Source organism: Pristiophorus japonicus, unplaced genomic scaffold (assembly GCF_044704955.1).
Source record: "Pristiophorus japonicus isolate sPriJap1 unplaced genomic scaffold, sPriJap1.hap1 HAP1_SCAFFOLD_112, whole genome shotgun sequence".
Classification (NCBI taxonomy): domain Eukaryota; kingdom Metazoa; phylum Chordata; class Chondrichthyes; family Pristiophoridae; genus Pristiophorus; species Pristiophorus japonicus.
The window spans coordinates 723,568-849,930 of NW_027250777.1; the positions used below are offsets into that span (position 1 = coordinate 723,568).

At 47.3% G+C, this 126,363-nt stretch overlaps 3 long non-coding RNA genes across 3 annotated transcripts; 2 read left to right on the forward strand and 1 right to left on the reverse strand.

Moving 5' to 3' along the window:
• Window positions 1-57,814: 57,814 nt before the first annotated feature.
• On the forward strand, window positions 57,815-74,786 carry LOC139241620 (uncharacterized). The gene is made up of 3 exons (XR_011588947.1): window positions 57,815-58,236; window positions 60,854-60,942; window positions 74,131-74,786. It is a non-coding gene; the product is annotated as an uncharacterized lncRNA (long non-coding RNA).
• Window positions 74,787-84,966: 10,180 nt separating this feature from the next.
• LOC139241612 (uncharacterized) lies at window positions 84,967-98,763 on the forward strand. The gene is made up of 3 exons (XR_011588945.1): window positions 84,967-84,996; window positions 89,504-89,628; window positions 98,734-98,763. It is a non-coding gene; the product is annotated as an uncharacterized lncRNA (long non-coding RNA).
• Window positions 98,764-104,248: 5,485 nt separating this feature from the next.
• On the reverse strand, window positions 104,249-118,981 carry LOC139241621 (uncharacterized). Its single transcript, XR_011588948.1, has 3 exons — window positions 118,939-118,981; window positions 116,047-116,131; window positions 104,249-104,355 (listed from the first exon to the last, which is right to left on the reverse strand). It is a non-coding gene; the product is annotated as an uncharacterized lncRNA (long non-coding RNA).
• Between the last annotated feature and the right edge of the window lie 7,382 nt (window positions 118,982-126,363).

The following is a 126,363-nucleotide window of genomic DNA, read 5'->3' on the forward strand; positions in this document are numbered from 1 at the left end:
GTGGCACACTGGATCAGCAGTCCATTGCCTGAACCTCTCAGTCACCTCGTCTCCTACTTACATCAACATCAGACATCCATCCACTACTTTTTGCATTCAAACAGAAATAATGTGCACGAAAGTCTACTTCACCGCTTGTTATGCCTGTGCAACCAGATCGACAGTGATGAAAATGTGCCATTAGCTTCTTTACTTCAGGTGAGTGACTGTACGAGATGATTGGTTTTGAGGCAGAATCAAAAAAATAAAAAAATTTCACGCGGCGAGTTGGTTGACCGCAGCAGGACTCAAACCTGCAATCTTCTGATAATATCACAGTTACCATTATCCATTATGCCACGCGGCCGCTCTCATCGGAGCAAAATTTGTTGTTTTTTACATTGAGAGCAAATTTGGGACAAGGGTGATGTCTGGAGAGGATTTCTGAAAACATGAGCATATTCCGACTAATGAATAGATGCGCTTCGATATGGATGCCCACGGACACAAGCAACGTCAATGTAGCTTGAAACACAACAGTTTAAGAATTCGGTTGTCGCAGCTGAAATCACACTCCTTTTAAAATATACAGGATAATCCGGATTATGAGAAAATACGTCTTAAAGGAACTGACGACCATCCGGTTTAAACAGACACCGTCCTGGACAGGGAAGTAATACCAACCCAGACAAGAAGACAATTTAAAACATGTATATATTTATCATAATAAGAAAATAACTAAATTTACAATTTTATTGCAAAAAGTTGAAATTGATATGATTTAAATTAATAAATAATTGTTTCTTAATCTATATATTTTTGATTGAACGAAGGCTAACAGCACCAGGTTGAATGGTTGAGTTGTCTTAGACAGTAGACGGGACGTTAAGGCGATTGGCGCCTAAACCTTTGTGCTCATTTATTGTAAACTTCTGATACTGATGAATCATCCCAGAATTTGACTGAAACATACATACAATAGGCATTGAATCCACATCTCCTTAAAACCACTGGTCTCTGCCCCAGCATTGTTCACGTCTTGTTAAAATGAACACTGACTATTGGAATTCTTCACTTCTTGAATGAAGGTGGAACAGAGATCCAGATCGGAGATGAAACTTTTCCTCACTTCTTCCTTCAGATCATTCATCTGGAGTGAACTGACAAAGATTTTTTAAGAAATGAACATTCAAAGAGAAAACGTGCACGACAGTTCTCTTTACCACAAGACCTGCCCGTGCACCCCGATAACAATGTGAAAAACTGACAGTCAGCTTCTGTGAGCAAAATTATTTTCGCTAAGTCCGTTATGTAAGGTCAGAGACTGTTAGAAATGGTCGGGTAAAAACAGTTCCTTTCCACATTGGAAGCCACTGGGCAAACCGACCTCAACAGACTCGAAACAGCAAAGTTATGTTCCATGAGGAGAGGTTGAGTAGACTAGGCCTATATTCTACAGAGTTTAGAAGAATAGGAGGTGATTTCATTGCGGAGCAGGCTCGAAGGGCAGAATGGCCGACCCTTTCTACCAATGCTTATTTTCTTATGTTCGTCGCATGCCTTGCGGGTGCCCCCAGATCGACAATGTGGAAAACGCAGAACCAGTCTCAGTAAGCAGGCGTTTCCATAATTCCAGTTGAGTAACTGTCAGAATTGGTCGCTTTTTGGGGAGATTCGGAACACAGAAGAATAAGTTTTGCCAGGTGAGTTAAACAACCGGAGCACAACCCGAACCTGCAATCTTCTGACAACATCACGATTAAAACTGAACGCGGATGCCTTATCCATTCGGCAATGTGTCCACAGCTGGTCACTTTGTTGTGGAGAGAATTGGGCGGTTTTTCAGAGCTTCAGCTATGATTAGAGAAAGGGTTTTACTCAAATATAAAAACATTTTGAATTATTCAACAGATGCGCTGTCAACTGGGTTCACTCCTACGCAAGGAAAACCATTTCGCTTTCAAATATATTACCTTAGAAATTCGGTCTTCACAGCTGTAATCAGACTAATATTAAGCAGACACATGCACAGAATGATCCTGGACAGACAGCTCATCCCTTTTATACTGACAAAGAATGAACTGAACTGACAGCATATCCATTTAAAGAGACACAGAATGATATAGGACTGACAGCACAGACATATTTAACCATATATTAGTCTACTTTGCTAAATCCTAAAATTCCCCCATCATCATAGGCAGTCCCTCGAAATTGAGGAGGAGTTGCTTCCACTCCCAAAGTGAGTTCTCTCATGGCTGAACAGTCCGATGCGAGATCCACAGACTCTGTCACAGGTGGGACAGACATTCGACCGGGAAGGGGTCGGTTGGGCTGGATTGCTGCGCGCTCCTTCCGCTGCGTGCGGCTGGGCTCCTCATGCACCTTGCGTCATGCCTTAAAGAGCTCAACGCCCTCCCGGATGGACTTTCTCCAACCTCGGGCGATCTGCGGCCAGGATCTCCCAGTTGTCAGATGTCACAGTTTAACAGGGAGGCTTTGAGGATTTCCTTATAACGTTTATGTTGTCCTCCTTTGGCTCGGTAACCATGAAGGAGCTCCGGCTAAAGCATTTGCTTTGGGAGCTCGTATCTGGCATGCATACTATTTGGTCTGCACAGCGAAGCTGATCGAGTGTGGGCAGTGCTTCAATACTGTGGATTTCAGCCTGGTCGAGGGCACTGATGTTGGTGTGCCTGTTGTCCCCGGAGATTTTCACGATCTAGCGGAGACATCGTTGGTGATATATCTCCAGCGACTTGAGGTGCCTTCTGTACATCGTGCGTGCTTCAGACCCATACAGGAGGGCGGGTATTTCTACAGCCCTATGAACCATGAGTTTGGTAGTAGATTTGTTATGATCTGATCTTAAACACTTCTTTCCGCAGGCGGCCGAAGGCTGTTCTGGCGCACTGGAGTCGATGCTGAATCTCTGCATTCACATATGCCTTTATTTATAAGAGGCTGCCGAGATATGTGAAATGGTCCACGTTATCCAGGGCCATGCCTTGGGCCTTGATGATTGGAGGGCAGTGCTGTGCGGCGATGGCAGGCTGGTGAAGGAATTTTGTCTTACAGATGTTCAGCGTAAGGCCCATGCTTTCATATGCCTCAGGGAATGCAGTGATTATACCCTGGAGTTCAGCCACTGAATGTGGACAGACGCAGGCGGCGTCCGCACAGTGCAGCTCAATGACAGAGGTAGCGGTGATCTTGTACCTGCCCTGGGGGCGGCGTTGTTTAAACAACTTCCGACTGGTCCTGAGTTTAAATGGGGAGCTTGTTAATTGCGAGGTGGAGCATGGCGGCGAGGAAAATTGAGATACGCATATGAGGGAGAAGGGAATAGAACATTAGGTTGATAGAGTTGACGAAGAAGGACAGGATAACGTCATTTTAATTCCAGATGTATTTAATGAATTCAATTCAAATTCCACACCTGCCATGGTTGAATGTGTACACATGCCTCTGAATTACTAAACCAGTAACATAACCACTGTGCAACCGTACTCTTAACTTCATCCTTTACTTGTGCAACTGGGTCAAGGGGGTGAATAGCCTCCTTCAGCTCCGATGTAACAGACTTGAGTGGCTGAATGGCCTGCTCCGTTTCCTAAATACAAGGGTCGAGGGCTTGAATCGCCTCCTCCTGGATCGACTTGCTTATATTAACTGGAATTTAGTAGAATGAGAGGGGATTGCATAGAAACAGATACAATTCTGACGGGATTGGACAGGTTAAATGCAGGAAGAATGTTCCTGATGTTAGGAAAATCCAGAACTAGGGATCAGAGTGGAAGGATAAGGGATAAGCCATTTAGGACTGAGATGAGGAGAAACTTATTCACTCAGAGAATTGTGAACCTGTGGAATTCTCTATCACAGAAAGTTGTTGTTGCCAGTTCGTTAGATATATTCAAAAGGGAGTAAGATGTGCCACTTACTGCTAAAGGGATCAAGTGGTATGGAGAGAAAGCAGGAATTGTGTACTGATTTTGCATGATCAGCCATCATCTAATGAATGGTGGTGCAGGCTCGAAGGGCCGAATGTCCTACTCCTGCATCCATTTTCTATTTTTGTATGTTTCTTGGTATCCTGTTGATGTCTAAAAGGCTGAACAGCATTTAATCATCCCCTCTATTCCAATGCAAGTGTTTTGAGGTGCCGAATAGTGTGCTTCTGTGCAACAATTTATGGGGGCTGAATTACGTCCTCTGGTTCCACTGCCACAGGCTCGAAGGACTGAATCGCCTCTACCCGTTCCAGTGTCATAGGCTCAAGTGGATGAATGGCCTCCTCCTATTCTTGTGTAACAAGCTCGAGTGGCTGAATGCCCTCCTGCTGTCTTGTCTACCAAGCTTGAGGGAGTGAATGAACTCCTCCTGTTCCTGATTAACAAACCTCTGTGGGTTGAATATTCTTCTCCTGTTCCTATGTAACCGGCTCGGGAGATTGAATGTCCTCCTGTTTTTCTAGTGTATCAGCATCTATGGGCTTAATGACAACCTCCTGTTCCTATGCAACGGATTCGAGGGGCAGAATTGCCTTTTCCTACAACTATAAAACTGTCTGGAAAGTGCTGAATGACCCACATCCTGTTCTTATTTAAAACGCTTGAAAAGTTGAATGGTGGCCACCTGTTACTATTTAACATGTATGAGGGGATGAATAGCCTGCTCCTGCGTACAAGGTTCAAGGTACTGAAAGGCTTCTTCCTGTGCAATAGGCTCACATCTTCATAGGCAGTCCCTCGGAATCGAGGAAGACTTGCTTCCACTCTTAGCATGAGTTGGTAGGTGGCTGTACAGTCTAATACGAGAACCACAGTCTCTGTCACAAGTGGGACAGACAGTGTTTGAGGTAAAGGGTGGGCGGGGAGTCTGGTTTGCTGCACGCTCTTTCCGCTGCCTGCGCTTGATGTCTGCATGCTCTCGGGGATGAGACTCGAGCAGCTCAGTGCCCACCCGGATGCACTTGCTCCACTTAGGGCGGTCATGGGCCAGTGACTCCCAAGTGTCAGTGGGAATGTCACACTTTATCAGGGAGGCTTTGAGTGTGTCCTTGTAACGTTTCCACTGCCCACCTTTGGCTCGTTGGCAGTGGACGAGTTGCGAGCAGAGCGCTTGCTTTGGGTGTCTCGTGTCTGGCATGCGAACTTTGTGGCCTGCCCAACGGAGCTGATCATGTGATATCAGTGCTACAATGCTGGGTATGTTGGCCTGGACGAGGCTATTAAATTTGGAGCGTTTGTCCTCCCAGGAGATTTGTAGGATCTTTCGGACAAATCGTTGGTGGTATTTCTCCAGCGACGTGCGGTGTCTACTATACATGTTCCACATCTCTGTGCAGTACAGGAGGGCGGGTATTACTACGGCCTGTCGACCATGAGCTTGGTGAAAGTATTGAAGTTCTGGTCTTCAAACACACTTTTCCACAGGCGGCCGAAGGCTGCACTGGCGCACTGGAGACGTTGTTGGAACTTGTCATCAATGCCAGCTATTGTTGATAGGAGGCGCCCGAAATAATGAATTGGTCCACGTTGTCCAGGGCCGGACCATGGAAGTTGATGACTGGGGGGCAGTGCTGTGCAGCGAGGACTGGTTGGTGGAGGATCTTTGTCTTACTGATGTTTAGCGCAAGCGCCATGCTTTCGTGTGCCTCAGTAAATACCTCGACTGTGTCCTGGAGTTCAGCCTCTGTGTTAGCACAGACGCAGGCGTCATCTGCGTACTGTAGCTCACGACAGTGGTTGGGATGGTCTTGGACTTTCCCTAGGGATGGCGAAGGATGAACAGGTTTCCCCTGGTTCTGTAGTTTAGTTTCACTCCAGCGGGGAGCTTGTGGACTGTGAGGTGGAGCATGGCAGCGAGGAAGAATGAGAAGAGGGTTGGAGCGTTGACGCAGACTGCTTGACCCCCGATCCGGAAGTGGATTGCGTCTGTGATGGATCCGTTGGTCAGTATCACGGCCTGCATGTCATCGTGGAGCAGGCGGAGGATGGTGACGTACTTTTGGTGGCGTCTGAAACGGAGGAGGACGCTGCTTCAGCTCTCGTGGTTGAGTGGGGAAAGCATTTGTAAGGTCGAAGAAGGCCATGTTACCTTCATTTCTCATGCAGCTTTCGTGCTGCAACAAATCATGTCCGTTGTTCCCCGGAGGGGACGAAATCCGCTCTGCAACTCCGTGAGGAGCTCCTCGGCCACAGGGAGAAGTAAGTTGAGGAGGAGGTTAGCGACGACTTTCCAAGTGGCTGATAGCAGGGAGATTCCCCTTTCATTGCTGCAGTCGGACTTATTGCTTTATTAAAAATGTTCACGATCACTGAATCACTAAGATCTCCCGGCATGCTTTCCTCCATCCAGATGAGAGAAAGAAGGTCAGGTATTCGCGCCAGCAGTGCCTCACTGCCATACTTTAGTGCCTCAGCAATGATTCCGTCAGCCCCCGTAGCCTTGTTATTTTTTAGCTGTCTTATGGCGTTTTCTACCTCGCGCAGTATTGGGGTCTCATTGAGGTGGTGGCTGGAATGGAGGCAAGTACACTCATGTCAAGCATTGGATTACATCGGATATACAGCACTGAAACAGGCCATTTACCTCAGTCTTTTATGCTCCACTGGAGCCTCCACTCAACATTCCTCAACAGCCTAATGCTCTATTCCCTTCTCTCTCCTATGCCTGTCTAGCCCCTCCATAAATACTTCCATACTATTCTCTTCAACCACTCCCTGTGTTACCAAGTTCCACAATATCACCATTCTTTGGCTAAATAAGTTTGTTCTGAATTCCCTATTTTGATTTCATGGTGACTATCTTATATTGAGAGCGTCTATGTTATTCTGATCCCCACAAGTTGAAACATTCTAAATGTATCCACTCCCTCAAAATCTTTCATGATTTTAAATGTCTGTATCATGTCACGCCTCTGCCTTCCTTTTTCAAGAGAAAAGAGACACTGCCTGTTCATCCTTTCCTGATTTGTATACGCTGGCTGTTCTTGTATCATCCTTGAAAATCTTCTCTGCATCCTCTGAAATGCCTCTATGTCCTTTTTATAATATGGCGACCAGAACTGTACGTAGTACTCTAAGCGTGATCTAATGAAGGTTAAATACAGGTTTAGCATAATGTCGCTACTTTTCAATTCTGTATGTCTAGAAATAAATCAGCGTGTTTGGTTTGCTTTTTATGGCCTTGCTAACTTATGCCGTTTTTTTTTAGAGTTTTTGTATTTTGTACTCCGAGATCTCTTTGTTCCTGTACACCACCCAGACTGGCAACTTCCATTAATAAGTGACCTCGTTAAGTCTCGTACTTAAATGTAACACCTCACATTTATATGATTTGAAATTCATTTGCCAATTATATGCCCATTCTGCAAGTTTATTAATGTCCTCTTGTAAGTTGTTGCAGTGTTCCTCCGTATTGACCATCCCTCCTAATTTGGTGTCACCCGCACATTTAGAAATGTTTTTTTTGATTCCAAAATCTAAATCTTTAATATTAATTTTGAACAACAGTGGTCCCAGCACCGATCCTTGTGGAATGCCACTACACCTTCTGCGGCTAAGAAACGCTAACTTTTACACATATTCTTTGATTTCTGTCTTGAGGCCAGATAGCTATCCATTCTGCTAGTTGTCAGCTGACTCCGCATTCTCTGACCTGGCTTGAGGCTCTTCTTGTTCCGATGTAACAATCTATTTTTTTAATTTTATTCATTCAAGCTTGTCGACATCGCTAGCAAGGGACGGATTTGTTGCCCATCTCCATCTGCCCTTGTGAAATTGTTAGTGAGTCACTTTACGCAACCGACTGGCTCGCCAGGCCATTTCAGTGGTCAGTTAAGAGCCAACGACATTGCTGTAGGTTTGGAGTCCCATGTAGGCCCAGACCGGTAAGGACGGCATAATTCCTTCCCGAAAGGAGACGCGTGAACCAGATGAGGAGTTTGTTACAATGGTCATCATTATTGATACTTTTAAAATTCCAGATTTACTTAATTGAATTTAAATTTCCCCACTCTCGTGGTGGGCTATGATTTCTTCTCTCTGGATTATTAGTCCAGTGACATAACCATTATGCTACTATGATTGACCTCCATCTGTGTAATGCGCTCAAGGGGTTGAATGACACCTCCTATTCTTTTGCAACAGTTTGAGGGAAGGAATGGTGTGCCCTGTTCCTATGCAACAGGATCGGGAGATTGATTAGCCTCCTCCTGTTCCTGTATAACAGGTTCGTGAGTCGCAAATGCTTCATCCTCAGCCTTTCGAATGGCTAAATGGACTTCTAGTCTTCTTAGAGATAAGTCTCAAGGAGCTGAATGGCTTCCGCCAGTCCTATGCCTCAGGCTCGAGGGGTTAATGGCCTTCCCCTGTCCTTGTGCAACAGGCTGGAGAGGCTCAATGACATCCTCCTATTTCTGCTCAACAGCTTCATTGGTTTGGCATTGCCTTATAGTCAACTATGCGAAAGGTTCGAGCGACCGAATGGAGTTCGACATTTCTTGTAAAACAGGCGCACACAGCTGAATGGCTTCCTCCTGCCCTTTGCAATTGGTTTGAGGGTTTAAGTGACTCATTGGCCTCCACCTGTCCCTGTGTAACAGGCTCGATTGCTTGCGTGCAAAATATTCAGATGATGCTTGGGAAGGACTGGAGCCACTTGTGCAACAGAAAGTGCAGGGACCACAGTTAGCCTTCTCTGAAGTATTGCTTTGATGCAAAGTTCACTGTGCGGCCCAGGCTCAAATCCTGACTCTGGTGGGAGTCGAGCACAAAAACTTTGAATGTTTAATATGCCAAGACTTAAAAATCTAACGTGCTATCCATTGCGCCTCAGAGTCGCCAAATTTTGCATCAATACAAAAGTAAAATAGTGTTGCTGCGCAATCTGAGCTAAAAGAAAATCTGGAAACACTCAGCAGATGAGGCAGAATCTGCGGAGAGAGAAACAGAGTGAACGTTTCAGGTCGATAAACTTTCATCGCCATTGGATCAACCTCCGCCATCTAAAACGGATGCCCTGTCAGACCCGAATCATTATGTTTGAAAGGGATGTTTTGTCATGGACTCGTAGAACCTTTCAGCACGGAAGGAGGCTACTTCGGCCCAGCGTGTCCGCACCGTCCGAAAATTGCTATCCCGCCTAATCTCACTTTTCAACTCTTCTTGTAACCATGTAACAATCTATTGTTTTATTTTATTCATTCAAGCATGTTGCCATCGCTAGAAAGCGGTTAATGGCCCTCTCCTTTTCTTGTGTAACAGACTGGAGAGGCTCAATTGCCTCCTACTATTTCTGAGCAACAGGTTCGTTGGTTTGGCATTGCCTTCTCGTCATCTATGCAACAGGTTCGCGCGACCGAATTTGTTGCAGTCATCCTCAGTATTGAATATCCAACTAATTTGACGTCATCCGCAAATTGAGAAATTTTGTTTTTGATTCCCAGGTAGAAGTCATTAATATAAATTGTGAACAACAGTGGTCCCAGCACCGATTCTTGTGGAACAGCACTAACCACCTTTTCCCACTCTAAAAAGCTAACTTTTACCCCCTACTCTCTGCTTTCTCTCTTAAAGCCAGCTAGCTATTCATTTATCTAGTTGTCTCCAGACTCCACATTCTCTTACCTCTCTTGCAGTTCTTCTTTTTCCTGTGTTACAATCAAAATATCCTATTGTTTCTTTTTTTCATTCTAGCATGTGGACAATTCTAGCAAGGTTAGCCTTTGTTGTACTTCCCTAATTGCCCTTGTGAAGGTGATGGTTAGCCACCTTATGCAAATGAGTTTCTCGCTAGGCCTCTTCAGAGGACCATAAAGAGCCAACCACATTGCTCTGGATCTGGCGCCACATTTGGGCCCAGACAGTAAGGACTGCAGATTTCCTTCACTAAAGGAGATTATTGAACGAGATGGGTGTGTTGCATCAATGGTCAACATTTTAATACTTTTAAAATTCTAGATGTATTTAATTGAATTTAAATTGTCCTACTCTCTTGGTGGACTGTGATTTTCTCTCACTGGATTACTAGTCTAGTTTCACAGGCCTCCGTCTGTGTGGTAGAGGGGCTGAATGACTCAGGCTGTTCCTGTGCAATAGTTTGAGGGACGGAATGTCATCCTCCGAGTCCTATCTAACAGGTTCGAGGGGTTGATTAGTCTCAATCTGTTCCTGTATAACAGGTCGGTTGTTCTGAAATGCCTCGTCCTAATTCTATGCAACGTGTTCTATTAAGGGGAGAGCGGAGTGGGGTGCGGGATGTGGGGCCGGCGGGTGGGGTGGGGCGCGGAGGTCGTGGTGCAGAGAAATCTAGAATGCTAAACTGAAATGAAAATGAAGCAATGCCGGAAAGTGATTGTTGTAATGTAACCACATTATGTCAAGAAGGGACAGAGCTTAGAAACAAAAGGGGGCACTAACAAAAAGGATTCTGATAAGAAAAAAAAGCGATAAGATAAATCGAGCTACAGTGCAAAAAAATGATATGATCTCAAATAATGTTAAAAAGACAAAACCAAAAGCATTGTATCTGAATGGACGAAGCATCTGTGATAAGATAGAAGAATTAACAGCGGAAACAGATGTAAAAAGATACAATATCGGTGCAATTACAGATATATGGTTGCATGGTGACCAGGGTTGGGAACTGAATATCAAATGATATTCGGTAGTTAGAAAGGACAGGCATAAAGGAAGAGCGGATTGTGTTGCGTTGTTGGTAAAGGATGATATCAGCGCAATAATGAGAAAGGTATTCGGCTCAGAATGACACGATGTAGATTCAGTTGGATGGCGCTAAGGAGAACGAAGGACCAGAAAAGATTGGTGTGAGTTGTCCATAGGCCTCCAAACAGTTGTGGTAGTGTAGAGGATAACATTAACAGGAAATCAGAGCTGCATGTAACAAGGGTACTACCATCATCGAAGGTGACTTTAAACTACATAAAAATTAAAGTAACAATAATGTGGACCATGAATTCCTAGCGTTTGTGCCAGTTGTTTGTTTAGCCCAGTATTTTGCGGAGCCTACTAGGGAACAGAATATCCGAGATTGGGTCTTGTGTAATGAGAAGGGGTTAATTAAAAGTCAAGTTGTCTGGGGTCCTTTAGCGAAGAGTGGCAATAACTCGATTAAACTCGTTATTAAAATGGAAAGTGAAGTAGCCCAATCCGAATCTATGGTCCTAAATCTAAACAAAGGAAACTACGAATGCATGGGGAATGAATTGCATGGGGTATGATAGATTGGGAAGAGTCAATAAACGTCATTTTGGTGGATGGGCAAGGACTAACATTTCAGGAACGAATGTATCAATTGCGGTAGTTAAACTTTCCTTTCTGGTGTAAAAAAAAGGATGCTGGCCCAACCATGGTTAACAAAATAAATTAAGGATAGTATTAGATTCAAAGAAGAGTTATACAAAGTTGCCAGAAAAAGTACAAGCCTGAGGATGGGGAACAATTTAGAATTCAGCAAAAATGTGCCAAGAGATTGATTGAGAGGCGAGAAATAGAGTATAAGAGTGAACTTGCAAGGAACATAAAAACCGGCTGCAGTAGATTCTACAAGTTCGTAAAAAAGAAAAGATTAGTGAAGACAAATGTAGGCCCTTTACAGACAGAAACGGGGGAATTTATAATGTGGAACAAGGAAATGGCAGGACAATTAAATAAATACTTCGGTTCTGTCTTCAGGGAGGACATAAATAACATCCCAAAAATGCTTGTTAACCAAAGGTCTAGTGAGCAAGAGGAATTAACGGACATGATTATTTGTAAGAAAATAATGCTGAGGAAACTAATGGGAATGAAGGCCGATAAATCCCCAGGGCATGATGATCTGCATCCCAGAGTACTAAAAGAGGTTGCAATGGAAATAGTGCATGCATTGGTTGACAACCTCCAAACATCTATAGATTATGGAACAGTTCCTGCAGTTTGCACGGTGGCAAATGTAACCCCACTGTTTAAAAATGGAGGGAGAGAGAAAACAAGGAACTACAGACCGGTTAGCCGAACACCAGTTGTAGGGAAAATGCGAGAATCTATAGTAAAGAATATTATAACGGAACACTGAGATAATACCAAAGAGATTAGACAAAGTCAACATGAATTCATGAAAAGAAAATCATGTTTGACAAACCTACTCGAGTTTTTAAGGATGTAACTGGTAGAAAACTTAAGGGAGAACCAGTGGATATAGTGTATTTGGAATTTCATAAGCCCTGTGATAAAGTCCCACGTAAGATGTAGTGTGCAAAATTAAAACATATATGATTTGGGTAATATACTAGCATGGATTGAAAATTGGACAGGAAACAGGATCGATGGGCAGAGGGACCTGGTGTCCTTGTAAAACTGTCTATTGAAAGCATACATGCAGGTGCAGCAAGCAGTTAGGAAGGCAGATGGTATGTTGGCCTTCATTCCAAGAGGATGTGAGTAAATGAGTAAAGATGTGTTACTACAGTTCTACAGGGCCTTGGTGAGACCGCATCTGGAGTATTGTGTGCAGTTTTGGTTTCGTTACACAAGAAAGGATATACTTGCCATAGAGGGAGTGCAGCGAAGGTTCACCAGATGGATTATTGGGATGGCAGGACTGTCGTATGAGCAGAGATTGGGTCGACTCGGCCTGTGTTCTGTAGAGTTTAGAAGAATGAGAGAGGATCTCATTGAAACTTATACCATTCTGAAAGGTTTGAATAGACTGGATGCGAGGAAGATGATGCACCTGATTGGGGAGGTTATAACAAGGGGTCACAGTCTCAGGATACGGGGTAGGAAATTTAGGAAGGAGAAGGTGAGATTTTTTTTTCATTCGGAGAGTGGTGCAGCTGTGGAATTCCCTTCCACAGAAGGCTGTGAATGGCGAGTCACTGAATATATTTAAGAGGGAGATAGATTTCTAGACACAAAAGACATCAAGTGATATGGGGTAAAAGCGTGAATATTATGTTGAGATAGAGGATTAGGAATGATCATATTAAATGGCGGTGCAGACTCGAAGGGCCGAATGGACAACTACTGCTCCCGTTTTCTATGTATCTATGTTCTCGGATCTAAATGGACTTATACTCTTCTTGTAGAGCAAGCTCAAGGAACTGATCGGCTTCTGCCTCTCCTAAGGCTCAGATTTGAGGCGTTAATGGCCTCCTCCTTTCCCTGTGCAACAGTGCAGTGCGGCTGAATGGCCTCCAGCTAATTCTATGTAACAGGAAAGTGTGCCTCCTCGTCATCTATGCAGCAGGTACGAGCGGCCGAAGGCGTTCTACTATTTATGTATATAAAGCCCAAGGATCTGAATTACTTCCTCTTGTCCCTTGCAACTGGCTCGAGGGGCTAATGGAATGCTGCTGTCCTTCTGTAACAGGTTCGATGGCTTGCTCTTGTTCCTGTGTAATAGACTCAGGTTCTAAGAGAACTCAATGGAAAAGTGGGTGGGATTGGAGCCAGTTGTGTAGCAGGAATTACAGGGAACGCACTTTCCCTTCTCTGAAGTATTGATTTGCTGCAAAATGCACTGAGCTGCCGAAGAAACACCAGATCATGACCTAAATTCCGACTAAAATCCGACCTATCCAGACTAATGCCACTTTCCAGCTCTTGGTCCATAGCCTTTTAGGCTACTGGAATTGAAGTGCACATTCAAGGACTTTTAAAAGTCGTGAGGACTTCTGCCTCTAAATCACTTTCAGGAGTGGGTTCCAGACTTTCACCACACCTGGGTGAAAACAGTGTACCTCAAATTCCGGAAAACCTCCTACCAATTACTTTAAATCTATGACACCTGGTTGTTGGCCACTCTACTAAGGGAAATACATCGTTTCTATGCACTCCATCTCAGCCACTCATAATTTTATTCACTTCAATAGAGACCCCCTTGGCCTCCTCTGTTCCAAAGAAAACAAACCCAGCCGATGCAATATTTACTCAGAGCTAAATTCACCATCCGCCTAAATCTAACCTGTATGCTCACGTGTGCTGTCTGATTATTCCTGTAATGCGGTGACCAGAGAAGCATGCAATAATCTAGCGGTGGCCCAACTAGAGTTTTATACATTTGAAGCATATCTTCCCCGATCTTATATTCTATGGCTCATCTAATGAAGGCAAGTATTCCGTGTTGCTTCTCAACATAGAAACATCGAAAATAGATTCAGCAGTACGCCATTCGACACTACGATCCTGCACCACCACTCAATAAGATCATGGCTGATCATTCCCTCAGTACCGCTTTCCTGTTTCCTCCCTACCTCTTGATCCTTTTAGCCATAAGGGCCACAATAACTCCCTGTTGAATATATCCAAACTACTGGCATCAACAACTCTTTGCGGCAGGGAATTCCACAGCATAACAACTCTCTGAGTGAAGAAGTTTCTCCTCATCTTCGTTCTAAATGGCCTACCCCTTATCCTAAGACTGTGTCCCCTGGTTCTGGACTTTCCCAACATTTTGAACATTCTTCCCGCATCTAACCTGTCCAGTCCCGTCGGAATCTTACATATTTCTACGAGATCCCCTCTTATCCTTCTAAACTCCAGTGTATAAAGGCCCAGTTGATCCAGTCTCTTTTCATATGTCAGTCTAGCCATCCATGGAATCAGTCTGGTGAAACTTCGCTGCACTCCATCAATAGCAAGAACTTCCTTCCTCAGATTAGGAGACCAAAACTGAACACAATATTCCAGCTGATGTCTCACCAATGCCCTTTACAACTGCAGTAAGACGACCCTGCTTCTATACTCAAATTCCCTAGCTATGAAGGCCAACATACCATTTGCCTTCTTCACAGCCTGCTGTACCTGCATGCCAACTTTCAATGACTGATGAATCATGACGCCCAGGTCGCGTTACACCTCACCTTTTCCTAATCTGCCGCCATGCAGATAATATTCTGCCTTCGGTGTTTTGCCATCAAAGTGGATAACCGCACATTTATCAACATTATACTGCATCTGCCATGTATTTGCCCACTCACCTAAACTGCCCAAGTCAACCTGCAGCCTCTTAGCGTGCTCCTCAGGGCTCACACCGCCAGCTAATTTAGTTTCATCTGCAAACCTGGAGATATTACACTCAATTCCTTCATCTGAATCATTAATGTATTCTGTGAAGAGCTGGGGTCCCAGCACTGAGCCCTGAGGCACTCCACTAGTCACTGCCGGCCATTCTGAAAAGGACCAGTTTATCCCGACTCTCTGCTTCCTGTCTGCCAACCAGTTCTCGACACTTTGGTTCTGTCTTCACAAAAGAAGATACAGATCACCTTCCGAATGTAATAGGGGACAGTGGGTCTAGTGAGAATGAGGAACTGAAAGATATCCTTATTAAGTGGGAAATTGTGTTCGGGAAGTTGATGGGATTAAAGGCCGATAAATCGCCGAGTTCTGATAGTCTGCATGTTAGAGTACTTAAGGAAGTGGCCCGAGAAATAGTGGATGCATTGGTGATCATTTTCCAGCAAGCTATCGACTCTGGATCAGTTCCTATGGACTGGAGGGTAGCTAATGTAACGCCACTTTTTTTAAATGGAGGGAGAGAGAAAGCAGGTAATTAAAGACGGGTTAGCCTGACATCTGTAATGGGAAAAATATTGGAATCAATCATTAAGGAGCCCATTTGGAAAGCAGTGACAAGATCGGACCGAGTCAGCATAGATTTATGAAAGGGAAATCATGCTTGACGAATCTTCTGGAATTTTTTGAGGATGTAACCAGTAGAGTGCACAAGGAGAACCAATGGATGTGGTGAATTTTGCCTTTCAAAAGGCTTTTGACGAGGTCCCGCACAAGAGATTGTTGTACAAAATCAAAGCGCATGGTATTGGTGGTAATGTACTGACGTGGATAGAGATCTGGTTGGCAGACAGAAAGCAGAGAGTCGGGATAAACGGATCCTTTTCAGAATGGCAGGCAGTGACTAGTGGAGTGCCGCAGGGCTTAATGCTGGGACCCCAGCTCTTTACAATATACATTAACGATTTGGATAAAGGGATAGAGTGTAATATCTCAAAGTTTGTGAATGACACTAAACTAGCTAGCGGTGTGAGCTGTGAGGAGGACGCTAAGAGGCTGCACGGTGATGTGGACACATTAGGTGAGTGGGCAAATACATGGCAGATACAGTATAATCTGGATAAATGTGAGGTTATCCATTTTGGGGGCAAAAACACGAAGGCAGAATATTATCTGAATGGTGGCAGACTAGAAAAAGGGGAGGTGCAGCAAGACCTGGGTGTCATGGTTCATCAGTCACTGAAAGTGGGCACGCAGTTACAGCAGGTGGTAAAGAAGGCAAATGGTATGTTGGCCTTCGTAGCTCGGGGATTTGAATATAGGAGCAGGGAGGTCTTACTGCAGTTGTACAGGGCCTTAATGAGGACTCACCTGGAATATTGTGTTCCGTTTCGGTCTCCTAGTCTGAGGAAGGAAGGTCTTGCTATTGAGGGAGTGCAGCGAAGGTTCCCCCGACTGATTACTGGGATGACTGGGCTGTCATATGAGGAGAGACTGGATCAACTAGGCCTTTATTCACTGGAGTTTAGAAGGATGAGAGGCGGTCTCAAAGAAACATCTAAGATTCTGACGGGACTGGACAGGTTAGATGCGGGAAGAATGTTCTCGATATTGGGGAAGTCCAGAACCAGGGGAGATAGTCTTAGGATAAGGGGCAGGCCATTTACGACTGAGATTAGGAGAAACTTCTTCACTCACAGAGTTGTGGACCTGTGGAATTCCCTGCCGTAGAGAGTTGTTGATGCCAGTTCATCAGATATATTCAAGAGCGAGTTAGATATAATCCTTACGGTTAAGGGGATCAAGGGTTATGGGGAGACAGCAGGACAGCGGTACTGAAGGAATGGTCAGCGATTATCTGATTGAATGCCGGTGCAGGCTCGAATGGCCGAATGGCCTACACCTGCATCTATTTTCTTTGTTTCTCTGTTTCTATCCACGTAAGTACCTTACCCCCAATACCAAGTGCTTTGATTTTGCACACAAATCTCTTGTGTGGGACCTTATCTAAAGCATTTTGAAAGTCCAAATACCCCCACCACATCCATTGGTTCTCCCTTGTCCACTCTGCAAGTTACATATTCAGAAAATTCTGGAGCTTGATTTTCCCTTCATAAATCCATGCTGACTTGGACCGACCCTGTCACTGCTTTCCAAATGCGCTGCGATTTCATCTTTAATAATTGATTCCAACATTTTCCCCACGACTGATGTCAGGCTAACCGATCTATAATTACCCATTTTCTCTCTCCCTCCTTTTTTAAAAAGTGGTGTTACATTACCAACCCTCCAGTCCATGGGAACTGATGCAGAGTCGATAGACTGTTGGAAAATGATCACGAATGCATCCACTATTTCTAGGGACACTTCCTTAAGTACTCTGGGATGCAGACTATCAGACCCCGCGGATTTATCGGCCTTCAGTCACATCAATTTCCCCAACACAATTTCCCATCTAATCAGCATATCCTTCAGTTCCTCCTTCGCACTAGACCCTCGGTCCCCTAGTACATCCAGAAGGTTATTTGTGTCTTCCATCGTGAATACAGAACCAATTTGTTCAATTACTCTGCCTTTTCTTTGTTCCCCATTATAAATTCACCTGAATCCGACTGCAAGGGACCTATGTTTGTCTTCACTAATCTTTTTCTCTTCACATATATATAAAAGCTTTGGCAGTCATTTTTTATGTTTCTGGTACGCTTCGTCTCGTACTCTTTTTTCCCCCTCTTAACGAAACCCTTAGTCCTCCTTGGCTGAATTCTAAATTTCTCCCAGTCCTCAGGTTTGCTGATTTTTCTGGCCAATTTATATAACTCTTCCTTGGATTTAACACTATCCTTAATGTCCCTTGTTAGCCACGGTTGAGCCATCTTCCCCGTTGTATTTTTACTCCAGACAGGGATGTACAATTGTTGAAGTTCATCCATGTGGTCTCTAAATGTTTGCAATTGCCTATCCACCGTCAACCTTTTAAGTATCATTTGCAAGTCTATTCTAGCCAATTCACGCCTCATACCATCGAAATTACCTTTCCTAAAGTTCAGGTCCCTAGTTTCTGAATTAACTGTGTCAGTCTCCATCTTATAAAGAATTCTACCATGTTATGGTCACTCTTCCCCAAGGGGCCTCGCACAACAAGATTGCCAATTAGTCCCTTCTCATTTCACATCACCTAGTCTACGATGGCCAGCTCTCTTGGTGGTTCCTCGACATATTGGTCTGGAAAACCATCCCTAATATACTCCAGGAAATCGTCCTCCACCGCATTGCTACCAGTTTGGTCAGCCCAATCAATATGTAGATTAAAGTCGCCCATGGTAACTGCTGTACCTTTATTGCACACATCCCTTATTTCTTGTTTGATGCTGTCCCCAACCTCACTACTACTGTTTGGAGGTCTGTACACAATTCCCACTAGCGTTTTCTGCCATTTGGTATTCTGCAGCTCCCCCCATAACGCTTCCAAATCATCCAAGCTAATGTCCCTCCTTATCATAGCATTAATTTCCTCTCTAACCAGCAACGCCATCCCGCCTCCTTTTCCTTTCTGTCTATCCTTCACAAGCATCTTATCTACCTGCCCTGCTACCGTCATGGATTCTGTGGACATGCATTCCAAGTCCATTTGCACCTCTACACTTATCAGTGGCCGAACATTTAATGTTTATTCACTTTCCCTATAAGCACTCCCCAAATGCATTATCTAACACTTCTCCGGGTTGAATTCCATTAAACCCCTGACCAGTTCTTTGATATCTACCTTCAATGTACAGCTTTCTTCCTCATTATCAAGCATACCTGGTTGACCAATATTTTAGTCACCTGCGCTAATTTGTATTTAGTGGCTCGGTGTCAAATTTGTATCGCATAATACTCTTGTGAAGCGCCTTGGACGTTTCGCTAATTTCAAGGTGCTAATTATATAATTTGTTGTTGTTGTTTAAAATGTGTGTTACATAACGTTATATAGAGATTGCATCACAGAAAGAGACAATTGTACCTAACTGGTGTTGCTAGAGTTAATGCTGCACGCTACCCTACTTCACTTGATCCTATCAGCATATTATTCTCTTGCTTTCTCAGTCATGTGCTTAGGTAATTCCCTTTAAAATGAATCTGTGCTATTCGCTTCAACTACTGCTCATGTAGCATCTTCCACATTCTAAACACTCTTTGGTAAATAAGTTGCTCTTGAATTGTCTACTGAATTTATCGGTGACCTCCCGTTCTGAACTCCTGCACAATAGCAAACATTTTCTCCACATCAACTCGATCAAATACCTTCATAATGTTAAAAATCTATCTGACTTGTTTTTCGAGAAAGAAGCTCCCCAGACTGTTCAGTTTTTGCCGAAATGTAAATTCTTTCAGTTGTGACCGAAATTTTTCCTTCTTTGCTGTGAGATTCTGTGATTCGACGATTTAATTTTCACATCGTCTGGGAGATCCAATCGGCAAGCATGCAGGCGGTCTCTGTGATAAATTGCACCGACGATTGGACTATTAAAGCAGCTCTACTGTGTAGCTGCGAAGGCCGAGTGGTTAAGGCGTTGGACTCGAAATCCAGGTTCGAACCCTACTCGCAGCGATTCTACAAGTGCTCTTTTTTTATCGACTCACGGGGATCTCATTGGAATCTGATCTTAATTCCCTCCACTGCCCTTTATTACACTGATTGACGCGAAGCTCTTGTTCGAACTGGAAACATTAATAGTTTATTAATTGTTGGTTTGTTGAACACTATCTGCAAAAATCAGTGAGCAATATACAGAGCATGAATAAATGCCTTTGAATAAAGATCAGTGCATTGTTTGGGAGGAACTCACCTTTAGTTAATGAGTGCGAACGAGGTTTGGTTTTATAAAGATGAACAAGTTTTGCCAAAATGACCACGGCAGCGTTTGACGTTGCAATTTTCTGATAACATCAGTGTTTGCATCAAAGTAGATGCCTTATCCATTAAGCGACGTGGCCCCTGCAGTTTGCAGCAAACTAATGTACAGCAAAATTCTAAAGGGTCAAAGTGCAATAAAAAGGCAAGCATGAAATCTCGGTGCCGCAATGCAAGGAGTATTCGGAACCCAGAAGATGGCTCTGAGCTAGTTAGAGTGGGTGAGAGCTCAGATCACAGGACCCCAAGAAAAAATGCAAAAGGCAGGAGGCAACAGAGCAGAGTAGCACTGGGGTAAGTGTAAACGACAAGGTGATAAGAAGGGACAATATGTATGAATATAAATGGGCTGCAGGAGGGGTCAAAACTAAAAATCATGGTTTAAAAACTAGTATTAAAACACTCTACCTAACCGCACGCAGCATTCGAAATAAAGTAAATGAGTTGACGGCACAAATCATCATAAATGGGTATGATTTGCTGGCTATTACAAAAACGTTGCTGGTTGGTCAGGACAGGGAATTAAACATACAGCGGTATCTGACAATTCGGAAAGATAGACAAGAAGGGAAAAGAGGTGTTGACGCTCTGTTAAGAAAGAATGATATCAGGGCAGTTGTGAGAGACGATATTGGCTCTAATGAACAAAATGTTGAATCATTGTGGGTGGAGATTAGAGATAGTAAGGGGGAAAAGGCACTGGTGGGCGTAGTTTATAGGCCCCCAAATAATAGCTTCACGGTGGGGCGGGCAATAACCAAGGGAATAATGGAGGCATGTGAAAAAGGAACGGCAGTAATCATGGGGGATTTTAACCTACATATCGATTGGTCAAATCAAATCGCACTGGGTCGCCTTGAGGAGGAATTCATAGAATGCATACGGGATTGTTTCGAAGAACAGTATGTTACAGAACATACAAGGGAGCAAGCTATCTTTGATCTGGTCCTGTGTAATGAGACAGGAATAATAAACGATCTCCCAGTAAAAGATCCTCTCAGAATGAGTGATCACAGTATGGTTGAATTTGTAATACAGTTTGAGGGTGAGGAAGTTGTGTCTCAAACGAGCGTACTATGCTTAACCAAAGGTGACTATAGTGGGATGAGGGCAGAGTTGGCTAAAGTAGACTGAAAACACAGACTAAACGATGGCACAATTGAGGAACAGTGGAGGACTTTTATGGAGCCCTTTCATAGTGCTCAACAAAAATGTATGCCAGTGAAAAAGAAGGGCGGTAAGAGAAGGGATAACCAGCCGTGGATAACCAAGGAAATAAAGGCGAGTATCAAAATAAAAACCAATGCGTATAAGGTGGCCAAGGTTAGTGGGAAACTAGCAGATTGGAAAATTTTAAACGACAGCAAAGAATGACGAAGAAAGCAATAAAGAAAGAAAAGATAGATTACGAAGGTAAACTTGCACAAAACATAAAAATACTTAGTAAAAGCTTTTACCGATATATAAAACGGAAAAGAGTGACTAAAGTAAATGTTGGTCCCTTAGAAGATGAGAAGGGGGATTTAATAATGGGAAATGTGGAAATGGCTGAGACCTCAAACAATTATTTTGCTTCGGTCTTCAAAGTGGATCACAAAAAAACCATGCCAAAAATTGCTGGTCACGGGAATGTGGGAAGGGAGGACTTTGAGGCAATCACTATCACTAGGGGGGTAGTGCTGGACAGGCTAATGGGACTCAAGGTAGACAAGTCCCCTGGTCCTGAAGAAATGCATCCCAGGGTATAAAAAGAGATGGCGGACATTCTAGCAGATGAATTCGTTATAATCTACCAACATTCTCTGGACTCTGGGGAGGTACCAGCGAATTAAAAAGCAGCAAATGTAACACCTCTGTTTAAAAAAGTGTGCAGGCAAAAGGCATGTAACTATAGGCAGGTTAGTTTAATATCTATAGTGGGGGAAATGCTTGAAGCTATCATTAAGGAAGAAATAGCGGGACATCTAGATAGGAATAGTACAATCAAGCAGACGCAACATGGATTCAGGAAGGGGAAAGCATGTTTAAATAATTTATTGGAATTCTTTGAGGATATAACGAGCATGGTGGATAGAGGTGTACCGATGGATGTGGTGTATTTAGATTTCCTAAAGGCTTTCGATAAGGTGCCGCACAAAAGGTTACTACAGAAGATAAAGGTACGCGGAGTCATAGGAAATCTATTAGCATGGATAGAGAATTGGCTTGCTAACAGAAAGCAGAGAGTCGGGATAAATTAGTCCTTTTCGGGTTAGAAATCGGTGGTTAGTGGTGTGCCACAGGGATCAGTGCTGGGACCACAACTGTTTACAATATACATAGATGACCTGGAACAGGGGACAGAGTGTCGTGTAACAAAATTTGCAGATGACACAAAGATTAGTGGGAAAGCGGATTGTGTAGAGGACACAGTGAGGCTGCATTGAGAATTAGATAGGTTAAGCGAATGGGCTAAGGTTTTGCAGATGGAATACAATGTCGGAAAATGTGAGGTCATCCACCTTGGGGGAAAAAACAGTAAAAAGGAATATTATTTGAATAGGGAGAAATTACAATGCGCTGCGGTGCAGAGGGACCTGGGGGTCCTTGTGCATGAATCCAAAAATGTTGGTTTGCAGGTGCAGCAAGTAATCAGGAAGGCGAATGGAATGTTGGCCTTCATTGTGAGAGGGATGGAGTACAAAAGCAGGGAGATCCTGCTGCAACTGTACAGGGTATTCGTGAGGACGCACCTGGAGTACTGCGTGCAGTTTTGATCACCTTTCTTTAGGAAGGATATACTAGCTTTGAAGGGGGTACAGAGACGATTCACTAGGCTGATTCCGGAGATGAGGGGGTTACCTTATGATGATAGATTGAGTAGACTGGGTCTTTACTCGTTGGAGTTCAGAAGGATGAGGGGTGATCTGAAAGAAACATTTAAAATAATGAAAGGGATAGACAAGATAGAGGCAGGGAGGTTATTTCCACTAAGGGAGACTAGAACTAGGGGGCACAGCCTCAAAATACGGGGGAGCCAATTTTAAACCGAGTCGAGAAGGAATTTCTTCTCCCAGAGAGTTGTGAATCTGTGGAATTCTCTGTCCAAGGAAGCAGTTGAGGCTAGCTCATTGAATGTATTCAAATCACAGATAGATACATTTTTAACCAATAAGGGAATTAAGGGTTAAGGGGAGCGGGCGGGTCAGTGGAGCTGAGTCCACGGCCAGATCAGCCATGATCTTGTTGAATGGCGGATCAGGCTCGAGGGGCTCGTTGACCTACTCTTGTTCCTAATTCTTATGTACTTATAATGCGGGATTACGCAGTGGAATTGTATTTAGATCAGTTCCATACTTTGCACTACAAACCAATCAGCGGCAGTGAGCCTTTCACTGATTGAAATACGAGAAGTCACAAATCCCCGGAGGATATGGAATTGTTCATTTAATGCTGGAAATACTCCGCAGGGTCACCAGCTCTCGGCAGAACTAATGTTTTGCAGCATTGCTTCAATGTATTACAGGTTTGGTGTGAGTTTCGTCCCTGAATGTTAAAGCTGCTCTAAAATACTTGCAGCCCAACCGCAACACCAAAAATAAAATAAATGGCCCGTAATGGCTTCGAACTCGCCAATTTGGCGTTAGTAACACCAAGCGCTTACCAAGTGAGGCAACTGGCCTTCATGCTAGGTACTTTCTTATGGCACTCTTACATTAAAATGATAGCATTCCTATAGCGACTTTCACTTCAGCACTTCCCAAAGCGGTTCAGAGCAAATTAATTACTTTCAAAATGTGATCACTTTGCAGTGTAGGAAATGCAAAAATGTACAGCATGGCAGGAGGCCATTTCAGCCAATAGTGCCCGAGGAGGCCGATCAAGGGCTTTCCAGCCTAATTCCCACTTCCCAGCTCTAAGTCCATCCTATGGGTTACAGCAATTTAAGTGGCATTCAAGTATTTTTAAAATGTGTGAGGATTTCTGCCGCATTGAGGCATTGAGTTCCCGACCACCATGACGCCCTGGGTAAAGACATTTATCCTCACAGCTCGCCTAACTCTCCCCCTAATTCATCATCATAGGCAGTCCCTCGGAATCGAGGAAGACTTGCTTCCACTCTTAGCATGTGTTCTTAGATTTCTGTACAGTTCAATACGGGAACCACAGTCTTTGTCACAGGTCAGACAGACCGTCGTTGAGGGAAAGGATGGGCAGGGAGCCTGGTTTGCCACAGCTCCTTCCGCCGCCTGCACCTGATTTCTGCATGCTCTCGGCGACGATACTCGAGGATCTCAGCACACTCCCGCATGCACTTCCTCCACTTAGGGCGATATATGGCCAAGGACTCCCAGGTCACAGTGGGGATGTCACACTTTATCAGGGATGCTTTGAGCTTGTCTTTGTAACGTTTCCTCTGTCCGCCTTTGGCTCATTTGCCGTGACCTCAAAGAGCTCAACGCCCTCCCGGATGGATTTTCTCCACCTCGGGCGATCTGCGGCCAGGGTCTCACAGATGTCAGTGGTGATGTCGCACTTTACCAGCGAGGCTTTGAGGGTGTCCTTATAACGTTTACGCTGTCCTCCTTTGGCTCGTTTACCATGAAGAAGCTCCGCATGAAGCATTGCTTAGAGAGTCTCACATCTGGCATGCGTGCTATGTGGCCTGCCCAGCGAAGCTGATCGAGTGTGGACAGTGCTTCAATACTGGGGATGTTACCCTGGTCGAGGACACTGATGTTGATGCGCCTGTCCTCCCAGGAGATTTGCAGGATCTTGCGGAGACATCGTTGGTGATATATCTCCAGCGGCTTGAGGAGCCTTCTGCACACCATCCATGCCTCAGACCCATACAGGAGGGCGGGTATTATTACAGCCCTGTAGACCATGAGTTTGGTGGTAGATTTAAGGGCCTGGTCTTCAAACAGTCTTTTCCGCAGGCAGCGGAAGGCTGCACTGGAGCACTGGAGGCGATGCTGAATCTCCATATCAGTGTCTGCCTTTGTTGATAAGAGGCACCCTCTCATTTCCAATGGAATTCTTCCAGTCACACAGCCTTCGTTCAAACAAAAAATATCTAGATTATGAATCAATTATTTATTTATTTAAAACAAATCAAATTCAATTTTTTAAAAATAAAATTTAAATGTATATATTTTGTTAAAATGTTAAATATATATATATTTGTAAATTGGCTGTCAGTCTGGGCTGGTTTTACGTCCCTCCCTCCCTCCTTCCTGCCTGTCTACCACCTGTGGCTTCAATAACGGTCTCTGCCCCGCGTGGTCCTGAGCCCCACTGCACAATTGCCTTCAGTGATGATAGAAATCTCACTTTATTCATTTAGAAGGGAACTGCGGTCAGTCAAGGGTGATTCTGCATCTGGGTAAAAGCGATGTCCTTGCAGTCCCCGATCATTCTGTATCTCTTTAAAAGGGCTGGTTGTCAGTTCCGGTTCATAATCTTTCCCTTTAAAACGGATTGTCTCATAAACCCGGGTCATCCTGTATAGTTTGAGAAGGAGTATGATTTCAGCTGCAATGACCGAATTGTTAAACTGTTGTGTTCCAATTTACATTGGGGTTTCCTCTGCCGGGTGCGCACCCAGATCGCAGTGCATCTGTTCATTTACTCGAAATATGCTCATCTTTTCCTCAATCCACTCCTTGATTTTGCTCGCAATATGCACAACAACACATTGGGTGATGGGGGCAGCGGCCGCGTGGTCTAATGGATACAGCGTCTGACTTCGATTATAACCGCGAACTTATCAAAACATTGCAGAGTCGTATCTTGCCGCGGTCAATTAACCCGCTGCCTGAAATTTTATATTCGTTGTTGTGATTCTGCCGAGAAACCAACCATCACTTCCAGTCACTCAGCTGAAGTAAAGGCAGGCTGTTTGCTTTAGGAATCTAATAGCACGTTTTCATCATTGTCGATCTGCATGCACAGGCGCAGCAAGCTGTGAAGTGGACTTTCTTGCACATTATTTCTGTTGGGTTACAAAAAGCAGGAGATTGAAAGGCTGACGCTTGGCTGAATAAAAGGCGAGGTGGCCGAGAAGTTAAGGCGATGAACTACTAATCAATGTTGTTCTACACGCATGGGTTCGAATCCCATCCTCGTCGTATTTGTGTTCAGCTTTGACTCCCCTGGTCACTTTGTCAATCACATTAACCTCATCGCCGAGTTTCCCTTTCACTGACAAGGATGCTGCACTTTGCTCATGTTATGTCTCAAATTAATAATATATTCGTCAAAAGGATAACATTTGCAGGACTGCGGAGAGGGGGACTAATTAGATAGCTCTCTGAGGGACAGCACAAGCACGATGGGCCTAATATCTTTTCTCACTACCGTCAGAATCTGAGAGCTGCGCTTTTCACTGTCGGCGGCTCTTGTTCTCGGGTTATGAATCTCGCTTAGGAATGATCACATTTGAAATGCGTGAGGTCTCGGGCCAAATCCTGAACGAGCCCCGTCATTTTTTATTCAAAGTTCCGCTTCTCACAGCCGCTTGACATGTGAGAAAACAGACATATTTCACATTAAAACGTGTAATTTTGCGCCGATTGTTCCCACAGTGTCCAAATCCCAGAGCAAAGTGAAACTCACACAACTGAGTAAAGTTAAAGTATCTCAGAGGTACTCGGCTCTGTGATTCGTTGGATAACCTAAACCCGTGTTTAGTTCCGGCCAATAATTGATCAGTATATCCTCCTGTCTGTCCGCATCAGCTCTGCTCAGTGGGGATACGCATACATTCAGCGTCAATCTCCACCTCTGCCCTGAATATTAAGGCGTCTTGTTTCTCTAGATGTGAGAAGCTAGCTTTTGAATTAGCCTCTTGGTTGACGGATTCAGAGCGGACAGGAAATCAATCCGGGGTGGCCAAGCTACCTGGTCTGATGAAAAGGCGTTGACACCTAATATTGCAGGCATGTTATAGTCTTCTGGCCTCAACATTAGGTTCAACGTATCGGGTGATAAGCACCGCTCCCATTGTCTAGTAATGGTTCTGCTATTCCCACGAACACCTCCTTTGGACCATCCTTTGTAACCTTATTACCCGATTACCACCCACTTTGCCTTCTCCATTGTGCCATTTATTATTAATCACTCCTGCGTTCCACTGTATCACAGACATTCCCATTTGACCTTTCTCGCTGCGTATTATTTCCAGGCGCTATTTTTGTTGAACAAAATCTGTAATCTTGAAATGTTTCCTAAAATATCGGAATAATTATCCGACAGAACGTGAAACCGGGTTCTGCATCCACAGAATCTGCACGACCTGCTGAGTTTCACATATTTATCTGTTTTTATTCATTCTATTTCCGTGTCCCTTTTAAGGGGATGTGCTGTCTGTCCGAGATCATTCTCTATCTGTTTAAAATGGTGTGCTATCAGACCCGCATCATTCTGTGTCTGTGTAAAAGCGATGTGCTGTCTGTCCTGGAGTTCACATTTCAAATTTCAAAAACTGCCTTAGAGGGTGGAGGATTTTAGTTTGTGTGTGTGTTTGTGTAAGCCAGTGTGTGTGCAAACGTGCTGTGCGATCTTACTATCATGCGAGAAAAATGCATTACATGCAGCTTGAAACCGTACTGATTTGATTGAACACTCCTTCGTGGACTCTCTGACGCTAGAAGAATCTGCTGTGGGATTTTGCTATTCCACATCTAAAAGAAGGGAAAATACACAAGTTAGAAATATAGCGATTTTATCGAGGGCTTGCGTGTGGGCTGTGTGACATGATGACATCCTCCACCCTTATTTTCAAATTCAAATCAAATCAAATAAAATCAAGAAAAGACGAGACAAGACAAGACAAGACATGACTGACTGACTGACTTTGTATATTTAAATATATGTATATTTATATCCAATCCCAACTTTTTAACTTCCAAAATAAATGTACTTTTTCTGTTCTGCCTGCACGGGGCTCGATTACATTTGACCTCTTTCACAGCACAAGCAGCTGCTGTCAGATCCAGCAGAAAGACACACGCGACACATACTGGATCAGTATTAAGATCAATTGCAGTGGCTAAATTTTACTCATATTTAGCACAGTGGTACTGAGGACAACTATAACCCGTGAATTGCTGCCTTGGCTGAGATCAACTAACAGCCCAGATCAAGGACCGAACTTGGCACCTTCCCAGTCAGTATTGCCGAGTATTCTAAAATTTGGGAGCTGAGGGAGGGTTAGAAAGAATATTTTGAAACTAATTTTACTCTACCTTTAAACAAAACCTTTGTCAAACTGCACAATTCTGAAATTTTGACAAATAAAACATGCAAGTCAAATGGATTATAAAAACAATGTGACATTTTAGAAAGGCTCAAGTCACTGAAATAGACAGCTTTACAATCACAGCACAGTACAGAAGGGAGCGAATGGTAATGGTAGCTCGGTTCGTGAAGTCCGCCAACACTCTGAGATGAACTGGACTGTTCCTTTAAGTTCAAATAGGCAGAGAAAAGAGAGTCCCTGTCCGTTTAAATAGCTACCCGATTCCCCCGGGCAGTGGGAGGAGCAACTGCGCGCTATCTCTTGAAATACTGAAATAGCAAACACCGCCTGATGGCTTCCCGCGGTTCCTAAAGTCCGAAGAAATAAAATTGCATCAGGTTAAGTCGAACAACTGAAAAGAATGCACACAGAGTCATTACTGTGTGTGTGTGTAAATAAAACACATCATTCTTAATGTTTGATAGAGATAAGCTATTATCTGCAACAGTTATTTTCCAGCATTTTATTTCCTATTATTTACAATGTAATTGAAGAGTGTTTAATTCATTTGCCATTTATTGATGACGCATTGTCTTGTGTGCTATTGGATAGAAAGTGATGTCACAATGACCATTCCGTTACCAAGGTGACCGTCTGTCCAGAGTATTCAGTGGGAAAGGGGATTAACTATCACCGAGGGTAATGAGCAGCCATCCATCAGTCTCTGCACTTTATTGTCCGGTGATCACCTCACCATCACACAGAAGATCCTAGATTTACCTCCAGTGTAGATGACTTGTGTCAGTGATGTTGAAAATGAAACTGTAGGGATGAAAGAGGAGTTGGAGGAGGTGGGTTTGGAGAGTAGGGTGAAAGAGGAGTTGGGGTGAAGGTTTGAAAGAAATGGGGTGATAGAGGAGTTGGGGTGAGGGGTTTGGTAAGTAGGAGTGAAAGAATAGTTGGCGAGGGGGAGTTGGAGAGTAGGGGTGAAGGAGGTGTATGAATCAGTGGGATTTACTGCCCATTAATTGCCTTTGTTGAACTATGATGGGTTTATTTTTCTTTTAAAATGTTTTGCACTGTGTTCCACTGAAGCGAAATGCGGGGCAGCAGTTCCTTGCAGGCACTGGGCTGTTTCTGGTGAATTAGTATGGGTAGTGTTAATTGGGAATAGATTTTAATGATATTTTTCTGTGCTGAATGCGCTGCTGGGCTGCAGGTTTGTCATCAGTCCTAATGACGAGGTGCTGTTGACAACAAATCCAAGATTCCCTTACATTGTGACACCAAATCCAGGGACCACAGGAACTGAGGCATCAAATCCAGGGACCCCTTACACTGAGGCACCAAATCGAGGGAGCCCTTACACTGAGGGATCAAATCCAGGGACCCCTTACACTGAGGCACCAAATCCAGGGACCGCTCACACTGAGACACCAAATCCAGGGACCCCTTACACTGAGGCATCAAATCCAGGGAACCTTGACACTGAGGCACCAACTCCAGGGAGCCCTTACACTGAGACATCAAATCTAGGGACCCCTTACACTGAGACACCAAATCCAGGGACACCTTCCACTGAGGCATCAAATCCGGCGACCCCTTACGCTGATGCACCAAATCCAGGGACTCCTTCCACTGAGACACCAAATCTAGGGACAACTTACAATGAGGCAACAAATCCAGGAACCCCTTACACTGAGGCACCAAATACAGGGAAGCCTTACACTGAGGCACCAAATCCAGGGACCACTTACACTGAGGCATCAAATCCAGGGAGCCCTCACAATGAGACATCAAATCCACGGACCCCTTACACTGAGACATCAAATCCAGGGACCCCTTACAATGAGACATCAAATCCAGGGACACCTTACACAGAGACATCAAATCCAGGGACCCCTTACACTGAGACATCAAATCCAGGGACTCCTGACATTGAGACATCAAATCCAGTTACTCCTCACACTGAGACATCAAATCCAGGGAGCCATTACACTGAGACAGCAAATCCAGGGACCCCTTACACTGAGACATCAAGTCCAGGGACCCCTTACACTGAGACATCAAATCCAGGGACCCCTCACAATGAGACATCAAATCCACGGACCCCTTACACTGAGACATCAAATCCAGGGACCCCTTATACTGCGCCATCAAATCCAGGGACCCCTTACACTGAGGCATCAAATCCAGGGACCCCTTACATTGAGACACCAATTCCAGGGACCCCTTACACTGAGACACCAAATCCAGGGACCCTTTACACTGAGGCACCAAATCCAGGGACCCCTTACACTGAGGCATCAAATACAGGGACCCCTTACACTGAGGCATCAAATACAGGGACCCCATTACATTGAGACATCAAATTCAGGGACCCCTTACACTGAGACATCAAATCCAGGGAGCCCTTACACTGAGACATCAAATGCAGGGGCCCTTACACTGAGACATCAAATCCAGGGAGCCCTTACACTGAGGCACCAAATCCAGGGAACCATTTACACTGATGCACCAAATCCAGGGACCCCTTCCACTGAGACACCAAATCTAGGGACCCCTTACAATGAGGCAACAAATCCAGGAACCCCTTACACTGAAGCACCAAATACAGGGAACCCTTACACTGAGGCACCAAATCCAGGGACCACTTACACTGAGGCATCAAATCCAGGGAGCGTCACAATGAGACATCAAATCCACGGACCCCTTATACTGAGCCATCAAATCCAGGGACCCCTTACACTGAGACATCAAATCCAGAGACCTCTCACAATGAGACATCAAATCCACGGACCCCTTACACAGAGACATCAAATCCAGGGACCCCTTACACTGAGACATCAAATCCAGGGACCCCTTACACTGAGACATCAAATCCAGGGACCACTTACACTGCGGCATCAAATCCAGGGACCGCTTACACTGAGGCATCAAATCCAGGGATCCCTTACACTGAGACACCAAATGCAGGGACCCCTTACACTGAGACACCAAATCCATGGACCCTTTACACTGAGGCACCAAATCCAGGGACCCCTTACACTGAGGCATCAAATCCAGGGACCCCTTACACTGAGGCATCAAATCCAGGGACACCATTACACTGAGAATCTTATTCAGGGACCACTTACACTGAGACATCAAATCCAGGGAGCCCTTACACTGATACATCAAATCTAGGGACCCCTTATACTGAGGCACCAAATCCAGGGACGCCTTACACTGAGGCATCAAATCCAGGGACCCCTTACACTGAGGCATCAAATCAAGGGACCCCATTACACTGAGACATCTAATTCAGGGACCCCTTGCACTGAGACAGCAAATCCAGGGAGCCCTTACACTGATACATCAAATCTAGGGACCCCTTACACTGAGGCACCAAATCCATGGACCCTTACACTGAGACACCAAATCCAGGGACCCCTTACACTGAGGCATCAAATCCAGGGACCACTTACAATGAGGCACCAAATCCAGGGACCCCTTACACTGAGACACCAAATCCAGGGACCCTGTACACTGAGGCATCAAATCCATGGTCCCCTTACACTGAGACATCAAATCCAGTGACCCATTACAATGAGGCACCAAATCCAGGGACCCCTTACACTGAGGCATCAAATCCAGGGACCCTTTACACTGAGGCATCAAATCCATGGTCCCCTTACACTGAGACATCAAATCCAGGGACCCCTTACACTGAGGCACGAAATCCAGGGACCCCTTACAATGAGACATCAAATCCAGGGAGCCCTTACACTGAGGCACCAAATCCAGGGACCCCTTACACTGTTGCATCAAATCCAGGGACCCCTTACACTGAGACATCAAATCCAGGGACCACTTAACTGAGACATCAAATCCAGAGACCCCTTACACTGAGACATCAAATCCAGGGACCCCTTACACTGAGATTTCAAATCCAGGGACCCCTTACACTGAGACATCAAATCCAGGGACCCCTTACACTGAGGCACCAAATCCAGGGAGCCCTTACTCTGAGACATCAAATCCAGGGACCCCTTACACTGAGATTTCAAATCCAGAGACCCCTTACACTGAGACATCAAATCCAGGGACCCCTTACACTGAGGCTCCAAATCCAGTGAGCCCTTACACTGAGGCATCAAATCCAGGGACCCCTTACAATGAGACATCAAATCCAGGGACCAGTTACACTGAGGCATCAAATCCAGGGACCCCTTACAATGAGACATCAAATCCAGGGAGCCCTTACACTGAGGCATCAAATCCAGGGACCCCTTACATTGAGACATCAAATCCAGGTAGCCCTTACACTGATACATCAAATCTAGGGACCCCTTACACTGAGGCACCAAATCCATGGACCCTTACACTGAGACACCAAATCCAGGGACCCCTTACACTGAGGCATCAAATCCAGGGACCCCTTACAATGAGGCACCAAATCCAGGGACCGCTTATACTGAGACACCAAATCCAGGGACCCTTTACACTGAGGCATCAAATCCATGGTCCCCTTACACTGAGACATCAAATCCAGGGACCCCTTACAATGAGGCACCAAATCCAGGGACCCCTTACACTGAGGCATCAAATCCAGGGACCCTTTACACTGAGGCATCAAATCCATGGTCGCCTTACACTGAGACATCAAATCCAGGGACCCCTTACACTGAGGCACCAAATCCAGGGACCCCTTACAATGTTGCATCAAATCCAGGGACCCCTTACACTGAGACATCAAATCCAGGGACCACTTAACTGAGACATCAAATCCAGGGACCACTTAACTGAGACATCAAATCCAGGGACCCCTTACACTGAGGCATCAAATCCAGGGACCCCTTACACTGAGACACCAAATCCAGGGACCCCTTACACTGAGACGTCAAATCCAGGGACCCCTTACACTGAGATTTCAAATCCAGGGACCCCTTACACTGAGACATCAAATCCAGGGTCCCCTTACACTGAGGCACCAAATCCAGGGAGCCCTTACACTAAGACATCAAATACAGGGACCCCTTACACTGAGATTTCAAATCCAGGGACCCCTTACACTGAGACATCAAATCAAGGGACCCCTTACACTGAGGCAGCAAATCCAGGGAGCCCTCACACTGAGGCATCAAATCCAGGGACCCCTTACAATGAGACACCAAATCCAGGGACCCCTTGCTCTGAGGCACCAAATCCATTAACCCCTTACACTGAGGCATCAAATCCAGGGACCCCTTACACTGAGGCACCAAATACAGGAAACCCTGACACTGAGGCACCAAATCCAGGGACCCCTTACACTGAGGCATCAAATCCAGATAGCCCTTACACTGAGACATCAAATCTAGGGACCCCTTACACTGATACACCAAATCCAGGGACACCTTCCACTGAGGCATCAAATCCGGCGACCCCTTACACTGATGCACCAAATCCAGGGACCACTTACACTGCGGCATCAAATCCAGGGACCCCTTACACTGAGGCATCAAATCCAGGGATCCCTTACACTGAGACACCAAATCCAGGGACCCCTTACACTGAGACACCAAATCCAGGGACCCTTTACACTGAGGCACCAAATCCAGGGACCCCTTACACTGAGGCATCAAATCCAGGGACCCCTTACAATGAGGCATCAAATCCAGTGAACCCTTACACTGAGGCACCAAATACAGGAAACCCTTACACTGAGGCACCAAATCCAGGGAGCCCTTACACTGAGGCATCAAATCCAGTGACCACTTACACTGAGGCATCAAAACCAGGGACCACTTACACTGAGGCATCAAATCTAGGGACCCCTAACACTGAGACACCAAATCCAGGGACACCTTACACTGAGGCATCAAATCTAGCGACCCCTTACACTGAGTCACAAAATGCAATGACCCCTTACACTGAGGCATCAAATCCAGGGACCCCTTACACTGAGACATCAAATCCAGAGACCTCTCACAATGAGACATCAAATCCACGGACCCCTCACACAGAGACATCAAATCCAGGGACCCCTTACACTGAGACACCAAATCCAGGGACCCCTTACACTGAGACACCAAATCCAGGGACCCCTTACACTGAGGCATCAAATCCAGGGACCACTTACACTGCGGCATCAAATCCAGGGACCCCTTACACTGAGGCATCAAATCCAGGGATCCCTTACACTGAGACACCAAATCCAGGGACCCCTTACACTGAGACACCAAATCCAGGGACCCTTTACACTGAGGCACCAAATCCAGGGACCCCTTACGCTGAGGCATCAAATCCAGGGACCCCTTACACTGAGGCATCAAATCCCGGGACCCCTTACACTGAGGCACCAAATACAGAAACCCTTACACTGAGGCACCAAATCCAGGGAGCCCTTACACTGAGGCATCAAATCCAGTGACCACTTACACTGAGGCATCAAAACCAGGGACCACTTACACTGAGGCATCAAATCTAGGGACCCCTTACACTGAGACACCAAATCCAGGGACACCTTACACTGAGGCACCAAATCTAGGGACCCCTTACACTGAGTCACAAAATGCAATGACCCCTTACACTGAGACATCAAATCCAGAGACCTCTCACAATGAGACATCAAATCCACGGACCCCTTACACAGAGACTTCAAATCCAGGGACCCCTTACACTGAGACATCAAATCCAGGGACCACTTACACTGAGACATCAAATCCAGGGACCACTTACACTGCGGCATCTAATTCAGGGACCCCTTACACTGTGACATCAAATCCAGGGAGCTCTTACACTGATACATCAAATCTAGAGACCCTTTATACTGAGGCACCAAATCCAGGGACCCCTTACACTGAGGCATCAAATCCAGGGACCCCTTACACTGAGGCATCAAATCAAGGGACCCCATTACACTGAGACATCTAATTCAGGGACCCCTTACACTGAGACATCAAATCCAGGGAGCCCTTACACTGATACATCAAATCCAGGGACCCCTTACAATGAGGCACCAAATCCAGGGACCCCTTACACTGAGACACCAAATCCAGGGACCCTTTACACTGAGGCATCAAATCCATGGTCCCCTTACACTGAGACATCAAATCCAGGGACCCCTTACACTGAGGCACCAAATCCAGGGACCCCTTACAATGAGACATCAAATCCAGGGAGCCCTTACACTGAGGCACCAAATCCAGGGACCCCTTACACTGTTGCATCAAATCCAGGGACCCCTTACACTGAGACATCAAATCCAGGGACCACTTAACTGAGACATCAAATCCAGGGACCCCTTACACTGAGGCATCAAAACCAGGGACCCCTTACACTGAGACACCAAATCCAGGGACCCCTTACACTGAGACATCAAATCCAGGGAACCCTTACACTGAGATTTCAAATCCAGGGACCCCTTACACTGAGACATCAAATCCAGGGACCCCTTACACTGAGGCACCAAATCCAGGGAGCCCTTACACTGAGACATCAAATCCAGGGACCCCTTAACTGAGATTTCAAATCCAGGGACCCCTTACACTGAGACATCAAATCCAGGGACCCCTTACACTGAGGCTCCAAATCCAGGGAGCCCTTACACTGAGGCATCAAATCCAGGGACCCCTTACAATGAGACTTCAAATCCAGGGACCCCTTACACTGAGGCACCAAATCCATGGACCCTTACACTGAGACACCAAATCCAGGGACCCCTTACACTGAGGCATCAAATCCAGGGACCCCTTACAATGAGAAATCAAATCCAGGGAGCCTTTACACTGAGGCATCAAATCCAGGGACCCCTTACACTGAGACATCAAATCCAGGGAGCCCTTACACTGATACATCAAATCTAGGGACCCCTTACACTGAGGCACCAAATCCAGGGACCCCTTACACTGAGGCATCAAATCCTGGGACCCTTACACTGAGGCATCAAATCAGGGGACCCCATTACACTGAGGCATCTAATTCAGGGACCCCTTACACTGAGACATCAAATTCATGGAGCCCTTACACTGAGACATCAAATCCAGGGACCACTTACACTGCGGCATCAAATCCAGGGACCCCTTACACTGAGGCATCAAATCCAGGGATCCCTTACACTGAGACACCAAATCCAGGGACACCTTCCACTGAGGCATCAAATCCGGGGACCCCTTACACTGAGACACCAAATCCAGTGACCCATTACACTGAGGCACCAAATCTAGGGACCCCTTACACTGAGTCACAAAATGCAATGACCCCTTACACTGAGGCAACAAATCCAGGGACCCCTTACACTGAGACATCAAATCCAGAGACCTCTCACAATGACACATCAAATCCACGGACCCCTTACACAGAAGCATCAAATCCAGGGACCCCTTACACTGAGACATCAAATCCAGGGACCCCTTACACTGAGACATCAAATCCAGGGACCACTTACACTGCGGCATCAAATCCAGGGACCCCTTACACTGAGGCATCAAATCCAGGGATCCCTTACACTGAGACACCAAATCCAGGGTCCCCTTACACTGAGACACCAAATCCAGGGACCCTTTACACTGAGGCACCAAATCCAGGGACCCCTTACACTGAGGCATCAAATCCAGGGACCCCTTACACTGAGGCATCAAATCCAGGGACACCATTACACTGAGACATCTAATTCAGGGACCCCTTACACTGAGACATCAAATCGAGGGAGCCCTTACACTGATACATCAAATCTAGGGACCCCTTATACTGAGGCAGCAAATCCAGGGACCCATTACACTGAGGCATCAAATCCTGGGACCCTTACACTGAGGCATCAAATCAGGGGACCCCATTACACTGACACATCTAATTCAGGGACCCCTTACACTGAGACATCAAATTCAGGGAGCCCTTACACAGATACATCAAATCTAGGGACCCCTTACACTGAGGCACCAAATCCATGGACCCTTACACTGAGACACCAAATCCAGGGACCCCTTACACTGAGGCATCAAATCCATGGTCCCCTTACACTGAGACATCAAATCCAGGGACCCCTTACACTGAGGCACCAAATCCAGGGACCCCTTACAATGAGACATCAAATCCAGGGAGCCCTTACACTGAGGCACCAAATCCAGGGACCCCTTACACTGTTGCATCAAATCCAGGGACCCCTTACACTGAGACATCAAATCCAGGGACCACTTAACTGAGACATCAAATCCAGGGACCCCTTACACTGAGGCATCAAAACCAGGGACCCCTTACACTGAGACACCAAATCCAGGGACCCCTTACACTGAGACATCAAATCCAGGGAACCCTTACACTGAGATTTCAAATCCAGGGACCCCTTACACTGAGACATCAAATCCAGGGACCCCTTACACTGAGGCACCAAATCCAGGGAGCCCTTACACTGAGACATCAAATCCAGGGACCCCTTAACTGAGATTTCAAATCCAGGGACCCCTTACACTGAGACATCAAATCCAGGGACCCCTTACACTGAGGCTCCAAATCCAGGGAGCCCTTACACTGAGGCATCAAATCCAGGGACCCCTTACAATGAGACTTCAAATCCAGGGACCCCTTACACTGAGGCACCAAATCCATGGACCCTTACACTGAGACACCAAATCCAGGGACCCCTTACACTGAGGCATCAAATCCAGGGACCCCTTACAATGAGAAATCAAATCCAGGGAGCCTTTACACTGAGGCATCAAATCCAGGGACCCCTTACACTGAGACATCAAATCCAGGGAGCCCTTACACTGATACATCAAATCTAGGGACCCCTTACACTGAGGCACCAAATCCAGGGACCCCTTACACTGAGGCATCAAATCCTGGGACCCTTACACTGAGGCATCAAATCAGGGGACCCCATTACACTGAGGCATCTAATTCAGGGACCCCTTACACTGAGACATCAAATTCATGGAGCCCTTACACTGAGACATCAAATCCAGGGACCACTTACACTGCGGCATCAAATCCAGTGACCCCTTACACTGAGGCATCAAATCCAGGGATCCCTTACACTGAGACACCAAATCCAGGGACACCTTCCACTGAGGCATCAAATCCGGGGACCCCTTACACTGAGACACCAAATCCAGTGACCCATTACACTGAGGCACCAAATCTAGGGACCCCTTACACTGAGTCACAAAATGCAATGACCCCTTACACTGAGGCAACAAATCCAGGGACCCCTTACACTGAGACATCAAATCCAGAGACCTCTCACAATGACACATCAAATCCACGGACCCCTTACACAGAGGCATCAAATCCAGGGACCCCTTACACTGAGACATCAAATCCAGGGACCCCTTACACTGAGACATCAAATCCAGGGACCACTTACACTGCGGCATCAAATCCAGGGACCCCTTACACTGAGGCATCAAATCCAGGGATCCCTTACACTGAGACACCAAATCCAGGGTCCCCTTACACTGAGACACCAAATCCAGGGACCCTTTACACTGAGGCACCAAATCCAGGGACCCCTTACACTGAGGCATCAAATCCAGGGACCCCTTACACTGAGGCATCAAATCCAGGGACACCATTACACTGAGACATCTAATTCAGGGACCCCTTACACTGAGACATCAAATCGAGGGAGCCCTTACACTGATACATCAAATCTAGGGACCCCTTATACTGAGGCAGCAAATCCAGGGACCCCTTACACTGAGGCATCAAATCCTGGGACCCTTACACTGAGGCATCAAATCAGGGGACCCCATTACACTGAGACATCTAATTCAGGGACCCCTTACACTGAGACATCAAATTCAGGGAGCCCTTACACAGATACATCAAATCTAGGGACCCCTTACACTGAGGCACCAAATCCATGGACCCTTACACTGAGACACCAAATCCAGGGACCCCTTACACTGAGGCATCAAATCCAGGACCCCTTACAATGAGGCACCAAATCCAGGGACCCCTTACACTGAGACACCAAATCCAGGGATCCTTTACACTGAGGCATCAAATCCATGGTCCCCTTACACTGAGACATCAAATACAGGGACCCCTTACAATGAGGCACCAAATCCAGGGACCCCTTACACTGAGGCATCAAATTCAGGGACCCTTTACACTGAGGCATCAAATCCATGGTCCCCTTACACTGAGACATCAAATCCAGGGACCCCTTACACTGAGGCACCAAATCCAGGGACCCCTTACAATGAGACATCAAATCCAGGGAGCCCTTACACTGAGGCATCAAATCCAGGGACCCCTTACACTGTTGCATCAAATCCAGGGACCCCTTACACTGAGACATCAAATCCAGGGACCACTTAACTGAGACATCAAATCCAGGGAGCCCTTACACTGAGGCATCAAATCCAGGGACCCCTTACACTGAGACACCAAATCCAGGGACCCCTTACACTGAGACATCATATCCAGGGACCCCTTACACTGAGATTTCAAATCCAGGGATCCCTTACACTGAGACATCAAATCCAGGGACCCCTTACACTGAGGCACCAAATCCAGGGAGCCCTTACACTGAGGCATCAAATCCAGGGACCCCTTACAATGAGACATCAAATCCAAGGAGCCTTTACACTGATACATCAAATCTAGGGACCCCTTACACTGAGGCACCAAATCCATGGACCCTTACACTGAGACACCAAATCCAGGGACCCCTTACACTGAGGCATCAAATCCAGGGACCCCTTACAATGAGGCACCAAATCCAGGAACCCCTTACACTGAGACACCAAATCCAGGGACCCTTTACACTGAGGCATCAAATCCATGGTCCCCTTACACAGAGACATCAAATCCAGGGACCCCTTACAATGAGGCACCAAATCCAGGGACCCCTTACACTGAGGCATCAAATCCAGGGACACCTTCCACTGAGGCATCAAATCCGGCGACCCCTTACGCTGATGCACCAAATCCAGGGACCCCTTTCACTGAGACACCAAATCTAGGGACCCCTTAAAATGAGGCAACATATCCAGGAACCCCTTACACTGAGGCACCAAATCCAGGGAACCCTTACACTGAGGCACCAAATCCAGGGACCACTTACACTGAGGCATCAAATCCAGGGAGCCCTCACAATGAGACATCAAATCCACGGACCCCTTACACTGAGACATCAAATCCAGGGACCCCTTACAATGAGACATCAAATCCAGGGACACCTTACACTGAGACATCAAATTTAGAGACCTCTCACAATGAGACATCAAATCCATGGACCCCTTACACAGAGACATCAAATCCAGGGACCCCTTACACTGAGACATCAAATCCAGGGTCCCCTTACACTGAGACATCAAATCCAGTGACCACTTACACTGCGGCATCAAATCCAGGGACCCCTTACACTGAGGCATCAAATCCAGGGATCCCTAACACTGAGACACCAAATCCAGGGACCCCTTACACTGAGACACCAAATCCAGGGACCCTTTACACTGAGGCACCAAATCCAGGGACCCCTTACACTGAGGCATCAAATCCAGGGACCCCTTACACTGAGGCATCAAATCCAGGGACCCCTTACACTGAGGCACCAAATACAGGAAACCCTGACACTGAGGCACCAAATCCAGGGACCCCTTACACTGAGGCATCAAATCCAGTGACCACTTACACTGAGGCATCAAAACCAGGGACCACTTACAATGAGGCATCAAATCTAGGGACCCCTTACACTGAGACACCAAATCCAGGGACACCTTTCACTGAGGCATCAAATCCGGGGACCGCTTACACTCAGACACCAAATCCAATGACCCCTTACACTGAGGCACCAAATCTAGGGACCCCTTACACTGAGTCACAAAATGCAATGACCCCTTACACTGAGGCATCAAATCCAGGGACGCCTTACACTGAGACATCAAATCCAGAGACCTCTCACAATGAGACATCAAATCCAATGACCCCTTACACAGAGACATCAAATCGAGGGATCCCTTACACTGAGACATCAAATCCAGGGACCTCTTACACTGAGACATCAAATCTAGGGACCACGTACACTGCGGCATCAAATCCAGGGACCCCTTACACTGAGGCATCAAATCCAGGGATCTCTTACACTGAGACACCAAATCCAGGGACCCCTTACACTGAGACACCAAATCCAGGGACCCTTTTCACTGAGGCACCAAATCCAGGGACCCCTTACACTGAGGCATCAAATCCAGGGACCCCTTACACTGAGGCATCAAATCCAGGGACACCATTACATGAGACATCTAATTCAGGGACCCATTACACTGAGACATCAAATCCAGGGAGCCCTTACACTGATACATCAATTCTAGGGACCCCTTATACTGAGGCACCAAATCCAGGGACCCCTTACACTGAGGCATCAAATCCAGGGACCCCTTACACTGAGGCATCAAATCAAGGGACCCCATTACACTGAGACATCTAATTCAGGGTCCCCCTACACTGAGACATCAAATCCAGTGACCCATTACACTGACACCAAATCCAGGGACCCTTTACACTGAGGCATCAAATCCATGGTCCCCTTACACTGAGACATCAAATCCAGGGACCCCTTACAATGAGGCACCAAATCCAGGGTCCCCTTACACTGAGGCATCAAATCCAGGGAACCTTTACACTGAGGCATCAAATCCATGGTTCCCTTACACGGAGACATCAAATCCAGGGACCCCTTACACTGAGGCACCAAATCCAGTGACCCCTTACAATGAGACATCAAATCCAGGGAGCCCTTACACTGAGGCACCAAATCCAGCACCCCTTACACTGTTGCATCAAATCCAGGGACCCCTTACACTGAGACATCAAATCCAGGGACCACTTAACTGAGACATCAAATCCAGGGACCCCTTACACTGAGGCATCAAATCCAGGGACCCATTACACTGAGACACCAAATCCAGGGACCCCTTACACTGAGACATCAAATCCAGGGACCCCTTACACTGAGATTTCAAATCCAGGGAACCCTTACAATGAGACATCAAATCCAGGGACCCCTTACACTGAGGCACCAAATCCAGGGAGCCCTTACACTGAGACATCAAATCCAGGGACCCCTTACACTGAGATTTCAAATCCAGGGACCCCTTACACTGAGACATCAAATCCAGGGACCCCTTACACTGAGGCTCCAAATCCAGGGAGCCCTTACACTGAGGCATCAAATCCCGGGACCCCTTACAATGAGACATCAAATCCAGGGACCAGTTACACTGAGGCACCAAATCTAGGGACCCCTTACAATGAGACATCAAATCCAGGGAGCCTTTACACTGAGGCATCAAATCCAGGGACCCCTTACACTGAGACATCAAATCCAGGGAGCCCTTACACTGATACATCAAATCTAGGGACCCCTTACACTGAGGCACCAAATCCATGGACGCTTACACTGAGACACCAAATCCAGGGACCCCTTACACTGAGGCATCAAATCCAGGGACCCCTTACACTGAGACACCAAATCCAGGGACCCTTTACACTGAGACAGCAAATCCAGGGACCCTTTACACTGAGGCATCAAATCCATGGTCCCCTTACATTGAGACATCAAATCCAGGGACCCCTTACGATGAGGCACCAAATCCAGGGACCCCTTGCACTGAGGCATCAAATCCAGGGACCCTTTACACTGAGGCATCAAATCCATGGTCGCCTTACACTGAGACATCAAATCCAGGGACCCCTTACACTGAGGCACCAAATACAGGGACCCCTTACACTGTTGCATCAAATCCAGGGACCCCTTACACTGAGACATCAAGTCCAGGGACCACTTAACTGAGACATCAAATCCAGGGACCACTTAACTGAGACAACAAATCCAGGGACCCCTTACACTGAGGCATCAAATCCAGGGACCCCTTACACTGAGACACCAAATCCAGGTACCCCTTACACTGAGACATCAAATCCAGGGACCCCTTACACTGAGATTTCAAATCCAGCGACCCCTTACACTGAGACATCAAATCCAGGGACCCCTTACACTGAGGCACCAAATCCAGGGAGCCCTTCCACTGAGACATCAAATACAGGGACCACTTACACTGAGATTTCAAATCCAGGGACCCCTTACACTGAGACATCAAATCCAGGGACCCCTTACACTGAGGCAGCAAATCCAGGGAGCCCTTACACTGAGGCATCAAATCCAGGGACCCCTTGCAATGAGACATCAAATCCAGGGACCAGTTACACTGAGGCACCAAATCCAGGGACCCCTTACAATGAGACATCAAATCCAGGGAGCCCTTACACTGAGGCATCAAATCCAGGGACCCCTTACACTGAGACATCAAATCTAGGGACCCCTTACACTGAGACACCAAATCCAGGGACACCTTCCACTGAGGCATCAAATCCGGCGACCCCTTACGCTGATGCACCAAATCCAGGGACCCCTTTCACTGAGACACCAAATCTAGGGACCCCTTACAATGAGGCAACATATCCAGGAACCCCTTACACTGAGGCAGCGAATCCAGGGAACCCTTACACTGAGGCACCAAATCCAGGGACCACTTACACTGAGGCATCAAATCCAGGGAGCCCTCACAATGAGACATCAAATCCACGGACCCCTTACACTGAGACATCAAATCTAGGGACCCCTTACAATGAGACATCAAATCCAGGGACCCCTTACACTGAGACATCAAATTTAGAGACCTCTCACAATGAGACATCAAATCCATGGACCCCTTACACAGAGACATCAAATCCAGGGACCCCTTACACTGAGACATCAAATCCAGGGTCCCCTTACACTGAGACATCAAATCCAGTGACCACTTACACTGCGGCATCAAATCCAGGGACCCCTTACACTGAGGCATCAAATCCAGGGATCCCTTACACTGAGACACCAAATCCAGGGACCCCTTACACTGAGACACCAAATCCAGGGACCCTTTACACTGAGGCACCAAATCCAGGGACCCCTTACACTGAGGCATCAAATCCAGGGACCCCTTACACTGAGGCATCAAATCCAGGGACCCCTTACACTGAGGCACCAAATACAGGAAACCCTGACACTGAGGCACCAAATCCAGGGACCCCTTACACTGAGGCATCAAATCCAGTGACCACTTACACAGAGGCATCAAAACCAGGGACCACTTACACTGAGGCATCAAATCTAGGGACCCCTTACACTGAGACACCAAATCCGGGGACACCTTTCACTGAGGCATCAAATCCGGGGACCGCTTACACTGAGACACCAAATCCAGTGACCCCTTACACTGAGGCACCAAATCTAGGGACCCCTTACACTGAGTCACAAAATGCAATGACCCCTTACACTGAGGCGTCAAATCCAGGGACCCCTTACACTGAGACATCAAATCCAGAGACCTCTCACAATGAGACATCAAATCCAATGACCACTTACACAGAGACATCAAATCGAGGGACCACTTACACTGAGACATCAAATCCAGGGACCTCTTACACTGAGACATCAAATCTAGGGACCACGTACACTGCGGCATCAAATCCAGGCACCCCTTACATTGAGGCATCAAATCCAGGGACCCCTTACAATGAGACATCAAATCCAGGGAGCCCTTACACTGAGGCATCAAATCCAGGGACCCCTTACACTGAGACATCAAATCTAGGGACCCCTTACACTGAGACACCAAATCCAGGGACACCTTCCACTGAGGCATCAAATCCGGCGACCCCTTACGCTGATGCACCAAATCCAGGGACCCCTTTCACTGAGACACCAAATCTAGGGACCCCTTACAATGAGGCAACATATCCAGGAACCCCTTACACTGAGGCACCGACTCCAGGGAACCCTTACACTGAGGCACCAAATCCAGGGACCACTTACACTGAGGCATCAAATCCAGGGAGCCCTCACAATGAGACATCAAATCCACGGACCCCTTACACTGAGACATCAAATCTAGGGACCCCTTACAATGAGACATCAAATCCAGGGACCCCTTACACTGAGACATCAAATTTAGAGACCTCTCACAATGAGACATCAAATCCATGTACCCCTTACACAGAGACATCAAATCCAGGGACCCCTTACACTGAGACATCAAATCCAGGGTCCCCTTACACTGAGACGTCAAATCCAGTGACCACTTACACTGCGGCATCAAATCCAGGGACCCCTTACACTGAGGCATCAAATCCAGGGATCCCTTACACTGAGACACCAAATCCAGGGACCCCTTACACTGAGACACCAAATCCAGGGACCCTTTACACTGAGGCACCAAATCCAGGGACCCCTTACACTGAGGCATCAAATCCAGGGACCCCTTACACTGAGGCATCAAATCCAGGGACCCCTTACACTGAGGCACCAAATACAGGAAACCCTGACACTGAGGCACCAAATCCAGGGACCCCTTACACTGAGGCATCAAATCCAGTGACCACTTACACAGAGGCATCAAAACCAGGGACCACTTACACTGAGGCATCAAATCTAGGGACCCCTTATACTGAGACACCAAATCCGGGGACACCTTTCACTGAGGCATCAAATCCGGGGACCGCTTACACTGAGACACCAAATCCAGTGACCCCTTACACTGAGGCACCAAATCTAGGGACCCCTTACACTGAGTCACAAAATGCAATGACCCCTTACACTGAGGCGTCAAATCCAGGGACCCCTTACACTGAGACATCAAATCCAGAGACCTCTCACAATGAGACATCAAATCCAATGACCACTTACACAGAGACATCAAATCGAGGGACCCCTTACACTGAGACATCAAATCCAGGGACCTCTTACACTGAGACATCAAATCTAGGGACCACGTACACTGCGGCATCAAATCCAGGCACCCATTACATTGAGGCATCAAATCCAGGGATCCCTTACACTGAGACACCAAATCCAGGGACCCCTTACACTGAGACACCAAATCCAGGGACCCTTTTCACTGAGGCACCAAATCCAGGGACCCCTTACACTGAGGCATCAAATCCAGGGACCCCTTACACTGAGGCATCAAATCCAGGGACACCATTACACTGAGACATCTAATTCAGGGACCCCTTACACTGAGACATCAAATCCAGGGACCCCTTACACTGAGACATCAAATCTAGGGACCCCTTATACTGAGGCACCAAATCCAGGGACCCCTTACACTGAGGCATCAAATCCAGGGACCCCTTACACTGAGGCATCAAATCAAGGGACCCCATTACACTGAGACATCTAATTCAGGGACCCCTGACACTGAGACATCAAATCCAGGGAGCCCTTACACTGATACATCAAATCTAGGGACCCCTTACACTGAGGCACCAAATCCATGGACCCTTACACTGAGACACCAAATCCAGGGACCCCTTACACTGAGGCATCAAATCCAGGGACCACTTACACTGAGGCATCAAATCCAGGGAGCCCTCACAATGAGACATCAAATCCACGGACCCCTTACACTGAGACATCAAATCTAGGGACCCCTTACAATGAGACATCAAATCCAGGGACCCCTTACACTGAGACATCAAATTTAGAGACCTCTCACAATGAGACATCAAATCCATGGACCCCTTACACAGAGACATCAAATCCAGGGACCCCTTACACTGAGACATCAAATCCAGGGTCCCCTTACACTGAGACATCAAATCCAGTGACCACTTACACTGCGGCATCAAATCCAGGGACCCCTTACACTGAGGCATCAAATCCAGGGATCCCTTACACTGAGACACCAAATCCAGGGACCCCTTACACTGAGACACCAAATCCAGGGACCCTTTACACTGAGGCACCAAATCCAGGGACCCCTTACACTGAGGCATCAAATCCAGGGACCCCTTACACTGAGGCATCAAATCCAGGGACCCCTTACACTGAGGCACCAAATACAGGAAACCCTGACACTGAGGCACCAAATCCAGGGACCCCTTACAATGAGGCAACATATCCAGGAACCCCTTACACTGAGGCACCGACTCCAGGGAACCCTTACACTGAGGCACCAAATCCAGGGACCACTTACACTGAGGCATCAAATCCAGGGAGCCCTCACAATGAGACATCAAATCCACGGACCCCTTACACTGAGACATCAAATCTAGGGACCCCTTACAATGAGACATCAAATCCAGGGACCCCTTACACTGAGACATCAAATTTAGAGACCTCTCACAATGAGACATCAAATCCATGGACCCCTTACACAGAGACATCAAATCCAGGGACCCCTTACACTGAGACATCAAATCCAGGGTCCCCTTACACTGAGACATCAAATCCAGTGACCACTTACACTGCGGCATCAAATCCAGGGACCCCTTACACAGAGACATCAAATCCAGGGACCCCTTACACTGAGACATCAAATCCAGGGTCCCCTTACACTGAGACATCAAATCCAGTGACCACTTACACTGCGGCATCAAATCCAGGGACCCCTTACACTGAGGCATCAAATCCAGGGATCCCTTACACTGAGACACCAAATCCAGGGACCCCTTACACTGAGACACCAAATCCAGGGACCCTTTACACTGAGGCACCAAATCCAGGGACCCCTTACACTGAGGCATCAAATCCAGGGACCCCTTACACTGAGGCATCAAATCCAGGGACCCCTTACACTGAGGCACCAAATACAGGAAACCCTGACACTGAGGCACCAAATCCAGGGACCCCTTACACTGAGGCATCAAATCCAGTGACCACTTACACAGAGGCATCAAAACCAGGGACCACTTACACTGAGGCATCAAATCTAGGGACCCCTTACACTGAGACACCAAATCCGGGGACACCTTTCACTGAGGCATCAAATCCGGGGACCGCTTACACTGAGACACCAAATCCAGTGACCCCTTACACTGAGGCACCAAATCTAGGGACCCCTTACACTGAGTCACAAAATGCAATGACCCCTTACACTGAGGCGTCAAATCCAGGGACCCCTTACACTGAGACATCAAATCCAGAGACCTCTCACAATGAGACATCAAATCCAATGACCACTTACACAGAGACATCAAATCGAGGGACCACTTACACTGAGACATCAAATCCAGGGACCTCTTACACTGAGACATCAAATCTAGGGACCACGTACACTGCGGCATCAAATCCAGGCACCCCTTACATTGAGGCATCAAATCCAGGGACCCCTTACAATGAGACATCAAATCCAGGGAGCCCTTACACTGAGGCATCAAATCCAGGGACCCCTTACACTGAGACATCAAATCTAGGGACCCCTTACACTGAGACACCAAATCCAGGGACACCTTCCACTGAGGCATCAAATCCGGCGACCCCTTACGCTGATGCACCAAATCCAGGGACCCCTTTCACTGAGACACCAAATCTAGGGACCCCTTACAATGAGGCAACATATCCAGGAACCCCTTACACTGAGGCACCGACTCCAGGGAACCCTTACACTGAGGCACCAAATCCAGGGACCACTTACACTGAGGCATCAAATCCAGGGAGCCCTCACAATGAGACATCAAATCCACGGACCCCTTACACTGAGACATCAAATCTAGGGACCCCTTACAATGAGACATCAAATCCAGGGACCCCTTACACTGAGACATCAAATTTAGAGACCTCTCACAATGAGACATCAAATCCATGTACCCCTTACACAGAGACATCAAATCCAGGGACCCCTTACACTGAGACATCAAATCCAGGGTCCCCTTACACTGAGACGTCAAATCCAGTGACCACTTACACTGCGGCATCAAATCCAGGGACCCCTTACACTGAGGCATCAAATCCAGGGATCCCTTACACTGAGACACCAAATCCAGGGACCCCTTACACTGAGACACCAAATCCAGGGACCCTTTACACTGAGGCACCAAATCCAGGGACCCCTTACACTGAGGCATCAAATCCAGGGACCCCTTACACTGAGGCATCAAATCCAGGGACCCCTTACACTGAGGCACCAAATACAGGAAACCCTGACACTGAGGCACCAAATCCAGGGACCCCTTACACTGAGGCATCAAATCCAGTGACCACTTACACAGAGGCATCAAAACCAGGGACCACTTACACTGAGGCATCAAATCTAGGGACCCCTTATACTGAGACACCAAATCCGGGGACACCTTTCACTGAGGCATCAAATCCGGGGACCGCTTACACTGAGACACCAAATCCAGTGACCCCTTACACTGAGGCACCAAATCTAGGGACCCCTTACACTGAGTCACAAAATGCAATGACCCCTTACACTGAGGCGTCAAATCCAGGGACCCCTTACACTGAGACATCAAATCCAGAGACCTCTCACAATGAGACATCAAATCCAATGACCACTTACACAGAGACATCAAATCGAGGGACCCCTTACACTGAGACATCAAATCCAGGGACCTCTTACACTGAGACATCAAATCTAGGGACCACGTACACTGCGGCATCAAATCCAGGCACCCATTACATTGAGGCATCAAATCCAGGGATCCCTTACACTGAGACACCAAATCCAGGGACCCCTTACACTGAGACACCAAATCCAGGGACCCTTTTCACTGAGGCACCAAATCCAGGGACCCCTTACACTGAGGCATCAAATCCAGGGACCCCTTACACTGAGGCATCAAATCCAGGGACACCATTACACTGAGACATCTAATTCAGGGACCCCTTACACTGAGACATCAAATCCAGGGACCCCTTACACTGAGACATCAAATCTAGGGACCCCTTATACTGAGGCATCAAATCCAGGGACCCCTTACACTGAGGCATCAAATCAAGGGACCCCATTACACTGAGACATCTAATTCAGGGACCCCTGACACTGAGACATCAAATCCAGGGAGCCCTTACACTGATACATCAAATCTAGGGACCCCTTACACTGAGGCACCAAATCCATGGACCCTTACACTGAGACACCAAATCCAGGGACCCCTTACACTGAGGCATCAAATCCAGGGACCACTTACACTGAGGCATCAAATCCAGGGAGCCCTCACAATGAGACATCAAATCCACGGACCCCTTACACTGAGACATCAAATCTAGGGACCCCTTACAATGAGACATCAAATCCAGGGACCCCTTACACTGAGACATCAAATTTAGAGACCTCTCACAATGAGACATCAAATCCATGGACCCCTTACACAGAGACATCAAATCCAGGGACCCCTTACACTGAGACATCAAATCCAGGGTCCCCTTACACTGAGACATCAAATCCAGTGACCACTTACACTGCGGCATCAAATCCAGGGACCCCTTACACTGAGGCATCAAATCCAGGGATCCCTTACACTGAGACACCAAATCCAGGGACCCCTTACACTGAGACACCAAATCCAGGGACCCTTTACACTGAGGCACCAAATCCAGGGACCCCTTACACTGAGGCATCAAATCCAGGGACCCCTTACACTGAGGCATCAAATCCAGGGACCCCTTACACTGAGGCACCAAATACAGGAAACCCTGACACTGAGGCACCAAATCCAGGGACCCCTTACACTGAGGCATCAAATCCAGTGACCACTTACACAGAGGCATCAAAACCAGGGACCACTTACACTGAGGCATCAAATCTAGGGACCCCTTACACTGAGACACCAAATCCGGGGACACCTTTCACTGAGGCATCAAATCCGGGGACCGCTTACACTGAGACACCAAATCCAGTGACCCCTTACACTGAGGCACCAAATCTAGGGACCCCTTACACTGAGTCACAAAATGCAATGACCCCTTACACTGAGGCGTCAAATCCAGGGACCCCTTACACTGAGACATCAAATCCAGAGACCTCTCACAATGAGACATCAAATCCAATGACCACTTACACAGAGACATCAAATCGAGGGACCCCTTACACTGAGACATCAAATCCAGGGACCTCTTACACTGAGACATCAAATCTAGGGACCACGTACACTGCGGCATCAAATCCAGGCACCCCTTACATTGAGGCATCAAATCCAGGGACCCCTTACAATGAGACATCAAATCCAGGGAGCCCTTACACTGAGGCATCAAATCCAGGGACCCCTTACACTGAGACATCAAATCTAGGGACCCCTTACACTGAAACACCAAATCCAGGGACACCTTCCACTGAGGCATCAAATCCGGCGACCCCTTACGCTGATGCACCAAATCCAGGGACCCCTTTCACTGAGACACCAAATCTAGGGACCCCTTACAATGAGGCAACATATCCAGGAACCCCTTACACTGAGGCACCGACTCCAGGGAACCCTTACACTGAGGCACCAAATCCAGGGACCACTTACACTGAGGCATCAAATCCAGGGAGCCCTCACAATGAGACATCAAATCCACGGACCCCTTACACTGAGACATCAAATCTAGGGACCCCTTACAATGAGACATCAAATCCAGGGACCCCTTACACTGAGACATCAAATTTAGAGACCTCTCACAATGAGACATCAAATCCATGTACCCCTTACACAGAGACATCAAATCCAGGGACCCCTTACACTGAGACATCAAATCCAGGGTCCCCTTACACTGAGACGTCAAATCCAGTGACCACTTACACTGCGGCATCAAATCCAGGGACCCCTTACACTGAGGCATCAAATCCAGGGATCCCTTACACTGAGACACCAAATCCAGGGACCCCTTACACTGAGACACCAAATCCAGGGACCCTTTACACTGAGGCACCAAATCCAGGGACCCCTTACACTGAGGCATCAAATCCAGGGACCCCTTACACTGAGGCATCAAATCCAGGGACCCCTTACACTGAGGCACCAAATACAGGAAACCCTGACACTGAGGCACCAAATCCAGGGACCCCTTACACTGAGGCATCAAATCCAGTGACCACTTACACAGAGGCATCAAAACCAGGGACCACTTACACTGAGGCATCAAATCTAGGGACCCCTTACACTGAGACACCAAATCCGGGGACACCTTTCACTGAGGCATCAAATCCGGGGACCGCTTACACTGAGACACCAAATCCAGTGACCCCTTACACTGAGGCACCAAATCTAGGGACCCCTTACACTGAGTCACAAAATGCAATGACCCCTTACACTGAGGCGTCAAATCCAGGGACCCCTTACACTGAGACATCAAATCCAGAGACCTCTCACAATGAGACATCAAATCCAATGACCACTTACACAGAGACATCAAATCGAGGGACCCCTTACACTGAGACATCAAATCCAGGGACCTCTTACACTGAGACATCAAATCTAGGGACCACGTACACTGCGGCATCAAATCCAGGCACCCATTACATTGAGGCATCAAATCCAGGGATCCCTTACACTGAGACACCAAATCCAGGGACCCCTTACACTGAGACACCAAATCCAGGGACCCTTTTCACTGAGGCACCAAATCCAGGGACCCCTTACACTGAGGCATCAAATCCAGGGACCCCTTACACTGAGGCATCAAATCCAGGGACACCATTACACTGAGACATTTAATTCAGGGACCCCTTACACTGAGACATCAAATCCAGGGACCCCTTACACTGAGACATCAAATCTAGGGACCCCTTATACTGAGGCACCAAATCCAGGGACCCCTTACACTGAGGCATCAAATCCAGGGACCCCTTACACTGAGGCATCAAATCAAGGGACCCCATTACACTGAGACATCTAATTCAGGGACCCCTGACACTGAGACATCAAATCCAGGGAGCCCTTACACTGATACATCAAATCTAGGGACCCCTTACACTGAGGCACCAAATCCATGGACCCTTACACTGAGACACCAAATCCAGGGACCCCTTACACTGAGGCATCAAATCCAGGGACCACTTACAATGAGGCACCAAATCCAGGGACCCATTACACTGAGACACCAAATCCAGGGACCCTTTACACTGAGGCATCAAATCCATGGTCCCCTTACACTGAGACATCAAATCCAGGGACCCCTTACAATGAGGCACCAAATCCAGGGACCCCTTACACTGAGGCATCAAATTCAGGGAACCTTTACACTGAGGCATCAAATCCATGGTTCCCTTACACGGAGACATCAAATCCAGGGACCCCTTACACTGAGGCACCAAATCCAGGGACCCCTTACAATGAGACATCAAATCCAGGGAGCCCTTACACTGAGGCACCAAATCCAGGGACCCCTTACACTGTTGCATCAAATCCAGGGACCCCTTACACTGAGACATCAAATCCAGGGACCACTTAACTGAGACATCAAATCCAGGGACCCCTTACACTGAGGCACCAAATCCAGGGACCCATTACACTGAGACACCAAATCCAGGGACCCCTTACACTGAGACATCAAATCCAGGGACCCCTTACACTGAGATTTCAAATCCAGGGACCCCTTACAATGAGACATCAAATCCATGGACCCCTTACACTGAGGCACCAAATCCAGGGAGCCCTTACACTGAGACATCAAATCCGGTGACCCCTTACACTGAGACATCAAATCTAGGGACCCCTTATACTGAGGCACCAAATCCAGGGACCCCTTACACTGAGGCATCAAATCCAGGGACCCCTTACACTGAGGCATCAAATCAAGGGACCCCATTACATTGAGACATCTAATTCAGGGACCCCTTACACTGAGACATCAAATCCAGGGAGCCCTTACACTGATACATCAAATATAGGGACCCCTTACACTGAGGCACCAAATCCATGGACCCTTACACTGAGACACCAAATCCAGGGACCCCTTACACTGAGGCATCAAATCCAGGGACCACTTACAATGAGGCACCAAATCCAGGGACCCATTACACTGAGACACCAAATCCAGGGACCCTTTACACTGAGGCATCAAATCCATGGTCCCCTTACACTGAGACATCAAATCCAGGGACCCCTTACAATGAGGCACCAAATCCAGGGACCCCTTACACTGAGGCATCAAATCCAGGGAACCTTTACACTGAGGCATCAAATCCATGGTTCCCTTACACGGAGACATCAAATCCAGGGACCCCTTACACTGAGGCAGCAAATCCAGGGACCCCTTACAATGAGACATCAAATCCAGGGAGCCCTTACACTGAGGCACCAAATCCAGGGACCTCTTACACTGTTGCATCAAATCCAGGGACCCCTTACACTGAGACATCAAATCCAGGGACCACTTAACTGAGACATCAAATCCAGGGACCCCTTACACTGAGGCATCAAATCCAGGGACCCATTACACTGAGACACCAAATCCAGGGACCCCTTACACTGAGACATCAAATCCAGGGACCCCTTACACTGAGATTTCAAATCCAGGGACCCCTTACAATGAGACATCAAATCCAGGGACCCCTTACACTGAGGCACCAAATCCAGGGAGCCCTTACACTGAGACATCAAATCCAGGGACCCCTTACACTGAGATTTCAAATCCAGGGACCCCTTACACTGAGACATCAAATCCAGGGACCCCTTACACTGAGGCTCCAAATCCAGGAGCCCTTACACTGAGGCATCAAATCCCGGGACCCCTTACAATGAGGCATCAAATCCAGGGACCAGTTACACTGAGGCACCAAATCTAGGGACCCCTTACAATGAGACATCAAATCCAGGGAGCCTTTACACTGAGGCATCAAATCCAGGGACCCCTTACACTGAGACATCAAATCCAGGGAGCCCTTACACTGATACATCAAATCTAGGGACCCCTTACACTGAGGCACCAAATCCATGGACGCTTACACTGAGACACCAAATCCAGGGACCCCTTACACTGAGGCATCAAATCCAGGGACCCCTTACACTGAGACACCAAATCCAGGGACCCTTTACACTGAGACAGCAAATCCAGGGACCCTTTACACTGAGGCATCAAATCCATGGTCCCCTTACACTGAGACATCAAATCCAGGGACCCCTTACAATGAGGCACCAAATCCAGGGACCCCTTACACTGAGGCATCAAATCCAGGGACCCTTTACACTGATGCATCAAATCCATGGTCGCCGTACACTGAGACATCAAATCCAGGGACCCCTTACACTGAGGCACCAAATCCAGGGACCCCTTACACTGTTGCATCAAATCCAGGGACCCCTTACACTGAGACATCAAGTCCAGGGACCACTTAACTGAGACATCAAATCCAGGGACCACTTAACTGAGACAACAAATCCAGGGACCCCTTACACTGAGGCATCAAATCCAGGGACCCCTTACACTGAGACACCAAATCCAGGGACCCCTTACACTGAGACATCAAATCCAGGGACCCCTTACACTGAGATTTCAAATCCAGCGACCCCTTACACTGAGACATCAAATCCAGGGACCCCTTACACTGAGGCACCAAATCCAGGGAGCCCTTCCACTGAGACATCAAATACAGGGACCACTTACACTGAGATTTCAAATCCAGGGACCCCTTACACTGAGACATCAAGTCCAGGGACCACTTAACTGAGACATCAAATCCAGGGACCACTTAACTGAGACAACAAATCCAGGGACCCCTTACACTGAGGCATCAAATCCAGCGACCCCTTACACTGAGACATCAAATCCAGGGACCCCTTACACTGAGGCACCAAATCCAGGGAGCCCTTCCACTGAGACATCAAATACAGGGACCACTTACACTGAGATTTCAAATCCAGGGACCCCTTACACTGAGACATCAAATCCAGGGACTCCTTACACTGAGGCAGCAAATCCAGGGAGCCCTTACACTGAGGCATCAAATCCAGGGACCCCTTGCAATGAGACATCAAATCCAGGGACCAGTTACACTGAGGCACCAAATCCAGGGACCCCTTACAATGAGACATCAAATCCAGGGAGCCCTTACACTGAGGCATCAAATCCAGGGACCCCTTACACTGAGACATCAAATCCAGGGACCCCTTACAATGAGACATCAAATCCAGGGAGCCCTTACACTGAGGCACCAAATCCAGGGACCCCTTACAATGAGACATCAAATCCAGGGAGCCCTTACACTGAGGCATCAAATCCAGGGACCCCTTACAATGAGACATCAAATCCAGGGACCACTTACACTAAGACTACAAAATTACACAGAAATGAGCCATTCGGTCTAACCAGTCCATGCCGGTGTTTTTGCTCTGCTCGGTAATTAGAGTGCTTCAGTATGGGGAATGGTTATGCCGGTGAAAGCAGCTCTACTTAGGGCGAAAGGTGGTTAATGAATGTAGAGACGACGGGGAATCAGATGGTGACTGGTGAGGCCTGGTGACAGATTATTGTCAGAAGTCCTTTTCAGGCAGGCTGATGATTAGATGTAACCAGCGCAACAAATGTATCCATCTGTTATTGGCCAAAAATACCCAAATCTAATGTCACTCATTTATTTTTCCATGAGAAATGTCGAGATTACGATGTGCTGTTGACAGAAAGGATCGAGTAAATGAGGCTTGCACTGAAAAGAAGGTTCCTTGAATGAACACATTGTGAGGCTGTTTTGTGACTCGGCACTGTGAGGTTACAAATTTGAAATGGAAAAGGGCATGTCCAGTAACACTTATATTGGCAATAGTTCTTTCTAAGTTCATAATTATATCCTAAGCCAAATATCCCATTGACTATCCCAATCACTAATCCCAATCCTAACAAATAACCACAAACCACAACCACTAAACCTTCATCTAAACCCAGCCCGGTTACCAAGGCTAAGAACATCTGAACTAGGATTAGCAGTGGGCCATCTGGCCCCTTGAGCCCACCCCGCCATTCAATAAGATCTTGGCTGATCTGATCTTGGCCTCAATTCCACTTCCCTGCCCTTTACCCATAAACCTTGACTCCACCATCATTCAAAAATCACTCTATCTGCAACTTAAATATTTTCAATGACCCAGACTCCACTGTTCTCTGGGGTAGAAAATTTCAAAGATTCACGACCCTCTGAGAGAAGAAATTCCTCTTCATTTCATTTTAAATGGGCGCCCCCTTATGCTCAGGCTTTGCCACCTAGTTCTCGATTCCCCCACAAGAGGAAACAGAGATCAGTGGGGAAGCTAAAGACCTGATAAAGGAAGTAGTTAAACAATTATTTTGATGCAAGAAATACTGCAAGGTATGTTAGTAACAAGAAATTGTAATCAACTAACCCATCAAAATTAGCAAAGGCAATTACAAAGGTCAGAACATTTCAAAGTTGATCACATGCAGTATGTGTGAAGATCTATTAACCACATTCAAAAATCGTTAAATACAGAAAATAACAGATTTACAGTCTTACGAAAGATAGTTCTTTCAAGGGTTGGTTGAGAGGAACGTTAAATGAGTGTAAAGTGAGACACGCCGGTTCAGTCTGAGACACCCACAAGCCGGATACTCAAATGAAACAAGTTTGGGATTTGATGTGGGAAAAGATGAATTCCGTGAGAAGTGAAATAATCTAGAGTAAGAAAAGGCCCAGAATGGAAGGGACGGGAACATTAATGAGTCTATTTTTATGGAGAAATCCAATATTGGACACAGGGTGTTTGAAACAATCCTGAGACAGAACATTACTGTCCAGCTCAGGGACAGGGTTATACAGAGCAGCAGGAACAATGACTGAGGGCCAGAATGACCATGTTCAGTGCCCAATGGGGGCCCAGGAAATCCTGTCCCAGTCACTGAGGTGGTCTTGGGTATTTACCCAGCATTCCCCGCGATGGAGAATGTGCCGAGCCCAGACTACAGGGGCCCAGTGCGCAGGCGCGAGACCTGGCGGTATGTGGAGCATGCGCGGTGCGTGTAATGGCGGAGCGGCTGTGGTGAAATGTGTTCCGCCAAACAGCTCCTACTCCGCGGGGCGGAGGGGAGTAAAGGACCAGCGGGGAGCCGGGGAGGCTTCAGAAACACCTGGTGCCCGCCGGAAGCCCGGAATAATAACCGGAATATCGGCGGCTGCAGCCTCGAGGCTTTCCCCGGTCACAGGCCCAGGGTAACGGCGGCCATCTTTGTACAGGAAGGCAGGGTCAGTCCTCCGCCATCTTGGTTCAGTGAGCAGCAAAGCGCATGCGCGGCCATCTTGGTAAAGTAAGAGCTGAGTTATTTTATTCTCACACATCGGATTTCTCTCATTGTTCTGATCTCCAAAGTGTATCGTCCCAACCTTCTCAACCTGTCCTCATCAGAGAACCCCCTCCTCGCCGGAATCAACCTCTGAACAGTCTCCAGTGTAAGTATATCCTTCCTTAAACACACAGTGTTCCAGGTGTGGTCCCACCAATACCCTGTACACTTGGAGCAGGATTCTCTGCTTAAACACACAGTGTTCCAGGTGTGGTCCCACCAACACCCTGCACACTTGGAGCAGGACTTCTCTGCTTAAACACACAGTATTCCAGGTGTGGTCCCACCAATACCCTGTACACTTGGAGCAGGACTTCTCTGCTTAAACACACAGTGTTCCAGGTGTGGTCCCACCAATACCCTGTACACTTGGAGCAGGACTTCTCTGCTTAAACACACAGTGTTCCAGGTGTGGTCCCACCAATACCCTGCACACTTGGAGCAGCACTTCTCTGCTTAAACACACAGTATTCCAGGTGTGGTCCCACCAATACCCTGTACACTTGGAGCAGGATTCTCTGCTTAAACACACAGTGTTCCAGGTGTGGTCCCACCAACACCCTGCACACTTGGAGCAGGACTTCTCTGCTTTTTATTCTATCCCCCTGACAATAAAGGCCAACATTACATTTGCCTTCCTGACTACTTCCTGAACCTGCAGACTAACTTTTTGTGTTTTATGCACAAACACCCTCAGGTCTCTCTGTCCTGTAGCACTTTGCAATTTTTCTCCATTTAAATTATAATTTGCTTTTCTATTATTTCTGCCAACGTGGATAACCTCACATTTTCCCATATTATAATCCATCTGACAAATTTTTGCCCACTCATTTACCCTGTCTATATCCCTTTGCAGATTTTTTTTGTCCTCAATTTGCTTTCCCACCTATCTTTGTATCATCAGCAAACTTGGCTATATTACACTCGGTTCTTTTATCCAAGTCATTAATAAAGATTTTAAATAGTTGAGGACCTAGCACCGATTCCTGCGGCACCCCACTAGTCACCATTTGCCAACCAGAAAAAGACCATTTATCCCGACTCTCTGTTTTCTGTTAGTTAACCAATCCTCTATCCATGCTAATATACTGCTCCCAACCCAGTGAGCTTTTATCTTGTGCAGTAACCTTTTATGTCCCACCTTATCAAATGCCTTCTGGGAATCCAAATACACCACATCCACTGGTTCCGCCTTATCCATCCTACTCATTATATCCTCAAAGAACTCCAGCAAATTTGTCAAACATGATTTCCCTTTCATGAAGCCATACTGACTCTGCTTGATTGAATCAAGCTTTTCCAAATGTCCCACTACTGCTTCCTTAATAATGGTCTGCAGCACTTTCCCAATGACAGATGTTAGGCTAACTGGTCTTTAGTTTCCTGCTTTTTGTCTGCCTCCTTTTTTAAATATAGGCGTTACATTTTCGGTTTTCCAATCTGTTGGGACCGCCCCAGAATCCAGGGAATTTTGGTAGATTACAACTAATGTGTCCACTATCTCTGCAGCCACTTCTCTTAAGATCCTACGATGTAAACCATCAGGGCAAGGTGACTTGTCTGCCTTTAGTCCCATTATTTTACCGAGTACTACTTCATTATGAATCGTTATTGTATTAAGTTCTTCCCTCACTATAGCCCTTTGATTATCCACTTTGGTATTACTCTCAGTGACTGAGTGTTTTACTGTAATTAAACTAATCTTGGACTGTCTCTGTCAGATATTAACTCCGGCACGGTCCCAGCAAACACTCCCACTCCCTCGTCCCTCTGATGTTTCTGCAGAATTGCTTTGTGAAGACGGGCTCATGGAGAGAAACACCCTGCACGGAATGATCCCAAATTGAGCATCTCCAAGGGACAAGGCTTGCAGCTTTAATCATTCTCTGTCCTTTCCCCCCAGGCCCAGTTCCTTTGCTCAGATTCTGATAAAAGTAAATTGGGAAAAGTGCACTTTGATTTTTACAGATTGAATTATTGCAGAGAGCTGCGCATGCGCGGTTCAGCCCCACCCTCTGTGTCATTCCCAGTGAGCAGAAGAGCACATGTGTCCTCCCTCCCCCAGCCCTGCCTGTGATCGTCATTCACTCAGTGAGCAGAAGAAGATGGTTTAAAACAGCCAGGAATGGAGGCACCGCGGCCCCGGGGTAAGGCAGCGAGCAGCAGCCTCCTTACAGCAGCGCAGCGCTTTGGGAGTGTGTCCGCAGATGGGCTCAGAGATCGGCATTGAGTCCGGGGGGAGTTCAGGGGGAGTCGGGGGCTGTGTGTAAGAGGCAGAGTGGACCAAGAATCAGTGTCAGTGTGTGGTGTGAGTGGGGGAAGTGAGAGGCCATTCTCGGGCTGTGTGTGGATAGCGTGTGTCCAGGGTAAGGGAGACAGAATGGTCAGAATCTGCTGTTTACAATCTGCTGCTTTCTCTCTCCAAACCAGGAGTGAATGTTCCTGATTCAGTTCCAATCTCACCGTGTCTGTAGTTCTTGGACAGTGAGCAGTGGAAACACACCTGTCAGTGAGGATGTGGGGAGTTTCGCAAAGTGCATCTATTGCAGGCACCAGGAGAGGAGTGTGGGAGAAGATATTTTAAAGACCAGTTATATTGTTTCGGTGAGCTGAGTTCTCCAGAACCATGTTGCTGGTGGTTGAGAGATACATTGTCGCTCCCTCATATTCTCCCCCGCATCCATCTCTTAGAACTAATAATGTTCTCGTATTATTATTCTCAGAGCAAAATTCTTCAACCAGCCAGAACAAATGTGAGCTTTCCTCCACCCGGAACACAAGGAACAGTGCAGGCAGCTCCTTCTCACACACAGTAAGTAGATTATCACTCACAGAGTGCAGAGACTCAGAACTGGCCTCAATCCTATTGTCACAGACAGCAGAAGCTGTCAGTCCCACAGTGATCCGAAGTGGCAGAGTTACATTGTGAATCTTACAGCCACATGGAGCAGTAGAATCACATGCTGTTTCACCATTGAAACAGATCACACTGACAGGTACATTAAACACCCACACTCACTTGCCAGAAACTGGCAGGTAGAGAATAAAAGACAATCATCTATCAGAAAAAATGTCCAATGGAATGTATAAACCACACTCGCATATCAGAAGCTGATGGTTACAGAGCAAAAGCCATATTCATGTTTCAGAATCTGACGGATTCAGTATTTAAACCCCCCGAACATACCAGAAGATGACAGGTGCAGAATAAAACCCACATTCCCGTAGCATAGACTGACAGATACACACACCCACATATATGAAAGTGACAGTAACAGAATAAAATCCCCACTTGCATACCAGAGATTGACAGGTAAAGTGTAAATCTCATGTGCACATGTCGGAAAACTGAAAGGCAGTAAGTAAAATTGTTACTTGCATCTCAGAAACTGATCGGGGCAGAGTAAAACCCACACACACACACATCAGAAAAAATGACACAGAGAAGGCAAAATCTTTATTCACATATCAGAGAAATACAGGTTAAAAGTAAAATTAATTCTCACGTTCACAAACTAGAGACTAGCTGATACAGAGTAAATTCCACACTCACATAGCAGGAACTGACAGGTACTGTCTAAAACACAATCAAGTAGCAGGAACAAATAGGTACAGTCGAATATAGCAGAAACTGAGAAGCACAGATTATACCTGAACACACAACAAAACCTGACAGTTACAGAAAAATACACACACTTGAATATCAGAGATTGAGAGATACGGTATGAAACCCACACTCACATATGAGCGACTGAGTGATACAGTATAAAACCCACACTCACATATCAGAGGCTGACATATTACAATCCATATTCCCATAACATACAGTGACATGCCCAGACTCACGAACCAGTAATTGACAGGTACAGGGTGAAGATCTCTCTTTCATTCCAGAAACTGACAGGTACAAAGGAAAGTCCACTCACAATTAAGCAGAAACTGGCAGTTATAGAGTGAGGCCCACAATCTCATGTCAGAACGTGACAGGTACAGAATAAAACCCAGATTGCCATAACAGAAATGGAGAGATACAGAGAAAGGACCACACTCATAGCAGAGACAGATAGATATCGAGTAAAACTCAGACTCATTTACCAGAGACCGACAGATTCAGCATGAACACTCACCTCCATAACACAAATTGACAGTTAAAAAGAAAAACGAATACTCGATCAGGAATTGGTGGTACACAGTAAAACAATACTAACATACTGGAGAATGACGGGTATGGAGTAGAGCTCACATTCACATAACAGATGGATAGATACAGCGCAAAATACACATCACACACCAAGAATGAAAAGAAACATAGAAAATAGGTGCAGGAGCAGGCCATTTGGCCCTTCGAGCCTGCACCGCCATTCAATATAATCATGGTTGATCATGCAACTTCAATACCCCACTCCCGCTTTCTCTCCCTATCCCTTGATCCCCTTAGCCCTCAGGGCCACATCTAACTCCCTCTTGAATATATCCAACGAACTGGACTCCACAACTTTCTGTGATAGAGAATTGCACAGGTTTACCACTCTCTGGGTGAAAAAGTTTCTCCTCATTTCAGTCCGACATGACTTACCCCTTATCCTTAGACTGTGACCCCTGGTTCTGGACTTTCCCAACATCAGGAACATTCTTCCTGCATCTAACCTGTCCAGTCCTGTCATAATTTTATATGTTTCTATGAGATCCACTCTCATTCTTCTAAATTCCAGTGAGTGTAAGCCTAGCCGATCCAGTCTTTCTTCATATGTCAGTCCTGCCATGCCGGAAATTAGTCTGGTGAACCTTCACTGCACTCCCTCAATAGCAAGCACGTCCTTGCTCAGATTAAGAGACCAAAACTGCACATCATACTCAAGGTGTGGTCTCACCAAGGCCCTGCACAACTGCAGTAACACCTCCCTGCTCCTACACTCAAATCCTCTCGCTATGAAGGCCAGCATGCCAGTTGCTTTCTTTACTGCCTGCTGGACCTGCATGCCTACCTTCAGTGACTGATGTACCATGACACCCAGGTATCTTTGAACCTCCCCTTTTACTAATCTGTCACCATTCAGGTAATAATCTGCCTTCCTGTTTTTGCCACCAAAGTGAATAACCCCACATTTATCCACATTTTCCTGCATCTGCCATGCAATTGCCCACTCACCTAACCTGTCCAATTCACCCTGCAGCCTCTTCGCATCCTCCTCAGAGCTCACACTGCCACCCAGCTTAGTGTCATCTGCAAACTTGGAGATATTACTTTCAATTCCATCGTCTAAATCATTAATATATATTGTAAATAGCTGGGGTCCCAGCACTGAACCTTGTGGCACCCCACTAGTCACTGCCTGCCATTCTGAAAAGTATCTGTTTATTCTCACTCTTTGCGTCCTGTCTGCCAACCAGTTCTGCCTCCACGTCAGTACATTACACCCAATCCCATGTGCTTTAATTTTGCACACTAATCTCTGGTGTGGGACCTTGTCAAAAGCCTTTTGAAATTCCAAATACACCAAATCCACTGGTTCTCCCTTATCCACTCTACTAGTTACATCCTCAAAAACCTCTAGAAGATTTGTCAAGCATGATTTCCCTTTCATAAATCCATGCTGACTTGGACCGATCCTGTCACTACTTTCCAAATGCTCTGCTATTACATCTTTAATAATTGATTCCAGCATTTTCCCCACCACTGATGTCAGGCTAACCGGTCTATAATTCCCTGTTTTCTCTCTCCCTCCTTTTTTAAAAAGTGGGGTTACATTTGCTACCCTCCAATCCATAGTTACTGATCCAGAGTCCATGGAATTTTGAAAAATGACCACCAATGCATCCATTATTTCTAGGGCCACTTCTTTAACTACTCTCGGATGCAGACTGTCAGACCCTGGTGATTTATTGGCCTTCAAATCCCATCAGTTTCCCTCCAAGCATTTCCTGACTAATAAGGATTTCCCTCAGTTCCTCCTTCCCGCTAGACCCTCGGTCCCCTAGTATTTTTGGGAGGTTATTCGTGTCTTCCTCAGTGAAGACAGAACCAAAGTATTTGTTCAGTTGGTCTGCCATTTCCTTCTTCCCCATCATGAATTCGCATGATTCTGACTGCAAGGGGCCGACATTAGACTTCACTAATCTTTTTCTCTTCACATATCTATAGAAGCTTTTGCAGTCAGTTTTTATGTTCCCTGCAAGCTTACTCTCATATTCTATTTTCCCCCTCCTAATTACACCCTTAGTCCTCCTCTGCTGAATTCTAAATTTCTCCCAGTCCTCAGGTTTGCTGCTTTTTCTGGCCAATTTCTATGCCTCTTCCTTGGATTTAACACTGTCCCTAATTTCCCTTGTTAGCCACGGTTGAGCCACCGTTCCTGTTTTATTTTTTACGCCAGACAGGGATGTACAATAGTTGTAATTCATCCATGTGATCTTTAAATGTCTGCCATTGCCTATCCACCGTCAACCCTTTAAGTTTCATTCACCAGTTTATCCTATCCAAATCACGTCTCATACCATCGAAGTTTCCTTTAAGTTCCGGACCCTAGTCTCTGAGTTAACTGGGTTGCTCTCCATCTTAATGAAGAATTCTACCATGTTATGGTCACTCTTACCCAACGAGCCATGCAAGACCAGATTGCTAATTAATCCTCTCTCATTACACAAAACCCAGTCTAGGATGGCCTGCTCTCCCGTAGGTTCCTCGACATATTGGTCTAGAAAACCATCCCTTATACACTCTAGGAAATTTTCCACCACAGTATTGCTACAAGTTTGGTTAGCCCAATCAATATGTAGGTTAAAGTCACCCATGATAACTGCTGTACCCTTATTGCACGCGTCCTTAATTTCCTGTTTGATGCAATCCCCAACCTCCCTACTACTGTTTGGTGGTCTGTACATAACCCCAACTAACATTTTTTGCCCTTTGATGTTTCGCAGCTCTACCCATATAGATTCCACATTATCCCAGCCAATGTCCTTCCTTACTATTGCATTAACCTCCTCTTTAACCACTAAAGCTACCCCACCTCCTTTTCCTTTCTGGCTATTCTTCCTGAATATTGAATACCCCTGGATGTTATGTTCCCAGCCTTGGTTACTCTGGAGCCATGTCTCAGTAATCCCAATTACATCATATCCGTTAACAGCTATCTGCGCAGTTAATTCATCCACCTTATTACAAATGCTTCTCGCTTTGAGACTCAGAGCCTTCAGGCTTGTTTTTTAAACACTCTTTGTCCTTTTAGAATTATGTTGTAATGTGGCCCTTTTTGATACAGAATGAAACCCACAGACAATTACCAGAAATTGACAGGTACAGGATAAAATCAACCTCTCGTATCAGAAACTAACATAGAGTAAAACCCTCATCCACATACCAGAGGTGGACAGATAGAGTCAAATCCACACTCCCATACCAGACACCCACTATATAAGAAAATAAGAACATAAGAAGTAGGATCAGGAGTAGGCCATACGGCCCCTCGAGCCTGCTCCGCCATTTAATACGATCATGGCTGATACGATCATGGACTCGGGACCACTTCCCTGCCCGCTCCCCATAACCCCTTCTTCCCTTATCGGTTAAGACACTGTCTATCTCTGTCTTAAATATATTCAATGTCCCAGCTTACACAGCTCTCTGAGGCAGCGAATTCCACAGGTTTACAACCCTCTGAGAGAAAAAAATTCCTCCTCCTCTCAGTTTTAAATGGGGGGGGGCCCTTATTCTAAGTTTATGCCCCCTAGTTCTAGTCTCCTCTATCAGTGAAAACATCCTCTCTGCGACTACGCTGTCAAGCCCCCTCATAATCCTATACGTTTCGAGAAATCACCTTTCATTCATTCTTCTGAATTCAATGAGTAGAGGCCCAACCTCCTCAACATTTTCTCATAAGTCAAGCCCCTCATCTCTGGAATCAACCAACTGAACCTTCTCTCAACTTCCTCCAAAGCAAGTATATCCTTTCATAAATATGGAAACCAAAACTGCACGCAGTATTCCAGGTGTGGCCTCACCAATACCCTGTGTAAATGCAACAAGACCTCCCTGCTTTTATACTCCAGCCCCTTTGCAATAAAGGAAAAGATTGCATTGGCCTTCCTGATCACGTGCTGTACCTGCATTCTAACCTTTTGTGTTTCATGCACAAGTACCCCCAAGTCCCGTTGGACTGTAGCACTTTGCAATCTTTCTCCATTCAAATAATAACTTGATCTTTGATTTTTTTCAGCCATAGTGCATCACTTCACACTTTCCAACATTATACTCCATCTGCCAAATTATTGCCCACTTACTGAGCCTATCTGTGTCCTTTGGCAGATTTTTTGTGTCCTCCTCACACATTGCTTTTCCTCCCATCTTTGTATCATTAGCAAACTTGGCTACGTTACATAGAAACAAAGAAAATAGGTGCAGGAGTAGGCCATTCGGCCCTTCTAGCCTGCACCACCATTCAATGAGTTCATGGCTGAACATGCAACTTCAGTACCCCATTCATGCTTTCTCGCCATACCCCTTGATCCCCCTAGTAGTAAGGACTTCATCTAACTCCTTTTTGAATATATTTAGTGAACTGGCCTCAATAACTTTCTGTGGGAGAGAATTCCACAGGTTCACCACTCTCTGGGTGAAGAAGTTTCTCCTCATCTCAGTCCTAAATGGCTTACCCCTTATCCTTAGACTGTGACCCCTGGTTCTGGACATCCCCACCATTGGGAACAATCTTCCTGCATCTAACCTGTCTAAACCCATCAGAATTTTAAACATTTCTATGAGGTCCCCTCTCATTCTTCTGAACTCCAGTGAATACAAGCCCAGTTGATCCAATCTTTCTTAATAGGTCAGTCCCACCATCCAGGGAATCAGTCTGGTGAACCTTCGCTGCACTCCCTCAATAGCAAGAATGTCCTTCCTCAAGTTAGGAGACCAAAACTGCACACAATACTCCAGGTGTGGCCTCACCAAGGCCCTGTACACCTGTAGCAACACCTCTCTGCCCCTGTACTCAAATCCCCTCGCTATGAAGGCCAACATGCCATTTGCTTTCTTAACCGCCTGATGTACCTGCATGCCAACCTTCAATGACTGATGTACCATGACACTCGGGTCTCGTTGCACCTCCCCTTTTCCTAATCTGTCACCATTCATATAATAGTCTGTCTCTCTCTTTTTACCACCAAAGTGGATAACCTCACATTTATCCACATTATACTTCATCTGCCATGCATTTGCCCACTCACCAAACCTATCCAAGTTGCTCTGCAGCCTCATAGCATCCTCCTCGCAGCTCACACTGCCACCCAACTTAGTGTCATCCGCAAATTTGGAGATACTACATTTAATCCCCTCTAAATCATTAATGTACAGTGTAAACAGCTGGGGCCCCAGCACAGAACCTTGCAGTACCCCACTAGTCACTGCCTACCATTCTGAAATGTACCCATTTACTCCTACTCTTTGCTTCCTGTCTGACAACCAGTTCTCAATCCATGTCAGCACACTATCCCCAATCCCATGTGCTTTACCTTTGCACATTAATCTCTTGTGTGGGACCTTGTCGAAACCCTTCTGAAAGTCCAAATATACCACATCAACTGGTTCTCCCTTGTCCACTCTACTGGAAACATCCTCAAAAAATTCCAGAAGATTTGTCAAGCATGATTTCCCTTTCACAAATCCATGCTGACTTGGACCTGTCATGTCACCTCTTTCCAAATGCGCTGCTATGACATCCTTAATAATTGATTCCATCATTTTACCCACTACTGATGTCAGGCTGACCATTCTATAATTCACTGTTTTCTCTCTCCCTCCTTTTTTAAAAAGTGGTGTTACATTGGCGAACCTCCACTGATCCAGAGTCTAGGGAATGTTGGAAAATGACTGTCAATGCATCCGCTATTTCCAGGGCCACCTCCTTAAGTACTCTGGGATGCAGATCATCAGGCCCTGGGGATTTATCGGCCTTCAATCCCATCAATTTCTCCAACACAATTTCCCGGCTAATAAGGATTTCCCTCAGTTCCTCCTTCTTACTAGACCCTCTGACCCCTTTTATATCCGGAAGACAGTTTGTGTCCTCCTTCATGAATACCGAACCAAAGTACTTGTTCAATTGGTGTGCCATTTCTTTGTTCCCCGTTATGACTTCCCCTGATTCTGACTACGTTTGTCTTTACTAACCTTTATCTCTACTAACCTTTATCTCTTTACATATCTATAGAAACTTTTGCAATCCGTCTTAATGTTCCCTGCAAGCTTCTTCTCGTACTCCATTTTTCCTGCCCTAATCAAACCCTTTGTCCTCCTCTGCTGAGTTCTAAATTTCTCCCAGTCCCCAGGTTCACTGCTATTTCTGGCCAATTTGTATGCCACTTCCTTGGCTTTAATACTATCCCTGATTTCCCTTGATAGCCACGGTTGAGCCACCTTCCCTTTTTTTCTTTTTCCGCCAGACAGGAATGTACAATTGTTGTAGTTCATCCATGCGGTCTCTAAATGTCTGCCATTGCCCATCCACAGTCAACCCCTTAAGTATCATTCGCCAATCTATCCTAGTCAATTCACGCCTCATACCTTCAAAGTTACCCTTCTTTAAGTTCTGGACCATGGTCTCTGAATTAACGGTTTCATTCTCCATCCTAATGTAGAATTCCACCATATTATGGTCACTCTTCCCCAAGGGGCCTCGCACAACGAGATTCCTAATTAATCCTCTCTCATTACACAACATCCAGTCTAAGATGGCCTCCCCCCTAGTTGGTTCCTTGACATATTGGTCTAGAAAACCATCCCTTCTGCACTCCAGGAAATCCTCCTCCACTGTGTTGCTTGCAGTTTGGTTAGCCCAATCTATGTGCATATTAAAGTCACCCATTATAACTGCTGCACCTTTATTGCATGCACCCCTAATTTCCTGTTTGATGCCCTCCCCAACATCATTACTACTGTTTGGAGGTCTGTACACAACACCCACTAACATTTTTTGCCTTTTGGTGTTCTGCAGCTCTACCCATACAGATTCCACATCATCCAAGCTGATGACCTTCATAACAGTTGCATTAATCTCCTCTTTAACCAGCAATGCTACCCCACCTCCTTTTCCTTTTATTCTATCCTTCCTGAATGTTGCATACCCATGGATGTTGAGTTCCCAGCCCTGATCATCCTGGAGCCACGTCTCTGTAATCCCAATCACATCATATCTGTTAACATCTATTTGCACAGTTAATTCATCCACCTTATTATGGATACTCCTTGCATTAAGACACAAAGCCTTCAGGCTTGTTTTTTTAACACCCTTTGTCCTTTTAGAATTTTGCTGTACAGTGGCCCCTCGGTCCCTTCTTCCAAGTCGTTAATATAGATTGTAAATAGTTGGGGTCCCAGCACTGATACCTGTGGCACCCCACTCATTACTGATTGCCAACCCGAGAATGAACCATTTACCCAGACTCTCTGTTGTCTGTTAGTTAGCCAATCCTCTCTCCATGCTAATATATTCCCCCCAGCCCCGTGAACTTTTATCTTGTGCAGTAACCTTTTATGTGGCACCTTGTCAAATGCCTTCTGGAAGACCAAATACACCACACCCACTTTATCCACCCTGGCCCATGATGTGAAGTGGAACATAATTCATCGAAAGCACCTCTGACAGTGTTGAGCAGAAACTGACCGATCAAATGTGAAAAATGAATTCCTGAATGTTTGGTATTGTACAAGACAAAAATAGAAAAAATGCATTTCTTCCAAATGTCCATTCCTGGTCCAAAATGATGGATTAGTGATTTTGAGATGAGATAAAATTATAACTTTCGCAAACTGTTTAAAAATAGACTGATATTTGAGGACAAAAATATTTCATTTCAGAATTTTTTTCAACATGGTAAAAGCAGAGAAGGAGTTTGATGACGTATGCCATTGCCTAATAGAGAACTGATTTAGTTGGCTACTATTGCATATTTTCTTCTAATTTTTTAAAGTTTTATTTGCTGTGTATTTCAAGTTCCAAGTCCACCTGTTTTGAATAACACCAAAAATGAAAATAATCATTGCATTTAGGATAAGGGGTAGGCCATTTAGGACTGAGATGAGGAGAAACTTCTTCACGCAAGAGAGTTGTTAACCTGTGGAATTCCCTGCCGCAGAGAGTTGTTGAGGCCAGTTCACCGGATATATTCAAGAGGGAGTTAGATATGGCTTTACGGTTAAGGGGATCAAGAGGTATGGAGAGAAAGCAGGAAAGGGGTACTGAAGGAATGATCAGCCATGATATTGAATGGCGGTGCAGGCTCGAAGGGCCGAATGGCCTACTCCTGCACCTATTTTTCTATGTTTCTATGTTCGTTACATGCTCAAAGAATTCCAGCAAATTTGTCAAACTTAACTTCCCCGTCATAAATCTATGCTGACTCTGCCTGACCGAATTATGTTTTTCCAAATGTCATGCTAATGCTTCTTTAAGAATGAACTCTTAAACATTTTCCCAAACACAGATGTTAGGCCAACTGGTCTATAGTTTCCTGCTTTTTGTCTGCCTCCTTTTTAACCGAGTGTGGCTCTCATTTCCCGGGCAACACCGAGTATGGCTCTCAGTCCCCGGGCAACACCGAGTGTGGCTCTCGGTCCCCGGGCAACACCGAGTGCGGCTCTCAGTCCCCGGGCAACACCAAGTGTGGCTCTCAGTCCCCGGGCAACACCGAGTGTGGCTCTCAGTCCCCGGGCAACACCGAGTGTGGCTCTCGGTCCCCGGGCAACACCGAGTGTGGCTCTCAGTCCCCGGGCAACACCGAGTGTGGCTCTCAGTCCCCGGGCAACACCGAGTGTGGCTCTCAGTCCCCGGGCAACACCGAGTGTGGCTCTCAGTCCCCGGGCAATACCGAGTGCGGCTCTCAGTCCCCGGGCAACACCGATTGTGGCTCTCAGTCCCCGGGCAACACCGAGTGTGGCTCTCAGTCCCCGGGCAACACCGAGTGCGGCTCTCGGTCCCCGGGCAACACCGAGTGTGGCTCTCAGTCCCCGGGCAACACCGAGTGCGGCTCTCGGTCCCCGGGCAACACCGAGTGCGGCTCCCGGTCCCCGGGCAACACCGAGTGTGGCTCTCGGTCCCCGGGCAACACCGAGTGTGGCTCTCCGTCCCCGGGCAACACCGAGTGTGGCTCTCGGTCCCCGGGCAACACCGAGTGTGGCTCTCCGTCCCCGGGCAACACCGAGTGTGGCTCTCCGTCCCCGGGCAACACCGAGTGCGGGTCTCGGTCCCCGGGCAACACCGAGTGTGGCTCTCAGTCCCCGGACAACACCGAGTGTGGCTCTCAGTCCCCGGGCAACACCGAGTGTGGCTCTCAGTCCCCGGGCAACACCGAGTGTGGCTCTCAGTCCCCGGGCAACACCGAGTGTGGCTCTCAGTCCCCGGGCAACACCGAGTGTGGCTCTCAGTCCCCGGGCAGCACCGAGTGTGGCTCTCAGTCCCCGGGCAACACCGAGTGTGGCTCTCAGTCCCCGGGCAACACCGAGTGTGGCTCTCAGTCCCCGGGCAACACCGAGCGCGGCTCTCAGTCCCCGGGCAACACCGAGCGCGGCTCTGTCCCCGGGCAACACCGAGCGTGGCTCTCGTGCCCCGGGCAACACCGAGTATGGCTCTCAGTCCCCGGGCAACACCGAGTGTGGCTCTCGGTCCCCGGGCAACACCGAGTGCGGCTCTCAGTCCCCGGGCAACACCAAGTGTGGCTCTCAGTCCCCGGGCAACACCGAGTGTGGCTCTCAGTCCCCGGGCAACACCGAGTGTGGCTCTCGGTCCCCGGGCAACACCGAGTGTGGCTCTCAGTCCCCGGGCAACACCGAGTGTGGCTCTCAGTCCCCGGGCAACACCGAGTGTGGCTCTCAGTCCTCGGGCAACACCGAGTGTGGCTCTCAGTCCCCGGGCAACACCGAGTGTGGCTCTCAGTCCCCGGGCAATACCGAGTGCGGCTCTCAGTCCCCGGGCAACACCGATTGTGGCTCTCAGTCCCCGGGCAACACCGAGTGTGGCTCTCAGTCCCCGGGCAACACCGAGTGCGGCTCTCGGTCCCCGGGCAACACCGAGTGTGGCTCTCAGTCCCCGGGCAACACCGAGTGCGGCTCTCGGTCCCCGGGCAACACCGAGTGCGGCTCCCGGTCCCCGGGCAACACCGAGTGTGGCTCTCGGTCCCCGGGCAACACCGAGTGTGGCTCTCCGTCCCCGGGCAACACCGAGTGTGGCTCTCGGTCCCCGGGCAACACCGAGTGTGGCTCTCCGTCCCCGGGCAACACCGAGTGTGGCTCTCCGTCCCCGGGCAACACCGAGTGCGGGTCTCGGTCCCCGGGCAACACCGAGTGTGGCTCTCAGTCCCCGGACAACACCGAGTGTGGCTCTCAGTCCCCGGGCAACACCGAGTGTGGCTCTCAGTCCCCGGGCAACACCGAGTGTGGCTCTCAGTCCCCGGGCAACACCGAGTGTGGCTCTCAGTCCCCGGGCAACACCGAGTGTGGCTCTCAGTCCCCGGGCAGCACCGAGTGTGGCTCTCAGTCCCCGGGCAACACCGAGTGTGGCTCTCAGTCCCCGGGCAACACCGAGTGTGGCTCTCAGTCCCCGGGCAACACCGAGCGCGGCTCTCAGTCCCCGGGCAACACCGAGCGCGGCTCTGTCCCCGGGCAACACCGAGCGTGGCTCTCGTGCCCCGGGCAACACCGAGCGTGGCTCTCGGTCCCCGGGCAACACCTAGTGTGGCTCTCAGTCCCCGGGCAACACCTAGTGTGGCACTCGGGCCCCGGGAAACAGCGAGTGTGGCTCTCAGTCCCCGGGCAACACCGAGTGTGGCACTCGGTCCCCGGGCAACACCGAGTGTGGCTCTCGGTCCCCGGGCAACACCGAGTGCGGCTCTCGGTCCCCGGGCAACATCGAGTGTGGCACTCGGTCCCCGGGCAACACCGAGTGTGGCTCTCGGTCCCCGGGCAACACCGAGTGCGGCTCTCGGTCCCCGGGCAACACCGAGTGCGGCTCTCGGTCCCCGGGCAACACCGAGTGTGGCTCTCCGTCCCCGGGCAACAACGAGTGTGGCTCTCGGTCCCCGGGCAACACCGAGTGCGGCTCTCAGTCCCCGGGCAACACCGAGTGTGGCACTCGGGCCCCGGGCAACACCGAGTGCGGCTCTCAGTCCCCGGGCAACACCGAGTGTGGCTCTCGGGCCCCGGGCAACACCTAGTGCGGCTCTCGGGCCCCGGGCAACACCGAGTGCGGCTCTCGGTCACCGGGAAACACCGAGTGTGGCTCTCGGGCCCCGGGCAACACCGAGTGTGGCTCTCGGGCCACGGGCAACACCGAGTGTGGCTCTCGGGCCCCGGGCAACACCGAGTGTGGCTCTCAGTCCCCGGGCAACACCGAGCGCGGCACTCGGGCCCCGGGCAACACCGAGTGTGGCTCTCGGGCCCCGGGCAACACCGAGTGTGGCTCTCGGGCCCCGGGCAACACCGAGTGTGGCTCTCAGTCCCCGGGCAACACCGAGCACGGCTCTCGGTCCCCGGGCAACACCGAGCGCGGCTCTCGGGCCCCGAGTCAGAGCCACCGGGCCCAGCCCCTCCTCCACACCAGGAAAAAAACAACTTACATTTATACAGCAGGCCCAGCAATTCCCAGCCGCTCTGTATCAGGGTGGGCGCTGGATGTGGAAGTCACTCACTGGCCTCCTGAGTGGGTCTGTTTGTTACATCAGTTTGAGCTGGATGGAGAGGGGGAGAAGCTGCTGGGTTTCACCCCCAGTACGTCTGGGCCCAGTGGGGCCAACAATTTCCCATGAGGGCCTGTCGAGGGAGATGGGTTCTCTTCCCTGAAAGACAGCAGTGACCCAGATGTGTTTTTACGACAATCCGGCAGCTTTCATGATCACTTTTTTCTCGTGCCGGCCCCACACAGACTAATTCAGCTCAATTTCACAACCTGCCTTTGTGTTTTTGTGGGTTCTCTCTCACACTCACTTTTCCTGTTTGAAATTCACTTTACAGGGTGTTAAAAGGGGAGGATTTGTAGACTGGAAGCTCAAACCAAACATCACCTCAAGATCTGACAGAGTCACTCGGTACATCGGGACTGGAATATCATCAGCTTTTGACCATGGAAGCAGAAGGACCCGTTCACAGTGGGGAGAAATGGTACACGTGCTCTGTATGTGGGAAGGGATTCATTCGATCATCCGACCTGCTGAGACACCAGCGAGTTCACAGTGGGGAGAGACCATTCACCTGCTCTGAGTGTGACAAGGGATTCTCTCTGTCAGGCAACCTGCTGAGACATCAGCGAGTTCACAAGTGACTGCAGGGGTTGGATTCTGCTGTTATTCACATCCCGGACTGAATCGTGATCATTCTGACAGTTGGGGTTTATATCTCCTGTAACACTGATGTTAATAACTCCTGAAATCGACTGGAGTTTAATATTTGGGATAAAGACACATAAATTAGTTTTGCTTTCAACACATTGCTGTGGATTTTTGTCTTTCCCACCTGAGTGTTTAGCATCACCTGGCTGGAGCTGAGAAAGGACAATCTGTGGGGAGGATCTTACGGGGAGATCAGAACTTCAGCCTGGACACAGTCCTTCAGGGCCACACACAGATCTCATTCATCTCAACTCCAATGTGTATATGCCCAACCTACTCAACCATAAGTCAATCCACTCAACTCTGGAACCAACTCTGGAATCTGCAGCAGACATGAGCAAGGACCTGAGGCTTATTAAAAGACACATATTTCATTACAGACAAGGTTACGCTGGGAGAAATGTTCAGTTAGATCATAAGAAATAGTAGCAGGAGTAGGCCATTTGGCCCCTCGGGCCTGCTCCGCCATTCAATAAGATCATGGCTGATCTGATCATGGACTCAGTTCCACTTCCCTGCCCACTGCCCATAATCCTTTACTCTCTTATCGCTCAAAAATCTGTCTATCTCCGCCTTAAATATATTCAAAGACCCAGCCTCCACACCTCTCCTTGGCAGAGAATTCCACAGATTTACAACCCTCAGAGAAGAAATTCCTCGTCTCAGTTTTAATTGGGTGGCCCATTATTCTAAGACGATGTCCCCTAGTTTTAGTTCCCCGTGTAAGTGGAAATATCCTCTCTGCATCCACCTATCAAGCCCCCTCATTATCTTATATTTTGATAAAATCACCTCATTCTTCTGAACTCCAATGTGTTTCAGCCCAACTTACTCAAGCTATCTTTATAAGTCAATCCCCTCATCTCCGAAACAACCTAGTGAACCTTCTCTGAACTGCCTCCAATGCAGGTCTATCCTTCCTTAAATACAGAGACCAAAATACAGAGTCCATTACAGGCAACATGCCAATCAAACCAGCAGCACACTGGCAGCTTAACAGTGTTTCATTGGCCGACAGGCTTTTCTTTAATAGATTTGCTGAGTGGATATAAAGTTAAACCAGGTTTGCAGGCGTGATGCTCTATTCACATATTGAAGATAGAAGAGATGCTGTGGGGTACATGCTAAGTCCAGTAGCTGAAAGTGATTAACAGACTGGGTTTTGTGTTTACTGATCCCGGGCGTGTTACCAATACCAGCAAAATCGAGGCCCATGGAATAACGGGGACAGTGGCAGCATGGATATGAAAGTGGCTAAGTGACACAAACAGAGTAGTGGTGAACGTTGTTTTTCAGACTGGAGGAAGTGGTGTTCCCCAGAGGTCGGTATTGGGGCCACTGCTTTTTTTGATCTATAATAATGATCTAGACTTGGGTGCACAGGGCACAATTTCCAAATCTACAGCTCACACAAAACTTGGAAGTACAGTGAAAAGTGAGGAGGTAGTGATAGACTTCAGAAAGACATAGACAGGCTGGTGGAACTTAACGTAGAAAAGTTTAAAAGTGATACATTTTGGGAGGAAGAAAGAGGAGAGGAAATATAAACTAAAGGGTACAATTGTAAAGATGTGCGTGAACTTAGAGACCCAGGTGTATGTGTGCACCAATCACTGAAGGTGGCAGCACAGGTTGAGAAAGTGGTTACAAAGACTGACAGGATCCTAGGCTTCATGAATAGAGGTATCGAGTACAGAAGTGTGGATATTATGTTGAACTTGCAGAAAACTCTGGTTCGGCCTCAACTGGAGTATTGTGTCCAATTCTGGTTCATCATCATCATCATCATCATAGGCAGTCCCTCGGATCGAGGAAGACATGCTTCCACTCTGAAAATGAGTCCTTAGGTGGCTGAACAGTCCAATACGAAGCCACAGTCCCTGTCACAGGTGGGACAGATAGTCGTTGAGCGAAGGGGTGGGTGGGACAGGTTTGCCGCACACTCTTTCTGATGCCTGCGGTTGATTTCTGCATGCTCTCGACGATGAGACTCGAGGTGATCAGCGCCCTCCCGGATGCACTTCCTCCACTTAGGGCGGTCTTTAGCCAGGGACTCCCAGTTGTCGATGGGGATGTTGTACTTTATCAGGGAGGCTTTGAGAGTGTCCCTGTAACGTTTCCTCTGCCCACCTTTGGCTCGTTTGCTGTGAAGAAGATCTGAGTAGAGTGCTTGCTTTGGGAGTCTCGTGTCTGGCATGCGAACAATGTGGCCTGTGCAGCGGAGATGATCAAATGTGGTCCGTGCATTAATGCTGGGGATGTTGGCCTGGCCGACGACACCAACATTGGTGCATCTGTCCTCCCAGGGAATTTGTAGGATCTTGCGGAGACCTCGGTGGTGTTATTTCTCCAGCAATTTGAGGTGTCTACTGTACATAGTCCATGTCTCTGAGGGTGGGTATTACTACAGCCCTGTAGACCATGAGCTTAGTGGTAGATTTGAGGGTGTGGTCTTCAAACACTCTTTTCCTCAAGCGGCTGAAGGCTGCACTGGATGCGGTGTTGAATCTTGTCGTCAATGTCTGGTCTTGTTGATAAGAGGTTCCCGAGGTATTGGAAATGGTCCACATTGTCCAGGGCCGCGCCATAGATTTTGATGACTGCGGAGGGTGGGTGGATGGAGTGCTGTGCGGCGAGGACAGGTTGGTGGAGGACCTCGGGCTTACAGATGTTTAGTGTAAGGCCCATGCTTTGGAACGCCTCAGTAAATACGTTGACTATGACTTGAAGTTCAGCCTCTGTATGTTCACAGACGCAGGTATTGTCCGCGTACGGTAGCTCAACGACAGAGATTGGAGTGGTCTTGGACCTGGCCTGGAGACGACGAAGGTTGAACAGGTTCCCACTGGTTCTGTAGTTTAGTTCCACTCCAGCGGGGAGCTTGTTGACTGAACTGGAGCAATTCTGGCTTCTGCATTTTAGTAAGTATACAAAGGCCTTTTGAGAGCGTGCAGAAAAGTTTTACAAGAATGATTCCAGGGATGAGGGACTTCAGTTACGTGGATCGTCTGGGGAAGTTGGGGTTGTTCTCAGAACAGAGAAGACTGAGAGAGATTTGACAGAGGTGTTCAAAATTATGAGGGGTCTGGACAGAGCAGCTAGCGTGGGATTAGTAGAAGCTCTTGCAGGTAGCCGGCATGGCCTCCTTCCATGTTGCAACCAGTCTCTGATTTTAAGATGATGAAAAGTGTGTTGCCCAAAATGTTCCATCTCCCGGGCACTGGGACCCAGTTGGGAACAGAGACCCTGAAGTCCCGCACACTCTCTGTTCCCAAACCAAGATGACCACGCATGCGCCCTGATCCCGCCCTGTGCAAGATGGCGGCCAGTGACCCCGCTCACCCTGGCCTGTCAGCACGGGGCCTGTGGGCTCTAATTTGGGGCCTGAGATTTATTCTGTATCTGAGCCGTGCTGTACCTGCCCTGGTAGTCTTCGATGGAACAGTGCAGAGGAAGCATTTTAATACATACGAAAAATAACGGACAGGTAAAGACCATCTGGTCCATCAAGCCTGTCCCACAAAATTGCAATATATCACATCGTATACACTCCACTCCACCCGAGTCCATGTGATCTCCTGGGAGAGGCAAAAATACAGATTTAAAAAAAAACCTAGGACAATTTGTTTTACCCAGATCACTGTCTGAACTCACTGGGCCCCCGGATTACAAACGTTCTGTTCTCACTGGGCCCCTGGGTTCCATAATGTCTGATCTCACTGGGCCACGGTTTACACACTGGATGCAGTGAGATCAGGCATTGTGTAACCCAGAGGCCCATTGAGAACGGGCTGAGAGCACCTGGGCAGGACCGGAACCAATGTCCAAGTGGGAGTGTTTGCTAGTGCTGTTGTGGAGGAGTTAAACTAATATGGCAGGGGGATGGGAACCAATGCAGGGAGACAGAGGGAAACAAAAAGGAGGCAAAAGCAAAAGACAGAAATGAGATGAGGAAAAGTGGAGGGCAGAGAAACCCAAGGCAAAGAACAAAAAGGGCCATTGTACAGCAAAATTCTAAAAGGACAAAGGGTGTTAAAAAAACAAGCCTGAAGGCTTTGTGTCTTAATGCAAGGAGTATCCGCAATAAGCTGGATGAATTAACTGTGCAAATAGATGTGAACAAATATGATGTGATTGGGATTACGGAGACGTGGCTCCAGGTTGATCAGGGCTGGGAACTCAACATTCAGGGGTATTCAACATTCAGGAAGGATAGAATAAAAGGAAAAGGAGGTGGGGTAGCATTGCTGGTTAAAGAGATTAATGCAATAGTTAGGAAAGACATTAGCTTGGATGATGTGGAATCTATATGGGTAGAGCTGCAGAACACCAAAGGGCAAAAAACGTTAGGAGGAGTTGTGTACAGACCACCAAACAGTAATAGGGATGTTGGGGAGGGCATCAAACAGGAAATTAGGGGTGCATGCAATAAAGGTGCAGCAGTTATAATGGGTGACTTTAATATGCACATAGATTGGGCTAGCCAAACTGGAAGCAATACGGTGGAGGAGGATTTCCTCGAGTGCATAAGGGATGGTCTTCTAGACCAATATGTTGAGGAACCAACTTGGGGGGAGGCCATCTTAGACTGGGTGTTGTGTAATGAGAGAGGATTAATTAGCAATCTCATTGTGCGAGGCCCCTTGGGGAAGAGTGACCATAATATGGAGGAATTCTGCATTAGGATGGAGAATGAAACAGTAAATTCAGAGACCATGGTCCAGAACTTAAAGAAGGGTAACTTTGAAGGTATGAGGCGCGAATTGGCTAGGATAGATTGGCGAATGATACTTAAGGGTTGACTGTGGATGGGCAATGGCAGACATTTAGAGACCGCATGGATGAATTACAACAATTGTACATTCATGTCTGGCGTAAAAATAAAAAAGGGAAGGTGGCTCAAACGTGGCTATCGAGGGAAATCAGGGATAGTATTAAAGCCAAGGAAGTGGCATACAAATTGGCCAGAAATAGCAGCGAACCTGGGGACTGGGAGAAATTTAGAACTCAGCAGAGGAGGACAAAGGGTTTGATTAGAGCAGGGAAAATGGAGTACAAGAAGAAGCTTGAAGGGAACATTAAGGCGGATTGCAAAAGTTTCTATAGGTATGTAAAGAGAAAAAGGTTAGTAAAGACAAACGTAGCTCCCCTGCAGTCAGAATCAGGGGAAGTCATAACGGGGAACAAAGAAATGGCAGACCAATTGAATAAGTACTTTGGTTCGGTATTCACTAAGGAGGATACAAACAACCTTCCGGATATAAAAGTGGTCAGAGGGTCTAGTAAGGAGGGGGAACTGAGGGAAATATTTATTAGTCGGGAAATTGTGTTGGGGAAATTGATGGGATTGAAGGCCGATAACTCCCCAGGGCCTGATGGACTGCATCCCAGAGTACGTAAGGAGGTGGCCTTGGAAATAGCGGATGCATTGACAGTCATTTTCCAACATTCCATTCACTCTGGATCAGTTCCTATGGAGTGGAGGGTAGCCAATGTAACCCCACTTTTTAAAAAAGGAGGGAGAGAGAAAACATGCAATTATAGACCGGTCAGCCTGACCTCAGTAGTGGGTAAAATGATGGAATCAATTATTAAGGATGTCATAGCAGTGCATCTGGAAAATGGTGACATGATAGGTCCAAGTCAGCATGGATTTGTGAAAGGGAAATCATGCTTGACAAACCTTCTGGAATTTTTTGAGGATGTTTCCAGTGAAGTGGACAAAGGAGAACCAGTTGATGTGGTATATTTGGACTTTCAGAAGGCTTTCGACAAAGTCTCACACAAGAGATTAATGTGCAAAGTTAAAGCACATGGGATTGGGGGTAGTGTGCTGACGTGGATTGAGAACTGGTTGTCAGACAGGAAGCAAAGAGTAGGAGTAAACGGGTACTTTTCAGAATGGCAGGCAGTGACTAGTGGGGTGCCGCAAGGTTCTGTGCTGGGGCCCCAGCTGTTTTCATTGTACATTAATGATTTAGACGAGGGGATTAAATGTAGTATCTCCAAATTTGCGGATGACACTAAGTTGGGTGGCAGTGTGAGCTGCGAGGAGGATGCTATTAGGCTGCAGAGTGACTTGGATAGGTTAGGTGAGTGGGCAAATGCATGGCAGATGAAGTATAATATGGATAAATGTGAGGTTATCCACTTTGGTGGTAAAAAGAGAGAGACAGACTATTATCTGAATGGTGACAGATTAGGAAAAGGGAAGGTGCAACGAGACCTGGGTGTCATGGTACATCAGTCATTGAAGGTTGGCATGCAGGTACAGCAGGCGGTTAAGAAAGCAAATGGCATGTTGGCCTTCATAGCGAGGGGATTTGAGTACAGGGGCAGGGACGTGTTGCTACAGTTGTACAGGGCCTTGGTGAGGCCACACCTGGAGTATTGCGTACAGTTTTGGTCTCCTAACTTGAGGAAGGACATTGTTGCTATTGAGGGAGTGCAGCGAAGATTCACCAGACTGATTCCCGGGATGGCGGGACTGACCTATCAAGAAAGACTGGATCAACTGGGCTTGTATTCACTGGGGTTCAGAAGAATGAGAGGGGACCTCATAGAAACGTTTAAAATTCTGACGGGTTTAGACAGGTTAGATGCAGGAAGAATGTTTCCAATGTTGGGGAAGTCCAGAACCAGGGGTCACAGTCTGAGGATAAGGGATAAGCCATTTAGGACCGAGATGAGGAGAAACTTCTTCACCCATAGAGTGGTGAACCTGTGGAATTCTCTACCACAGAAAGTAGTTGAGGCCAATTCACTAAATATATTCAAAAGGGTGTTAGATGAAGTCCTTACTACTCGGGGGATCAAGGGTTATGGCGAGAAAGCAGGAAGGGGGTACTGAAGTTTCATGTTCAGCCATGAACTCATTGAATGGCGGTGCAGGCTAGAAGGGCTGAATGGCCTGCTCCTGCACCTATTTTCTATGTTTCTATGTTTCTAGTCGAGTGACCCTTTCCAGAACCTCAATATCACCCACCATGTGAGGTGACCAAAACTGGACACAGTATTCCAAGTGTGGCCTGACTAAGGTCTTGTACTCGGACAAAACAGTACTCCTCGTCTTAAACTGAATTGTCCTATGGATATACTCCAACACCCTATTTGCTCTAACTGTCGCTACACTGCATTGCTCGTATACCTTTAAGGATGTATTCACTAGAATGTTGAAATCTCTTTCTATCTCCACCATCTTTAATGCCTTTCCCTGGGGGGGTGTATGAATGTTGAGCATTTGCCCTGCCCAAATGCATAACACTGAACTTATCTAAGTTATACATAATTTTCCAGTCATGAGGCCAGTGTCCCAACACATCAACATCTGCTTGAATCAGACGAGCCTCTTCTACAGTTCGAGCACTCGCACAGATCTTGGTATCATTTCAAAATTGTGCCCCAACCCCAAAATTCAGATCATTAATAAAAATAGGGAACAGTCCCAAAACTGATCCCTGCAGGACACCACTGGTGACTGGTCTCCAAACAGATCCAAATCCATCAAAAACTGCTCTTTACCTACATCCTGCCGGCCAGTTCTGTATCCAGCTCAATATATTATCAGTACCAGAGGCTCCGATCTTATAGAGAAGCCTCTTGTGTGGAACCTTGTCAAAAGTTTTTTGGAAATCTAAGTAGACAAAAAATATAATTCGAGTTGTGAGACATGAACTCTTTATAATGGGTTGTGGTGTCCCTAATATGTCCCTCCCGATCCAAGTATTCATATATTGCATCCATTATGATTCTTTCAATCATCTTACCTATTACTGATATTAATCTGATGGGCCTCTGGTTACCCGGGTCTGCCTTGTCACATTTTTATTAAAATGGGGACTTCATTAGCATCCTTCCAATCTGTCGGAACTATTTCAGAGTGAGCTATTAAACATACATGCCAGGGGCTCGCACAACACAAGTCCCATCACCCAGAGGACCCTCACACAGCACATGTCCCATCTCGCGGAGGAACCTCACACAGCACAGGTCCCATCTCCCGGAGGGGCTCACACAGCACATGTCCCATCTCCCGGAGGACCCTCACACAGCACATGTCCCATCTCCCGGTGGACCCTTGGATGGATATCCTCCAGTTCGGCTGCTCTATCTCTTTTTAAGTTCTGAATGTTTTCTAAAACAATATGCTTATCTATGTTCATGTTACTGATAAAAGTATTTTTAGTAAATTCTAATATTTGAGATGATGTTAAAGGGTGAAGACTGATGCAAAGTACTCACTAATATTCCCACCATACTCAGTGAGTCCTGTGTAACCTGCCCTTGAACACCCTAAAGTGGCCCAATACAGACTTTGATTGTTCTCAGACTCTGCACATAACTGAAAAAGCTCTGCCCATGACGGCCAGTTGTCTACAATCCTTTTATTCCCAGAGACTTTTTCCTGATTGAACAGCAGCCTTCGTTTTCTTTAGTTGTTCCTTGTATTCCCCCTATTTATTTAAGGTTAAATTATTTAATTTATCGAAACTTTGCTGTTTACATCTTTGTACAGAGCCAGTCGGCCACCTCGGCTTTTTCTTACCACATTTCTGTCTTTTAATTTTGACTACGTTTGTTAATCACATTTTTAAACTTGTTCTTAAAACCTTTCCATTTATATCCAACATCGGTCACATCACCACCGAGGAGGCTTGATCAATTTACCTGTTACAATCCTCTGCCAGTTTGGAGAAGTTTGCCCTGAAATGCGGTCCGTGTCGCAAGGTCTCAGTCCCTTTGGTTCTCCCGGCCAATCGGGACGGTATAATGTGATCAGTGTTGCCCAGATGTTCCCCACACGGAGGCCTGATCCCAGGTCAGGCTCACTACTAAACACCAGATCCAATCTCTGGTTTTCCCCAGTTACTGCATTAACATGTGTCAGGAAACAGTGCTGTATATTGTCACTCAATCTTTCAGCTGCACTGCCCCCAGCAGCAGGTAAAGGCCCGTGCCCCTGAATGTCAGGCCAATGGCAATGATCTTTCCTCAGCTCCATTCTCTCTCTCTCCCCCCACACACACTGCCTGAGCTCTCAGGCTGACTGTTCCCAGCACCTTCTTTCTTTATTCTCTCACATTGCAGCATTCCCGCTGCTGGGCTCAGGGGCTATGTGGGCGGGGCCCTGACACCTCACACGGTGGGCGGGGCCATGTCCCTCGCGTTGTGTGGGCGGGGCCCTGACCTCACACATGGTGGGCAGTCCCTCTCTCAGACAGGAATTGAGAGCGAGTTGGATGTCCATTGTTGTCTCTCCGGACACAGAGAGAGCCCCAGACAGTGGGAGGGAGAAACCCCTTGTTAATCAGTGTCATTAAAGCTGGTCAACGCTCCAGGGAAGTTGCTGAGTGTCTGAGCTGAATATATTGTCTGTCAGCTCTTTCTCTGCCTGAGGTGTCACTGAGAGAAAGCAAAACACGAGGGACAGGCAGACAGGTGGAGACTGGGCGGGTGTGTCCTGGATGGGCTTCAGCCAGGAATATAAAGGAATGGGCAGTGATTGTAGATAGCGGAGAAAGCATGCTGGCCTTCATAGCGAGAGGATTTGAGTATAGGAGCAGGGAGGTCTTACTGCAGTTGTACAGGGTCTTGGTGAAGCCACACCTGGAATATTATGATCAGTTTTAGTCTCCTAATCTGAGGAAGGTCATTCTTGCTATTGAGGGAGTGCAGCGAAGGTTCACCAGACTGAGTCCGGGGATGGCAGGACTGACATATGAGGAAAGACTGGATCGGCTAGGCTTATCCTCACTGGAATTTTGAAGAATGAGAGGCGATCTCATAGAAACATAAAATTCTGATGGGATTGGACAGGGTAGATTCAGGAAGAATGTTCCCGATGTTGGGGAAGTCCAGAACCAGGGGACATAGTCTAAGGATAAGGGGTAAGCCATTTAGGACCGAAATGAAGATAAACTTCTTCACCCAGAGAGTGGTGAACCTGTGGAATTCTCTACCACAGAGAGTTGTTGAGGTCAGTTCACTAAATATCTTCAAAAGGGAGTTACATGTGGCCCTTAGGGCTAAAGGGATCAAGGGGTATGGAGAGAAGGCAGGGGTGGGCTACTGTGGTTGAATGATCAGCCATGATCTTATTGAATGGCGGTGCAGGCTAGTACGGCCGTATGGCCTGCTCCTGCACCTATTTTCTATGTTTCTATCTTTAATATGTGACCTACTCCTGGAAAATGCACGGCCAGTATATGAGGAGTCTCTAACCGCGGAATATGGAATTATTTTTACTTGAATGTTTTGTTTCGACCAGTAACTACAAGGTAGGTTAACATCGCACCCTATTTCATACCGATAATATTGTTCTCATTTTCTGTCCTGATTAGATTTCCCGGTGAATGTAGGAGTGCTTGAGAAAATTCCAGCTGTGGACCTAACAGGGATTGTAGACAGAGGAACAACACCAGGTGAACCGGCCCAGGATTGTGAGAGAAAACTATTGATTCAAAGAGCTTTCATACATCGATAGGGGCGAAAGGTAAGAGAGAGTCCCATTGATTCAGATACACCCTGGTCCATGGGGAGAGACTGGGCAGAAAGGTCAGAGAGAGTCCCATTGACTCAGAAAAACACTGGTCCTGGGAGACTGGGGAGAAAGGTCAGAGAGAGTCCCATTGACTCAGATACACACTGGTCCTGGGGATAGACTGGGGAGAAAGGTCAGAGAGTCCCATTGACTCAGATGCACACTGGTGCTGGGGATAGATTGGGATGAAAGGTCAGAGAGAGTCGCATTGACTCAGATACACTCTGGTCCTGGGGATAGACTGGGGAGAAAGGTCAGAGAGAGTCCCATTGACTCAGATAAACACTGGTCCTGGGGATAGACTGGGGAGAAAGGTCAGAGAGTCCCATTGACTCAGATAAACACTGGTCCTGGGGATAGACTGGGGAGAAAGGTCAGAGAGAGTCCCATTGACTCAGATAAACACTGGTCCTGGGGATAGACTGGGGAGAAAGGTGAGAGAGAGAGTCCCATTGACTCAGATAAACACTGGTCCTGGGGATAGACTGGGGAGAAAGGTCAGAGAGTCCCATTGACTCAGATAAACACTGGTCCTGGGGTTGACTGGGGAGAAAGGACAGAGAGAGTCCCATTGACTCAGATAAACACTGGTCCTGGGGATAGACTGGCAAGAAAGATCAGAGAGAGTCCCATTGACTCAGATACACACTGGTCCTGGCAATAGACTGGGGAGAAAGATCAGAGAGAGTCCCATTGACTCAGATACACACTGGTCCTGGCAATAGACTGGGGAGAAAGGTCAGAGAGAGTCCCATTGACTCAGATACACACTGGTCCTAGGGATAGACTGGGGAGAAAGATCAGAGAGAGTCCCATTGACTCAGATACACACTGGTCCTGGGGATAGACTAGGGAGAATGGTCAGAGAGTCCCATTGACTCAGATAAATACTGGTCCTGGGGATAGACTGGGGAGAAAGGTCAGAGAGTCCCATTGACTCAGATAAACACTGGTCCTGGGGATAGACTGGGGAGAAAGATCAGACAGAGTCCCATTGACTCAGATACACACTGGTCCTGGGGGTCTGGGGAGAAAGGTCAGAGAGAGTCCCATTGACTCAGATAAACACTGGTCCTGGGGGTCTGGGGAGAAAGATCAGAGAGAGTCCCATTGACTCAGATACACACTGGTCCTGGGGATAGACTGCGGAGAAAGGTCAGAGAGTCCCATTGACTCAGATAAACACTGGTCCTAGGAGACTGGGTAGAAAGGTCAGAGGGAGTCCCATTGACTCAGATACACACTGGTCCTGGGGGACTGTGGAGAAAGGTCAGAGACAGTCCCAATGACTCAGATACACACTGGTCCTGGGGATAGACTGGGGAGAAAGGTCAGAGAGAGTCCCTATGACTCAGATACATACTGGTGCTGGGGATAGACTGGGGAGAAAGGTCAGAGAGAGTCCCATTGACTCAGATACACTCTGGTCATGGGGGTCTGGGGAGAAAGGTCAGAGAGAGTCCCATTGACTCAGATAAACACTGGTCCTGGGGATAGACTGGGGAGAAAGGTCAGAGAGAGTCCCATTGATTCAGATAAACACTGGTCCTGGGGTTAGACTGGGGAGAAAGGTCAGAGAGAGTCCCATTGACTCAGATACACACTGGTCCTGGGGATAGACTGGGGAGAAAGGTCAGAGAGAGTCCCATTGACTCAGATACACACTGGTCCTGGGGATAGACTAGGGAGAAAGGTCAGAGAGTCCCATTGACTCAGATAAACACTGGTCCTGGGGATAGACTGGGGAGAAAGATCAGAGAGAGTCCCATTGACTCAGATACACACTGGTCCTGGGGATAGACTGGGGAGAAAGGTCAGAGAGAGTCCCATTGACTCATATACACACTGGTCCTGGGGGTCTGGGGAGAAAGGTCAGAGAGAGTCCCATTGACTCAGATAAACACTGGTCCTGGGGGTATGGGGAGAAAGGTCAGAGAGAGTCCCATTGACTTAGATACACATTGGTCCTGGGGATAGACTGGGGAGAAAGGTCAGAGAGTCCCATTGACTCAGATACACTCTGGTCCTGGGGGTCTGGGGAGAAAGGTTAGAGAGTCCCATTGACTCAGATAAACACTGGTCCTGGGGATAGACTGGGGAGAAAGGTCAGAGAGTCCCATTGACTCAGATAAACACTGGTCCTGGGGATAGACTGCGGAGAAAGGTCAGAGAGTCCAATTGACTCAGATAAACACTGGCCCTGGGGATAGACTGGGGAGAAAGGTCAGAGAGAGTCCCATTGACTCAGATAAACACTGGTCCTGGGGATAGACTGGTGAGAAAGGTCAGAGAGAGTCCCATTGACTCAGATAAACACTGGTCCTGGGAATCGACTGGGGAGAAAGATCAGAGAGAGTCCCATTGACTCAGATAAACACTGGTCCTGGGGGACTGGAGAAAGATCAGAGAGAGTCCCATTGACTCAGATAAACACTGGTCCTGGGGATAGACTGTGGAGAAAGATCAGAGAGAGTCCCATTGACTCAGATAAACACTGGTCCTGAGGATGGACTGGGGAGAAAGGTCAGAGAGATTCCCATTGACTCAGATACACACTGGTCCTGGGGGTCTGGAGAAAGATCAGAGAGAGTCCCATTGACTCAGATAAACACTGGTCCTGAGGATGGACTGGGGAGAAAGGTCAGAGAGAGTCCCATTGACTCAGATAAACACTGGTCCTGGGGATCGACTGGGGAGAAAGGTCAGAGGGAGTCCCAATCCACGTCACTTTATCAATATTTATCTAATTTTCTGTCTCGCATAATTAGATCTCGGGTAAATGATGGAGTGACAGAAAAAGGTCTGCAGCTGGAAGTGAACAGGCTTTGCAGACTGAGGAACAAAAGCAGGTGAACCATCTATTGCTGAAAACATTATCTCTGCCTTTGCTACCTCTAAACTTGAATATTCCATCATTCTACTGGCCGGCCTCCCTTCTTACACCCTCCGTAAACTTGCACTCATCCAAAACCCTGTTGCTCATTTCCTAACTCCTCACAAATTAATGCCAGAGAATAACTTCAACAACTGTTTGGAGAAATTCCGTATCCGAGACTGAATCGCTTGCATTTCTACTGTGGGGAAAGGAAAGGATGCTGAGAGTTAACGTGCATGAGCGTGTGTCTGCACACGCACAAGTGGAGAATTGTGATTGTAAAACATCAGCTAATTCTACCAATGATATATTTATGGTGTTTTGAGATTGTAAAACACCTAAATATAATGAAACAAATCAATGTTATGTATTCCCTGACTGACGGTACACAATTCATTCTACATTATGTTATCAGTGGGACAGTGGGAAATGTCCTCACCCCCTAAAGTGTTCATTCTTCATCATCGCAGGCAGTCCGTTAGAATCGAGGAAAACTTGCTTCTACTCTAACAGTGAGTCCAATACGAGAACCACAATCTCTGTCACAGGTGGGGCAGACAGTGGTTGAGGGAAAGGGCGGGTGGCGCTGGTTTGCCACACGCTCCTTCTGCTACCTGAGCTTGATTTCTGCATGCTCTTAGCAACGAGACTCGAGGTGCTCAACGTCCTCCCGGATGCACTTCCTCCACTTAAGGCGGTCTTTGGCCAGGGACTCCCAGGTGTCGATGGTAATGTTGCATTTCATCAAGGACGCTTTGAGGGTGTCCTTGAAATGTTTCGTCTGTCCACCTTGGGCTTGTTTGCCGTGAAGGAGTTCCGAGCAGAGCGCTTGCTTTGGGAGTCTTGTGTCAGTCATGTGAACAATGTGGCCCGCCCAGTGGAGTTCATTAGTCAGGTGCTGACACCATGAGATATGGTCAATATAAAATAGAAGCAGCAACCAGTTCACATCTCCCTGAACACACGGACAATATCACTGCCCATAGAGACCAGAGGAATTACACCCAGCTATATGCTGTGTATGTGGATAGATATAATAGTCATAAAATGCCATAAATTAATATCCCAACTCAAAAATATTAAACACACATCTGTGAATAAAAATAATACAATACCACCATTAAATGGCGGAGCAGGCTTGAGGGCCAGATGACCTACTCCTCCTATTTCATATGTTCTTATGCCAGACCAAGTAAAACTGAATGAAGGATCATTTAATTCATCAATGATCACCCGCTCCACATTTCCCTGCTGAATATTCCCTACCTTGGGAATAATGGTTTGGGCCGACACTGTGAATAAATCTCACCAATGGTCGCTCCCAGTGCGAAGTCTCGGCCGACGGGAGCCCGCCTGGAACTGGGTTGTGGAGATGAGTGGGACTCACTGGATTTACTGGGCAGCTGTCTGTGTCACACCTGATGTGGAGAGTTCATCGTAACATTCGGGAAATGCTCGATCCCAGAGCAAACCGCTGTTGTACTGGTGGGGGAGGAGGGACTGGGTATCATGTTTACCAAGGCAATGTCCTCCTTCCCATTTAAATATTTCCCTCTAACCCTCCCATTAATATATTTATTATAGAGCATCAGAACCTGGGAACGCCTGTCATCACCATGGCTGAAGGTCCAAACAGGGGAGAAGATCCAACATCTTCAACAAGAATGAGAATGGACACAGCTAGGTTCACTTCACCACTCCCAGAGCAGGTACAGCACGGGTTATATACAGAGTAAAACTCCCTCTACACTGTCCCATCAAACACTCCCAGGCAGGTACAACACGGGTTAGATATGGAGGAAAGCTCCTTCTGCACTGTCCAACTAAACACTCCCAGGGGCAAATACAGCATGGGTTGGATACAGAGTAAAGCTCCCTCTGCACGGTCCAATTACCAGGACAGGTACATCAAGGGTTAGATACAGAGTAAAGCTCCCTCTACACTGTCCCATCAAACACTCCCAGGACAGGTACAGGGGGTTAGATACAGAGTAAAGCTCCCTCTACACTGTCCCATCAAACACTCCCAGGGCAGGTACAGGGGGTTAGATACAGAGTAAAGCTCCCTCTACACTGTCCCATTAAACAATCCCAGGGCAGGTACAGCACGGGTTAGGTGCAGAGTAAAGCTTCCTCTACACTGTCCCATCAAACATTCCCAAACACATACATCAGAGGTTACATGCTGAGTGAAGCTCCGTCTACAATGTCCCATGAAACAATCTCAGGACACCTACCACATGGGTTACAAACATAGTAAGGCTTCCTCTACACTAACCCATCAAATACTTCCAGTACAGGTTCAACATGGCTTAGATACAGAATAAAGCTCCCTCTACATTGTCCCATCAAACACTCCCTGTACAGGTACAAAATGGGTTAAATACAGAATAATGCTCCCTCAAAAGTAGTAATCTCAAGATTGCTACCAGTGCCACATGCCACGTGCTAGTCAGAGTAGGAATCTCAGAAAAGCTCAGATGAATATGTGGCTTGAGGAGTGGTACAAACGGGAGGGATTCAAATTCCTGGGACATTGGAACCGGTTCTGGAGGAGGTGGGACCAGTACAAACTGGACGGTTTGCACCTGGGCAGGGCTGGAACCAATGTCACAGGGGAAGTGTTTGCTCATGCTGTTGGTGAGGAGTTAAATTAATATGGCAGGGGAATCGGAACCTATGCAGGGAGACAGAGAAGTAGAATGGGGGCAGAAGCAAAAGATAGATAGAAAGAAGAAAAGTAAAAGTGGAGGGCAGAGAAACCTAAGGCAAAAAGGGCCACATTACAGCAAAATTCTAAAGGGGCAAAGTGTGTTAGAAAGACTAGCCTGAAGGCTCTGTGCCTCAATGCAAGGAGTATTCGGAATAAGGTGGACAAATTAACTGCGCAGATAGCAATTAACTGGTATGAAGTAATTCGCATCACGGAGACATGGCTTCAGGGTGACCAAGGCTGGGAACTCAACATTCAGGGGTATTCAACATTTAGGAAGGGTAGACAGAAAGGAAAAGGAGGCAGGGTGGCATTGTTAAGTAAAGAGGAAATTAATGCAATAGTAAGAAAGGACATTTGCTTTGCTGATGTGGAATCGGTATGGGTGGAGCTACGGAATACGGAAAGGCAGAAAACACTAGAGGGAATTGTGTACAGAGCACCAAACAATAGTAATGAGGTTGGGGACAGCTTCAAACAAGAAATTAGGGATGCATGCAATAAAGATACAGCAGTTATCATGGGCGACATTAATCTACATATAGATTGGGCTAACCAAACTGGTAGCAATGCGGTGGAGGAGGATTTCCTGGAGTGTATTGGGGATAGTTTTCTGGACCAATATGTCGAGGAACCAACGAGGGAGCTGACCATCCTAGACTGGGTGACATGTAATGAGAAAGGACTAATTAGCAATCTTGTTGGGCGAGGCCCCTTGGGGAAGAGTGACCATAATATGGTAGAATTCTTTATTATGATGAAGAGTGACACACTTAATTCAGAAACTAAGGTCCTGAACTTAAGGAAAGGTAACTTTGATGGTTTGATGTGTGAATTGGCTTGAATAGACTGGCAAATGTTACTTAAAGGTCTGACGGTGGATGGGCAATGACAAACATTTAAAGATCACATGGATGAATTCAGCAATTGTACATCCCTGTCTGGAGTAAAAATAAAACTGGGAAGGTGGCTCAACCGTGGCTAACAAAGGAAATTAAGGATAGTGTTAAATCCAAGATAGCGGCTTATAAATTGGCCAGAAAAAGCAGCAAACCTGAGGACTGGGAGAAATTTAGTATTCAGCAGAGGAGGACAAAAGGTATAATTAAGAGGGGGGAAATTGAGTATGAGAAGAATCTTGCTGGGAACATAAAAACTGACTGCAATAGCTTATATATATATGTGAAGAGAAAAAGATTAGTGAAGACAAACGTAGGTCCCTTGCAGTCGGATTCAGGTGAAATTATAATGAGGAACAAAGAAATGGCAAACCAATTGAACAAATAATTCGGTTCTGTCTTCACGAAGAAAGACACAAATAACCTTCTGGAAATACTAGGGGACAGAGTGCCAGTGAGAACTGAAGGATATCCATAGAAGGTTGGACATTGTGTTAGGGAAATTGATAGGATTGAAGTCCGATAAAGCCCCGGGGCCTGATAGTCTGCAACCCAGAGTACTTAAGGAAGTGGCCCTAGAAATAGTAGATTCACTGGTGATCATTTTCCAACAGTCTATCGACTTTGGATCAGTTCCTATGGACTGGAGGGTAGCTAATGTAACAACACTTTTTAAAAAGGGAGGGAGAGGGAAAGCGGGTAATTATAGACTGGTTAGCCTGACATCAGTCGTGGGGAAATTTTTGGAATCAATTATTAAAGATTAAATAACAGCATATTTGGAACACAGTGACAGGATCGGTCCAAGTCAGCATGGATTTATGAAGGGGAAATCATGCTTGACAAATCTTCTGCAATTTTTTGAGGATGTAACTAGTAGAGTGGACTAGGAGAACCAGTGGAAGTCATGTATTTGGCCTTTCAAAAGATTTTTGACAAGGTCCCACACAAGAGATTGGTGTGCAAAATTAAAGCACATGGTATTGGGGGTAATATACTGACGTGGATAGAGAACTGGTTGGCAGACAGGAAGCAGAGAGTCGGGATAAACGGGTCCCTTTCTAAATGGCAGGCAGTGACCAGTGGAGTGCCGCAGGGCTCAATGCTGGGATCCCAGCTCTTTACAACATACATCAATGATTTGGATGAAGGAATTGAATGTAATATCTCCAAGTTTGCAGATGACACTAAAGTGGGTGGCAGTGTGAGCGGTGAGGGGGACGCTAAAAGACTGCAGGTTGACTTGGACAGGTTAGGTAGTGGGCCAATGCATGGCAGATGCAGTATAATGTGGATAAATGTGAGGTTATCCACTTTGGGGGCAAAAACGCGATGACAATATTATTTGAATGGTGGCAGATTAGGAAAAGGGGAGGTGCAACGAGACCTGGGTGTCATGGTTCATCAGTCATTGAAAGTTGGCATGCAGGTTCAGCAGTTGGTGAAGAAGACAAATGGAATGTTGGCCTTCATAGCTAGGGGATTTGAGTATAGGAGCAAGTTATACAGGGCCTTGGTGAGGCCTCACCTGGAATATTGTGTTCAGCTTTGGTCTCCTAATCTGAGGAAGGACTTTCTTGCTATTGAGGGAGTGCAGCGAAGATTCATCGGACTGATTCCCGGGATGGCAGGACTGACAAATGAGGAGAGACTGAATCACCTGTGCCTTTATACATTGGAATTTAGAAGGATGAGAGGGGATCTTATAGAAACATAAAAGATTCTGACAGGACAGGATAGATGCGGGAAGAATGTTCCCAATGTTGGGGAAGTCCAGAACCAGGGGACACAGTCTTAGGATAAGGGGTAGGCCATTTAGGACTGAGATGAGGAGAAACTTCTTCACTCAGTGAGTTGTTAACCTGTGGAATTCCCTGCCGCAGACAGTTGATGCCAGTTCATTGGACATATTCAAGAGGGAGTTAGATATGGCCCTTGCGGCTAAGGGGATCAAGGGGTATGGAGAGAAAGCAGGAAAGGGATACTGAGGGAGTGATCAGCCATGATCTTATTGAATGGTGGTGCAGGCTCGAAGGGCCGAATGGCCTACTCCTTCACCGATTTTCTATGGTTCTATGAATGAGAGGTGATCTTATAGAAAAATATAAGATTATGACAGGACTTGACAAGGTGGATGCAGAGAAGATGTTTCCACTGATGTGGGAGACTATAACTGGATGGCTTGATGTTAGAATAAGGGGCCGCCCATTTAGAACTGAGATGACGAGAAATTTCTGCTCTCAAACGGTTGTGAATCTGTGGAATTCGTTGCCTCAGAGAGCTGTGGAAGTTACGACATTAAGAAACTGTCTATTTCTGTCTTAAATTTATTTAAACGATAAGGGGTTAAGGGGTTATGGGGAGTGGGCAGGGAAGTGGAGCTGAGTCCATGATCGGATCAGCCATGATCTTATTGAACGGAGGAGCAGGTTCAAGAGGCCTTATGGCCTACTCCTGCTCCTATTTCTTCTGTTCTTATTTATTGAAAATATACAGGAATGTTTCCTGACTCAACATGTTAATGAAGTAACTTGGGAAAATTATATATTGGATGTGGTGTTTAGTAGTGAGCCTGACCTCCTATCAGGTCTCCGTGTGGGGGAACATCTGGGCAACAGTAATCACATTGTAGGGTCCCAATTGGCCAGGAGAACCAAAGTGACTGAGAACCTGCAACTCGCACCGCATTTCAGAAGGGCAAACTTCTCCAAAATGGCAGAGGACTTGCAACAGGTAAATTGGCCAATCCTACTCGGTGGTGATGTGACCGATGTTGAATACAAATGGAACGTATTTCAGAATTAAAATGTGGAAAACTAACGTAGCCAAAATCTAAAGATGGAAATGTGGTAAGAAAAAGCCAAGGTGGCTGACTGGCTCTGTGCAAAGACAAATAACATGTAAACAGAAATGTCTCTATAAATTAAAGAAATTTAACACACAAATAAATAGCGTTGAATACAAAGAAAACGGAAGCGGCTATTCGATCAGCAAAAAGGTTATTTGGAAAAAAGAATTGTAGGCAACTGTGGCAGTCATGGGAAGAGCCTTTTTTATTTATGTAAAGTGTCAGAGAACTAGCAAAGACTGTGTTGGGCCACTGAAGGGTGTTCAAGGACAGGTTACAAAGGACTCACTGAGTATGGCGGAAATATTAATCAGCACTTTGATGAGTCTTCACCCTTGAAGATCATGCAAAAATATTAGAATTTAATAACACTAGTTTTCCTCAGTAACATTAACATAGATAAGAATATTGCTTTAGAAAAAAAGTAAGAACTTAAAAATACATAGAGTAGCCAGCCGAAGGTCCTCCGGGACATGGTACATGTGCTGTGTGAGGGTTCTCCGGGAGATGGGACATGTGCTGTGTGAGCCCCTCCGAGAGATGGGACATGTGCTGTGCGAGGGTCCTCCGGGAGATGGGACATGTGCTGTGTGAGGGTCCTCCGGGAGATGGGACATGTGCTGTGTGAGCTCCTCCGGGAGATGGGACTTGTGTTGTGTGAGGGTCCTCCGGGAGATGGGACATGTGCTGTGTGAGGATCCTCCGGGAGATGGGACATGTGCTGTGTGAGGGTCCTCCAGGAGATGGGACATGTGCTGTATGAGGATCATCCGGGAGATGGGACATGTGCTGTGTGAGGGTCCTCCGGGAGATAGGACATGTGCTGTGTGAGGATCCTCCGGGAGATAGGACATGTGCTGTGTGAGCCCCTCCGGGAGATGGGACATGTGCTGTGTGAGGGTCCTCCGGGTGATAGGACATGTGCTGTGTGAGGATCCTCCGGGAGATGGGACATGTGCTGTGTGAGGGTCCTCCGGGAGATGGAACTTGTGTTGTGTGAGGGTCCTCCGGGAGATAGGACATGTGCTGTGTGAGGGTCCTCCGGGAGATGGGACATGTGCTGTGTGAGGGTCCTCCGGGAGATGGGACATGTGCTGTGTGAGGATCCTCCGGGAAATGGGACATGTGCTGTGTGAGCCCCTCCGGGAGATGGGACATGTGCTGTGTGAGGGTCCACCGGGAGATGGGACATGTGCTGTGTGAGAGTCCTCCGGGAGATGTGACGTGTGCTGTGTGAGGGTCCTCCGGGAGATGGGACATGTGCTGTGTGAGGGTTCTCCGGGAGATGAGACATGTGCTGTGTGAGCCCCTCCGGGAGATGGGTCATGTGCTGTGTGAGGGTCCTCCGGGAGATGGGACATGTGCTGTGTGAGCCCCTCCGGGAGATGGGACATGTGCTCTGTGAAACACTCCGGGAGATGGAACATGTGCTGTGTGAGGATCCTCCGGGAGATGGGACATGTGCTGTGTGAGGGTCCTCCGGAAGATGGGACATGTGCTGTGTGAGCCCCTCCGGGAGATGGGACATGTGCTGTGTTAGCCCCTCCGGGAGATGGGACATGTGCTGTGTGAGGGTCCTCCGGGAGATGGGACATGTGCTATCTGAGGGTCCTTAGGGAGATGGGACATGTGCTGAGTGAGGGTCCTCCGGGAGATGGGACATGTGCTGTGTGAGGGTTCTCCGGGAGATGGGACATGTGCTGTGTGAGCCCCTCCAGGAGATGGGACATGTGCTGTGTGAGCCCCTCCGGGAGATGGGACATGTGCTGTGTGAGCCCCTCCAGGAGATTTGACATGTGCTGTGTGAGCCCCTCCGGGAGATGGAACATGTGCTGTGTGAGGGTCCTCCGGGAGATGGACATGTGCTGTGTGAGGGTCCTCCGGGAGGTGGGACATGTGCTGTGTGAGGGTCCTCCGGGAGATAGGACATGTGCTGTGTGAGGATCCTCCGGGAGATAGGACATGTGCTGTGTGAGGATCCTCCGGGAGATGGGACATGTGCTGTGTGAGGGTCCTCCGGGAGATGGGACTTGTGTTGTGTGAGGGTCCTCCGGGAGATAGGACATGTGCTGTGTGAGGGTCCTCCGGGAGATGGGACATGTGCTGTGTGAGGGTCCTCCGGGAGATGGGACATGTGCTGTGTGAGGATCCTCTGGGAAATGGGACATGTGCTGTGTGAGCCCCTCCGGGAGATGGGACATGTGCTGTGTGAGGGTCCACCGTGAGGTGGGACATGTGCTGTGTGAGGGTCCTACGGGAGATGTGACGTGTGCTGTGTGAGGGTCCTCCGGGAGATGGGACATGTGCTGTGTGAGGATCCTCCGGGAGATGGGACGTGTGCTTTTTGAGGGTTCTCCGGGAGATGAGACATGTGCTGTGTGAGCCCCTCCGGGAGATGGGTAATGTGCTGTGTGAGGGTCCTGCGGGAGATGGGACATGTGCTGTGTGAGCCCCTCCGGGAGATGGGACATGTGCTCTGTGAAACCCTCCGGGAGATGGGACATGTGCTGTGTAAGGATCCTCCGGGAGATGGGACATGTGCTGTGTGAGGGTCCTCCGGAAGATGGGACATGTGCTGTGTGAGCCCCTCCGGGAGATGGGACATGTGCTGTGTAAGCCCCTCCGGGAGATGGGACATGTGCTGTGTGAGGGTCCTCCGCGAGATGGGACATGTGCTGTCTGAGGTTCCTGAGGGAGATGGGACATGTGCTGAGTGAGGGTCCTCCGGGAGATGGGACATGTGCTGTGTGAGGGTTCTCCGGGAGATGGGACATGTGCTGTGTGAGCCCCTCCAGGAGATGGGACATGTGCTGTGTGAGCCCCTCCGGGAGATGGGACATGTGCTGTGTGAGCCCCTCCAGGAGATTTGACATGTGCTGTGTGAGCCCCTCCGGGAGATGGACATGTGTTGTGTGAGGGTCCTCCGGGAGATGGGAAATGTGTTGTGTGAGGGTCCTCCGGGAGATGGAACATGTGCTGTGTGAGGGTCCTCCGGGAGATGGACATGTGCTGTGTGAGGGTCCTCCGGGAGATGGGACATGTGCTGTGTGAGGGTCCTCCGGGAGATGTGACATGTGCTGTGTGAGCCCCTCCTGGAGATGGGACATGTGCTGTGTGAGGGTCCTCCGGGAGGTGGGACATGTGCTGTGTGAGGGTCCTCCGTGAGGTGGGACATGTGCTGTGTGAGCCCCTCCGGGAGATGGGACATGTGCTGTGTGAGCCCCTCCGGGAGATGGGACATGTGATGTGTGAGGGTCCTCTGGGAGATGGGACATGTGCTGTGTGAGCCTCTCCCGGAGATGGGACATGTGCTGTGTGAGCCCCTCCGGGAGATGGAAAATGTGCTGTGTGAGGGTCCTCCGGGAGATGGGACATGTGCTGTGTGAGCCCCTCCGGGAGATGAGACATGTGCTGTGTGAGGGTCCTCCGGGAGATGGGACATGTGCTGTGTGAGGGTCCTCCGGGAGATGGGATATGTGCTGTGTGAGCCCCTCCGGGAGATGGGACATGTGCTGTGTGAGCCCCTGGCCTGTATGTTTAATAGCTCACTGCACTCTGGAATGGGCCTTACAGATAGGAAGGAGGCTAAAGTAGTCCCCATTTTTAAAACAATGTGACAAGGCAGACCTGCGTAACTATAGGCCCATCAGTTTAATATCAGTAATAGGTAAGATGCTTGAAAGAATCATAAGGGATGCAATATATGAATACTTGGATAGGGAGGGACATATTAGGGAAAGCCAACATGGCTTCATAAAGAGTTCATGTCTCACAACTCTAATTGCATTTTTTGAAGAAGTTACAATGTTGGTGGATGAGGGAAGCCCAGTAGACATTGTCTGCTTAGATTTCCAAAAACCTTTTGATAAGGTATCGCACAAGAGGCTTCTCTAAGATCGGAGTCTCTGGTATTGAAGTGGATACAGAACTGGTCGGCAGGATGTAGGTCAAGAGCAGTTTTTGATGGATTTGGATCTGTTTGGAGACCAGTCACCAGTGGTGTCCTGCAGGGATCATTGTTGGGACCATTGCTTTTCCCTATTTTTATTAATGATCTGGATTTTGGGGTTGGGGCACAATTTTGAAATGATACCAAGATCTGTGCGAGGGCTCGAACTGTAGAAGTGGCTCGTCTGATTCAGGCAGATGTTGAAGTGTTGGGACACTGGCCTCATGACTGTGTTGTAGGTATTAGGCACCCTCGGGCAACGGCACCTGTAGGATAAGGTTAGAATTAAATATGTAACATGTAACTTGTACCATAAAATGGTAACCAGTGAAGCCTCAAGGGATTTCTGTTAGCTGAAATAGACTGCATTCCTGGAGACTGATACTTGTTGTTTCCCACACACAGGACCAGCATGCAAGCTCTGCAGGTGTCTCTGATCAGCATACCTCAGGACCAAATGTTCTAGTAACAATACGGCTCTGTAGCTGGATGGGGATAAGGAGGCTACCCAATTCCAGCATCCAAGGACAGTAAGATAAGAGAAGCCCAGGCCATGTTACAAGACACATGAGTCATCCCTAGCAACACACCCCTTCGCAACACTACTCTTGGCAACACATGAGCCACTTTACGTTTAGAGACTAACGCTATTGGTCTAATGTAACTGTAGTAAACTGTTGTATGTAACTGTAGTAAACTGTTGTAAAACCTATAAAGATCTATGAAACCCTTTGTTCAGCGGAGAGAAGCCTGGACTCAGTCTTGTGATTTCCTCCCCGCTGGCGTAATTAAAGGCCGCACTGGCGTTGGAACCGACTCTGAGTGTTGAGTGATTCTTCTGATAAAAATTAACACTAACAACTGGAAAATGATGTATAACTTAGATAAGTTCAGTGTTATGCATGTGGGCAGGGCAAATGCTCAACATTCATACACCCTCCAGGGAAAGGCATTAAAGATGGTGGAGATAGAAAGAGATTTAGACATTCTCGTGAATACACCCTTAAAGGTACACGAGCAATGCAGTGCAGCGACAGTTAGAGCAAATAGGGTGCTGGGGTGTATCCATAGGACAATTCAGTATAAGACGAGGAGTACTGTTTTGTCCGAGTACAAGACCTTAGTCAGGCCACACTTGGAATACTGTGTCCAGTTTTGGTCTCCTCACATGGTGGGTGATATTGAGGTTCTGGAAAGGGTCACTCGACTAATTCCAAGTCTAAAGGATCTTAGTTATCAAGATAGGTTAAAAGAGTTGGGACTCTTTACCTTAGAGCAGTGTAGACTTAGGGCGATATGATTGCGGTTTATAAGATAATGAAAGTGAAAGAGAGTGTTCCAGCTGACTGTTTATTTCACTTAAATAGGTTAGGCAGGACCAGGGGACACAAATTTCAGTTGTACAAGGCTAGATCTAGGTTAGACATCAGGAGGTGGTTCTTTTCCCAGAGAACAGTAGACCTCTGGAACAAGCTGCCCTCTCATGTGGTGGATACAGACTCATTGAATTCCTTCAAGTAAAAGCTGGATTTGTTTCTGGCTGCGGCGGAGATTAACACTTACAGAAGGTAGGTACTGCAGGGAGTTTCATGGCCAGAGTGATCTCCTGGACTAGTTTCCATCACTTGGGTTGGAGAGGAATTTCCCAGATTTTATTTTCCCAAATTGTCCTAGGTTTATTTTAAATCTGTATTTTTGCCTCTCCCAGGAGATCACATGTATTCGGGTGGAGTGGAGTGTATACGCTGTGATATATCGCAATTGTGTGGGACAGGCTTGATGGTCCAGATGGTCTTTACCTGTCCGTCATTTTTCGTATGTATTAAAATGCTTCATCTACACTGTCCCATTTAACACTACCAGAGCAGGTACAGCACGGCTTAGATACAGAATAAATCTCAGGCCCCGAATTAGAGCCCACAGGCCCCGTGGTGACAGGCCCCGGGTGAGCGGTGTCACTGGCCGCCATCTTGCACAGGGCGGGATCAGGGCGCATGCGTGGCCATCTTCGTTCAGGATCAGAGAGTGGGCGGGGCTTCAGAGTCTCTGTTCCCAACTGGGTCCCAGTGCCCGGGAGATGGAGCATCCTGGGCAACACATTTTTCTTCTTCATAGAATCAGAGACTGGTTACAAAATGGAAGGAGGCCATTTGCCCGTCGAGCCTATGTTGGCTATCTGCAAGAGCTTCTGCTAATCCCACTCCAGCTACTCTGACCAGACCTCTAATGATTTTGAACACCTCTGTCAAATCTCGTCTCAATCTTCTCTGTTCTGAGAACAACCTCAACTTCTCCAGACTATCCACGTAATTGAAGTCCCTCATCCCTGGATTCATTCTCGTAAATCTTTTCTGCACGCTCTTAAAAGGCCTTCGCATGCTTACTAAAATGTGGTAGCCAGAATTGCTCCAGTTCAGTCAACAAGCTCCCCGCTGGAGTGGAACTATACTGCAGAACCAGTGGGAACCTGTTCAACCTTCGTCGTCTCCAGGCCAGGTCCAAGACCACCTCAATCTCTGTCGTTGAGCTACCGTACGTGGATAATACCTGTGTCTGCGCACATATAGAGGCTGAACTTCAAGTCATAGTCGACGTATTTACTGACGTTACGAAAGCATAGGCTTTACACTAAACATCCATAAGAGAAAGGTCCTCCACCAGCCTGTCCTCGCCACATAGCACTCCCCACTTCACCCACCCCCGTAGTCATCAAAATCCATGGCACGGCCCTGGACAGTGTGAACCATTTCCCATACCTCAGGAACCATTTGTCAGCAAGAGCAGACATTGACGACAAGATTCAACACCGCCTCCAGTGCAGCCTTCGGCCGCTTGAGGAAAAGTGTCTTTGAAGACCACGTCCTCAAATCTACAACCAAGCACATGGTCTGCAGGGCTGTTGTAATACCCACCCTCCTGTATGGCTGAGAGACATGGACCATGTACAGTAGACACCTCAAGTTGCTGAAGAAATACCAACAACGATGTCTCCGCAAGATCATACAAATTACCTGGGAGGACAGACACACAAACGTCAGCATCATCGACCAGGCCAACATCCGCAGCATTGAAGCACTGACCACATTTGATCAGCTCCGCTGGGCAGGCCATATTGTTCGCATGCCAGACACGAGACTCCCAAAGCAAGCGCTCTACTCAGAATTCTTTTGGCAAACGAGCCAAAGGTGTGGCAGAGGAAACGTTACAAGGACACCCTCAAAGCCTCCCTGATACACATGGCTGTCCCTGGCTAAAGACCGCACAAAGTGGAGGAAGAGCATCCGGGAGGGCGCTGAGCACCTCGCGTCTCATCGCCGAGAGCATGCAGAAATCAACTGTGGCATCAAAAAGAGCGTGCGGCAAACCTGTCCCACCCAGCCCTTCCCTCAACGACTATCTCTCCCACCTGTGACAGGGACTGTGGATTCGTATTGGACTGTTCAGCCACCAAAGGACTCATTTTTAGAGTGGAAGCAAGTCTTCCTCGATCCGAGGGACTGCCTATGATGATGATGATGACCCAGAACTGCACATAATACTCCAGTTGAGGCCGAACCAGTGTTTTATGCAGGTTCAACATAATATCCACACTTCTGTACTCTATACATCTATTCATGAAAAATAGGATCCCGTAAGTCTTTGTAACCACTTTCTCAATGAGCACTGGAAACTTCATTGATTGGTGCACATATACTCCTGGGTCTCTCTGTTCACACCCCCCTTTACAATTGTACCCTTTAGTTTATATTTCCTCTCCTCTTTCTTCCGACAAAAATGTATCGCTTTTGAACTTTTCTACGTTAAATTTCATCCGCCACATAGACACGCTGGTGGAATGGGTGGACATGTCTTTCTGAAGTCCATCACCATCCTCCTCACTGTTCACTGTACTTCCAAGGTTTCTGTGAGCTGTAGATTTGGAAATTGTGCCCTGTACACCCAAGTCTAGGTCATTAATATAGATCAAAAAAAGCAGTGGCCCCAATACCGACCCCTGGGGAACAACACTTCCTCCAGTCTGAAAAACAACCATTCACCACTACTCTGTGTGTATCACTTAGCCACTTTCATATCCATGCTGCCACTGTCCCCGTTATTCCATGGGCTTCGATTTTGCTGGTATTGGTAACACGCCTGGGATCAGTAAACACAAAACCCAGTCTGTTAATCACTTTCAGCTACTGGACTTAGCATGTACCCTACAGCATCTCTTCTACCCTCAATATGTGAATAGAGCATCACGCCTGTAAACCTGGTTTAAGTTTATAACCAATCAGCAAATCTATTTAAGAAAAGCCTGTAGGTCAATGAGACACTGTTAAGGTGCCAGTGTGCTGCTGGTTTGATTGGCATGTTGCCTGTAATGGACTCCTTATTTTGGTCTCCGTATTTAAGGAAGGATATACCTGCATTGGAGGCAGTTCAGAGAAGGTTCACTAGGTTGATGCCGGAGATGAGGGGATTTACTTATAAAGATAGCTTGAGTAGGCTGGGCTTAAACACATTGGAGTTCAGAAGAATGAGAGATGATTTTATCGAAACATAAGATAATGAGGGGGTTCGTCAAGATGGATGCAGAGAGGACAGTTCCACTTACACGGGAAACTAAAACTAGGGAACATAGGCTTAGAATAAGGGGACACCCAATTAAAACTGAGATGAGGAACTTCTTTTCTGAGGGTTGTAAATCTGTGGAATTCTCTGCCCAGAAGAGCTGTGGAGACTGGGTCTTTGAATATACTTAAGGCGGAGATAGACAGATCTTTGAGTGATAAGTGAGTAAAGGGTTATGGGGAGTGGGCAGGGAAGTGGAACTGAGTCCATGATCAGATCAGCCATGATCTTATTGAATGGCGGAGCAGGCCCAAGGGGCCAAATGGCCTACTCCTGCTACTATTTCTTATGATCTAACTGAACATTTCTCCCAGCGTAACCTTGTCTGTAATGAAATATGTGTCTTTTAATAAGCCTCAGGTCCTTGCTCATGTCTGCTGCAGATTCCAGAGTTGGTTCCAGAGTTGAGTGGATTGACTTATGGTTGAGTAGGTTGGGCATATACACATTGGAGTTGAGATGAATGAGATCTGTGTGTGGTCCTGAAGGTCAGTGTCCAGGCTGAAGTTCTGTTCCCCCTGTAAAATCCTCCCCACAGAATGTCCTTTCTCAGCTCCAGCCAAGTGATGCTAAACACTCAGGTGGGAAAGACAAAAATCCACAGAAATGTGTTGAAAGCAAAACTAATTTATGTGTCTATATCCCAAATATTAAACTCCAGTCGATTTCAGGAGTTATTAACATCAGTATTACAGGAGTTATAAACCCCAACTGTCAGAATGAACACGATTCAGTCCGGGATGTGAATAACAGCAGAATCCAACCCCTGCAGTCACTTGTGAACTCGCTGATGTCTCAGCAGGTTGCCTGACTGAGAGAATCCCTTCCCACACTCAGAGCAGGTGAATGGCCTCTCCCCAGTGTGAACTCGCTGGTGTGTTAGCAGGTTGGATGATGTAGTGACTCGCTTCCCATAGTCGAAGCAGGTGACCGGCCTCTCCGCAGTGTGAACTCGCTGGTGTCTCAGAAGGTGGTATGACCGAGTGAATCCCTTCCCACATTCAGAGCAGCTGAACGGTCTCTCTCCAGTGTGAACTCGCTGGTGTGTCAGCAGGTCGGATGATCGAATGAATCCCTTCCCACAGTCGGAGCAGGTGAACGGTCTCTCCCCAGTATGAATTCGCCGATGTATTTCCAGCTGGGATGGGTAGTTGAATCGTTTCCCATAATCCCCACATTTACACGGTTTCTCCCCAGTGTGACTGCACTTGTGTCTCTCCAGTTTGGACGATCGACTGAAGCCTTGTCCACACACAGAACACGTGTACCGTTTCTCCCCACTGTGAACGGTGCCTTCAACTTCCATGGTCAAAATCTGATGATATTCCAGTCCCGATGTATCGAGTGACTGTCAGATCTTGAGGTGATGTTTGGTTTGAGCTTCCAGTCTACAAATCCTCCCCTTTTAACACCCTGTAAAGTGAATTTCAAACAGGAAAAGTGAGTGTGAGAGAACACACAAAAACACAAAGGCAGGTTGTGAAATTGAACTTAATGAGTCTGGTCACTTATGGGGCCGGCACGAGAAAAAAGTGACCATGAAAGCTGCCGGATTGTCGTAATAACACATCTGGATCACTGCTGTCCTTCAGGGAAGGGAACCCACCTCCCTCGACAGGCCCACATGGGAAATTGTTGTTCCCACTGGGCCCAGAAGTACTGGGGGTGAAACCCAGCAGCTTCTCCCCCTCTCCATCCAGCTCAAACTGATGTAACAAACAGACCCACACAGGAGGCCAGTGAGTAACTTTCACATCCAGCACCCACCTGATACAGAGCGGCTGGGAATTGCTGGGCCTGCTGTATAAATGTAAGTTGTTGTTTTCTTGGTGTCGGGGAGGGGCTGCCCCCGGGGTTGCTGGTGCCGGGCCCGGTGGCTCTGACTCGGGGCCCGAGAGTCGCACTCGGTGTTGCCCGGGGACCGAGACCCGCACTCGGTGTTGCCCGGGGCCTGAGAGCCGCACTCGGTGTTGCCCGGGGACCGAGAGCCGCACTCGGTGTTGCCCGGGGCCTGAGAGCCGCACTCGGTGTTGCCCGGGGACCGAGACCCGCACTCGGTGTTGCCCGGGGCCTGAGAGCCGCACTCGGTGTTGCCCGGGGCCCGAGAGCCGCACTCGGTGTTGCCCGGGGCCCGAGAGCCGCACTCGGTGTTGCCCGGGGCCCGAGAGCCTCACTCGGTGTTGCCCTGGGCCCGAGAGCCGCACTCGGTGTTGCCCGGGGACCGAGAGACGCACTCGGTGCTGCCCGGGGACTGAGAGCTGCACTCGGTGTTGCCAGGGGAATGAGAGCTGCACTCAGTGTTGCCCGGGGACTGAGAGCCGCACTCGGTGATGCCCGGAGACCGAGAGCCACACTCGGTGTTGCCCGGGGACTGAGAGCTGCACTCGGTGTTGCCCGGGGACCGAGAGCCGCACTCGGTATTGCCCGGGGACTGAGAGCCACACTCGGTGTTGCCCGGGGACCGAGAGCTGCACTCGGTGTTGCCCGGGGACCGAGAGCCGCACTCGGTGTTGCCCGGGGAATGAGAGCCACAATCGGTGTTGCCCGGGGCCCGAGAGCCACACTCGGTGTTGCCCGGGGACTGAGAGCCACACTCGGTGTTACCCGGGGACTGAGAGCCACAATCGGTGTTGCCCGGGGACCGAGATCCGCACTCGGTGTTGCCCGGGGACTGAGAGCCACACTCGGTGTTGCCCGGGGCCCGAGAGCCACACTCGGTGTTGCCCGGGGACTGAGATCCGCACTCGGTGTTACCCGGGGACTGAGAGCCACACTCGGTGTTACCCGGGGACTGAGAGCCACACTCGGTGTTACCCGGGGACTGAGAGCGGCACTCGGTGTTACCCGGGGACTGAGAGCCGCACTCGGTGTTACCCAGGGACTGAGAGCCACACTCGGTGTTGTCCGGGGACTGAGAGCCACACTCGGTGTTGCCCGGGGACTGAGAGCCACACTCGGTGTTACCCGGGGACTGAGAGCCGCACTCGGCGTTGCCCGGGGTCCGAGAGCTGCACTCGGTGCTGCCCGGGGACGGAGAGCCACACTCGGTGTTGCCCGGGGGCTGAGAGCCACACTCGGTGTTGCCCGGGGACTGAGAGCCACACTCGGTGTTGCCCGGGGACTGAGAGCCACACTCGGTGCTGCCCGGCGACCGAGATCCACACTCGGTGCTGCCAGGGGACCGAGAGCCGCACTCGGTGCTGCCCGGGGACCGAGAGCCGCACTCGGTGTTGCCCGGGTCCTGAGAGCCGCACTTGGTGCTGCCCGGGTCCTGAGAGCCACACTCGGTGTTGCCCGGGGACTGAGAGCCGCACTCGGTGCTGCCCGGGGACCGAGAGCCGCACTTGCTGCTGCCCGCGGCCTGAGAGCCACACTCGGTGGTGCCCGGGGACTGAGAGCCGCACTTGGTGTTGCCCGGGCACTGAGAGCCACACTCGGTTAAAAAGGAGGCACACAAAAAGCAGGAAACTGTAGACTAGTTTAGCCTAACATCTGTGGTTGGGAAAATGTTGAAGAGTTCATTCTTAAAGAAGCATTCGCACCACATTTGGAAAAACATAATTCGGTCAGGCAGAGTCAGCATGGATTTATGAAGGGGAAGTTAAGTTTGACAAATTTGCTGGAATTGTTTGAGCATACAACGAACATAGAAACATAGAAATATAGGTGCAGGAGTAGGCCATTCGGCCCTTCGAGCCTGCACCACCATTCAATATCATGGCTGATCATTCCTTCAGTACCCCTTTCCTGCTTTCGCTCCATACTTCTTGATCCCCTTAAATGTAAGAGCCATATCTAACTCCCTCTTGAATATATCTAGTGAACTGGCCTCAACAACTCTCTGCGGCAGGGAATTCCACAGGTTAACAACTCTCTTGAGTGAAGAAGTTTCTCCTCATCTCAGTCCTAAATGGCCTACCCCTTATCCTAAATGCAATGATTATTTTCATTTTTGGTGTTATTCAAAACAGGTGGAAATACACAGCAAATCAAAACTTAAAAAAATTAGAAGAAAATATGCAATATTAGCCAACTAAATCAGTTCTCTATTAGGCAATGGCATCCATCATCAAACTCCTTCTCTGCTTGTACCATGTTGAAAAAAATTCTGAAATGAAATAATTTTGTTCTCAAATATCAGTCTATTTTTAAACAGTATGCGAAAGTTATAATTTTATCTCATCTCAAAATCACTAATCCATCATTCAGACCAGGCCTGGACATTTGGAAGAAATGCATTCTTTCTATTTTTGTCTTGTACAATACCAAACATTCAGGAATTCATTTTTCACATTTGATCGGTCAGTTTCTCCTCAATACTGTCAGAGGTGCTTTCGATGAATTATGTTCCACTTCACATCACGGGCCAGGGTGGATAAAGTAGGTGTGGTGTATTTGGACTTCCAGAAGGTATTTGACAAGGTGCCACATAAAAGGTTACTGCACAAGATAAAAGTTCACGGGGCTGGGGGTAATATATTAGCATGGATAGAGGATTGGCTAACTAACAGACAACAGAGAGTCTGGGTAAATGGTTCATTCTCGGGTTGGCAATCAGTAATGAGTGGGGTGCCGCAGGCATCAGTGCTGGGACCCCAACTATTTACAATCTATATTAACGACTTGGAAGAAGGGACCAAGGGGCCACTGTACAGCAAAATTCTAAAAGGAAAAGGGTGTTAAAAGAACAAGTCTGAAGGCTTTGTGTCTTAATGCAAGGAGTATCCGTAATAAGTTGGATGAATCAACTGTGCAAATAGATGTTAACAGATATGATGTGATTGGGATTACAGAGACGTGGCTACAGAATGACCAGGTCTGGGTACTCAACATCCAGGGCTATTCAACATTCAGAAAGGATAGAATAAAAGGAAAAGGAGTTGGGGTAGCATTGCTGGTTAAAGAGGAGATTAATGCAATCGTTAGGAAGGACATGAGCTTGGATGATGTGGAATCTATATGGGTCGAGCTGCTGAACACCAAAGGGCAAAAAACGTCAGTGGGAGTTGTGTTCAGACTCCAAACAGCAGTGGTGATGTTGGGGAGGGCATCAAACAGGAAATTAGGGGTGCATGCAATAAAGGTGCAGCAGTTATAATGGTGACTTTAATATGCACACAGATTGGGCTCACCAAACTGGAAGCAATACGGTAGAGGAGATTTTCCTGGAGTGCATAAGGGATGGTTTTCTAGACTAATATGTCGAGGAACCAACTAGGGGGGAGGCCATCTTAGACTAGGTGTTGTGCAATGAGAGAGGATTAATTAGCAATCTCATTGTGCGAAGCCCCTTGGGGAAGAGTGACCATAATATGGTGGAATTCTACATTAGAATGGAGAATGAAACAGCAAATTCAGAGACCATGGTCCAGAACTTAAAGAAGGGTAACTTTGAAGGTATGAGGCGTGAATTGGCTAGGATAGATTGGCGAATGATACTGAAGGGGTTGACTGTGGATGGGCAATGGCAGACATTTACAGCCCGCATGGATGAACGACAATAATTGTACATTCCTGTCTGGCGTAAAAATGAAAAAAAGGAAGGTGGCTCAACCGTGGCTATCAAGGGAAATCAGGAAAAGTATTAAAGCCAAAGAAGTGGCATACAAATTGGCTAGAAATAGCAGTGAACGTGGGGACTGGGAGAAATTTAGAACTCAGCAGAGGAGGACAAAGGGTTTGATTAGGACAGGAAAAATGGAGTACGAGAAGAATGCTTACAGGGAACATTAACACAGACTGCAAAGGTTTCGATAGATATGTAAAGAGAAAAAGGTTAGTAAAGTCAAACGTAGGTCCCCCTGTCGTCAGAATCAGGGGAAGTCATAACGGGGAACAAAGAAATGGCAGAACAATTGAACAAGTACTTTGGTTCGGTATTCATGAAGGAGGACACAAACAACCTTCCGGATATAAAAGGGGTCAGAGGGTCTAGTAAGGAGGAGGAACTGAGGGAAAGCCTTATTAGTCGGGAAATTGTGTTGGAGATATTGATGGGATTGAAGGCCGATAAATTCCCAGGGCCTGATGGACTGCATCCCAGGGTACTTAAGGAGGTGGCCTTGGAAATAGCGGATGCATTGAAAGTCATTTTCCAACATTCCATAGACTCTGGATCAGTTCCTATCGAGTGGAGCGTAGCCAATATAACCTCACTTTTTAAATAAGGAGGGAGAGAGAAAACAGGGAATTATAGACCGGTCAGCCTGACCTCAGTAGTGGGTAAAATGATGGAATCAATTATTAAGGATGTCATATCAGCGCATTTGGAAAGAGGTGACATGATAGGTTCAAGTCAGCATGGATTTGTGAAAGGGAAATCATGCTTGACAAATCTTCTGGAATTTTTTGAGGATGTTTCCAGTAGAGTGCACAAGGGAGAACCAGTTGATGTGGTATATTTGGACTTTCAGAAGGCTTTCGACAAGGTCCCACACAAGAGATTGATGTGCAAAGTTAAAGCACATGGGATTGGGGGTAATGTGCTGACGTGGATTGAGAACTGGTTGTCAGACAGGAAGCAGAGAGTAGGAGTAAATGGGTACTTTTCAGAATGGCAGGCAGTGACTAGTGGGGTGCCGCAAGGTTCTTTGCTGGGGCCCCAGCTGTTTACATTGTACATTAATGATTTAGACGAGGGGATTAAATGTAGTATCTCCCAATTTGGGGATGACACTAAGTTGGGTGGCGGTGTGAGCTGCGAGGAGGATGCTATGAGGCTGCAGAGTGACTTGAATATGTTAGGTGAGTGGGCAAATGCATGGCAGATGAAGTATAATGTGGTTAAATGTGAGGTTATCCACTTTGGTGGTAAAAACAGAGAGACAGACTATTATCTGAATGGTGACAGATTAGGAAAAGGGAAGGTGCAACGAGACCTGGGGGTCATGGTACATCAGTCATTGAAGGTTGGCATGCAGGTACAGCAGGCGGTTAAGAAAGCAAATGGCATGTTGGCCTTCATAGCGAGGGGATTTGAGTACAGGGGCAGGGAGGAGTTGCTACAGTTGTAGAAGGCCTTGGTGAGGCCACACCTGGAGTATTGTGTACAGTTTTGGTCTCCGTACCTGAGGAAGGACATTCTTGCTATTGAGGGAGTGCAGCGAAGGTTCACCAGACTGATTCCCGGGACGGCGGGACTGACCTATCAAGAAAGACTGGATCAACTGGTCTTGTATTCACTGGAGTATAGAAGAATGAGAGGGGACCTCATAGAAATGTTTAAAATTCTGACGGGTTTAGACAGGTTAGATGCAGGAAGAATGTTCCCAATTTTGGGCAAGTCCAGAACCAGGGGTCACAGTCTAAGGATAAGGTGTAAGCCATTTAGGACCGAGATGAGGAGAAACTTCTTTACCCAGAGAGTGGTGAACCTGTGGAATTCTCTACCACAGAAAGTAGTTGAGGCCAGTTCACTAAATATATTCAAAAAGGAGTTAGATGAAGTCCTTACTACGAGGGGAATCAAGGGATATGGCGAGAAAGCAGAAAGGGGGTACTGAAGTTGCATGTTCAGCCATGAACTCATTGAATGGTGGTACAGGCTAGAAGGTCAGAATGGCCTAGTCCTGCACTTATTTTCTATGTTTCTATGTAACGTAGCCAAGTTTGCTGATGATACAAAGATGGGAGGAAAAGCAATGTGTGAGGAGGACACAAATAATCTGCAAAAGGACATAGACAGGCTAAGTAAGTGGGCAACAATTTGGCAGATGGAGTATAATGTTGGAAAGTGTGAAGTGAGGCACGATGGCAGAAAAAAAATCAAAGATCAAGTTATTATTTTAATGGAGAAAGATTGCAAAGTGCTGCAGTACAACGGGACCTGGGGTTACTTGTGCATGAAACACAAAAGGTTAGAATTCAGGTACAGCAAGTGATCAGGAAGGCCAGTGCAATCTTTTCCTTTATTGCAAAGGGTTTGGAGTATAAAAGCAGGGAGGGCTTGCTACAGTTATACAGGTTATTAGTGAGGCCACACCTGGAATACTGCATGCAGTTTTGGTTTCCATATTTATGAAAGGATATACTTGCTTTGGAGGAAGTTGAGAGAAGATTCACTGGGTTGATTCCGGAGATGAGGGGTTGACTTATGAGAAAAGGTTGAGGAGGTTGGGCCTCTACTCATTGAATTCAGAAGAATGAATGAAAGGTGGTTTATCGAAACGTATAAGAATATGAGGGGGCTTGACAAGGTAGTCGCAGAGAGGATGTTTTCACTGATAGGGGAGACTAGAACTAGGGGGCATAATCTTCGAATAAGTGCTCCCCCCATTTAAAACTGAGAGGAGGAGACATTGTTTTATTTCAGAGGGTTGTACACCTGTGGAATTCGCTGCCTCAGAGACCTGTGTAAGCTGGGACATTGAATATATTTAAGACAGAGATAGACAGTGTCTTAACCGATAAGGGAATAAGGGGTTATGGGGAACGGGCGGGGAAGTGAAGCTGAGTCCATGATCGGATCAACCATGATTGGATTAAATGGCGGAGAACTCTCGAGGGATCGTATGGCCTACTCCTGATCCTACTTCTTATTTTCTTGTTTTCTTATATAGTGGGTGTCTGGTATGAGAGTGTGGATTTGACTCTATCTGTCCATCTCTGGTATGTGGATGAGGGTTTTACTCTGTATGTTAGTTTCTGATATGAGAGGTGGATTTTATCCTGTACCTGGCAATTTCTGGTAATTGCCTGTGGGTTTCATTCTGTATCAAAAAGGGCCACATTACAACATAATTCTAAAGGGACAAAGAGTGTTAAAAAAACAAGCCTGAAAGCTCTGATTCTCAAAGCGAGGAGCATTTGCAATAAGGTGGACACATTAACTGCACAGATAGCTGTTAACGGATATGATGTAATTGGGATTACTGAGACATGGCTCCAGGGTAACCAAAGCTGGGAACATAACATCCTGGGGTATTCAATATTCAGGAAGAATAGCCAGAAAGGAAAAGGAGGTGGGGTAGTGTTAATGGTTAAAGAGGAGGTTAATGCAATAGTCAGGGAGGACATTAGCTGGGATAATGTGGAATCTATATGGGTAGAGCTGTGAAACACCAAAGGGCAGAAAATGTTAGTTGGGGTTGTGTACAGACCACCAAACAGTAGTAGGGAGGTTGGGGATGGCATCAAACAGGAAATTAAGGACGCGTGCAATAAGGGTATAGCAGTTATCATGGGTGACAACCTACATATTGATTGGGCTAACCAAACTTGTAGCAATACTGTGGTGGAAAACTTTCTAGAGTGTTTCAGAGATGGTTTTCTCGACCAATATGTCGAGGAACCTACGGGTGAGCAGGCCATCCTTGACTGGGTTTTGTGTAACGAGAGAGGATTAATTAGCAATCTGGTCATGCGAGGCTCCTTGGGGAAGAGTGACCACAATGTGGTAGAATTCTTCATTAAGATGGAGAGCAACCCAGTTAACTCAGAGACTAGGGTCCGGAACTTAAAGGAAACTTCGATGATATGAGACGTGATTTGGTTGGGATAAACTGGCGAATGATACTTAAAGGGTTGACAGTGGATAGGCAATGGAAGACATTTAAAGATCACATGGATGAATTACAACTATTGTACATCCCTGTCTGGCGTAAAAATACAACAGGAAAGGTGGCTCAACCGTGGCTAACAAGGGAAATTAGGGACAGTGTTAAATGCAAGGAAGAGACATATAAATTGGCCAGAAAAAGCAGCAAACCTGAGGACTGGGAGAAATTTAGAATTCAGCAGAGGAGGACTAAGGGTGTAATTAGGAGGAGGAAAATAGAATATGAGAGTAAGCTTGCAGGGAACATAAAAACTGACTGCAAAAGCTTCTTTAGATATGTGAAGAGAAAAAGATTAGTGAAATCTAATGTCGGCCCCTTGCAGTCAGAATCAGGTGAATTCATAATAGGGAACAGGAAATGGCAGACCAACTGAACAAATACTTTGGTTCTGTCTTCACTAAGGAAGACACGAATAACCTCCCAAAAATACTAGGGGACTGAGGGTCTAGCAGGAAGGAGGAACTTAGGGAAATCCTTATTAGTCAGGAAATGCTTGCAGGGAACCTGAAGGCCGATAAATCCCCAGGGTCTGATAGTCTGCGTCCCAGAGTAGTTAAAGAAGTGGCCCTAGAAATAGTAGATGCACTGGTGGTCATTTTTCAAAATTCCATGGACTCTGGATCAGTACCTATGGATTGGAGCGTAGTTAATGTAACCCCACTTTTTAAAAAAGGAGGGAGAGAGAAAACAGGGAATTATAGACCAGTTAGCCTGACATCGGTGGTGGGGAAAAGGCTGGAATCAATTAAAGATGTAATAGCAGAGCATTTGGAAAGCAGTGACAGGATCGGTCCAAGTCAGCATGGATTTATTAAAGGGAAATCATGCTTGACAAATCTTCGAGAGGTTTTTGAGCATGTAACTAGTAGAGTGGATAAGGGAGAACCAGTGGATGTGGTGTATTTGGAATTTCAAAAGGCTTTTGACAAGGTCCCACACCAGAGAATAGTGTGCAAAATTAAAGCACATGGTATTGGGGGTAATGTACTGACGTGGATAGAGAATTGGTTGGCAGACAGGAAGCAAAGAGTGGGATAAACGGATCCTTTTCAGAATGGCAGGCAGTGACTAGTGGGGTGCCACAAGGTTCAGTGCTGGGATCCCAGCTACTTACAATATATATATTAATGATTTAGACGATGGAATTGAAAGTAATATCTCCAAGTTTGCAGATGACACTAAAGCTGGGTGGCAGTGTGAGCTGTGAGGAGGATGCGAAGAGGCTGCAGGTTGACTTGGACAGGTTAGGTGAATGGGCAATTGCATGGCAGATGCAGTATAATGTGGATAAATGAGAGGTTATCCACTTTGGTGGCAAAAACAGGAAGGCAGGTTATTACCTGAATGGTGACAGATTAATAAAAGGGGAGGTTCAAAGAGATCTGGGTGTCATGGTAGATCAGTCACTGAAGGTCGGCATGCAGGTACAGCAGGCAGTAAAGAAGGCAACTGTCACGCTGGCCTTCATAGCGAGAGGATTTGAGTGTAGGAGCAGGGAGGTGTTACTGCAGTTGTAGAGGGCCTTGGTGAGACACACCTTGAGTATGGTGTGCAGTTTTGGTCTCTTAATCTGAGCAAGGACGTGCTTGCTATTGAGGGAGTGCAGTGAAGGTTCACCAGACTGATTCCCGGGATGGCAGGACTGACATATGAAGAAAGACTGGATCGGCTAGGCTTGCACTCACTGGAATTTAGAAGAATGAGAGGGGATCTCATAGAAACATATAAAATTATGACAGGACTGGACAAGTTCGATGCAAGAAGAATGATCCCGATGTTGGAGAAGTCCAGAACCAGGCGTCACAGTCTAACGATAAGGGGTAAGCCATGTCGGAATGAAATGAGGAGAAACTTTTTCACCCAGAGAGTGGTAAACCTGTGCAATTCTCTACCACAGAAAGTTGTGGTGTCCAGTTCGTTGGATATATTCAAGAGGGAGTTAGATGTGGTCCTTCCGGCTAAGTGGATCAAGGGGTAGGGAGAGAAAGCGGGAGTGGGGTACTGAAGTTGCATGATCAACCATGATTATATTGAATGGCGGTGCAGGCTCGAAGGGCCAAATGGCCAACTCCTGCATCTATTTTCTATGTTTCTTTCCATTCTTGGTGTGTGAGTGTGTGTTCTGTGCTGTATCTGTCCATCTCTTATGTGAATGTGAGCTCTACTCCATACCCGTCATTCTCCAGTATGTTGGTATTGTTTTACTGTGTACCACCAATTCCTGATAGAGTATTCGTTTTACTTTTTAACTGTCAATTTGTGTTATGGAGGTGAGTGTTTATGCTGACTTGGTCGGTCTCTGGTAAATGAGTCTGAGTTTCACTCTGCATCTATCTGTCTCTGCTATGAGTGTGGGCCTTTCTCTGTATCTCTGCATTTGTTATGGGAGTCTGGCTTTTATTTTGTACCTGTCACGTTCTGACATGTGATTGTGGGCCTTACTCTATACCTGCCAGTTTCTGCTTAATTGTGAGTGGACTTTCCTTTGTACATGTCAGTTTCTGGTATGAAAGAGAGATCTTTACTCTGTACCTGTCAATTACTGGTTTGTGAGTCTGGGCATGTCACTGTATGTCAATTTATGTTATGGGAATATGGATTGTAATATGTCAGCCTCTGATATGTGAGTGTGGGTTTTATACTGTATCACTCAGTCTCTGATATGCAAGTGTGTATATTTTTCTGTAACTGTCAGGTTTTGGCGTGTGTTGAGGTTTAATCTGTGCCTCTCAATTTCTGATATGTTAGATTGTACCTGCTACTTGATTGTGTGTTTTCGACTGTATCTGTCAGTTCCTGCTATGCGAGTGTGGAATTTACTCTGTATTTGCCAGTCTCTGGTATGTGAACGTGAGAATCAATTTTACTTTTAACCTGTATTTCTCTGATATGTGAGTGAAGATTTTGCCTTCTCCTTGTCATTTTTTCTGATGTGTGGGTGTGGGTTTTACTCTGCCCCTATCAGTTTCGGCGATGCAAGTAACAATTTTACTTACTGCCTTTCAGTTGTCCGATATGTGCCCATGGGATTTACACTTTACCTGTCACTCTCTGGTATGCAAGTGGGGATTTTATTCTATTACTGTCACTTTCATATATGTGGGTGTGTGTTATATACTGTATCTGTCAGTCTGTGGTGCGGGAATGTGGGTTTTATTCTGCACCTGTCATCTTCTGGTATGTTCGGGGGGTTAAATACTGAATCCGTCAGATTCTGAAACATGAATATGGCTTTTGCTCTGTACCCATCAGCTTCTGATTGCGAGTGTGGTTTATACATTCTATTGGACATTTTTTCTGATAGATGATTGTCTTTTATTCTCTACCTGCCAGTTTCTGGCAAGTGAGTGTGTGTTTAATGTACCGTCAGTGTGATCTGTTTCAATGGTGAAACAGCATCTGATTCTACTGCTCCATGTGGCTGTAAGGTTCACAATGTAACTCTGCCACTTCGGATCACTGTGGGACTGACAGCTTCTGCTGCCTGTGACAATAGGATTGAGGACAGTTCTGTGTGTCTGCGCTCTGTGAGTGATAATCTACTTACTGTGTGTGAGAAGGAGCTGCCTGCACTGTTCCTTGTGTTCCGGGTGGAAGAAAGCTCACATTTGTTCTGGCTGAAGAATTTTGCTCTGAGAATAATAATACGAGAACATTATTAGATCTACGATATGGATGCGGGGGAGATTATGAGGGAGTGACAATGTATCTCTCGACCACCAGCAACATGGTTCTGGAGAACTCAGCTCACCGAAACAATATAACCCGTCTTTAAAATATCTTCTCCCACACTCCTCTCCTGGTGCCTGCAATAGATGCACTTTGTTAAACTCCCCACATCCTCACTGTCAGGCTGTGTTTCCACTGCTCACTGTCCAAGAACAACAGACACAGTGAGTTCGGAACTGAATCAGGAAAATTCACTGCTGATTTGGGGAAAGAAGGCAGCAATGATTGGAAAGAGCGAGGTGGTTTACTTTCACTGTTACCTTACACTGTCCGCACAAGCCGAGAATGGCCTCTCCCTTCCCCCACTCACATCATGTCCCGGAACTAGTTCCTGATCCACTCTGCCCCTTACAGACAGCACCCGAGGGAACTAAACCAGGAACGTTCACTCCTGGTTTGGAGAGAGAAAGCAGCAGATTGTAAATAGCAGATTCTGCCCATTCTGTCTTCCTTACCCTGGACACACACAGCCCAAGAATGGCCTCTCCCTTCCCCCACTCACACCACGCACTGACACTGGTTCTTGCTCCACTCTGCCTCCCCCGGGACTAAATGCTGATCTCTGAGCCCGTCTGCGGACATGCTCCCAAAGCGCTGCAAAGCTGTCAGGAGGCTGCTGCTCGCTGCCTTACCCCGGGGTCGTGGTGTCTCCATTCCCGGCTGTTTTAAACCATCTTCCTCAACTCACTGAGTGAATGGTGATCCCAGGCAGAACTGGGAGAGGGGAGGGCGCATGTGCTCTTCTGCTCACTGGGAATCGACACAGGGGGCGGGGCTGAACCGCACATGCGCAGCTCTCTGCAATAATTCAATCTGTAAAAATCAAAGTGCACTTTTCCCAATTTACTTTTATCAGAATCTGAGCAAAGGAACTGGGCCTGGGGGGAATGGACAGAGAATGATTAAAGCTGCAAGCCTTGTCCCATGGAGATGATCAATTTGAATCATTCCGTGCAGGATGTTTCTCTCCATGAGCCCGTCTTCACAAAGCAATCCTGCAGCAACATTGGAGGGACGAGGGAGTGGGAGTGTTTGCTGGGACCTTGCAGGAGTTAATATCTGACAGAAACAGTCCGAGATCAGTTTAATTAGAGTAAAACACTCGGTCACTGAGAGTAATACTGAAGTGCATAATCAAGGGGCTATAGTGAGGGAGGAACTTAATACAATAACTATTCATAATGAAGTAGTACTCGGTAAAATAATGGGACTAAAGGCAGACAAGTCACCTTGCCCTGATGGTTTACATCGTAGGGTCTTAAGAGAAGTGGCTACAGAGATAGTGGTCACATGAGTTGTAATCTACCAAAATTCCCTGGATTCTGGGGCAGTCCAAACAGATTGGAAAACTGCAAATGTAACGCCTCTCTCTAAAAAAGAAGGCAGACAAAAAGCAGGAAACTATAGACTAGTTAGCCTAACATCTGTCATTGGGAAAATGCTGGAGTCCATTATTAAGGAAGCAGTAGTGGGACATTTGGAAAAGCTTGATTCAATCAAGCAGAGTCAGTATGGCTTTATGAAAGGGAAATCATGTTTGACAAATTTGCTGGAGTACTTTGAGGATGTAATGAGTAGGATGGATAAGGCGGAACCAGTGTATGTGGTGTATTTGGATTTTCCAGAAGGTATTTTATAAGGTGCCACATAAGAGGTTACTGCACAAGATAAAAGCTTACCGGGTTGGGGGCAGTATATTAGCATGGATAGAGGATAGGCTAACTAACAGAAAACAGAGAGTCGGGATAAACGGGTCTTTTTCCGGTTGGCAAATGGTAACTAGTGGGATGCCGCAGGTATCGGTGCTGGGTCCTCAACTATTTACAATCTATATTAATGAATTGGAAGAAGGGACCGAGTGTGATAAAGCCAAGTTTGCTGATGATACAAAGATGGGTGGAAAAGCAAATTGAGGACACAAAAAATCTGCAAAGGGATATCGACAGGTGAAATGAGTGGGCAAATATTTGTCAGATGGAGTATAATATGGGAAATTGTGAGGTTATCCACGTTGGCAGAAATAATAGAAAAGCAAATTATAATTTAAATGGAGAAAAATTGCAAAGTACTACAGGACAGAGAGACCTGAGGATGTTTGTGCATAAAACACAAAAAGTTAGTCTGCAGGTTCAGGACGTAGTCAGGAAGGCAAATGTAATGTTGGCCTTTATTGTCAGGCGGATAGAATAAAAAGCAGAGAAGTCCTGCTCCAAGTGTACAGGGTATTGGTGGGACCACACCTGGAATACTGTGTGTTTAAGGAAGGATATACTTACACTGGAGGGTGTTCAGAGGTTGATTCCGGCGAGGAGGGGGTTCTCTGATGAGGACAGGTTGAGAAGGTTGGGACAATACACTTTGGAGATCAGAACAATGTGAGAAATCCGAGGTGTGAGAGTAAAATAACTCAGCTGTTACTTTACCAAGGTGGCCGCGCATGCGCTTTGCTGCTCACTGAACCAAGATGGCGGACGACTGACCCTGCCTTCCTGTACAAAGATGGCCGCCGTTACCCTGGGCCTGTGACCGGGAGAAAGCCTCGAGGCTGCAGCCGCCGATATTCCGATTGATATTCCTGGCTTGCGCCGGGCACCAGGTGTTTCTGAAGCCTCCCCGGCTCCCCGCTGGTCCATTACTCACCTCCGCCCCGCGGAGATGGAGCTGTTTTGCGGAACACATTTCACCACACGCGCTTCGCCATTACACGCACCGCGCATGCTCCAAATACAGCCAGGTCTCGCGCCTGCGCACTGGGCCCCTGTAGTCTGTGCTCGGCATATTCTCCATTGCGGGGAATGCTGGGTATATACCCAAGACCACTTTAGTGAATGGGACAGGATTTACTGGGCTCCCATTGGGCACTGAACCATGTTCATTCTGGCACTGAGACTTTGTATCTGCTGCTCTGAATAACCCTGTACCTGAGCTGGAGATTAGTGTTCTGTCTCAGTATTGTTTCAAACACCGGGTGTCCAATATTTCATTTCTCCACAATAAAAGTAGACTAATTAATGTTCCCTTCCCTTCCATGTTGGGCCTTTTCTTACTCCAGATTAGTTCACTTTTCCCACATCAAATCCCAAACTTGTTTCGTTTGATTATACGGCTTGTGAATGTCTCAGACTGAACCGGCGTGTCTCACTTTACACTCATTTGACGTTCATTTCAACCAACCCTTGAAAGAACTATCTTGCGTAAGATTGTAAATCTGTTATTTTCTGTATTATTTGATGATTTTTGAATGCGGCTAATAAATCTCCACACATACTGCATGTGATCAACTTTGAAATGTTCTGACCTTTGTAATTGCCTTTGCTAATTTTGATGGGTTAGTTGATTATAAATACTTGTTACTAACATACCTTGCAGTATTTCTTGTATCAAAATAATTGTTTAACTACTTCCTTTATCAGGTCTTTAGCTTCCCCACTGATCTCTGTTTCCTCTTGTGGGGGAATCGAGAACTAGGTGGCAAAGCCTGAGCATAAGGGGGCGCCCATTTAAAATGGAAATGAAGAGGAATTTCTTCTCTCAGATGGTCGTGAATCTTTGAAATTCTCTACCCCAATGAACAGTGGAGTCTGGGTCATTGAAAATATTTAATTTGCAGATAGAATGCTTTTTGAAAGATGGTGGAGTCAAGGTTTATGGGGAGAGAGCAGGGAAGCGGAATTGAGGCCAAGATCAGATCAGCCAAGATCTTATTGAATGGCGGGTTGGGCTGAAGGGGCCAGATGGCCTACTGCAGCTCCTATTTCTTATGTTCTTAGCCTTGGTTAGGGGCTGGGTTTAGATGTAGGTTTAGTGGTTGTAGTTTGTGGTTATTTGTTAGGATTGGGATTAGTGATTGGGATAGTCAATAGGATATTCGGCTTAGGATATAGTGATTAACTTAGAAAACAATATTGGTAATATAAGTGTTACTGGACATGCACTTTTCCATTTCATGTTTTTAACCTCACAGAGCCGAGTCACAAAACAACATCACAATGTGTTCAGTCAAGGAACTTTATTTCCTGTGCAAGCCTCATTTCCTCCCTTCTTTCTGTCAACAGCACATCGTCATCTCTACATTTCTCATGGAAAACTAAATTAGTGACATTAGAGTTGGGGATTTGGGGCAATAACAGATGGATACAATTGTTGCGCTGGTTACATTACATCATCAGCCTGCCTGAAAAGGACTTCTGAAAATAATCTGTCACCAGGCCTCACCAGTCACCGTCTGATTCCTCCATCGTCTCTTCATTCATTACCCACCTTTCCTTCTAAGTAGAGCTGCTTTCACCGGCATGACCATTCCCCATACTGAAGCTCTCTAATTCCCGAGCAGAGCATAAAGTCCAGCACAGAATGGTAAGAACAAATGGCCCATTTCTGTGTAATTTTGTAGTCCCAGTGTAAGGGGTCCCTGGATTTGATGTCTCAGTCTTACTGGTCCCTGGATTTGTTGTCACGGTATTATTCATCTCTCAATTTGGTGTCACGGTGTAATTCATCCTGGATTTGATGCCTCATTGTAACTGGTCCCTGGATTTGGTGCCTCAGTGTAAGGGGTCCCTGGATATGATGCTTCACTGTAATGGGTCCCTGGATTTGATGCTTCAGTGTAAGGGGTCCCTGGATTTGATGCCTCAGTGTAAGGGGTCCATGGATTTGATGCCTCAGTGCAAGTGGTCCCTGGATTTGATGCCTCAGTGCCAGTTGTCCCTGGATTTGGAGTCTCAATGTAAGTGCTCCTGGGATTTGGTGTCCCAATGTAAGTGGTCCCGGGATTTGGTGTCACAATGTAAGGGAATTATGGATTTGTTGTCAACAGCACCTCGTCATTGGGACTGATGACAACCCCGCAGCCCAGCAGCGCATTCAGCACAGAATGATCCCATTAAAATCTATTCACAATTAATACTACCTATATTAATTCACCAGAAACAGCCCAGTGCCTGCAAGGAACTGCAGCCCCGCAATTAACTTCAGTGAAACACCGTGCAAAACATTTTAAAAGAAAAATAAACCCATCATAGTTCAACAAAGGCAATTAATGGGCAGTAAATCCCACTCACCCATACACCACCTTCACCCCTACACTCCAACTCCCCCTCGCCAACTATTCGTTCACCCCTACTCACCAAACCCCTCACCCCAACTCCTCTATCATCCCATTTCTTTCACACCCTCACCCCAACTCCTCTTTCACACTTCTCTCCAAACACACCTCCCCCAACTCCTCTTTCATTCCTACAGTTTCATTTTCAACATCACTTACACAAGTCATCCACACTGGAGGAGATCTGAGGAGCTGCTGTGTGATGGTGAGGTGATCACTGGACAATAAAGTGCAGAGACTGGTGGGTGGCTGCTCATTACTCTCGGTGTAATTTAATCCCTTTTTCCACTGAATACTGCGCACAGATGGTTACCTTGGTAACGGAATGGTCAGTGTGACATCCCTTTCTAAACAAGAGCACACAATACAATGGGTCATCAATAAATGGTAAAGGGATTAAACACTCTGCAATTACATCGTAAATAATAGGAAATAAAATGCTGAAAAATAACTGGCGAAGAAAATAGCTTATCTCTGTGGAATTCAGTAATAGACAATAATAATGATGTGTTTAGTTTACACACACACACATTTACACATATATATAGCACAGACTTTGTGTACACACATTTCAGTTGTTGTGCTTCAGCTGATGCAATATGTTTTCTTAGGTCTTGCTGCGGAGGATATAAAGAGACTGCACACTATTCCTCCTCCCGCTGCCTGGGGGAATGGAGCAGATATTTAAAGAGACAGGGACTCCCTTTTCTCTGCCTAGTTATACTTAAAAGAACAGTCCAGCTTATCTCAGAGTGTCGGAGGACTTCACAAGCCGAGCTCCCATTAACAGTCGCTCCCTTCTGTACTGTGCAGTGATTGTAAAGCTGTTTATTTTCAGTGACTTGAGCCTTTCTATAATGTTTCAGTTGTTTTTGATGAACCATTTGATTTGCTTTTCTAATTTGAAAGGATTTCAGAATTGTGCATTGTGAGGAAGGTTTTGTTTAAAGGTGGATTTAAATTTGTTTGAAAATATTCTTTCTAACCCTCCCCCAACCCCACAAATTTTTAGAAAACTCTGCAATACCGACTGGGAAGGTCCCAAGTGCGGTCCTTGATCTGGGCTGTTAGTTGTTCTCAGTCAAGGCAGCAGTTCAGGGGTTCTAATTGTCCTCATTACAACTGGTCTAAATATAAGTAAAAATTATCCAGTGCCCTTGCTCATGAAACCGATCCAGTGACATCAACTGGGAAGTGTGTGGATGTTACTTGAGGGCAGGATTGAACTCGGCTCTGATGCCTATCACAGTGGAAATTTCTATCCTGTACTTAAAGTAACAACTGTTGTAACCTACATTTGCAGGGTATTAGAAGGGGAGGATCTGCAGCTTGGAAACTCAAATCAACCATCACGTCAAGATTTGAGGGAATCATCGGATTCATCAGGATCACCTTATCATCAGCCTTTGGAAAAACACCAATCAGAGTGGGGAGAATCAGGACACATGTTCTGTGTATGGATGTACCTTCAACCAATCGTCTAGCCTGTGAGACTCGTGTGCCCAGCTGACTCAACACTGTGAATGTGGGGACAGTGGGAATGGATGCAGTTGCGCGTCGGGTGAAAACACATCAGGGAGAGACCGTTTACCAGCTGAGTGTGGAAAGAGATGCAGTCGGTTAACTCAACAACTGCTGTGTGCACATGTTAAGTGCTGTCGCTGAAAGTGATTAACAGACTGGGTTTTGTTTTCAGTGATCCCGGGAGTGTTAGCTATCCCTAACCTGGACACCAAGGCAAAGAGAGGCACTCTGGAAGGTGTGGGGAACTGGGACTTGTTCCTGAGAGTAACCAAAGGCATGTGAACTGAAACAATCTTGAGTTAGAAAGGAGAAAAGGACCAAAATGGAGCAGTCAGTAATCGGACATCAAAAGTCTTCTCTTAACATGGAGATATCAAATGTTGAAATATTGTGTTATTTGAAATGTCAAATAATACACTCCAGCCACGTTTACGGAATTATTAACATCAGCAGAAACAGATTCCCACTGACAGAACGAACACGATTCAGTTAGGATGTGATTAACAGCAGTAATAACAGTAGAATTCAACCCTTGCAATATCTTGTGAACTATCAAATCAGATGACGGAGTGAATCATTCCCACACTTCCCCAGTGTGAACTCGCTGGAGTTTCAGCAGTACGGATGACTGAGTGAAACCCTGCCCACTCATGGAGCAGGAGAACGGCCTTTCTCCGGTGTGACTGTGACACTGCCTTTCTAGATCAGACCGGGAACTGAATCCCTTCCCACAGTCTCCACATTCCCACGGTTTCTCCATGGTGCGGGTGTCCTTGTGTCTCTCTCGATTGGAAGATCAGTTGAAATTTCATCCACATACAGAACACGTGTAGCTTCTCTCTGCTGTGAATGGTGCAATGTTATTTCAGGCTGTGTAACTGATTGAAGCTCTTTCTAGTGCACAGGAACAATCTCACTCGGATGTTTGTGTGTCGTGGTGCTTTCCCAGATGTTGGAAATATTTTCCCACAGAGAGAAGAGACAAACATTCCTGCTTGCACATTCAAAGGCAGAGGATGTTCATCATTTCCAGCTTATATGGTCGGGTTCAGACCTGCACCAGCTGTGTGCAAAGTGAGAATAAAATCAATGAGATGCTGATTTTCTCTGCTGGCTACTGGGCCTTTTGTGCTGGCCCAATAGGGTGAACCTGGACTGGCCCGATAGGGTGAGACTGTGATGGCCCAATCGTGTGAGACTGTGCTGGCCCGATAGGGTGAGACCGTGATGGCCCAATAGTGTGAGCCTGGGCTGGCCCAATAGTGTGAGCCTGGGCTGGCCCAACAATGTGAGCCTGGGCATTCCCAATAGTGTGAGCCTGGGCTTCCCCAATAGTGTGAGCCCGGGCTGCCCCAATAGTGTGAGCCTGTGCTGGCCCGATAGGTTGAGCCTGGACTGGCCCGATAGGGTGAGCCTGGGCAGGCCCGATAATGTGAGCCTAGGCATCCCCAATAGTGTGAGCCCGGGCCGCCCCAATAGAGTGAGCCTGGGCTGGCCCGATAGGTTGAGACTGGGCTGGCCCGATAGGGTGATAATGTGAGCCTGGGCATCCCCAATTGTGTAATCCCGGGCTGGCCCTATAGTGTGCACTTGGACTGCCCCAATAAGATGCATCAGTGCTGGCCCAATAGGCAGAGACATACAGAGTGGGGTATTACACAGCCCTGAAGACCATGTGCTTGCTGAAAGCTTTGACCTCAAATTGCTGGAGAAATACCATCAACGATGTCTTCACAAGATCCTGCAAATCCCCTGGGAGGACAGATACACCAACGTTAGCATCCTTGACCAGGCGAACATCCCCAGCATCGAAGCATTGACCACACTCGACAAGCTCCGCTGGGCGGGCCGCATTGTTCACAAGCCTGACACAAGACTCCCAAAGCAACTGCTCAACTCGGAACTCTTACACGGCATGCGAGCCGAAGGTGGGCAGACGATACGTTCAAAGTCTCTCTGATAAATAGCAACATCCCCACCGGCACCTGGCCAAAGACCGCCCTAAGTGGAGGAAGTGCATCCTGGAGGGTGCTGAGCAACTTGAGTCCCATCGCCGAGAGCATACCGAAATCTAGCACAGGCAGTGGAAGGAGCGTGCAGCAAACCAGTCCCACACACCCTTTCCTTCAACCACCATCCATCCCAACTGTGACAGAGACTGTAATCCCATATTGGACTGTTCAGTCACCTGCAAACTCATTTTTAGAGTTGGATCAAGACCTCCTCAACTTCGAGGGACTGCCTATGATGATCATGAATCGGATGAGCTTTGGGTCGCCCAAAAAGGTGAGCTTGTGCTGGCCCAATCGGGTGAGCCACTGGTGGCCCAATAGGATGAGCATGGGATGGCCCAATAGGGTGAGCCCGGGCTGGCCCAATAGGATAAGCTCAGGCCCAGGGTCACCAGACAACAATCAGCACAGCAAGGCTCCCTTTCAGGGGCCACTGACCTGGCCACAAACATGTGACCAATCAAACTGACAGACACCCTGAAGCCCCGCCCACACGTTGTCCCGGCACAAAGGACCGCGCATGCGCCGTGAGACACGCCCTGACGAAGATGGTAGCTGCTGAGCCTGCTCCGCCGCTGGGGAAACAGTTGCCGCCAAGAAACGAGCCAAGAAAGTAATCAAGAAAACATCGCCGATCGGCGGCAAGGAGCGCAGAATGTGGAGGAAGGAGAGTTACTCCATCGACATCTACAAAGTTCACCCCGACACCGGCATCTCCTCCAAGGCCATGAACATCATGAACTCGTTTGTGAAGGATATTTTGGATCACATCGCGGGCTAGGCTTCCCGCCTGGCCCATTACAACAAGCGCCGCACTATCAGCTCCCGGGAGATCCAGACCGCCGTGCGCCTGCTGCTGCCCGGGGAGCTGGCCAAACACGCCGTGTCGGAAGGGACAAAGGTGGTGACCAAGTACACCAGCTCCAAGTAAAACTGTGCGCTGTCCTGAGAGATCAAACCCAAACACAACGGCTCTTTTAAGCGCCACCCACAACCTCTCTGAAAGAGCTGCACAAACCCATCTCCCTTTAGACTCAAATCACTAATTATTTCCTGAACAAGTGTGTGGGGACCTTTGCAGTTCCAGCTGTAGATTTAGTTTTAAATTCTCAGATAACTGATTTTACTGTCCGGTTCTTCCTTTTCCCGCCTTAAACTCCAAACACGGTCCCTAGTCGCCCTTTCCCTTTGCTCTCAGACCCGTTCATTTACAGCGCCTGCCGACGAATTAGAAATTTGTCTTAGGATGAGACTCAGACATTAGCCACCTCGTTCTCTCTCACGCCCTTTTCAATTTAAAAGAAAATTCTCGTTAGGAGTCAAACCATTTATTAACCCTGGAGTCCGAGTGTAACAAACGAGAATAATAGTTCTTACTGAGATCACAACGGGGACAGTTTGAACACTCTGTCCCTCTTCTCTCTGCACAGAAGGACACCCAGTTCTGGTCTTGCTGTCGCCTCTGCGGGTGATCGATCGATAATCTATGAAA